Here is a 144,179-nt window from a genome sequence, read left to right as displayed (position 1 = left end):
CCAGGATTTCAGACAGTCTTTCCCAGCCCTAACCTGGAGATACAGGGGGTTGAACCCAGTACCTTTTGCATGTGCTTCACCACTGAGTGATGGCCTTTCCCCAAGACAAGCCAAGTTCCTACTTACAGATAAAAGACAGCAGTTGTACGTAAAAATGATCATCAGCCAAAGATGTCAAATGATGGCTTATTAAGCATTCTACCACAAGTCTAAAAACAAAGGAGGAAATTTCAGTTTCTCCTGATCATAGCTCAGATTTCTGTTTGCTATTTCAAAAGTCTGAAATCATGGTTCTTATTGAGTGTGTGTGTGTGTGTGTGTGTGTGTGTGTGTGTGTGTAAAACCACTTTGAGTGTTCTTAAATATATACTCAAGCGGTGTATACATTTTATGAAATGAATATACATTATATATACAAATATTGCTTTAGGTCTGCATGAAATGCTACCCAACAGGCTTTACTTTATGATGAACAGCCTGTAAATAAAAAAGTTTCTAGTTCTCAGTGACAGCAGTCTAGAAATATTGGCTGATAAGTGAACGCAGATTAGGCAGCAGCAGCAAACTATTTTAACAACAGACAGTTTCACAAAAAGGTTTTGTGTGGGAACAAAAAGAGGAAGAAAGAATTAAAAGTTGTTTGACAGCAGAAAGTTATTTATAAAGCTCTCCCTATGCCCTGCACAGAGACTTCCGTTTAAAAACCTATTGTGACTTGAGACCCGGGGGGGCGGGGCGGTGTGTGTGTGGAAACCACTTGCCACCTACAAAGCTGTAAATGAAACTCTTACCCATGAGCTATAGTAACGGAAAAGAAGTGTTACATAAGAAGCTTTTAAGGCAGCCAAATGCCTGTGCAACATTTCTGCACACCATTGCAAGCTTTCCACAGTCCTTGCCTTAAGGAGCGAGCAGCTTAGTTCTTCAAGGTAAGTGAGAACTAGATTATACCATATACAGTACAGATTATTTTTTCTTGTGTGTGGATTGGGTTATCTGCTGTGTGTCTCCAATGTACACGCTTTATGATGCTGCCTGTAAGGATTTCGATCTACAGTCTAAACTGCAAATGAAACCAGTTTAACTGAAGAACTTGGGTGGAAATTAAATGCGTCTTATCTTATTGAGTGAAACTTACCCAGTGGGTTAAGGCTTTCAATGGTTCTCAGAATGCTAATTACTTTACTGAAGTATGGCATCCATTTATAACCTCCTCAAATGAAAACACTGTCATCTTGGACCCACCGCATACACTTGGTTGGTTATGGAGCAATGTGCTTCATGGTTGAAGCCGTCTTGTACTAATTGAGTGGGGAGGGGGTAATTTGTTATTGTTGAGTGGATTTAATTTTGTAGCATGCATTTACAAAAATGACAGATGCTTTTATAAGTGTCAAAAATATAACTGAAATTGAACTTAAACCATATACAGTGGTACCTCGGTTTATGAACACAATTGGTTCCGGAAGTCTGTTCATAAACTGAAGCGTTCATAAACTGAAGCGAACTTTCCCATTGAAAGTAATGGAAAGTGGATTAATCCGTTCCAGACGGTCCGCGGAGTAACCGTTCATAAATTGAAGCGAACTTTTCCATTGAAAGTAATGGAAAGTGGATTAATCCGTTCCAGATGGGTCCGCAAAGTACTTAAACTGAAGTGTTCATAAACTGAAACATGGGTGTAATTGGTTCCGGAAGTCTGTTCATAAACTGAAGCGTTCATAAACTGAAGCGAACTTTCCCATTAAAAGTAATGGAAAGTGAATTAATCCGTTCCAGATAGGTCCACGGCGTTCGTAAACCGAAAGTTCGTAAACCGAGGTGTTCATAAACCGAGGTTCCACTGTACTAAGAGAAGGATAGACCGAGGAACTATAATACGCTGCCTTCATAGAGACTGTAATTGACCAAACCCACCCTTTATTTCATATAGATGTAATAGGTCACATACACAGCTATAGTTGACTAACTCTGACTATGCAGTAAGACATGCACCAAGATTTATGCTCTCCAATATTTTCCTATAGTGCATAACAGCAGAGTAATAGTAGGTGGACAATACTACAGTATTGCATTTCTAGTCAGCTCTACACAAGCTATGCAGATGATGTTTTTGAATGTCCTTTCCTCTATGCACTCTTCCTATGCAGAGATCCATTATCTCTAGGAAGAGTAGCTGTAGGCAATGGGTGTGAATATCTGGGCAACATCCCTCCAACTGTAAAAAAAGGGGGGGTGTTATAAAGAAATAGTTTAAGAACCCGAAACCCCAAAATAAAAAGAGCAGAACTTCTCTGCTGTTATTCACAAAGTTGCCAGGAACATTTTGTAATTCTCCTCCCCCTCGCCCCCGCCACCAAAAAAACCTCATTGCTGTTTGGTTCTGTGCCTTTCTTAAATAGCATAAATAACCTGTTTCCCTGAAACCACTGTCATTTTCTCTCTTAACTAACAGCCTTCCAACTTACACTTGAAGCATGATGTTCAACTGTTTCCTAAGCCCTGTAAACATCTGTAGGATGAAAGAGAACAAACAATCCATTATGTATTCTCTGATGTCAAACTTTGTGGCATTTCTTGTTTCTTGCCATTTGTATGTTAACATAAGCTCTGATCAGAATGTGAAAGAAAAGTATGTGGCTAGGTCATAATATGCAGCCTACTCACCTCCGACATAATTTTCCTCAGCTTTTTATACTTCCCTTTTTTCTAGATCCCTAGAACCTTTCAGGGTGAGGGCTGTAGTTCAGTGATAGAGCCATGCTAAACTTCCATGATTTTCCATTTTAAGGAGGCTGCAAATGCTCCCCCCCCCCAAGAAACAAATGAGCACTAAACTTATGCTCCATTCCATTCCATTAGTTGTCAAAAAGTGGCTTTTACATATTATGAAAGCTCAAATATAATGTGCAAAATAACAGGGACATGTCAGGAAATCAGAATCAGCTGCAGTGTGAATGCAAATGAAAAGGTTCCAAGAGCTCTGGCCAGGTAGTAGATTAATTTTTAGAAAGTTTTAAGTTGAGAATAATAAGACAAATTCCAGTAGCAATCCAGTTTTTAGAAATTCCAGGACAAGGCCCTGTTTCAGTTTATTCTTCATCAAATCTAATAATAATAATAATTTATTATTTATACCCCGCCCATCTGGCTGGGTTTCCCCAGCCACTCTGGGCGGCTTCCAACCGAATATTAAAAACAGTACAGCATCAAACATTAAAAACTTCCCTAAACAGGGCTGCCTTCAGCTGTCTTCTGAAAGTAGAATAGTTACTTATTGCTTTGACATCTGCTGGGAGGGCGTTCCACAGGGCGGGTGCCACTACTGAGAAGGCCCTCTGTCTGGTTCCCTGTAACCTCACTTCTCGCAATGAGGGAACCGCCAGAAGGCCCTCGGTGCTGGATCTCAGGGTGAATGGTGGGGTGGAGACACTCCTTCAGGTATACAGGACCGAGGCCGTTTAGGGCTTTAAAGGTCAGTACCAACACTTTGAATTGTGCTCGGAAACGTACTGGGAGCCAGTGTAGATCTCTCAGGACCGGTGTTATGTGGTCCCGGCGGCCACTCCCAGTCACTAGTCTAGCTGCCGCATTCTGGATTAATTGCAGTTTCTGGGTCACCTTCAAAGGTAGCCCCACATAGAGCGCATTGCAGTAGTCCAAGCGGGAGATAACCAGAGCATGCACCACCCTGGCGAGACAGTCTGCAGGCAGGTAAGGTCTCAGCCTGTGTACCAGATGGAGCTGGTAGACAGCCGCCCTGGACACAGAATTAACCTGTGCCTCCATGGACAGCTGTGAGTCCAAAATGACTCCCAGGCTGTGCACCTGGTCCTTCAGGGGCACAGTTACCCCATTCAAGACCAGAGAATCCTCCACACCTGCCCGCCTCCTGTCCCCCCAAAACAGTACTTCTGTCTTGTCAGGATTCAACTTCAATAGTTTCATAGTTTCAAGGTCAAAGTGTACCATTCATGTTTTTCATGTGTGAATGCAGGCAAAGCTTCACAAACCCCACCCCACTCTGGAATTAGTGTGCATTAATGACCTAGAATTTATCCCAATCTGTTTGATGTTTCTTATCTCCCTAGTAGTCGGTAATGGTTTCAGTTGTACTTTACACACTTATGTCACTTGCTGTTTGCTCCTGTTATACCATTCCCTTACCTGCCACATTGTGCTTCATGCTAGCTCTTTTTGTTTTCCAGTTCTAGAGGATGTTGTCAGAAGGGTACCTCTGTATAATTCCTTATCATGATCTTATGAATTACAAGCTCACTTGCAACCAAGGAGAAGAGGCAGTACATGAGATGAGGTCTTTGAATGGTATCACCTATGACTCAACAGAGGAAACACAGGACAGAAATCTCTTTTGGAGGTGTAAGTCTGTTGGCAAGTTCATCTTCTCTGTTTGTTCCAATGAAAACAGAAACAGTAGAAGGCAGGTGGATACGCAGACTCCAAATCCAGTATTGGAAAGGCAAATATCTCCAGCTGTGGAAATCTGTACAGGACCTGCTATAAACAGAGACACTTACCTAGTTCCACCTTCTTGTAAAAGCATTTGCAAGAATTACAATGACCTGCATATTGCTGGTGACCAGGTACTGCCTATGAGTTCAGTTAAAACAGATTTTACCTATGACAGTGGGATAGGTCCATTCCTGGAGTCATCAGAGATCCCACCACCCATGGAATCCATATCAATTCCACCTGCTGAGGTCCCTCGCAAGCCAACCAACAGGTATTCTTCATGCTGGAGAGTGGCCAGCATCATGCAACACCAGCAACCCCTCTCAAATTCACTACTGAATAACTACTTGGAGGAGAAGGTGGTAGAGCTGTACAAGCAGTATATCATGGATGGCATGGGTAGCAGTGCATCCCCTACTCAGATCTTGGCATCGGAATTCATAATGACCAATGTAGATCAAATCAGCACGAAGCTATCACAAGAAAGGAACATGAAGACCACCCAAGCCAAGGATATGGTCATTAACTGCCTATTGCGACTAGCCAGTGGGAAAATCTCCACTGAAATGAGCACTCCTAGTCTTCACATTTCCCAGTTTAGCACTGTGACTAAATAAATAAAGTCTGCAAGTCCTAGACAGAAATCTGAGATTCCCCCCCCAATGTAAATGCTTTATGCTTCCTTCCAATAATCCTACTTCCACATTTCCACATTTTATTAACTCAAATGTGGATGTTGTCCCATTGCATTGTACTGTTTTTTTTATCCTAATGAGAAGGAACATTGGCCCTGTTGCCTTGGGAATGGGGACCATTTTGTATCTACCTCCCTTCACCAAGCAGCAGCAGGTTGGAGGAATGGTGGCTTCAAGCAGGCATGAAGAAGAGCGTTGTTTCCCCATTGGAAGATTTTCCAATTAAAAATTAAACCTCATGGGAATTCAGCACAGTACTAATTCTAAATATCCCTTTTAGTGTGCAATTATTTTCCTCTCTTCCCAATACCTTGAGCCACCAAGTGCATTTCAACCCCCTTATTGGGTTTTAATGTACCTACTGTATGTGCTGTTTTTGTCTGTCTGCTTGGGTGGCTTTAAGTCACTTTTGTTTGCCCTGGCAATATAAAATGACTAACAAATTTAATAAGCCAACAAACAAACAAACAAACCATTGTGTAGATGACTGTGTGTCTGCCAGGTGGTGTAGGAGTACACAACACCCCCTATCCCAGTGCCTATACTGTCCTTGCTTTTCCCATCACACCTTGAGAACTCCAGAAATTGCCAGAGGGGCCTATAGAGCATCTGTGGATCCTGATTGCTTGAACTCCTGATTCTGCCTGAGACAGCTTTTAAAAAAATGATGGTATTTCCTTGCCCACTCTCTCTTGTTTACATTCCTATTACTTGTATTCTCTCCCCCTGTGCCCTGTGGAACTCCTGGTCCCTCGTGTTCCTTAGCCACTCTTGCTTATTGCAACTAAAGCTAACGTATGTCTAATTGAAACAACCACATATTGTCCCCTTGCCTCCCTACCCCTACCTCCATTTCTCTTCCATTTTAGACCATAGGCTCTTCCCACCTCACTGTGTCATATCTGATGATGAGGATTGATGGTAACTGGTTTGACTTGACTTGAAATTTGCATTGCACTGGGTATCAATTGCCATAGGTCTTTGCCACTTGAACAAAAAGAGAAACTGGATTAGTTTTCTTTTTTTTTATGTCATCAACAAATAAACTTTTACCACTAGTGGTCCAGTGAATGAAATGAAAATGTGATTGTGTTGAAGCTCAGATAAGTATCTATATATATAAAAATGTAGGCATTGCGCGCGCGGAGGTCACAGCCTTTCTCTGTAACTGCTGAACCGTAATGTAACTAATTTGGCCACAATGTTCCATGCCCAACAGGGAGGGATCTAGCATAAAAAAATTCCAAAAAACCACACCTTTCACACCTAAAATAATGATTAAACACAAAAAAGTGGCGCCCAAATTAGACGTCACCACTAGAAGCTCTGAAGACTCCAGCAGCATCCAATAGAAAGGCAGATCGCACGCTGCTGCCTCCAAAGCTGCGCCGCCACATGACATCACAAAATTCCACAGCAACCAACTGAAAACAGTCCTTTTGCAGCAACAAGGCCCAGCTTTTTCAATAGGCCGCAGCATTGCCAAGCAGTGAAAACTGAGTAGGCCGCACCATTCAGTAGGCCATAGGCAAAAACAAACAGAATAGGGCCTGGATGAACACATAGCCATGGGGGGGGGGAGGAAGAACCTTGAGTCAGCCAAAGCAATGGGGTGGGTGGGGGTTGGGACAGGGAAAACTGAGTAGGCCGCAACATTGCCCAGTAGGCCACAGGCAAAAACAAACAGAATATGGGGCTTTCACAAGGGGGGGGGGGTCACAGGGATGAGGCACAACAAAGGGAGGGGGAAACCCCATAGCCATGGGGGGGGGAGTTAGGACCCTGAGTCAGCCAAAGCAGTGGGGGTGGGGTGGGGATATTTTCAGGAATACGCGTGGGTGGGGGAAATCTTATTTTTGAAACTTACAGTAGGCGAGTCAGGGTTGGGACAGGGCAGGTGAGGGGCTCTGAAGGGAGACTCTGAAGGTCCATTTAACAGGAAAAGGTCCACTTAACACAAAACCCCACAGCAACGTGTGGCCGGGCCAGCTAGTGACCAATAAAAATAAAAATGTTTCGTCTCAATATTTTTCTCAGTGAGTTCAGTCCGTTGTGGGTGAGCTCTGCAACAATGGAAAGCCATACAACGAGGAAATGATACTATGGCCTTTTTTCCATTTGGCAGTGATACTTTTAATTTCCTGAAATTTACTTTTTCTTCCCTACAGTTAGAAGTCTGTGCCATAACATTCAACCCACACTTATTCCTACTCTCGCAATCATCATGTGCAATAGCTAATGTTGCTCTGTGCTCTGGGTTGTAGGCAACTATTTTTTACTATTTTTAGACCCATTTAAATCAATGATCCTAAGTTAGTCATGTTCTCTAATTTATATAGGTCTAAAAATTAGTTGACTACTGAGGTTGTAGAAATTTAAGTGGCAGGCATGTGTGCATCGTTTGCACAAATATGTAGCAAAAATTTGCACCCTTAGTGTTTTTTATATGTGGGGAGTCATATTTCAAATATGTGCATAGCTGTCAAGTTTTCCCTTTTCTCGCGAGGAAGCCTATTCAGCATAAGGGAATTTCCCTTTAAAAATGGGAGAACTTGACAGCTATGAATAAGTGTAAGGGGTGTACTTCAAAGCTTGTTCCTGGGTGTGGTATACTTTAAAGCTTAAAAAAAGAAAAGAATTCTGAGCACAGGAATCTGGGAAGTTAAGTGTGGTTTCATCTCATAGAAATTGAAACTTGTCAAACACTTTAGTTTTCCAAGTATCTACATTCTTGGCTTAGGTATGTGAAGAGCAGATGGTGTGTAGCTCATAGAAATAGCTTCATGTACACTCTTTTGAAATAGCAAACAATGCTATAGTGCCCCTATTCTGAAGTGAACACAGCTACCAGGGAAAAAATATTTCTACATTACAGACCTTCAGTGGTCTTAATTCAAAGAAATTCCAGATGGAACCCTGGACACACAGATTACTTATGAAGTGTTACTGAATCTTTGATAATCAATATATATTCTAGAAAACATGGTGAGATAAAAATGTGAAGTGATCATAGAATCATAGAGTTGGAAGAGACCACAAGGGCCATCCAGTCCAACCCCCTGCCAAGCAGGAAACACCATCAAAGCATTCTTGACATATGCCTGTCAAGCCTCTGCTTAAAGACCTCCAAAGTGATATGATGTAATATGATGTAATCATATTCATGAAAACAAGTTGAAACCATTAATATTTTGCATGCCTCTATTTTTCAGTACATTATTTTTAAGGCAGGGCCAAATTATTTCCTAATGCTTTTATCTCTTGTCTCAAGTATTTGTCTAACAGGCAATGAATCTGACGACAGCCTCTATTAAATACATTACAAGACTCATTACACCACTGATACGTGTAAAGGAACCTACAAGTGTTTAAAGACTAACAGAAATTGTTAGAAGATAAGACAGTTTTAGCTTCTGTTCCATTTACATTTCAATTGGCATGAGCTGTGGGGGTTTTTCATTGACCACGTGGCTGCATTCAAATCATAAAGATCAACTGCATACAAGAAAAGCTGTTGATCTTTGTTCCATTTTGATGTATTCAGATAACCTCTGATCCTTGCCTTCTAGCTGTCTTTAAGATTAGGGACTACTGCAAAGCAGTCCTGCCAACTTCGGGTTTTAAAAAACAGAGTTGGCTCCAAGATTGAAGAAACTCTCAGTAAAGTCTCCTAAGTGCTCTTTCCTACACCAGTGAACCCACCTGGCCAAGGACTTATCTGGCTGTAGTGGCAGCTACCTGTTCCTATTTAAAATATTCCACAATATAACAGTGCTATGCCAGCTGCCCGTATGGAAAATTTAAAATGGCATGCCCAATGCCCATATCCTGTTGAGGGGGTCCGCCCCAGGGCAGGCATCAGCACTGATGGGTCCTGCCTGGGTGCAGGAGCCAAAGCAGCTTCTCACAGGCGCCAGATGCTGATGCTGAGCCGGTTAAGAAACACACATTCGCAGTTCTATGCATGCTAAGTCCCACTGAATTCAGTGGTGATTTTTTTTTTTTGCAAGGGACAGAACAATCCAAACCAGGTCGGGTTTTTTGCATTGAGTGGAGGCATCCCTTTCTCCAGCTTTGCCAACTACACAAGGCTTCTGCTGGCTGCTGAATGTGCAAGGTCACTGATGGGATCAACATCCATGATAGCCAGTGAAAAGTCCCAAAACCGGGCAATGCAAGATGGGGAGAGGATGAGTTGCCTCCAGGATCCATTGGGTCCTAGACTGGTTTCACTGCCATTGTGCAACAGCATCGGGCCCAATCTGGGCTGAATTATTGCTCCAGATCTGATACCCCCTCCCCCTGCTCTTGTTTCACCCCGACCGCTGTGTGCAGCGGGGCTGCAGATACAGCCATGGCCCTGCTGCTCTGTAAAACCCTGCTGACAAGGAAAAGAGGAGATTTTGATTGTGCCCTTAGTGTGCATAGTATTTCAGCCTAAAAATAAATCTCTCATTCATATAGGTCCCAGTTCTGTTATCCCAGCACATCCCTTGCTCATGTTAAGTAGCGCTTTACTCTGCATGTTATATCTGGTTGTAACATTACATTACTCGTATCTCTATTCTCTGGCTCTGCAAATACCCTAAAAGGTACTTAGGAGAAAATTATTCCTAGCTTGTTTGCCTCTATGGATAGGATAGGCAGTGAGAGTGAGAAAGTGTCACTTTTAAAGAGTAATTTAGCATAAGAACAGGAACAATCCTGGGCTAATAGAATTCCTGTGGTAAATAATTAACCTGTTGTTTACTCTCAGGGTGGATAAATGATACTTTTTAAAAGGGAAATTCTAACCTATTCAAATTATTTTCTGTTCAGCAGTTTAATTTAGTGTTAGTGCCTTTTTTTCTTCTAAAATGAAATGTGAAGTGATGAGGGGAATACTAACAAGGTCCAGTCTGTGGGTTTGGTATGTGCCAGCAGCCACCTGTGTATCTTGTCATAAACGATGAGGAGGCACTTCCTCAAGTGACCAGAAATGGAAGTGATAATTTTGACTGATAGGGAAGTAGAGCTTTAGCGCAGAAACTATTCTCACTCAATCTGAAATTTCTCTCTTTACGTGTCACTGTTAGGACCTATTTACTAATGTCAGTTGCAGCTGGAATAAGGCACAGGTGCAACTACTTTGATTATTCTGTCTCACTGCCCACAGACTTGAAGAAAGGAAGATAGAAGAGGTTTCTGACAAGCTAGTGAGCATTTCTGTTAGAGCAACTTGACTGCATTACAGAGAGCTGTGGCACTGTGGAATTTTGTGCCCTCCAGATGTTGTTTTGCTCTACCCCCCCAACAGCCCCAGTAGGCATGGCTTACGATGTACATTTCTGGAGAAGGACAGGTCTTTTTACAGAACTTCCTTTCATTTAAAGCAGTATCACGCCACTTTAAATAGTCAAGGCTTCCACCAAAGGATCCTGGGAACTGAAGTTTGTTAAGGGTGCTGAGAGTTGTTAGAGGACTCCTATTCCCTTTACAGATCTAGAATTACATGCCCTCCAACATTTCTCTACTAAAAATAGGGACATCCTATCCCATAATAATAATTTTACTATTTACACTGTGCAGTCAGAGTTGCTCCAGCCTCTCTGGGCAGCTTCCAACATATATAAAACATTGATTAAGCATTAAAAAACTTCCCTATACAGGGCTGCCTTCAGATGGCTTGGGGGTAGGATAACTCTATACCCTCCAACATTTCTCCAGTGAAAATAGGGACGTCCTAAACAAGGAAAGCAAGACATTCTGGGATCAAACCTTGATGGCTCTATTAATCTGGGACTGTCCCCAGAAAATAGGGACACTTGGAGGGTCTGGAATTACAGCTCAGAGTTCCCTGGGAAGGCAGATTAAACCACTCTGGGAACTTTCACAGATTAAACCACGCTGAATGAAACTTTCATTTTGGCAGAAGCTACCAGAACGTTTAACAGAAACAAAACAGCTGTTTTAGATGTTAATCATTTCCTTAGCTATTGTTTCCTCTGTCTCAGGAGTTAGATAAAATTTGTGCTGGTTGCATGAGCAGATCAATGAATATTCTAGTGAATGGAAAAGTACTGAAATTTCAGTCTCATGTGAGACTCCAAACTGAACAATCACGGAAGGAAAGTGATTATTTTTTGTCAAATCATTTAACTTTTTGATGCCACAGTATGCTCGTCATGCACACACAGATAAGAAAGCTAAAAAAAGAAAAAGGATTCTAAACACTGAGCTAATTCAAGCTGTTGGAGTAAGAGCTGAATCTGAAGGTGCTACCGAGATGAGTGTCTATTGTAGTATTCTTGCTCCTCATGCATGCAGAGTTTTATATATAGGAGGGTCCACATGATGATCCCAAAGCCAGCCTGTATTCCCCGCCACAGCACTTACTATTTAATTCAGATTTACCCTTTCTGGAGAAAACCTTGCAAGTTTTGAAAAACCAAACAAACCCCTGTTGGCAATGACCTGTTTGTGAGATCTGAATGACCCATTTACAGTATGAATCTCCTTGCCTGGAAGAAACCTGAAAGTCATATCACTGTACTGATTTATGGACTACTAGCTGACCCGGCCACGCATTGCTGTGGTTCTTTCCTGTGATCCCCCCCACCCTGTCCCGATCCATGACTTATCCTGCCCCTCCTCCCTCCACCCCTGCTCATCCCTGTGTTTCGGTAGGATACCCTTCCCTCTGTTGTCCCTGGGGAGTGTTGGCCCCTCCCCTGTATCTCCATACCTTGGCCCCCACCCTTCGAAAAGGAACTGTTAGGTTCTGGGTTCTATTTCCCAGCATGCACTTTTGTCTGAGCCCTCTGTTGTCCATGGGGAGTGTTGGCCCCTACCCCTTGTATCTTCCTACATTGGCCCCCACCCTTGGAGAAGGAAATGTCAGTTTCTGGGTTCCATTTCCCAGTATTTACTTTTGTCTGAGCCCTCTGTTGTCCCCTCCCCCCTGTATCTCCATACATTGGCCCCTGCGCACGCATCGTGAACATTTCTATATATTTAGATTAAGGATTGGGGGTGATGATGTGCCCTGGGACGCAGAGAACTACTTAAAAATTCCCGACCGGCGGGGGGGGGGTGTCAAATAGCGAAGCCCCACAGCCCCGTAGCAACAGGCAGGCCCAGACAGAAGGAGGGGGGTCATATGGGCCACTTGGCTTGGGCCTCCGAATCTAATGGGGGCCTCGGTCAGCATATTCACTATCAGTAAAATGAAAAAAGTAACAAAAGGGTTAAAAACAGGGCCTCTGTCTGGCCCTGCAAGGGTCTGGCAACAGAAGGTGCGTTCTGAAGCACCCGAGTTGTTCAGTTCCATAAAAAACCCAGGAAGTGGCAAGGGGAAGGTAGGGGATTGTAAATGGGGTGGGGGTGGCCACTGCAAATATCTGAGGACTTAAACTGGGGAGAGAAAGTGCATGGATGTTGTTTTTTAAAAAAAAGACACAGAGGCTTACAATCAGTTGTAGTATATAGCCTGTTTCTCCTAAAATAAGACATACCCATAAAATAAGCCATAGCAGGGTTTCTAAGCATTTGCGCAATATAAGCCATACCCCGAAAATAAGACATATTGATAGGCGCAGTTCTGGAGGGCCCCAAGGAAGAGGCAAGGCTGGATGCGTAATAAAAAAATAAGACATCCCCTGAAAATAAGCCACTGTGGGGTTTTTTAAAAGGGAAAATAAATATAAGACGGTGTCTTATTTTCGGAGAAACACAGTAAAGCCTAGGTTAAAAGGGGCATGATTGCGCTTACTTAAAATGGCCGCCGGAGCCTCGCATGTGACACAACACCCACTAAATTATAAAGCGAAGACCCTTCGCTGTGCCCCCAAGTGCGTGTTAGGAGAAATGATGAACGACTGCCTAATGCTGCTACCGGTAGGCGTTTATTAATGCAGCCGCCGGGAGAGGCTTTGGGCTTGGGCTTTGGGGGTGGAATGGCTGTTTTGGTGGTTGTTGGACAGTTGCTCCCCCCACCCTACGTCAGCCCATGACCTATTTGGGCTCCTCCTCCCCCCACCTCCCACCCAGGGCTCCATTCGGGATAGTATTTAAAGGGCTGTAGAGCTGAGGCCTAGCCAGTAAAATGGAGCCAAGGCCTAGTCTTTAGGCTGTAAAGTAGAGGCGAGGCCTTGGCTTGGGCTAGTATTTAAATGTGACCCGAGGCCTCCGCCCTGCATCTCCATTCCTGGGCCCTGGCCTGACTCTGTGGGTTGTCTGGTAATAGGCCCCCTTCAGATCCCCCTGAGCCTCAGAGTCCCCCTGTTTTACAGGATCTCATGGCGGAGGCGGGGTTTGTGGGTGTGGTGCGTTGTTGTGGCTAATCCCTGTGACTGCCCCCACATGTCCCGATCTATGATCTATTCTGTTTGTTCCCCCCCCTCTCTGTGACTGGCGTATCTCATGACGTTTTGAAGGATGGTATTTATTTTTGTCTTGTGGTTATTTGGGGGGATTTGGGGGGGTAGTGGTGCTAAATTGTAAAGTAAAAACCCCTTGCCGTGCCCCCAAGTGTGTTGCTGTGGGTTATCTCCCCCCCGGGCCTAGTGGGGGCCTGGCAGGGGCCTACATAAAACAAAGGCCTAGGGGTCTGATAATGGCCGCCTTGGTGGTTTCAGTTGCTTGGTTGATGATGTCATTTGGTTTGTGGGTGTGGCTTAGATTTCACAGGAAGGGAGGGGGTGGAGGAGGGTATAATGCCACTTGAGGGCGCTGTTTGACTTGGTGGAAAACCAGGTTTCTACCTGTCCCCAACAACCCTCGGGAAGTGGCCTGGATCGTTGTGTCAAAATTTCAGGATGATCAGTCAAGCGGTTACGAAGAAAAGTGCGGCCGACACATTCAAGATTTTTACATTTATATATATATATAGATTATTCATTCATTCATTCATTCTGACTTTATTGGCATAATCTGCGGACTAATATAACTTTGTAGAACTCGACCAATCTTCCCAGTTCCTTTTGGAGAAGGATGCGTGTATGAGTGCATAACCTTGCTTTCCTAAAACCAGGGCTGTCTTAAGCATATGTGGTGCTGGGGTGCAAAAATCTGCCCGGCACCCCCCCCCCCCAGGTTGCCCGGTCCCAGGAACACAGGAAGGCGGAGTTGGCTGGCCGCCTCAGTGTCTCGTTGGCTTGGTCGCCCCTGAACTCGCGGGGCAGAGCCGCCTGCAGCAGAAGAGCCCACTGCTGTGCTCCGACTGATGGGTGGGCTCTTCCCTGGACTCAACTCTCGGGCCCTGGACTCTCGGCCTGGCGCCCCTGAGAGCCCTGCGCCCGGGTGCCCTGCACCCCAATGCCTATGGGAAAGACGGCCCTGCCTAAAACTGCATTTTCCCCAATTGTTGGTGGATGCCTCACTGTACTTCTCTCTCTCTCCCCCCTCTCCCCCCATTCACATTCATTCAAAAAAGTGGGTGTTATTGTGGGAGGAGAGAAAATGCAGTAAGTGGCCCCAGACTCTGAGTAGCAACCAAGAGGGAGCGGAGTCTGACTCTCTTAGCTGCTCTTAGCTGCTATTAGAAACAGCCAAGGACACAGTTCAGAACATACTGTGCAGGCACATACCTGCCCACAAGGATATGAGCCTCTCCTTCATCTTGGTTGCTGCTTAGCTGTTCACTGTTTCGTGTCCTACCTCACAGGCAGACACTGTACTGTGTGATGTGACTGTTCCTCCTCCCTTGCCAGACACATTGGAAGGACAAGATTCACATGCAGAGGCTGATACTTTGTGGTTCCTTATCATGCAAGTGTTGCATGGGTGCCTTGTGGTACTAGTGTGGGAAGTGATTGCTCTGCTGCCCTCTCATCCCGTGACCAGATTGTGTCAATTGTTACTGGCAAACAGAATGTGAGCAGCCATGCTGCAGCTGCTGCTGTGCCAAGGAGGATAAGATTTGGGCCTCAAAAGTTCTTCAGGGCTGGCATGATAAAATGCTGCACTTCCAGATGACCATATGCTGTGAAAATGCACTTGCAGTGGGGTGACAGACAGAACCGTCTATGCCTATTTCCAGTACAGTACGCTGTTTTGTACAGTACGTGGAAAATGCAGCAAAATGTTGTAGTATGTGGAGAGCTACTCTTCAGCATTCTACACACTCCATTCTGTTCATCCATGTACTCGGTTTCATTTCTCCCCAGTGGTCAATCAGCATTTCATGCCCACTGCTCAAGCTCAGCCATGACTGGCCTCCTTTTGGGGTGGGTGTGTTCTCCTCAATATTTTTGTCTGAAGATTTTTTGTACTTCCGCAAACCTTTGAATTTGACCGAGTCAGCTGACACCTTCCTTTTGTGAGTGGGCAGTACCACTTTTTCTTCACCGGGACCAGCTCTTGGAGAATTGAGATCATTCATAGTACCATATATCTCATTTCCCTAATTTCAACTCAAGTACTGCAGATATTCTGTAAAAGAGCAGTATGCACTGAGGTGAAAAGGGATTTTGGGAGTTTTGAAATGATTTTGTAAATTCCCATTAAATAGCCCATTTCCCTTTTTCATCCAACCAGCTTCTTGAACATTCTTCCTACTCCACCAGCCCCTGCCTCTTCTTTTGTGGATGGAGTACAGCCAAAATCTCACTGAAAAGAGCTGGACAATCAAATATTTCATTATCTCGGAAGTACAAGGGAAAATGTGGCCACAGTTCTTCAGAGGTTGGGGGGAGGAGCTAAATAGCTAAATGACTGGGTAGCATAGCTGCCAAGTTTTCCCTTTTCTCGCGAGGAAGCCTATTCAGCATAAGGGAAAATCCCTTTAAAAAAGGGATAACTTGGCAGCTATGCTGGGTAGATAAATGATAAGGAAAGATAATACATATTTCAAATAATAATTTTGTTTCCTTCCATCCTGCTTTGGATGGCTTGAAAGGAAATGAGAAATTAGGGGCTACGTTAGTCAGGAGAGGCAACCGTTGGCTGCCTAAAGTATAGTGTCAGCTGGAGTGCTTTACCAGAGATCCGGGCTTCCGCTCTCACATATCTTTCTTTCTCCGAGGACATCTGAGCCATAATGGCTGAAATATTCTAGTTCAAATATTAGTACAAGACAGCCTATTGAGATGAAAGAACTCATCCTTTTCTTCCTTAGGACTCCACTTCTGGCAGCAGCTGTAGCAAATCAATTGTAAAGTGTGAGCAAAGGGAGTCTGACATGCTGTTCATATATTTCATATGCTAAAATGCATTTAAAACCCACCATTACTTCTCAAAGGGATTTTTTTTCTTTACAAGGCTGGTGGATTTGGGAGGCTTCCTGTATAGACACACAGCCAAACTGACGTGTGAAATGTTTAGAGCTTCCAGGGTGGGGAAGGGGGAGTGGGGGATTTAAATGACACCAACTCACAAAAATGCCCTAATTTAGGAGTACTTTATATTTTTGTTAATCTGATATACACCTGAATACAACAACTCAGACATTCAAGAGAAATTTAAACAGAACATCATTCAGGCGAATATTTCATCTCATTGCCATTTCAGAGATCATATTGTGCTTTACTGATTGAACCAACTGAATCAGGAAGACCAACAGCACACCCAGACCCAGATCTCAGTGCTGTCTCAGAACCTGTCTCACAGGAGCATCTTGAGCCCTGCAACTGAGAATCCCAGAGACAGCACTCCCTGATTCCTCTGGGGAAGCGACCCCCTTTGCACCAGGGGCCTAATACTCCACTGGACTTGCTCAGCCAACACTTAAAGCAAGAGCTGACTGAGAGATGAGAACATGCTAGCCCCATACCAAGGCAGGGGTGTCAAATTGAATAAAAAATGGGTGGGCAGGAAAGCCCTTTCTGCATAAATGATCACATGATGTGGCACACACACACACACACACACACACACACACACACACACACACACACCAACCTGAACCTGCTCTGGAGATTAAGATGAAGATCACAAGACTGGGATGGGGGGAAAGACTGCGTCCCCAGCTTTTGTGTTGGAATGAGGAAGGAAAGAGAGGAAAGGAGGTGAAATAATGAGGAGTGAAATGAAATGGAATGAAACAATGGGAAAAACCTATGAGGACATGATCTACCCAGTTCTTGCTGCTGTGCCCCGAAGCAATTTCATTCATACTCTCATCCACACAGTCTGTTTGGGAATACTATCCCAAAGCCCTGAAGACATGTCCATTCTTTTCAGCATTCATGTTATTGCATGCTCTGCAGAAGAGTACAATCCTGCCCCGTACCTATGTGCAGTCATAAACTAGGGTCAGATCTATACACACAGTATACATTGCTCTTGTGAATGGGTTTTGCTATCTGCGAGTTTTGTATGAGCCACTCAGCAGGTAAAAAGGTGTAATCTCCTGTGCCTAAATTTGATGCACATACTCTCTCATATCCTGGTGGCTGTTAAACAAGCTTCATGAATTTCTTGATGTGTGCTGCTTGCAGCAACCAATTTATGCATCATTAGATTTTGCAATAATTGGTTTGTAGGGCTTTCTTTCCAACAAGAAAAGCAATTTTCCTAGCATCACATTTTATGTAAGTGTGCTATTAGTCATATGCCCCAGCCAGCATATTTGACTTGTTTGTTGTCTAATGTTTCAGGTGAAGACTATTTAAGATTTATTTTGTAATTTTCAGCATGCCAATGTAAAACATAAAGTTTCTGCCTATCTTTTGCCATCAGGTTAGAATAAATTGCTTCTTGATGCAAAATGGATGTCAAGTGTTGAAAATTTCCCATGACTGATGAGCCAAGGGCCATATATACCACCTTCCTCCTCTTCTTTTTTGATGTCACTTTTCTGCCTAGGGTGTGCATTTCATATATTATTGTGGATTTTGCTTCCCAATTTGTCCTGCTTTCATGCCAGTATTGTGACATGGAGGAATGCACAAATAGTTATCAATTATATGAGAACATTATTTACTCTGTTTTCCCCTCAAAACAAATAAAGAAACTATAAATTCTTGTATTGCAGGGGGTTGGACTAGATGACTCTCATGGTGCCCTCCATACATTATTGGACTACAGCTCTCATCATCCTTGACAGTTGAATATGCTTGTTGGAGCTGATGGGAAATGTAGTCCAGCACCACCACGAGGGCATCCCATTGGCTACCCCCAGGGCATTGGTTCTGGATATACGTAGCTGCTATGACCAACTGGCTGTTTCATAACTGGAAATTGACATGAGACACATGTCTTCCATAGTATTGACCAAAGGAAGAACAATATAGTGCTTGTATACCACATAAATATGTAATGCATTCATTTTGCTGGTCAATTTTGAAACATTCAGGGTTGTTTTTTTTTATCAGGAACCTAAAAACTGCCAACTCCACTGAGTGCAAAATACAGAATTAAAGGATCTTGAGCCAAGGATTATGTTTTGAGTGACAGAACAGAATGGTGCCCACAGTTCTCCCACATAAAAAAAATATACTTCAGATTAACGTGTGTTTTCCCTTCACCAGTGTAATTATTTTTTTGGCAAGGGAGTCATTTTGTTGTTTGAAAAACTGGAAATCAGAAATCCTAGTTCAGCTACTTTCAATCACCCAGAGATCTACCAATAGTCTAAGTCTACCTTCTATAACCCTTGGTCTAGGTCAGGCCGCAAGATGAAGCAAGGAGAATGTCATATTGCCCTCAACTACCCTGTGGGTTAAACCACTGATCCTAGGGCTTGCCAATCAGAAGGTTGGCGGTTCGAATCCCCGCGATGGGGTGAGCTCCTGTTGCTCTGTCCTAGCTCCTGCCAACCTAGCAGTTCGAAAGCACGTCAAAGTGCAAGTAGATAAATAGGTACCGCTCCAAGCGGGAAGGTAAACAGCGTTTCCGTGTGCTGCTCTGGTTCACCAGAAGCGGCTTTGTCATGCTGGCCACATGACCTGGAAGCTGTACGCTGGCTTCCTCGGCCAATAAAGCGAGATGAGTGCCGCAACCCCAGAGACAGTCACAACCGGACCTAATGGTCAGGGGTCCCTTTACCTTTTTACCTTAACCTTATAGGGCTGTTGGGAGGATATAAACGGGGCGAGGAAGAACCATACATGTTGCCCTGTGGTCTTTGAAGGAAGGGATTGGATAAAAATGAAATAAATAAATTGACAGCGCAATCCTATGTATGACAGCTCAGAGGTTCAATTGGACTTAATCCCAGGCAGATGTGTAAAGGATTGCAGACCAAGGTTCTATTGTTAGGTACTGGGAAGATTGATTGATATTATCTGTAGCAGAAAGGGCTAAGGTTTCAGCAACAGTGTAATAAAATAGTTTATGCTTGCTTTTAAAAAGAACCTCATTGTTTCATTTTCTCCTGTTTACCACGAGATGTCACTCTTCTACCAATATAGCACCATGCTGCAGGCCATTTTCCAATCATTACCTTTTCTGGTATTTTTAATAGCTTTTTCAGAGCATATGTATATGGATTATATAGGTTTAGCTGCAATAGAAATGGAGATGATGGCAAAACTGCCAAGGACCAAATCAAAAGGATGTCTTTGTGATATCCATAACGAACCAGAGGAGACCGACAAGCTGTCTATTTTGATCTTTCTTTGTGTCAAGGTATACAGTACAATCATACCTAAGACATTTGGTTCTCTCACATTTCCATCCCTTTGGCTCTTTCTTCCTGGATTAAATATAGCATGAATAAAGCCCTCTCTTTTCAGAAGAAATGTCATTTGTGGGCACCATATTTATTGGCTTCTTCTGTTTCAGATGACAATGGATGTCTTGTCCTTTCTCCAACATCATGAATGGCATTATGTTGTTATTATGATGTACTTTCAAATGTGACAGTGCTGTGACCTTGAAGCTCCCATGTTGTTCACCTTGGCATTACCGAAATAGAGATATTGCAAAGAACGGATGGTGCACTTTTTATTAATCAGAGTTAAGGACAAGACAAAATGAACCACCGTGGAAAGGTTTTGCATGACATCAACACCTACTAGTTGGATGCCATTCCTGTTTAATTCAATGTCACTGAGCTTTTGTCCACAAACAGCCACAAATGATTGTTTTCTATGGTGTGGGGTAAGTTTGAGCTGCTGTGCTCGCTTAACTGTGATTAGGGGGTCTTGAATGTAAAGACCTGTGAGAGCATGTGCCACTTACATGTTCAGTCTGCTGCTGAAAAAGTAAACCTATGTGCTGGGGCCATTTGTGAACTGGAATTTTCTTCAAATAAATAGTTTTATTATATTTACAGGGCTGGCCCTACCAAGAGGCAGAGTGAGGCAGTCACTTCAGACGGCAAATGCTGAGAGGTAGGGAATAGGCAGAGCTGTGTGTCACATGTCTGTTTAGTGCCTTTTAAAGTAGTCTGTTGTGCTCAGGTACAGTGGAGGAAGTGTCAAAGAAAGATTCAGTTGTCCCTCTGATAAATCTTTGTATGTGATATGGGGTGTGTGGCAGTTACCATCTTATCCTTCATCTCAGGCAGGTAGAAAATGTCCTTGGTAAATAGGACCAGGTGTATAGGGACTTGGATCTCTTCATAAATACTGTTTTTTCTGTATGTGCATCTCTAGGAGATCTTAGATTACTTTATCACCTAGGGAAAAAATAAGGAGGAAATGATCAGGAAGGAAATAACTCTGAGGGGATGGGAGGACAGGGTAACTTCAGGAGATGTTTGTTTACTTATTTATTCCATTTAAACCTGGCTTTCCATAAATATTGCCCGAGGCATCTGCATAAAATGAGGTCGGTGACAATATCCAGATCCTGGGCCACAGGTTGCTCTCATGTTCCCATTTTTATCTCTCAGAATTCTGGGGTTAAATCATAGTCAATGTTGGTTTTAAGCCCTGGCTTAATCACCTGAATGCATTGGAAACAGGCTGCCTAAAGGTCTGTTTTGAATCCCTCCAACAAGTATTCAGACATACAAACAAAGAACATAATTCATAACCAACCTCAGAGACCCAGGGAGGCATAAGCCAAAAATAAAAACCAATCTCAGGTAACCAATCTGAACAGGTTCTACTAGAAAAGACAGAACTGTTTTTAACATGTGAAAATGAATATTGATACCCTTGGAGGGGGGGGAGGAGAAATGAAGGAAAGAAAAATTATTAATCAAGCCTGGAATTAGAACAAGTTATGGGGTACAGGATCATGAGGACTAAGTGTGCATGCACTGATCTCCTATTTAAAGAAACCCATGATATCACTACAAAGAACTGACAGTTGCTATGTGGAGTTGCTGTATCACACAGCTATAGCAACCACCTTTGGAGAGGTAGAAAGTGCTTTTGAAGACAGAGATGCAGACAGACCATATTGCTCCTCTGTTCAAGAGAATTTTGAAGAAGAACCACAAGGAAGCCAGATACTGATTGGAAGCATGCAGTGTCCTTCCACCATTAAGGCATTCCAGCAATGCAATGTACCGAGGATCACCCCAGGAGTTACGTTGAGCAAAGCAGTTTTCATTGCGGCAGATTTTCAAAAGGGCAAATAAAAACTTCTCTGTTATCCGAAGTCTTTAAATACCATGTTTGTCCTTGAAAAGCTATTACTTAGCCCTCTAGCCATAACAGTGGCTTTTAGTGGTGAAGGATGGTGTGAAGCAAGGAAGAGTGTTGGGCAGATAAATTACATCAAAACTTCTGCAGTGCTGAAACATTGTAGTAATGGGCGGTGTTCATGAGAGATGGAGGATAGTGTGGCTTGATGTCCATTATCACTTCAATACTGTACCACATTTGTCAGAGAAATATAGTATTCTTGTTTGGCATTATGTGAAAGACAAATTCCTCATAAAGGGCAGAGAGTAAGCAGCAGAAACAAGATAGTTCCATGGGGCCTGCTGTCCTGCCTAAGTCAGTAAATAATTCTTCACACACAATATTTTTGGGGTGGGACAGGGCAGGGAAAATGTTACGAATGCTGACTGAGCAAGCCCAACCATCTTTTTTTGTTAGAGAAATTACAGGTAGGTGGTCCAGGATGAACAGCAGGTGCCCTGTGGCCTTGAAAACCCTTCCTTATTAGGTTGAGCCACTCTGGGCCAACCTGGATACCACCCTCTCCAAATCTGTTGGGGGTGGGATGGGACTACAGTTTAATAGGCTGTGGGGTTTTTTTTAGGAACCCTAATCAAACCTATCCATTCTTAAGGAAATCAGCCCTGAGCGCTCCCTGGAAGGACAGATTGTGAAGCTGAGGCTCCAATACTTTGGCCACCTCATGAGAAGAGAAGAATCCTCGGAAAAGACCCTGATGTTGGGAAAGATTGAGGGCACTAGGAGAAGGGGACGACAGAGGACAAGATGGTTGGACAGTGTTCTCAAAGCTACGAACATGAGTTTGACCAAACTGCGGGAGGCAGTGCAAGACAGGAGTGCCTGGCGTGCTATGGTCCATGGGGTCACGAAGAGTCGGACACGACTAAACGACTAAACAACAACAACAAAATTAACCCTGCAGGCGGTAGGCATGTGTGTGTGATGTTACATCTCTTTGCTTTCACTCCCCACCAAGAGCAGAGGCAGGTCAAGTCTGTACCACACAGGATCAATGACTCCGCTGAGTGAGCCATCAATCCTGTATGCTGATGCTTCAGGCATGGGCACCAGGTAGGAATGAGAGCCAGGCAGCTCCTTCCTTATGGGAAGACACAGCTGGTGGTCAGGTGTTTTCCTACCTGATGTTTCTCTTTCCTCCCCTTGCCTCTTCCCTGACAGCCACAGACAGCTCTTGGCAGTGGTATTTTTCTAGAAAAAGAGATGCTGGAACTCACCATGAATGTCTCCCTTGTTCCCTTGGAATGGCAATAGCGCCCACCTGAGAGGTGCTGGAATTGAGTTCTAGTGAGTTCTGGCTGGAAAAAAAGCAAGGGCTCTTGGTCATTTAACCCAACCTTTAAGGAATGTGTGTCTGTCTGTGACTAACATGTCCAATGCCTGAATACCTTTGAATATGCCCAATTTGACTTGGGACTTCAAACTGGTTCATTAAATGATATATCCTTTCGGAAGCCCAGAGTACTGTTTTAGGCACACAACAACTTCATTGAATTGGCAAGGCCATTGTCATGGAAGCCTTAATGGGCACTCTGTCCAGTAAGCAATGTACAGACATTTAGAGTTTTCCTCCCCCAAAACAGAACAGCCACAGGCAACTCCTGTGCAGTTCCACTTACTGATTAACCAATATAGTGACATTCCACACCACCAACCTGCACACTTCATAGCTGCATGTGGGAAACTGGGCACTATGGGGTAGACAGAGAGTGATGGTGGGGATGTGAAGCTGGCTACCCCAAACTCAGACCCAATAACTTTGTCAGGGGACCACACTGACTTTACTATTTATAACTACTATATTAGTTAAAATTTTGATATCCTATGGAAGCTAGTCTATAGGGTAAGTCTACGTAGAAGACAAGGATGGGAACAATTGATGTACATGGTTTTCCCAAGAGAAAAAAAGTCAAAGGGCTTCCCCATACAGCAATCTAACTCATCTTTTTATTTGTATTGCTTCTAAAATGAAATTCTTCTGAAAGGACCAGTGCAATTGACATATTGACACTGTTAATATATGTGCTTCGAAGTAATGGGAGGCAATGTAATTAACTATATTGAAGAGAAAATGTGAAATAACCGGAAAAGAAGGAGCAAGCTTATTCTGTTTCTGAAAAGAAGGTGACATCCATACTCTTCTACCAGGCTTTATAAAAACGGAGCAAACTTCAACCTCTGTGCCATACGTCTGATATCGGCTTCCTTCAGAGGCTGTTGCTTGTTTGCTTAGTAAGTTACAAGTGGGGGCCCAGTAAAGACCAACTTAACTTTTGCCTTGGTCAGGGTCACAGCTACATTTGAGTACATCTGATACTGGCTCTCTAAAGATGTGCATGAGTCACTTCAGCCCAAGTAGACATTCGCACAAAATTGTGTGGGTGGGTGTGTATACAAAGTACACCCCCACACACCCACACACCCTATATGACAGTTCATTCTTGTTGAAAGCAGAACTTCCAAGGAATATACTTTAGAATAATGAGGAAATTCTAAGTAACAAAATTCTTTGTACCATTAGTTCTTGAGAGAAATATTAGTTCTTAAGAGATATATTTGAAACTCTGTTTCTTAAAATCTGTATTTCATTCACTATATTATTCTGTATTATTCACTGCCAACTGTGTTATTTCAGATTTATTAATATGTTTATTTTCTGCCTTCCATAACAAATAAACAACACCAAAGCACAACACAATAAAATAAAATAATAAAATAATACTTTACAACAGGGGTGGGGAAACTTGTGGCCTGATCTTTCTCTCACCCAACCCAGTGGGCCAACTTTGGCAGTTGGATTTTTCTTAATGTTTTTGTGTTTTTAATTGATTTTTGTTTGTATTTTATTCTGTAATACATTTTGGGGTCTAGTTCAGATCAAAATGCAGGATAGAAGTAAAATAAAATAAAATAATTATTTAAACAATGTGCAAAATATTAGTGGACTATCACTTAAGGAAACTCCCCTTGGGCCACTTCTATCTCACATCATCTACAAAGGGGGCTTCCAAGATTTCGCTGAGCCATGACTGAGATGGTGTACAAACACAGTCACACACGCACACACACAAATGAATAATTGAGACCGAGTGAGAAAGCACCATGGTCACATAGTTCTCATTTGTATTTTTGGCACAGAAGTGGCCAACACCTCAAAACAACTTCTAAGAAGTAACTAGGTGCTTCACATCAGGAGTGAGTGGCAGGGTAGGTTGTTTTGCATTGGAAAAATAATACATTTTCCGCATCTTTCTGGCGTGCTCAAACTGACAAAGCAGGGAAGCAAGAAGCATTTCAAGAGGCGTGCACAGTAGATGCTAGTAGGCACCTCCAGAGTGCTTTGAACAGAAAATGATATGGATGAAAAAAGAGAAAAGGAATTTGACAGTTTTTGAATGCCAAATGAAAATTAGGCTTCTTCTGGACAAATACCCCCCTCCCTACCCCATCTCTTCCACAATCATACAAGGACCAAATGCCTCCCCAAATATCTTGTCTCCAATAATCATTGTATTACACAAGGAGTATCTCTCTGGGCTAACACAGAGAATGATGAATAGCAACTTTTTAAAGGTTCTGTATCTTGTCAATTTAGGATTCTAGGGTGTACCTAGGATATAAGTGGGGCGCAGTCCAGAGAGAATGATCTTAAGGCACATAATGCAGTTCTACCAGTAAAAGCTAAGGCACTCAGGCCACATAAACTGTCTATCTCAGAAGGCCTTCTGCAATTTAGGCAAGTTTTGTTTATTTTAAGGGAGCTTTCACACATTTCCTCATGACTTTGGGTATCAGTATAGTGTTGCCATATTTCAAGAAGCGAAAATCCAAACACAAACAAATTGTTGACCTTTCCTAAGAAAATTCCCAAGATTGTTGAGCTATTTGGGGGAAGTAACCCAACATAACATGATTTTTCGGTTATGTTGCCGAAAATCCAGGATAAACAGTCACTTTGCAAAAATTACCTCCCCGCCCCAACTCCATTCCACCATTGAATTCCCAGTAATGGCAACCCTATATCAATATTCACACTCAGGTGAAAAAGAATTGGGCTGAAACAAACATCATATTGGCATACTTTTACTTTTGTTTATTTTTCTTCTCTTTCTTCATTTTTTTTTCATCTTCAGGTGATGATACAAAATGAATCTGTTTATATGAATGTATGTTTATTATTATGGCTAAACAGCCAGAATAATCTGCTATATGATATTTATCTCTTCTACCCTGATGCAATTCCTTCCCAGATCTTCTTGCTGTGAGTACCACTATTATCTCTGTGTTCTGCTGTGAATCAGACTCCCGCTCTCTCCCACTACATGTCTGCTTCCTTTCCCACAAATATGCTTCCGTGTCCCTTATTCTCAAAAGCTAAACCTTGGACCAAGCGTTTCCTTTCTATCCTTTGTCCCTGAACTTCTTGTGTTCTGCTTCTTGCAGCTGCCTCAACTTTCCATCCATTAACTCCAGTCTCGACCCTCTCTAAGTTGGCTTTTGCCCTCAGCACTTAACCCAATATGCCTCTGCCAAAAGCACTGTCTGTCTTCAACTGTTAAGCTGAAAATTCTCAGCTCATCCTCATCCTCCTTGACCTCTCTGCTGCCTTTGATCCACCAGATCACCCTCTCTTGCTTGACTCCTTTTATTCCCTAGGAGGTTTCATGTTGCTGTCCCCAGCCAGTTCTTTCCTTACCTAATAGCTTTTTCGGTGTAGCAAGCTACTGGAACTCTGGGCTGTGGCGGGGACTGGGTTGCACTGGCTGCAAATACTGGCATTCACTGATGGTGTTATGCACAAGACTCTCACAAGACTTGGAGGTTTTTAAGCAGAGGTTAGATGGTCATCTGTCATGTGTAATTTACAATTATGATTCTTTAATAGGCACTGTGTACTCTCCAGCCATCTAGAGTAACAGCTGAAGCCAGCTGAGATGGCCAGGCATAACCTGAAAGTAACGCCCAAATGGTCCGAAGAGAAAGCCACAGGTGAGAGAGTGGATAAAGCAGCCACCGAATGAAGATGAAAGAGAGAGGTGGATCCTGGAGAGGCAGGTGTGCAGCTTAAGACAAGCCTGGGGACTTCTCCCTGCCAGGGAGTACAGGAGTGTTGACCAGATGACTCCAAGACACTTGGGGCAGTGAAATAATAGCAGAACCCCCCCCCCCCATTGCAGCTTTCAGTCTAGCAGGCACTAGGTGGACCTGAGGAGCCAATAAGGCCGACCTGGCCATATGCTGATTCACCCAACTCTTCAGTCTGAGCAATTTATGATCTCTCAAAAATTGGATTGGTCAGATAACATCAATATTATTATTAAAAATGTACACCAGAGATTGTATTTCTTGTGACAACTAAGTAAATTTAATCTGCCCCAAGAATCGCTGGTCCAATTTTATAGAGGTACTATTGAAACTGTTCTCTGTAATTCCATTACTGTCTGGTATGGTACAGCCTCTAAGCTGGATAAGAAGAGGCTCCAACGAGCAGTAAGAACTGCAGAGAGGGTAATTGGTGTTAGTTTGCCTCCAATAGAGACACTTTATGCCACTCGAGTCAGGAAGAGAGCAGAGAGAATTGCTGTAGACCCTTCGCATCCTGGTCATCACCTGTTTGATATACTCCCATCCGGATGCTGGCACAGGACTCTATATACAAAAACGTCTGGGCACAGGAATAGCTTTTCCCCTTGTGCCATCAAATTGTTGAATCTGTAGTTGTGGGTGAAAGGGAGGTCAGTTGGTGGTATGGGGTTTTGTTTTTTTTGCTGTGCTGTTGTATTGTGAGGTGAATAGTGTTTGTATGAGGTACTTTTTTTTTACATTGCAATGTAGTTGAAGCAAAATTCCAAGTATGGTTGATACTTGGCCAATAAATTATTCTATTCTATTCTATTCTATTCTATTCTATTCTATTCTTACTCTGTACCAGCCTGCTGAATGAGGCCCATTTATCCCAGCACTCTGTTCTCACAGTGGCCAACCAGATGCCCATGGGAATCCCTTGAATCCCAATGGCTGGCTGACATAGATTCCTCTACCAGTCGCTAGGTGGCTCTAGATTCTTCTTGGTTTTTACACCATTTCAGTGTGGTAAACAACTGATTATTCGCCATCGCCCTACCTAATTTAGTTTCGTTTCATCACTTTATAACCATTTATTTATTTTTTGCTTCTGGGGGGGGCAGCTGCCCCCCCACCCCTCACTGGGTACGCCCGTGGAAGGAGGGTTAAAACAGCCTCCCGCAGGTGGCATAGCCAGAAGGAGTTGGAGGAAGAGGTGCCAACCATTGAAAGTGCATGGCCATGTTCAGCTCCACCCCTGGCTCCTCCCGATGTCCTGATATCATGTTTGTGGTGTTGGGACGTTGCCATCACATGTGATGTCATGCATGCATGCAACATTGCCCCCCTCCCAATCGCCCTTGCAAGCTGGCACCTGAGCTTTTCACTATGGATTTTGTACACACAGTTAGACCAGAAAGCATTCTTAGCAGACCTCTGTGATGATGACAGAGTGCAGGAAGAAAGCAATCTTTGGCACAAAACATTTGGCAATTAGCAAATTGGTATTGCAATGGTATCCTGCATTTATATTAGTTCAGAATCAATTCTGCATCTTCCTAGTGCCTGTAGACAATCTCATTTGAGCTAAAAGAACTGTGCATTCATTTATCTTCACCTGACCTCACTTCTGTTTCTCATTCTCTGTGTGGGCCTTATATGGCAACATTTAATTCCAAACCAAAAAAATCCATTGTTTGGTGGTGGTGGTGGTTAAACCTTTCTTTCAGATAAAAATTGATCCTGGTACTCAGTAACATGATCTCTAATCAACAGTCAGTATTGCCCTCTCCTCATTCTCTCCCTTCCAATTCCACTGTGTTAACCTGTGAATTAGATCTAACTTTCACATTTTCTGGTCTGGTTGTAAGTGAGCAATGTGTTTCTCACCAATCTGTGCTTTTTAAATGGTGGCACCCCTACAGAATCATAAAACCATGGATTTGTATTTCTGTTTTCCTTAGCTTTAAACCACTAGTGTAATATTGTTAAATATTTAATTGCAAATCAGTGTTCACAAGACCAATGTTTTTGGTTGCACTTGTTAAAATCTACTACTGGCAGGCAGGCAATGCATGACTCATGCCTTTGAGACTTGGAGGTAATGTAATCTCCCTTTGAACTGTGCAAAAGCTTCCAGTAAAGATACTGAAGGTCACTATCACCTTTGCTAATGATTTCCCCAACTGTCTCTCTGTTAATTAGTTCTTTTTAGTTCATTTAAAAGCCTACTGCTTTCCAGTTCTAGAATTGCGTTAACTCATTTGAAGACAGTGAATGTGTGGCACATGAGGTCTAGCAAGCTGTGGAGACTTCCCATGCATTATCAAGAGCAGATAATGGATTCACAGACAACATTGTTTTTACTACTACTCTGAGTATGTGTGCGCGCGCATTCACACACATGCACATGAATGAGTGTGTATGATAGATAATTGTCTTATTTAGTAATAACCTGTGTGTCTAGAGTCTAGACCATAGGCAAGCCATCAAAGATCAAGGACCTGCTATTCTTGGAATCCAGGTGGAATGTATATTTTTAAAAATGCTAACATCCTGTCAGTGTTGCATTAATGAGAAGCAATGGCTTATGTCATTCTGTACAATCATAGCTGCCAAGTTATCCCCTTTTTAAAGGGATTTTCCCTTATGCTGAATAGGCTTCCTCGTGAGAAAAGGGAAAACTTGGCAGCTACCGGTATGACTGTACAATGCCACGCATACTGTTGGCATGACATAAATACTAATTGATTGGCCCTTATTGTAACCAGATGAGAAGATGGGGAGTATTCAGTTTTGGAATAAAGAAAGGGCAGTGCCTACTGTGAAAACCAACTTCACAACTCATCATGGCAGTAGCCACTTCATTGAGCTACCTGTTATCTATCTTCTGGTTGTTCTCCAGGGTCTATTAAACCTTGCCCATCATCTCAGTTGCCTACCAACTGAGTTGTTAAAGTGCCTCAAAGGTTTTAACAACAAAAACAGAAACCCTTGCCCATCTTTAGCTAATTAAAGTCACCGTTAGCTCTGAAATTCGGCTTGAGGGCAACCCTCTAAGATACATCTGTTGGCTGTACCCCTCCTTTCTGTTCATCAGAAGAGCTGAAATAAGCTTCCATACACATACAACTACCTGTTTGTATGCACTTCCATGTGACTAGGAAATTTGATCATTTTATGCTCACATGGAAGAGCCCAAGTGTACATGCACAGAAGTCCCTCTCAGATTAGACCTTTTGGCAGGTTTCTTACCCAGGGGCAGCAACTTCATGCCTGCAGTTTTCAGACCAACTCATCACAAAATGTTAGGGGAGATAATTAGGTGTTTATTTTTAATTCCCTCGAAACTGTAATTGCAGGAAAACCACTGCAGCTATTCTTCTGAAATGCAGCGGGATTCATGCTCTCAAAAGGGACATGATCTTACCTGCAAACGTCATCCAATTCTGCCCTAACATAAAAAAGGCGTTTCATTTTTTTAAAGAAAAAATAAATTTAGAATACTCAGCAGTCAGTCAGCACAAAAGCCGCTGGACCTATTTTTCTGTAATAAAGTTTCCATTGTTGCTGTTATACTTCAGTGTAACTTCCTTATATGTTCTACTTTGATTCATAAAAAATGAAACCTAGATGTCACATTGTGATTTTTGAACAAGGGAAAAACTACAGTTTTAACTAAACCAGGGGTCAGAAAACTTTTTCAGCAGGGGGGCGGTCCACTGTCCCTCAGACCTTGTGGGGGGCCGGACTATATTTTGAAAAAAAATATGAACGAATTCCTATGCCCCACAAATAACCCAGAGATGCATTTTAAATAAAAGGACACATTCTACTCATGTAAAAACACCAGGCAGCCCCCACAAATAACCCAGAGATGCATTTTAAATAAAAGGACACATTCTACTAATGTAAAAACATGCTGATTCCTGGACCGTCCGTGGGCCGGATTTAGAAGAGGATTGGGCCGCATCCAGCCCCTGGGCCTTAGTTTGGGAACCCCTGAACTAAACTAATGAGTAATGAGTTGTAATCAGCTTAGGACCTACAGTGGTACCTCGGGTTACGAACGCTTCAGGTTACAAATGCTTCAAGTTACAGACTCCACTAACCCAGAAGAAGTACCTCAGGTTAAGAACTTTACCTCAGGATGAGAACAGAAAGCGCGCGATGGCAGCAGCAGGAGGCCCCATTAGCTAAAGTGGTACCTCAGGTTAAGAACAGTTTCAGGTTAAGAACGGGCCTCCAGAACAAATTAAGATCTTAACCCGGGGTACCACTGGGATTTAAGTAATGAATAACTTGTCCAGTTTATTTCATTAGGGCCTATGTTCAACTAAGTCTGGATCCAGGCTAAAGTTGTACTGGAAATGATAAGTATGCATAGCTTTATATTTAAATCTTCCTTGATCTCTCCTCTCCCCAGTCTGTTATAAATAGAAACCAAATTCATTTTTTTACACAGTTTTTGTGGTGAACTTCTCAAGGGAGTTTGTAAAGTTCCCACTTTTGCTTACTTCTAGATTCTCCTCCTGATGTGTGTCATAGGCATTTATGGTTCTTCCTCCATGACAGGTTTGTAAACGAGTTCTCTTTGGCCTTGGGGTATTGTGGATGGGATGTGAAGTGGCAGAGACTCTGGTCCCCATGACAATGATATTTTACAAGCCTTCATATGATAGCCGATATGTGATACTGTACTCAGAGTTGTCCCTATTTCTTTCTAACTCTGAAATCCCTCTAATAAAATACTTATTTTGCCATAATTTTTTTTTAAAAAATGTGTCCAGTCTTCTCAGTGCCCTGTGGCAAGCACACTGCCTTGTCCTCTATCACACATCACAGATTAGAGATCAAGACCTTTGTTTATTTCCCTAGTCATAAATGGTGGCTTAGGAAGTAATGAATGACAGCCCTGCAGAAAAGTAAAAATGCATTACAGTGGTGCCTCGCTTAACGAATGCCCTGCTTAACGAAATTTCCGCTTAATGAAAGGTTTTTTCTAGCGGAGGTTGCCTCGCTAGACGAATGCGTTTTACGAAAAATTCATCTAGCGAATGGCGGTTTCCCATAGGAATGCATTGAAATTCAATTAATGCGGGCCCATGGGCAAAAAAAAATTCCAAAAAATTTCAATGCATTCCTATGGGATTCGCTAGACGAATTTTTCGTTATAAGAAAAGACCTGTGGAACGAATTAAATTCGTCTAGCGAGGCACCACTGTACTTTTTAAATCTACCCCTAGTATGGCTTTGTGAAGTGTGAATTAGGTAAGTTTACCTAAAAATGAAAACAGAACAAAATGTCTCATCCTTCTTTTATTTTGGATGTGATGAAAATTATAGACAGAATCCCAATAGTGATTTTTTTCCAGTATCAATAGATCCTTAGTCCTATGGAAAACTTCCAAACAAAACTAGCTGCACCAGTGTATTCGGGTTAGATCGTAACTAAGCTTCTTTGCTGATTTCTCCTTCCCCTTGCATCACCCCTGTTTCTCAAAAAAATCTAGCTAATGACAGGCAGTACATATTGGTGAAAAATATTACCCCACTTTCATGGTCCAGCTGGAGACCCTGCTGGACCTTAGTTCTCTCCACAAACGGAAGGAGCCTTCTGTTCAAGGAGCTAGTCAAGATCCAAGTGATTGTGGCAGGCCAGCACTTATACATCTTTCCTAATCTATTCCTGACAATTTAATATTTGCTTACTTGAAGACAGTGGCTTTCAAACATCTCCTAAATGGAATGTTTCTCTTATCAGCTAGTCTGCTGAGAAGCCCATGATTCTATCTGCCACAGAGTTTGTGAATGTTGTAGCGTATTCCAGAATCCAATTCTGAAACAAAATAGCATGAGGGCCGGAACAGGCAATACAGTGCATTCTGACATAGGGTAGGTCAAGTTGACCTTCAGAGAAGTTTAACCACCATTATTTTTCTTTGCATTGAAGAAAACCCTGGTAAGCTTCAAATAAGCGTCTAGAAAGCTCCAGAACACAGTTTGAGATCCATTGAGAGAAGAGTATAAATGGCTTCCCTGGTAAGATGTATTTCAGAACCTTGTTCTCTCTCTCTCTCTCTCTCTCTCTCTCTCTCTCTCTCTCTCTCTTTGCAAACAGCAGAATCATATTCTTTCTGTGAAAATAACACTTTTCACCGGTTTTGTTTGTAATACTCATTTTTCCTGGGAGCATTTTATCTTGACACATTCTCTCAAGGAAATCTCACTTTGGGAGCTGGGTTTTCATATTAATTTTTAAGGGGGTATTCTTTTCTTTTCTTTTCTTTTCAAAAAGCAACCATGCTATTATTCTGTTGCCACATACATTTTGAATCATACTCCATTTTCCATACAGAAGCTCCAACATTTCCCATGCAGAAGTCCCCCAAAAGACACATTTGCCCACAGGAAACACAAAGTGCTGAAGTGATCAGCTTTAGTTTCTGCTGAACCGTTTCTTTCCTCTCTCCACATTCTTTAGTCTTAAGCTGACAAATACTGATTATCACCATTTCAGATGAGTACTCCCTTTCCAGAGCTTGGCAAAACTCATTTCCCATTAAGGAAGGGAGCAGCCTTGACTGAACATTCTTTTTTCTGCTGATACTGAACAGCCAGACTATTTCTGACATATGATGTAGATGACACTCCCTCACTCGCCTATCTGGAGCCTTCCAACACCCTTCTGAAATCAGTGGGGAAATTCCAGTTGGCTTTGGGATCACTGGGTCATGTCCCTCCCTGCTACCATTTATTTATGCCTTGCTATCACCATTTGTATACGGGTGGATAGACTAATGTTCTCCCTATTAATCAGCAGGCCGGTGTGTTGTAGCATAGCAGCTACAGGAGTCTTATGTGTGCTTACTACTAGAGAATAAACTCCACTGTATTGCATTTATATCCCACTTTTTTATCAAAGGAGCTCAAGGGTTCTCACCCTCCTCATTTAATCCCCAGAACAACCCTGTGAAATAGGTTAGGCTGAGAGGCACTGACTCACCCAAGGTTCACCAGTAAGCTTCATAACTGAGGGGTTTTTTGAACTTCGCCTCCCAGGTCTTTGTCTGACTCTAACCACTACACCACACGGGCTCCCCAAACTACTTGTTGCATCCAATGAATGTTTGCCTTGACGCTGAAATAAACACACAATAAGCATTTTTCAAAAACTGCGCAGTGAATGTGGCTGTATTAGAAAAAAATTAACTCATGAATCAAAGATGACAAGAAATGTGACTAGATACAACCACTTCTGTACAATGTGGCATCCTTTCACCTAATTTATGAATGGTGACTCCTGCATTTCTAGACAGAATAGGCAATACTGGGCTGGATGGGCAAATAATCTGCTAGAAGGAAGCTTTCTATGTTCTGTGCTTCTCAGTTATCTCACCGGCTTTCTGGCTATTGGCCAAATCATTGGATGGCAGGAAAAATAAGCACCTGGAGAGACTATTGATTTTCTGCTGTCCTTTATATATTGTGGGGGTGGGAATTAGAAAAGGAATACAGGGTTTTTCTAACTTTAAATATGATGTATGTTATAATGGTCATATAATCAAATTGGGTTATCTGTTGGAATATGTTTTGAAATGATTTAGTATTTGATCAAATACTAAATCATTTCAAAACATATTGTGACAGCCAAATTATCAATTATTATAATGATGTATTGATTTGCATTTTTGTTGCTCTGTTATGAACTACTTTGAGTATATTTAAGGAGAAAGTGGCATACAAATTTAAACAAACAAACAAACAACATTCTTGAACGGACTTGGCTTTCCTTTAATTGCATGGTTTCCCTCTCATTTCTCAGTGTATGGTTTTGTTTTGTTTTAAAAATTATATCCCATTGTTTCTCCTAAAGGAGACCAGGGTGCCAAAGAATGCAAATGCAAATAAAATAAGAGCATACAGTATTTCAAACATTTAATTTTTTTAAAATCTAAAAACATGTAAAACAATCACATACTTGCACAGCCAATGACCTCAAGGTTGCCAGCAACAGTATCTTTCAGCAATGAAATGCACTTGTAAACAGAAGTTCCTCCTGAAAGTTTTTAATGAGGGAGACAGATGCACTTCACCAAGGAAGGCATTCTACAAATGGGGAGCCACCTCCAAAAAGTCCTGTCATGGATCAATGCAAATTGGGCAGACCCAATGGTGGAAGCACCAGCCTGCTTTGTCTGCTGAACATTGGGTTTGAAATGGTTGATACTGATGAAGACACTCTTTTAGGTACTTGGATCTCAAGTCATTTAAGGCCTTGTACGCTAGTACAAACACCTGGAGTTGGGTCTGATGGCTCAACTTTACAAGTGATGAACAGAAATAGTAATCAGTATTACCTAAAATCAGTATCATTCAGAATTCAGGTAAAGATCTTTTGGAATTAATATAATTCCTGTCTAAAAAAAGCATACCAAACATGTAGCTACTCTGTGATTATGATTCCTCAACCAAACTGTGATCTCACACACTGTTTCTTTAGTGTGTTTATTTAATATATACACTGATTAATTTATACCAAAACTCAGTTTCCTTACAAAATTCTTTCCCATCTTTCCCACATCCTGACATAATTCCCTGTTCATTTTTTGGAAAACAAAATCAAACCCATAAAGTCATCTTAAAAAAGAATAAATCTCTTTCCTCCAGAATTCACTGCCATGTTTCTTCTTATCCTTTGGATAAGTGAGGAATTGTTTTTCTGCCCTACTGTCAGGAGTGTAATGTTAAGTGCTTCATTAATGAGGATTTGTGCTTTTAAAAAGTCGAGAACAATGAGATTTTGGCAAAGAGCAGACCTTATTTATTTTCATTGTTTGCATTAAACTCCATAAAGGACATTTTAAGAGCAGTTTTGCTTCTATTTTGGGGTAATGCATGCAATAATTCACATGCCAGTGTCCCAGAGACACATTAATCTATGGAACAATAATAAGGGAAGCACTTTTTGACAATATATATTTGCATCTACAGAGAGCCAAGTGGACACATTTCACTGCCAAGAAATGATGATGTGGTAGTGGTAGAGGAAAAGTTCTGGGTTCTTAAAAAAACCAACCAAAAAATTGCAAAGTAGAAAAGCTGTAATATTGTGAAATAAGCCAAGTAAGCAAGAAGGAGCCCTATACAGCTGAAGACCTTAGGGAGCACAGATGAACAGAGCAATTCTATATGCACATTACTCTGGGATCAGAGGTAAATTGACTGGCTCCTGTATTTATGCATGTTCAGCTTGGGAAGGGAGAGGAAAACACCGAAGTTGAAAATACAAAAATGGGATCTAAATGATAGGCATGCCCACAGCATCCCAGGAAGCATTGCAACAGCCCACCAATGAGGGACAGTCCTGGCAGTGGCATCTATATGATGCCCACACGTGTAGGTAGATAATGAACTCGCAATGATGGAGACAGGCTCCAACACGTTAACACTTACACAAGATAGAAGGCAACAGCAGAGAACACCCACTCCATCAGCGGCAGTGATGCAGCCAGCAATTATCATGTGACTGCCAGTTTCCAGGCATCCCTGTTGGCAGGGCACCTGATCCACTTGTGCTCCTCACAAGCACTGTTTAGGAGCACAGCACACAAAGTGGAGGGCGAAGACAACAAATAGCACAGCACTTCCATTCTTGGGCAAGGTGATTGGACGGGCGGTTGCTGAATAACTCCAAGCATGCCTGGAGGATGCAGACCATTTGGATCCCTTCCAGTTGGGATTCAGGCCTCATCATGGGACTGAAACTGCCTTGGTTGCGCTGGTTGATGATCTCCGGTGAGCTAGGGACAAAGGTGAAAGCTGTCTCCTAGTTCTGCTGGATCTCTCAGCGGCCTTTGATACCATTGGCCATGACATCCTTCTGGATTGTCTAGAGGAGCTGGGAGCTGGGGGCACTGTTATACAATGATTCTGCTCCTCCCTCCTGGGCTTTGTCCAGAAAGTGGTGGTGGGGGATGAGTGTTCAGACCCCTGGGCTCTCACTTGTGGGGTGCCTCAGGGTTCTGTCCTCTCCCCCATGCTTTTTAACATCTATATGAAGCCGCTGGGAGAGATCATCAGTGGGTTGGGGCTGGGAGTTCATCGGTATGCAGATGATACCCAGCTCTACCTCTCTTTCAAATCAGAACCATTGAAGGCGATGAAGGTCCTGTGTGAGTGTCTGGAGGCAGTTGGAGGATGGATGGTGGCTAACAGATTGAGGTTGAATCCCGACAAGATAGAAGTACCGTACTGTTTTTGCCTTAGACGCTGCAAAGCTGCTGCCATTTGAACAGTCTGCAATGATGTAAGGCAGCTTCCAGTGCTTAAAATAAGCCCTAGCCAAAGCAGCAGATTTAAACAGAAATGTTGTGAAGATGCTGGGAAACAAATGTTTATCTTCATTCGCTGAACAAAGAGGTGTGCCAACTAAGAATAGGTGTGCCAGCTAACAATTAGATTCAGTCAAGGAAGCAAGCTCACCACCTACTCTCTGAAAAACATTATTTTGAGGAGCTAATTACCTGATTTGCATCACACTGATTTGTGTGCTTGTTTTTTTTTAAAAAAAAACATCAGGGTGGGTGAGTGCATGGGATCTTGCTATTTGTATTACAGCCTTTTAGAAGAGAGCAGGAGACTGAGTCTATAAGTCTTGGTTGACCATATATGGAGGTATTTCATTGGACAGATGTGTGTGGATGGAATTTTCCTTTAACTAACCTCAAATTGCTGTGGGGAAAAAGTGAATGTATGTTCCTAGCTCTGTTGGTAAAAGATTATTATGGTGACAGAAGCCTACAGATTCTTCTGCTATGAATAGGTGCATAGACACTAACCCCCCCCAAAAAAAACACCTGAACTAGTATGCATTTTAACATGTTGCTGTTTCTTGAATGGCCTAAGTTGTTGATTGGTCCAAATCATCTGAATCCAGAAAACAAATTGGCAATGGCTTGGGGATCCCATTGTGGGTTTGAGGCACACCATGCTAAACTTTCAGAACAATGCCATTTTTGAATACATATTTTGAGTCTTGCAAAACATAAATCATTCTGGTTGTTTTGTTTGTTTTTGATTTTGACCAGGAAATAGCAAAAAATTATTTGAGGTTGATAAATATGTGGGATGTGGGAGTGGGTTAAGCATTCACACATCTTCCACATATTTTATTCTATATACAGCTGCTGTATCTCAGATGCACATGTAGTCAGAAGCAGAGAAACATGTAATACTGTATGTACTTTTGCACGTACACAGGTACTCATGCCATTGGTCTGTTTAAAGGCTTGTGCTCGGAGGTTTCAGGTATAGGAGGAAAAAGTATCTCTGGGCTCCCCTATATCCTTTCTATAAATGTTAAATAATTAGTGCTGTAGCTATAAAGCTTATATATTCCTTGTCAATGACACCTTCAAGGTCTCTGTGCTGCCTACTGCTTGACCTTGGTTTAAAAGCACACAGAATGGAAACCTTGAAACCAAGATGAACAAGATTCATTTTGACAGAAACCAGATGTAGCACAACACACACACACACACACACACACACTTTATTTCTCTCGCTCTTTTTCAATGTCCCCCCCCCCCACTTTCTTTACCAGTCTTTAGATTCCTGAGGTACAGGCTGACCTTTGCTGTACAATGCCAATTTCAATGCTCCAATTATAGTTTGCAAAGGAAGTAACTGTAGAAGCATTGTTCTTTTCTAATGACTATACCTTGCATATGGGAGGAAAACAAGATGTTCCCATTTCAAACAGAAGCTGCTTAATGGAAGGACCCTTACTTTCTAAAACCCCAATAGTGCCATGTGAAATTTGAACAAGCGATTGTTTACTGCAGTATGATCAGTTCCCACATGCACAAAAAGGCACTAGGATTGACATGTGCAATGGGATTTCCCCTGCTTTCCTCTTCCCCATGCACACAAGCCCACCCCAGAACTGCTCCAGAGGGTTAGGGGAGCCTCCAGAATAAATTTAGGAGAGGGTGTGGAGGATGTCCTGTTGCATATATCCTTGCACTGACAGGACAGTTACTTAGCACTGCATTTGATGATGTCTTTCCATTAGCCATCACTTCATCCCAGTTCATTCATTTTTTATGCATTTCCCCTTCACTGTCCAACCTCAAAAAACCTAGTTTTGTTTAAGGTGGATTTGTTGAAGTAGGGCAGGAGTGAGGCACCTCGAGCCCATGCACCAAATTAGGCCCAGCGCAGGTCCCATTTTGGCCTGTGAGGTTGTTCCTCCATACCCTAACCATGTGCCCCATGCCTGCCACTGTATGTGATGTCAGGTGTGTGGCAAGTAGAGATGTGGTTGGATCGTGAGGAACATGATCATGACATGGATCCCTGCAGAAAGCAGGGTTAAAGACATCACCTACCAGCTGATGGGCAGTGACTTCAAGTCTGCTGGATCAACTGCATGACTGAATTCCCAGTGGGGTCCTTGACTATGCAGTCGAACCTTGCAGAAAGCAGCTTCTCAGCCCTGCATCGGGAAGCACTGAGCACAGGGCTTGTCAAGCTCCTAACACTGCAGTTCCCAAGGACCTAACAACCAGCTGGCTGACAGACCCTTAGGAAGAACTGTGCAAGGGACTTTGACAGGTGGGCAGGATAACCCACCTGCCAATCAACTGTCATAATGATTCAGGTGATTTCAGGTGATTGTCCCATCCACTTGTCAACACTGGCCTGTGAGAGTGGGGACAGATAAGGATTTGGCCTACCAGGCTAAAGGATTCTCTACACCTGCACTAAGGCAATGGAACCCTTTCATCCACTTTAATCTTTCAAACTCCTGGGCCTGGCAGACAATTAGCAGGACAATGCTAGTGGTGTAAGAATATTTTAAAAACCTGCATTAAACAGAATTTCAACAGAATATTGAACAACTTGAATATCTATATATATATAAATGTAAAAATCGTGAAAGTGCGTGTTCCACTTTTCTCCGTAACCGCTTGACCTATCATCCTGAAATTTTGGCACAACGATCCAGGCCACTCCCCGAGCATTGTTAGAAAAAAAATCCCTCAAATCTCACACCTGGGCAGGTAGAAACCTGCTTTTCCACAAAGTAAAACAGCGCCCTCAAGTGGATTTCCTCCCACAGTACACCCCCTCCCTTCCTGTGAAATCTACACCACACCCACAAACCAAATAATGACATCATCAACCAAGCAACTGAAACCACCCAGGCGGCCATTATCAGACCCCTAGGCCCCTGCCAGGCCGCCAGACCCGGGGGGGAAAGAGGGGGAGTGCCCAGATTGCAGGCTGCAGCACGGCCTTTGTTTTATGTAGCCCCCCTGCCAGGCTTCCAGACCCCCACTAAGCCTAGGGGGGGCGGAAGGGTGATCGCCTGGGTCGCAGGCCGCAGCACAGCCTTTGTTTTATGTAAGCCCCTTCCAGGCCCCCACTAGGCTTGGGGGCGGGGATAACCCACAGCAACGCGCTTGGGGGCACGGCAAGGGGTTTTTACTTTAAAAATTAGCACCACTGCCCCCCAACCCCCCACCAAATAACCACAAGACAAAAATAAATACCATCCTTCAAACGTCATGAGACACGCTGGTCACGGAAGGGGGGGGGCACAAACAGAATAGATCATGGATCAGGACACGTGGGGGCAGTCAGAGGGATTATCCACAACAACGTGCCACACCCACAAACCCCGTCTCCGCCACGAGATCCTGTAAAACAGGGGGACTCTGAGGCTCAGGGGGATCTGAAGCGGGCCTATTACCCTCCATTTGACAGACTAACGCACAGCAACGTTAGTCTTTTATGTAGCTGACAGACAGAAAATTTGAAGTCCTTTTCTCTTTTCTTTTCTTTCCCCCTTCTGTTCTTTCCTTCTTTTTACATTCTTTCTTCACATTCCCCTTTCTTTCTTTAGTTTTCTGTGGTGTCCTTGGCTCTAGGCTGTTATTGGGGTCCAAGGATTACCTTAACATGAAAGTGATGGATGGTCGATGAAGGACCCTGAGAGAGAGACAGTGAAGGGAAGATCTTGAGAGACAGGGAGAAGAAAGAAAAGCTCCCAGGTCTGATCTGGGAGGGTCCATCTCTGTATGAGACAAGGGTTAAGTTACATTTGAGAGAGGACTCCGCATTCTCTTTTTTCTGTTTCTTTCTGCTTTTTCTTTTTGTTTACATTAGTTTCTTTTATTTTATTGCATTATGACAAAGTTTTAATAACATTTTGAGGGGGTAAAAAGGTAGCACAGTTGGTCCACTCGTTTGGCATGGTAACAGCACACCCTAAGCCACCTGTAGTTGCAGTGATGAAAACTGGTTATGGATTCATGTTGTGCTTATTGTTGTCAAAGGGGTTCTATAATTTATTTAGCATCCACAAGCAGCTGAGGGTACAAGATATTGCAACAAGGTCAGTCGATTAGCTGCAGGACAGTGGCAAACCTAGAGCAATGGGTTGCTTTTGCTGAGTGCCCGCTATGAAGTAAAAGCAGACAATTGCATCTAAGCTCTCAATTAGAGTAGCAATCAGTTGATTCTATATTTATACAATATCCACTCACTCCAGGCAGTGCCTTTTCAAATGACTGCATTGTTCTCTCTTCCTTCAACTTTGTGACTCATAATGCACCTTAGTCATGCTTAACCTTCAGAATTGCACTCCAGCTCTTCTGATTGTTTAACACACAAAACTCAGGGAGACAACAGATCATCTTCTTCAGTAAAATGTTAAGGTAAAACCTTTGGGGTTTTTTTCTCATTTTTTTCCAAGCAAGGAAAGTTTTTGTTCAAAGATGGCCCAAGACATTTTGTTGCCTGAGGGAGAAAACTCCCATGATACTCTCTGTCAGTGGTAAAATATCAAAAATTGACAATATTTGATCACAACAATTGTTTCTATTTATTGGAGCCCCAAATCTGCTGTCTTAGGTGACCATTACTCTCTGCTTAATAGTAGGACTAGCTTTCTACCGCAAACTAGTTTGCTATACAATTTTTCACAAACATTGATCTTGATGCCATAATTTTCAGTTTGTACGGTAGCTTATTCCATGCTAATAGTGAACTTGTGGAGCTGCCCTCCCTTGCCAAAAACATGGTGGGTACATCCATTGTGGTTGAGTGCCAGAGAAGGGGGAATTGTTGAATCAGAGAGTGCCATATCAGTTATGCAGGTACAAAGCAAGAGCACCACATGCAAGCTTTGAGGTCCTGATTACAGAAGATTTTTACACCCCCAGTAATCCATTGAGATGATCTACATGCAGAAATCAATCTCTATGGACAGGCCCTTTCAATAGATTGGGACAAACATTTATAGTAACAAAGGGCAATGATATTAGCCACTTGTTGTATGGATGAGATTGGATTAGGTTGATCTGGCTTCTAATATTGGCTTAGCATATTGTATACCATAGGTTGGCAACGTCCGGCCCATGGGCTGGATACAGTCCACAGAGGCCGTTTATCCGGCCCATGGGCTGCTCATGAACCGAGCCGCCCGCTTGGCAAGTCCCCCGAGCGCTGCGATAAACTGGTGCAGCGCAGCACGGGCACTCGCCAAGCGGCACTGTAAATGGCGCCAGTGCCTGCGCAGACACCAGAAGCATTTTCTAGCATCTGCGCAGCCGCAGAAGCGATTTCTAGTGCTGCAGACATGCGCAGAAGTGATTTCTGGCGCCCCGGACATAGGCAGCGCAGCGCCGGAAATCGCTTCTGCGCATGTCATTCCGGCCCAGGGCCGGAAACATTGCCGATGCCTATACTAACAGTTCAATGTTATGAAAGTCTACTCAGAAGTAAGCTCCACTTAATTCAGTGGACTTACCACTGCCAGGTTGTGGTCCACTAAGACTCCTAGATCCTTTTCACATGTACTGTGGGCAAGTTATGTGTTCCCCATGTTATATTTGTGCAGCTGTTTCTTCCTGCCTAAGGGTAGAACCATACATTTGCTCCTATTGGAATTTTTTTGTTAGTTTGGACCTATTTTTTATGATTTGTTAAGGTCACATTGAATCCAGATTCTGTCTTCTGCAGCATTAGCTAACCCTTCCATTTTGGTGTCTTCTGCAAATTTGATGAGCATCCCCTCAATTTCTTTGTCCAAGTCGTTTATAAAGACATTGAACAACAATGGGCCCAGGACAGAACCCTGTGGCACCCCATTTGTCACCTTTCTCCAGGATGATGAGGAACCATTCATGAGTACTCTTTGGTTTGGTCAGTGAACCAGCTACAAATCCACCTAACCATTGCCTCACCTAGCCCACATTTTATCGGCTTCTCCACAAGAATATCATGGGGGAGTTTGATCTTATTTGGAATAAAAACTGAAAGAAAATTGAATTAACATGAGTTGGTTTTGCTAGCAATATCACTAGAATTTCACTGTAAGATGAATTAGGAACACGGGAAGCTGCCTTATACCAAGTCAGATGAATCTAGCTCAGTACTGTCTGAGCTGACTGGCAGCAGTTCTCCAGGGTTTCAGGCAGAAGCCCTACTTTGAGAAACAAGGGATGGAACCTGGGACATTGTGGTTGAAAAGCAGATGCTCTACAACTGAGCAGCAGCCCTTGCCAACCAAGCACTGGGCAGTGAAATGGACACTTTTTAAACTGATTATTGCACATCCTTCTGTTCCATTCTATTCCTTAAAAAAGAAAAAGCACTACCAAATGCCTTTTAGAGTGTTGTGAATGCCTGCAAAAAGGCTGTTTTCAATAAAATAAATAAATAAATAAATAAATAAATAAATAGATAAAATGCAACAAACAGAAAGTCAACAGTGCAGTCCTATTCATGTTTACTTGGAAGGAAGTTTCACTATGTTCAGTGTAGAGTGGGAAATGACAGCTTTAAGCAAAGCACTCGTCTCAATTCTATTATATATATATATATGAAGAGAGTTAATTGCAGCTTTGTGCTGTGGCATCTTTCAGATGTAGTCTTTTTCTAATGCTAGCAGGGATTCTATGAATGTCTGTAGGTGGAACCACATCGTGGTGGCAGGTGCTTCCCACCCACATGCGATTAGAACATGCGATTGAAGCAGCTGTGAGTTCGGCTATACGCATGAAGGGCCTGTCTGCATGATGAGTGGGACCCCCAGTCTAAATATGGGTTTGAGTCACCAAATGACATTCCGGCAGACACGATCTTTTCACTTCCAAGCAACTGCAGCACTCCCCAGCACATTTAAAGCTAATGTAGCACACATAATCATTTTGGAAAATAATTGAGGAAATCATGATGGGAAAAAATGCACAACCCCAAAAAACCAAAACCATAAAACCAAAGTTCCAAAACAATGCAACCAATCAGGGCCATCTTACCCATAGGCACTAGGTGTGCGGGGCACCTGGGCACCGGGCTCTCAGGGGCACCAGGCTGAGAGTCCGGGGCCCGAGAGTTGAGTCTGGGGAAGAGCCCACCCATCGGTTGGAGCACCGTGGTGGGCTCTTCTGCTGCTCTGTGCTGTGAGTTCGGGGGTGACTGAGCCAGCAAGATGCTGAGGCAGCCAGTGGGGATGCTGGCCGAATTTTTGCACCCTGGCGCTGCATATGCTTAAGACAGCCCCACAACCAATTCTTCATAAGGGAGCTGCTTCATCCTTTTTATCATTAGGTGGCCCTTTCTTGAACCTTTTCCAACTCTACAACATCCTTTTTGAGGTGAGGAGACCAGTACACCAAATATGGTTGCACCATAGATTTGTATAATGGCATTATGATACTGGCAGTTTTATTTTCAATTCGTTTCCTAACGATCTCTAGCATGGATTTGCCTTTTTCACAGCTGCCACACTCTGAGTCGACATCTCCACAGAGCTATCTATTATGATCCCAAGGTCTTACTTCTGGCCTGTCACCTTCAGTTCAGACCCTACGAGCGTGTACGTGAAATTAATATATATATATTTTGCTTCAACATGCATCACATTTCACTTGTTTGCATTGAATTGCATTTGCCATTTTATTGCCCATTCACTCAGTGTGAAGAAGTCCTTTTGGAGCTCTTTGTAATCTCATTTTATTTTAACAACCCTGAACAATTTAGTGTCGGACATTAAACTAACTGGCCTGTAATTTCCAGGATCCCTTCTGGATTCCCTTTTAAAAATGGACATTGCATTGGCTCCTTGCCAGTCCTCAGGTATGTAAATACTGTACAATTACTAGGCATCATGCACAACCCTACACAACCATAACCTGTCCCTCTATCAAAACTAGGCAGCAAGGAAGGCATTTGTCATTACACTTCCCTTCAGGAATTAGTAGCACTTTCCTTTCCTATCCCAAGGTCTGATGTAGATTCACACACAGCCACTATGACATTGTAACTGACACACTGAAGCAACTCTGGGCTCAAGGCTAAAAATAAAATTGTTGTTTCATCTGACATTCATTAAGATGTTAATTAACTAATTTAGCCCATTAAACAAAGAGCAGATCACATTTTACTCAAGGCTTCACCTTGAGCACGGAACTCTCTCACATCAAAAAGGACTTGGTTGTATTGAAAACTGTATAATTATTAACGAGCAATTTTTAAGCGCATTCACTCTTCTCTAGCTGGAAAGTGGGTTATTCGAAATAGGAAAGCAGGATCCTGTAGAAATTACTTTTGAAACCTAGGCAATTTAAGAGAGAAGAGTATTTCCACAGTTTCAAAGCAAAGCTATTAATGCAAAACAATGTGTAGCAAAAAAGAACAAGGTTATACATACAAATTGGCAGGAAATTGTATAGCCTATGGGCACTCTTTATAATTTTGTTCATGTAAGAAATGTTCAATACGGTACTTTGAAATATCTCTGTAAAGCAAAGTTAAGTATCTAATTGCATAGCACGCCACACCAGATTTAGAGGGGTACCATGAACCCCCAAACCATGGCATATTGGAATTTATGCTTGGTGGGAGGCAACTTGTTTTACAAAATTCATGTACCACTTGATTGTAAGAAAACCTGCATGTGTGTGTGTGTGTGTGTGTGTGTGTGTGTGTGTGTGTGTATGAAAACATTACTATTGATAAACCATATTTATCAATTCAAAAACATTCAGAAGATTAACAATAGCTAAAAAGAGATAAAACACATGTAACATTCTACATGACCTGATAGGCTTCCCTAAACAAAAATGTTTTAAGCAGGCACCAAAAAGACTACAGCAAAGGTGCCTCCCGATGTCAATAAGCAGGGAGTTCCAAAGTGTAGGTGTTGCCATACCAAAAGATGGATTTCTTACAACTGCAGAAAAAGTTTCATGTGGCACCTGTAACAGTGCCAGTTTTGCAGGCTGAAGAGATTGAGTGGGCATATGTGAGGGAAGTAAACTGGTCTCAAGCTGTTCATTTAGAAGCTATTAGTGAGTATTGAAGGGGTGAGTTATATTTTCAGGAAATGACCACTTGCCTTAGGATTGAGGTTTGAAATAGCCATGATAGGGAGATAGGAAACGGCACTTCTTAAGCTGCCCAAGTGATGGAAAGGGTATTGCAGTTACTGAAATGAGCATTTTCAATAGGCATGTTTGATGCTGCCTTTTCAAACCAGTTTTTGACTGATGCTATTCATGTACTGACTAATTTTTTAACTACGGTAATTCAGTGGAATTTAATCCAATAATGTTTGGTCTACCATGTTAAACTTCTGCCAACTGTCTGCAAGCTTGGATACTTTTACAGAAAGGTGGGGTAATGTTGGAAAATAAACAAGTAAATGTAAAACCAACTTTTAAAATGTTAATTTCTAATATACCTAGGACATAGCTACAGGAGACAGGCCAGGCTCCCTCTGTGAACGTTTGAAGAACCTTCATTGAATTTTCATCGTTCATAAAATAAGGCACGCTTTTAGCACTTTCACTCACAAAAACATAAGAAAAAATATGCCTGAAATATTCTACCAAATATTTCACTATGGTGTATTCTCAGCTCTCAATTTTCTGGTCAGTGAATACAAAAGCACTGGAATGATTTACAAACACTTATTTATTTATGTTATTTTAATCCTTTTCTTATTAACATTTTATTAAATTATTTTAAACATATCAAGCTCTGTATTTGGGTTTGTGCTGTATTGTACCTCCCTGGTGTGCCACCTTAAATATCTGGCTACAAACCTGCACATGCCCCAAATAATAAGACATCTAGTGCTGAAAGATTGAAAGGGCACTCTCTGGGATTTTAAAAAAATAAAGTTCTTAACTATCCCTTACGACAGGCATCCCCAAACTTCGGTCCTCCAGATGTTTTGGACTACAATTCCCATCATCCCTGACCACTGGTCCTCTTAGCTAGGGATCATGGGAGTTGTAGGCCAAAACATCTGGAGGGCTGCAGTTTGGGGATGCCTGCCTTACGCTGAAATACCAGAAAATGCAGGCTGTTGGATTCTACTCCCTTCCCCCTCAAAAAAACCAAAACCAAACAAACCAGTACACATATTTTAAAACATTGTTTCAGGTAACCAAAAGCTCTCAATGTGAATTCACCCTAGGATGGAAATTATTATGGGAATTACTCTATAAACATGGAATAATATCAAAATTGCTACTTTTAAGACAAGAACTGCAAACAATTCACAACGCCTCATGCTGTGTTTAATAGCCCACCTGCAGCAACTCCATAGCTCATGCTTTGTTGTTGTTGTTTAGTCGTTAGTCGTGTCCGACTCTTCGGGACCCCATGGTAGCTGATGCTACCAAAACATTTGAAGCTCTACCAAACAGTAAACATGTGAATACGTTGGGAGTTAACATTAAAATGAATGGATTCCACACTTGATTCAAGAGCTATATATAATCTTGTGTTCTAACTCCATATGTGCTAAAGTGTGTTTTCAGGTGCCCCAATGGATCATTTCAGATGGTCATTTCTGACAAATTAACAACCCTAGCTCTTAAGATTATGTAGTTCGTTTGTTTCACAAAGGACCAGATTGGACATACTTGTTCAGTCCAGAAATACTCCCAGACTATGAGTCTGTTCCTTCAGAGGGAGTGCACCCCCTTCCAAAAGGAGGTTGCCAACTAATTCCTGAATATGGGAACTGTTCACCCACAACACCTCAATCTTATCAGGATTCCGCCTCAGTCTATGAGGTCACACTGCCCTGTATCACTCCCCATAAAGGTAACCAGTCAGGGCGATAAAAGCTGCTTGGCGCTAAAACTGGGCTTGAAGCCAAACTGAAATGAGTCTAGATAATCTGCTTACTACTGGCATATCTGCAGCTGGATCACCTTGCCCAGGAACGGAATAATAGAGAATGTTTGTATTATAAAGCACTGAATCCCAGTCCTTCAATTATTGATTTGGGAGAGGGCTATCCTCTTATCCTATGACTGCTAAGCCTATTCAGGAATCTTGGGTGAGGGGCTTTATTGAATGCTTTTTGAAAGTCTAAGTCAGGGGCCCCCAAACTAAGCCCCAGGGGCCGGATGTGGCCCAATTGCCTTCTAAATCCGGCCTGTGGGCGGTCCGGGAATCAGCATGTTTTTACATGAGTAGAATGTGTCCTTTTATTTAAAATGCATCTTTGGGTTATTTGTGGGGCATAGGAATTTGTCCATATTTTTTCCCAAAATATAGTTCAGCCCCTCACAAGGTCTGAGGGACAGTGGACCGGCCCCCTGCTGAAAAAGTTTGCTGACCCCTGGTCTAAGTGAACAATGTCAACTGGATCACCTTCATCTGTATTTTTGTTAACACTCCCATTTTGTTTTTTTTTAAAAAGGTTAGTGAGACAGGACTTAGCTTTCTAGAAATCATAGAGGTTCTGCTTCAGCAAGGCCTGTTTTTCTACAGTATAAGCTTGGTAAATTGATCTTTAATGATGATTTCCATCCATTTTCCCAGATCAAACATTATTAAGCTAACTGTTTTGGTTGGCATGGGCTGTGACACAAACTTCCACTATCCTAGAAAGTTATGTCAGACGTCCCTGTAAAAGACATTGCTACAACCATTTGTCAGCTATAGCAACAGAAATCACCAAGAGGTGTGTGGAGTGTGTGTTCTCCTCCTGCCCCATGCCTTTTGATCAGGGCTTCTAACAAAGCTGTTATTTAAACATAAGCAGCTAACTTTCCACCTGGATCATTTTCAAACTAATTCTGGAAAAGTACCTCACGTCATCTGAAATGGTGTCCACTAAAGGAGTGCACATACCTGCTCGTTAATGTTACTTATCATTGTAAAAAGAAATTGGCTCATGTTACTGACCTTGTGCACATTGTTTTGCTTAAATGTCCTTGAGTCTAGCCTTGGAGCTTAACTAAAAAGCCCAAGAAATTAACCTGTTTCAAAGAACAAAGCTGAAAGTCCACTGACAAATATTGTAACTCTTTTATTCCCCCTCACTAAACTCTTCTGCTTCTTAGAATCTCTGATCTTACAGGGCCAGCAAGGTTATCAGACTTATATGCCTATTGTCTTGTTTTGACTTGCCAAATCAATGTTTTGCTCAGTGAGCAGAACGCAAAGGAGTAAAAGGGAAGGAAGAGAGAATGATGGGGAAGGGGGGGAGGGGGAAATGAGAGTCATGAAACTGTCAAGGCCTCCACGGTGGTGACGGTGTGGCTGCAAACATTACCTGTGGTCAATATTAATCAGTGCCTTGAAACACGGGCTCTTGGTGGGTGACAAACATTGAATCACAGCATAGGAGTTTAAGGCTCTTCAGAAGGAATATAAGAGGAAGACAATGAAAGGAATGAATGACAAAGTGTCAGGTCAAGAAGGTAAAGTGGAAAGGGATGCAGCTGCATGATTTGTATTTGTGGATAACTGTGTCTTGATTTCAGACTAAAATACATTCACATCGGGTTTATCCACAGTTACCTTTTGCTTTCTAAGAACAGGTCTGACCTTTAAAGCTCTGTGTCCGAGCTGAATTGGAACAAACGGCAACTTGGCTTTTTGCGGGGAAGGCGCCGGGACAGAAAACAGCGCACCTGGACACAGTTTTAAAGCGCATACCTGTGCCTAGAAACACAGTACAAAAAGAAGACTGATGAGCTTATATATAGATAAGCTTATGGGATTACTCAGGAGCAATTACATGTGGAATATAATTGTAAAACTTGTCTGTGAGCAGAACAACGAAAGAACACCAAAAGTCAATTCAAGGGACAGACAGTGGCACCCATGGATAAATCCTTTTGAACTGAGAGGTTCGGCTCAGTTTATACAAGCTTGAAGTCTGGAAGCTTATCAGAATTAACTTTCTGGAACTTCTGTACTTGGAAAACGAGTCTCTGTTTGTTTGTGGCTCTCCACAAAGACAATTCTAAAGCTATGGCTAGTGTATGGGAGAAATAAACATACCAGGAATTTACATAAACAAAGAAAAGGAATAAACTGGAGACTGTGAGGCAAAGGGCACAGATCAAGCGACCTCCCAAGTCAAAAATGCACAAAAATGTTTTAATTATTATTCTTATTTCCATAGCTTAAGCAGCCTCCTCTCCATCTAAGTACCGTAGTGCTAAACAGGAAGGGGAAATACATAACCAGGGGGGGGGGAAGCATCAGCCAGTGTAAAGATTTCATACAGCAGCCAGGACAACTCTTGGAGACTGTATGTGATGATTGTGCTAGAGTCCAATTTGCTGCAGTTCTCCTGTGGCATAATAACATTTTACCTCGCCAACAACCTTGTGAGGTAGATAGGCAAAGAGGGTGCAGGATGCTAGCTGTTCAAGCCCAACCAAAGAACTTCATGGCCGACCCTTTGAGCATCTCAGTGCATCTCCTTACACCAAATGGCTCACATGCAGCTCTACAAATATGTTTTCTCCATGATTTCAGCTACAAAAGCCTGAAATATCATCTATGATGGCAAGACATTTGTTTAGGCTGCATATACCTGGGTTCTCAATTTGATAGGAATGTTCAGCTCCTGAGCTTTTGTGTATCACTGGATTTCCGTGTCAGGAAAAGCTTCACCTGTTCTATTTCTGTCTTCCATGTAAAAGGTATAAAGCCACTGCAAGGAGGGTGGAGGCAACCTTCGATGGCAAAATCAGATACTGTTGGACCTCAACTCTCATAATCCTTGACCATTTGCTCTGTTGGCTGTGGCCGATAGGAGCAGGAGTCCCCCCCCAAAAAAAAATATTGGGGGAACACAAGTCCTTTAAAAATGTTCTAGTACACAATATTACCTCTTGAAGCTATTCTTTGAATGAAAAGGAGGAATTCAAGGTATAAAATAGACTCAGATAAATGTGTTTCACATAAATCCATAGTGTTTAGAATGTCAAAGACAAATGAAGGTTAGAAGAATGAATAAATCAACTATATTTCCTTTCAGCTTTTAGAACAGTTTCACTTCTTTTTGCCCTGTTTTCCGCCCTTCTTCTGTTTTCATTTTTGTTTAAAAAACAGCACCTTGACTTACTGGCTTTCTCCTCTCAATTTCCCTCCTGTATAAAAGCTTTGTAGTCTTTGAAGCACTCAGTTATGGTTTTTTGGGTCACAGTCAGTTCAGTATCTGGTAGAAAAGTAAGTGTGACCTTCATATTCTTTAAAGATAGAATATTTCTAGCATAACCAATATTGTTGCTTTCACATAAGATTCTGGGTTGACTGGAAACATGTACATCTAATGGCAAGTTGAACATTATTATTTGAAGAAAAGAATATGACACAAGTTATAACTACCTGTATTGCTATGAATATGTACAGCCCAACAGATAGAAGTCTTCTCTAGCCTGATGTTAAAGGCCCTTATGTTGCAGCAGTGACAAACAGGCAAGCACCTTTTCTCCAGTAATAAGGTGGCATGCTTTCATAATTTATTTGAGATATATTGCTCATAGATCACATTTGGCAAATCTTGCTGGCATGTCACCGTTTAAACCATTAACCTTCAGGTTTCTGCAGCAACAATTTGTGTCTTTTATTTGTAGCAAGCTTTTAATTTGAATTACAAATTCCTTTGTGCTTGACTTATTAGTAGTTTATTGTAGAGTGAGAGCTTGCAGGAGTGAATTACTTTCCAATTTGAACTCTTCAGTATCGCCACATTATTGAAATTATGTATATCATCTCCTATAGGCATATCAAGTACACTTTTAAACATTTCAGGAGACAAATTCACAGTCTCAGAGATTATTAAATTGTTGAGTTGTTTATTTGAAGTGTAGGTGTATGCCAATGCTGCATGAAGGTGTTTGTATTGTAATATTTTCATTTACTGTTTTTGTGTGTGTGAGATTTCATCAATTTGACTTTGTTCAGACCATGAGTACTAGAAGTCTGTTGATCAAGGACGCACAGTTGCTTTGAATTTTTGTTTCCAAATTTAAATATTTAAAAACCACATTTAATTCAGTTTAGATTCCCTTTGGATCACCTGTTGCTTGAAATTAAATCAAATTGTTTCAAAATACGAATGTACTTGTTCAGGTAGGAGAAAGAATTCATGTGAGAAATCCAGCCATTACTCTCTTTTTCCTCCCTTAGGACAGTGGCATAGCATGGGTTGCTAGCACCTGAGGGGAGGCAAGTATCACACCCCCAATCTTCTTGTGGGCATCATGCGGGGCGCCCCCTGGAGACAACAGGTGGACTCTGTGGCTGCTCCTCATGTAGGTTACCTGCCACCTGCTGGTTGCCTGATTTGCTGTCTTAGCTCTGTGAGCTCCTGGCAGGAGCAACAGCTTCTGCTCCTTGGCGGGCTTGGCAGTGTCCCTGAACACCGGAACCCCAGGTGCATCAGGCATAGGAGGAGGCTGGTGGGTAGCAGGCAAAGGCTGAGAAGCGAAGGGCACCTCAGAGCTGCTGCCTCCCGACTACAAGGTGAGGGGCAGGAACCTTGCAAAAAGTCTTGGCACCCACACTGTTGCTCTGTGAGCCCCTTCGGGAGAGCATAAACAGCTTAGGCAACCCATTGGTCCTCCTCTCGCTTGCCGGAGAGAGCATGGCTGGGCATGGGGCTTTATTTGAACAGTGGCGCAACAGGTAGAAGGTTGAGGGAAGGCAAGGCAAGGAAGGCAGGATGGTGGTAAACTTTACCTTTCCTTCAGCACTTTCCCTTGACACTGCATGATCAGAACTAGCTTTCCTGTGTGGCCAAGTTTTGAGTCAGGGTCTGTCGCTGGTCCCTCCAATTTTCTGGGTAGTTGCAGTTTGCAGTAGATCAGAGTTTTGTTTTTGTTTTTAAAAAGCGGCAATAAGAATTTTTTGTCCTGGGCAACCGCCCCGTGGCCACCCATGCTACGCCACTGTCTTAGCATTCCTATCTGTGATTTTCTCTAGTTCTGCGGTACAGCTGCTTTAAGCACCCTATTCTGTACTTTCTATAGCATTGCCTCTGACAATTAGTTGGTGCTTGCTCAGACCCCAATAGGATGGCTACTTACACATCAACCAAAAGAGGGAATTCATCACCAAAAAAGTGAATGAAAAGGATATACATAGTTTGCATGTTATAACAGATATGTCTAGATGCAAATTTTGAGGGAAATACTATAATGTAAACAGAAATTCAAGGCATCTCGCCACAGTAGGAAGACTGTGATCGGGTAACCTGTATGTTTGCTCAGTCTGTTGACCAGATGCTAACTGTTGATGGACAACTTTGATGGACAACCTCAAAGTCCTTGCTGTCCCTTCTTATGGTTCATCTTTAAACTAGACTTGGATTGGATAATCCTTTAAATGGAGGGCATATTCAAACAGTTGAATTATCCTCTGACAGTCTTCTAAAATGAGAACTGCTTTAAGTAGAGTAGGATGCATGCTGACCCTAGGCCTCAAAGCCGTTCTCAGGTCAGGCACAGAATACAGTTTGGAGAACTTGGATTTGCTATACTTTGTATAAGAAGAAAATCCTTAAGTGAATGGCTGAGCTAAAGGTAAACTGGCTATTAGAACTGCTGTAAAGTGACAGAACAGGAAGCTGATGGATTTCCAATAGAGACGTGATGGTCAGATAGCGCGGCTACTGCTTGATTCTTCCTCTGCTTCCTGCTTTCCCTTTGCAAGCTGTTGTTCCCCATTGCTTTGCTTCTAGTCAAGACCAGAAATAAGCCATATCCAAAGAGGAAGGATTTCAGGCAGAAGGCACCTCCTCCTGCCTGCACTTCTATAATGGAAAACATATCCTCTCCCTAGTTACAGCAATCTGAAGAAGTGTGCATGCACGCGAAAGCGCATACCAATAACAAGCTTAGTTGGTCTCTAAGGTGCTACTGGAAGGATAAAAATTTTTTTCATACCCTCTCCCTGACACTGAGTTTACATCTCTAATGTTCATTCATCCCCGAAAATTGGAAGGACATATATTTCATTTCCTCCCCCCCCCTTGCCATTTAAGGGGGTTTCCTGCAGCTGTACATCATTTTCCTTTTTGTATGGCACTGGCCCACCCACCACCCACTTCTTTGAAAAATAGGGTGTGATGTCAAAGCTTAACAATTTCTTTATCTGTACAAAATGAACCTGAGGCACTTCAGCAAGTACTTTAGTTTGTAATCAGAAGGTCTGTTCTGCAACATGTTAACAAGTCTGATGGATGTTCTAAATTGAGTTTTTGAACCAAACAAAAGGAAGCCTGGGAGTGGGAAAGATATAGACTTGCCTTTTAAATATATTTTATTTTCTGTTTTCTGAAATCTTCTTCGTTGAAGCACACTAAGTCAAAGGCCAGCAGATCTGTGTACATTCTGAAAGGTGTTGAAAACGCCCGTGATGTCACTACACGAGGGAGATGCATTTTTCAGAGATAACATGCTGTGGGTTATACCACACTGTTATGGTCCCACAGACGTGTGTTCTTTTCTTTGTGACAGTGAGTATATTTTTCTATCTCTTGTTCACTCTGATTACCATGCAAGCAAGTAAAGGTAGGTGGGAGGCTGTGTACAGTTAGATAATAACAAAATGTATTTTCTGTTTTGCCTAATCCTCTATTGGTCATTAAGACTGTGCCTCATGTTTTAAAAACAAATTTCTAATGCTTCTAAATACATGTCAGCAACAGATAGAAACTGCCAAAATCTCAAAATGTTCAAAATTAAAAGCTTGATCAGCAGCAGCACCTGAATTTCACCATTTTCCCTCTCTCTCCTTTTTGTTTACAGATAGCTTACTTAACAGTAAGTACTATAAAATAATTATAAAACCATCTGCCTAAACAATAAAATAACATAAAGCATAAACAAGAAAATAACAATAATTTATATTGACCCACCTTTGTAACAGTATTGTATTCTTAATAGACTTACAAAGTAATATATAGATCGAATTATACTACAGTTAAATTACCGGTAACTGTAATTTTTTTTAAAAAAAATGTTGGATTTGGCTGGAGATGTAAGAAAGCTAAGATGGGATTGTTGTTTAATTAAGGATTACTGGGAAGAAAATCCACATAGTGTTAAAGATATCACTAGCTGCAAATCACAAGTGATATTTTATTGAGTTTTTAATTTTTCATCTTTCATTGTCCTGCATCACACCCACATAGAATACGATGCAAGAAAAATGCAAACTTGAAAATTTCAATATCCCCTATTCCCCCCCCCCCAAGTTTGTATTAGACTGGATTTCACCCCAAAGATGGTGAAGAGAAAAAAAGTATCACTATAGCTTTTAAATAGTTTTAAAAACTATTTGTCAAGTTAATGCCAAACTTAAGCTGTATAAAATCCTACAGCACAAGTTTAGTAATGCTTATTTTGTTTATGTGGCTGGGGGCACCTTTGATATATACATGTCTATTGAGAATCTCTCTGTGTGGCCCAACTCTTCAGGTGCCCTCAGCTTGTATTCACCTATGTAAACTTCCTGCATAAGATCTGCAATTAAAGTTAGAGCTAAGTCAGAATGGGTAAGAAAAATCTTATCCACATTATTTCTCAAAAACATCTCATAGCAGCGGCCAGAATTTGGAGCAGGTTGTAACATGCATGTTCCCTCTCGGAAGCTTTGTGATATAGCACTGTGCAGATAGAACCAGTAGAAAAGGAAGATTTATTTTCAGCCATCATTGTCACAGGGGAGGCCTTCTGTGGTGCTCTCCATAGCTGCCAAGTTATCCCTTTTTTAAAGGGAAATTCCATTATGCTGAATAGGCTTCCTCGCGAGAAAAGGGAAAACTTGGCAGCTATGCTCTCCCTTGTGTTTTGTCAGATTAGTCCTGACATTTTCATCACTCTGTCTCAAGCTGCCACATTTTATTATAAAGTGGAATGCCCACGGTTCACCAATGTGTTTTTCTAAGGCAATAATGTATATCTTTGGGACCTCTGTAAAATTAAGGAACAACAAATCCAACTTAAGCGGTCCCAAGTATGTGCTTTTGCTTAAGAGTATAAACAGTGTCTGGCAGGTCAGACAAAGGTCCATCTTGTCCCTCTTTCTCAGCAATAAATCCAGTGGTCCACATGTAGCTGTAGCTCCAGTCAGCCTCTTCTGGCATAGCCAGAAGGAAGGGTTGAGAGCAGCTGTAGTCCAGCAATGGGCACTCAATGCTTTCCCAGGGGGAAAGGTCCGTATAGTTAAAGCTATGGTTTTCCCAGTAGTGATGTATGAAAGTGAGAGCTGGACCATAAAGAAGGCTGATCACTGAAGAATTGATGCTTTTGAATTATGGTGCTGGATGGACTTCTGCCCGGGCGCCGTAGAAGATGGTTGACAATAACATCTCTCCGGTCCCCACGGGGTAATTAACGAGGCTGTAATGGGAGTACGCAGCCTCCCGAAATCTTCCCGGGGGGTACGGGAAGACGCAATCTCATCCACAGATGCCCACCACCAGCTTCGACTTCAGAAAGAAGGAGGGCTGGGGGCACTGGATGGAAAGCCCTCATAGGAGTCTGGATCTCCTGGATGCTGATTCTATGAGTGAACCGGGCTCCATGACTTAAGAGAGAAATTGGATCTGAGTTGTGGACATGCTTCAGACAAGGAAGGAGATTTATTTTGCAAAGCACAGCCACTAAGAAAACAAAAGATAACTGAGGAATGTTTTTCACCAGGGCAAGAAATGGTATGTGACGGAGCAGAAGGGGTGAGGCTAGAACTCTATAACTGTGTTTTATTATTTACTTAACAAACCTCCCTCCGGAAGAGCCGTATGCAGCATTTATAAAGCAAGCGAGATCGGAATGTTGGAAATTTATTGAGATAATATGGTTTTTTAAAAAATATATAGACTGTGTGAATTGAAAATATAAATAATTAAAGTTTGTAATTTGGGACTTGCCTGGAATGTGGCTAAAGACTCCCTAAATTTATGGACATCAGAGAGAAGCAAGCTCATTAGCAGTTGGAAACTTGTCAAGAAATTTCTGAGATATGACGCAGTTACAAAAACAGCTTCCGCCATCTTGGAGACAGAGCCGGCTACAACAACAGTCAAAGGGGGAGGGAGCCATAAATAATGTCATTAGATGTGTGTATACGGTTGTGACCTGGCAAAACCTCCCCTGAAAAGGCTGCTTCTAGTAGTGGCTTGGAGAAAATCATCACAGAGGCTTTAAGATCTGATTTATTGGGATTATTTGAAGATCGTGGCTGCCAGCTGTGGAAAGGATTTCTGGATTTCTGGACGGACTTGGCAAGATACCAGTGTGTGAGGAGACAGTGCTAAATTTATAAAAGGGAATTATGGCAAAAATTCACACAGAATCATATATGGTTTGATTAAACTTCCTTGCCGGAAGAACTCAGTGACTTGAAGAAAGAAGAAAGATAATAATAGATTATGGAATAAGATCTGGACTATATTGAAAAGAACTGCAGTGACTATAAGAGGACAAAGCCTTCTGAGTCTGAAGCATGGGAAGCCAATAAATTTGTATAATTTGGCAGAGAATTTGAATTAATTGTTTAATTGATATTTGCATAATTTGTATGATTTGAAAATGGATTAGATATTTAAATTGGAAAATTTAATAAAAATGTTTATTTAAAAAAAATGAATTATGGTGCTGGAGGAGACTCTTGAGAGTCCCATGGACTGCAAGAAGATCAAACCTATCCATTCTGAAGGAAATCAGCCCTGAGTGCTCACTGGAAGGACGGATCCTGAAGCTTAGGCTCCAATACTTTGGCAACCTTACGAATAGAAAAGACTCCCTGGGAAAGACCCTGATGTTGGGAAAGACTCAGGGCACAACAAGAAGAGTTTGAGATGGTTGGACAGTGTTCTCGAAGCTACGAACATGAGTTTGACCAAACTGCGGGAGGCAGTGGAAGACAGGAGTGCCTGGTGTGCTCTGTTCCATGGGGTCATGAAGAGTCGGACACGACTAAACGACTAAACAACAACAATGGTTGTGGCCCTTCACTTTCTGCCTCTGTTCTCGATGGCCTGACTGTGCATGCTTGTCGGCTGTTGGAGGGGAATTCTCCTTGACCTGCAGGATCCTGGGGCAGTCTTCCCATCAATGGCAGCTCAAATCAGTGGTCCCCCCTGGAGGGCTCCAATAAAGTTCTGGCCATTTTTAATCCAGATCATTGTCTGCCTGTGTATTCTCTCACCTCACTATACCGGTAGTATCAGGCCAAGGGGGTGCGGGAGGCATTGTGACTGGGACCACAATACAGTGGTACCTCTACTTACAAATTTAATGCCTTCCGAACGCACATTTGTAAGTAGAAAAAAATTGTAAGTCGAATCCCATAGGAATGCATTGGGAGAAAAAAAATGTAAGTCGAAGCAACCCTATCTAAAAATTCGTAAGTAGAAAAAATCCTATCTAAACTGCATCCAATATGGCGGACGGAGCTCCATTCGTAAGTAGAAACATTCGTAAGTAGAGTTATTCGTACGTAGAGGTACCACTGTATCTGGAAGTCGTAAGTTAGCCACTTTTGTGCTAAGTGAGCCCCTGGAGCTCATCCAGTGCTCTGTCACTGCAGTGCACCTTCTGTCTAGCTCTGTTTTAAAATGTAAGCAAAAATTGAAAGGCTGTGGCATTACTAATCCAATCCAATTCATATTGTGCGCTTCTATTCTAATTAACCACAAATAACCACAGAACTATTAATATATGAGAGGAGAATAAATTAAACATGAACCAAGAAAATCATTTCTAGGGAATTTCACAAACAGCTGGGTTAATTTTTTTGTTTTGTTGCTATTCTGTTTAGCATTTCATTATGGTGTGAGGTCAAATATGGAGGAAACATAGTTTCCAATCACATTCAAGACCATTTTGAAAAAAATCTAAGGCTTTACATTTGTATACATTTCCACCCTTGAAAAGATCACAAAAAACCATAATATGCATACAAACAATATTATACAGAGCTGAAATCTGAAATGTAGAAGTAATCCAATAAATAACAACACCCTGGATAAATGTAATATTTCTTGAAAGAAGACTTAGTTCTGAGGCTGTTAGTGTTTTCAATTGATTAAACACGGCCTTGACATATTTGGCAACGTGTAAAACTAATGGGGTTGTTTTCTGTAGTATCTAGGTGAGTAAGGTCAGACTTAAAGCCCGAAACAAGACAATTCCAAGTCTAGAGTAAATATAAATTGCATGTTGCAGAGGGCAAGCAGAATCATGTAGCAATTTCTCTATATTTTCGAATGTGTGACACAGTTCATTCAACCTAGCTTGCTTACATATTCAGCGACAAAGGAGAAGTTAGAAAGACTGAAGAGGCCTGGAAATTCAAAGCAACTTTTGCAGCCTGAAGTAATTTTAAATCTCTTCATTCAAAGGTGAATACCTCTTGATGGAGAATTTACACATCATTCAAGGACTGTAACAACAAGGGATAATCTGCATTTATCCAACAGCCGCCTGAAATCAACCACTGCACATCATTATTTGTGAGCTTTTGCATCACATTAAACACATCCCTAATGTAGGCAGTTTGTGATCCCCCCGAAATTAAATAAAAATAGAAATCATACCACATGATTATTCTGCATCTATATATTTATGTTAACCTTGCAACCACCGCCTGAGACCCTCCTTTGTGTGCCTCCTTCACGAGACGTCCAGAGGGTAGCAACACAAGCACAGGCCTTTTCTGTGGTGGCTCCCCATTTATGGAATACTCTTCCCAGGGAGGCTCATCTGGCACCTTCATTACATATCTTTAGGCACCAGTCTGTTTCTCTTTAACCAGGCTTTTGACTGATTAACACTCTATGTCAGGCATGTCAAACCTGCGGCCCTCCAGATGTTTTGGCCTACAACTCCCATGATCCCTAGCTAGCAGGACCAGTGGTTAGGGAAGATGGGAATTGTAGTCCAAAACATCTGGAGGGCTGCAGGTTTGACATGCCTGGTCTATGTCATTTAAAAAGTGTATTGGGGGGGATTATTTGGGTTGCTTATGTATTTTGTGTTATCATTTTGCATTTTAATGTTGTGAACTACCCTGTGATCTTCAGATAAAGTGGGGTATAAAACTGTAATACATAAATCATCATCATCATCATCATCATCAGGGATTGCAGGATTAAACCATGTGCAGTGCATTCCCTCCCACTGAATTGCTAATGATAATAATAATAATAATAATAATAATAATAATAATAATAATTTATTAGTTATACCCCGCTCTTCTGGCTGGATTTCCCCAGCCACTCTGGTTGGCTTCCAACAGAATATTACAATACAAGAGTCTATTAAACATTAAGAGCTTCCCTAAACAGGGCTACCTTCAGATGTCTTCCATAAGTCTGGTAGTTGTTTTTCTCTTTGACATCTGGTGGGAGGGCGTTCCACCGGGCGGGTGCCACTACCAAGAAGGCCCTCTGCCTGGTTCCCTGTAACTTGGCTTCTCGCAGTGAGGGAACTGCCAGAAGCCCCCCCCCCCGGCGCTGGACCTCAGTGTCCGGGCAGAATGATGGAGGTGGAGACACTCCTTCAGGTATACTGGACCGAGGCCGTTTAGGGCTTTAAAAGTCATCACCAACACTTTGAATTGTGCTCGGAAATGTACTGGGAGCCAATGTAGGCCTTTCAAGACCGGTTTTATGTGGTCTCTTCCATGGTCTGGAAGCTTTAAAACTTTAGGAACCCCTCCTACCTTATGCCCTTTCCCACTCTTTCAGACTGCTGGGAGAGGTAGTATGCCATGTTCCATCCTTAATAAATATCAGAGCTGTAAGGGCTTGGAGCTACATCTTCTCCATGGTATTATCTGGTCTGTGGAATGCTCCAATGGCTGAAACATTTTGGCCCCAGCACTACTCACTTTCTAGTGCTTTGTTAAGATACAGCCTAAAAAAGAGGGGAAACTTACAGCTTTGGGGGGGGGGAGGCTTCCTGCTGATGCCTCCACATGGTTCTGCCATCTCATTGAATTTTGTCCTAACATTTAGAAATATTTCCAAAGCATTTGTCACAAGTATTATCTTTTTTGTAGTCTAAATTTGTTACTTTGCTTTTTCATCAGGAGTTCTCTTGTCCTTGATAGTGTGAGAGCTCGAGTAGCCTTGGCTCCAGCTTTCATTATTTTATAACTTTTGTTATTCAGCTGGGTTTCTCAGACAACAATCCAGTACCCATTTACATGAGACTAAGTCGTATTTAACTCAATGGAGCTTACCTCTGTGTAGATGTGCATTAGAAAGTGCTGTTAACATTGGATGCAATCCAAATCTATTAAAATCAAATGCAAATCTTCCCCTTAATTTCAGTGTCACTGTATTATATTCCTGGATTATGTGAAATTCACAGGTCACTTAATTAGTATAGTCCACAGCTATCACAGAAAAAACTATTTTATAACACAAAACTATGGTCTTACAGATCTTTTGATTCACTTTAATGATGTTCCTCTTCATTCCAATGAGGAGAATTTGTGATGGGATGGCCGAATAACAAGACAGACACCGGGACTGGGTTGAATTAGAACCATTTTATTGTCAGGAGCATGTGTCAGGAATAAATCACATGGAGTACGTGGCATTAATGCTTTATTAGAAGAAACATGGTCAGCTCAGGAGCACCAGGCCTGACGAGCACAGCAACTCCTATTGGTAGGTCTTGTCCCTATGAGGAAGTTGTGGAGGTTGCACAGGGGCGTACCCAGGATCAAAATTAGGGGGGAAGGCGCAAGGGGCAGGGGCAAGGGGCGGGAGGGGAGGGGCCACAGTGGGAATGTGGGCGGGGCTACATTGCCTGCGCCGCCCAGCTCTTCCGAGGAGGCGGCCCCGGGCTCCCGCTCCCGGCGCGAAGCTCCAGAGGCGCGCGGGGAATGTGAGCCTGTGGCTGCCTCCTCCGCGCCTCCCCGGTTTTCCGAGGAGGCGGCCCCAGGCTCCTGCTTCCAGCGCGAAGCTCCAGAGGCGCACGGGGAACACGAGCCTGTGGCTGCCTCCTCCGCTTACGCTCCCCGCTCCTGCTTAGCGCTCCTCCGCTTATGCTCCCTGCGCGCCTCTGGAGCTTCGCACCGGAAGCGGGAATCTGGGGCTGCCATGCCTGCGCCCCTCAGCTTTTGCTTCTAGGGGGGGCAATTGCCCCCTCCTTCCCCCCTGCCTACGGCCATGAGGTTGCAGTTCCCTGTCCTCCCAAAGTTTCCTAAATCTCCTCCTCCTTAGGCTCCTTCCCAAGCAATCTGAGACTACACCAATATGTCTGTCTCTGCTTCACCCTCTTCATACCTCTTCAGGTCCTGAGAGATCAGGGGGGAGGGGAGCTTGTCACAGCAGAGGGGGAGACACCCTGGTTTCTTCATCAGCCTGACTCATCTCTGCTTCTTGGCCTCCCCCTGTCCTGCATTCTGATTGTGGACTTCTCTCTGCTGCAGACTCCCCCTGCTCCCTCTCCCCTTCAGCTTCCAATACCTCCTCCTTCCAATCTTCTCCCTCGGACCACTCACTGTCATCCCATCACCATTCCCCGAGCACTGAGCCTTCTTCCCTTGGGGGTTTCCAGCTGGAGCTTCCCACCATGGCTCTGTGTCTAGCCAGTCCATGGCATTTATTTAAGATTAAACTCATTAAACCCCTGTAGAGGGGAAAGCCTATTGGTGTGGGAGCAAACCTCAGCCTGCATGAAACTTCAGCCACTAGGGCAACTAAATTGCCACTACAAGCACTGGAAGAACAGCCATCCAGCCTGCCTGCTACTCCCAAGGCACACAATGGAGAGCTCTTGGCAATCAGTGTAGACCAGAAGTAGCCACCTTGGTGCCTTCCAGATACTGGTGGAATATAACCTCCATCATTGAACCCTGACCTTTTACCATATTGTCTTGGATGGTGGGAGTGGTTGTCCAAAAATGTCTGGAGGGCAACACACTGACCACCACTGTAGATAATACTTGTGCTTTACTGTTGCTACTCTCCCTGGGATCTTAGGGTGAGGGGCAAATAATAAATTGAAGATGTTGATGGTGATAATGATGATTCTAATTATAATTGACAGACTTTGTATAAACTAGCTTTCTGTGTTCTTCTTTGCACCCCAACAAGGCACCATCACAATGCTGTATATGAGATGTTGGTTATTCAAGCTAATGTTTAGTGAAGCTTTTAATGTTTAATAGATTGTTGTATTTTAATGTTCTGTTGGAAGCCGCCCAGAGTGGCTGGAGAAACCCAGCCAGATGGGCAGGGTATAAATAATAAATTATTATTATTATTATTATTATTATTATTATTATTATTATTATAAATTATTATATGCCAATGCCGAAAAATTTTTCACATAACAACAGCATGTTTTAAACATAACCAAGGATAGCAACAGCTGACTTTCACTTGGAGCACCTAAACTGTTTTCAGCATCTCACTAGTACACACAAGGCCAGTTTCTATTAGTTACTAGGGTAACATGTATCGAAGTATTCAAATACCTTTCAAGGTTGAGAGGCTGCCTATTATCTCACTGTCATTGTCCTACCAATCAAAAACTTATCCCTGTACAAAAGGGAATAATTGCTTGGATAGCATTTGAAATATTTTTTTCATCCCCTTTTTAATTTTATGTTTCTTTTTTATTAGCTCAATCATTACTTCTACATAAAGATTCCCTTTGGTTCCAACAGGATCCATCACCCATCACTCAGATTCTGCATATCATGTCTAATGTAAGTTCTGTAATGTGAATGGAAACAAAAATGTCAGATTTAGACCTCAGAGTCCATTTGCACAAATGCTAGATTCACAACAGACCATCTGTTCTTCAGCTCCTCATGAGCACAGTTGGCTAATGTGCCCATGATGAGAAAAAGCTACCAGTTTTCCAGCCATGTTGCTTGTTTCAGTGGCATGTTGCCAGTTTCTGTCATGACTACACATTCATCGTAAGCAGGGAATTGCCATGAGCTGAATCAAAAAGTGTCAACCACAAACTGAGCAACTGTAGGAAGGAGCCCTTACTATATTTTAACAAATGCCTTGCCTTACCTTGAGGAATGTCTATGCCCACATCATAAGAAAATAAAAAGAGCCCTACTGGATCTGGCCAGGACCCATCTAGTCCAGCATCCTGTTCTCACAATGGCCAATCAGATGTCTGTAAGAAGCCCACAAGCAAGATATGTGATTTTCCAAGCAACTAGTCTGCAGAGGCATACTGCGTCCAACAATTAAGAGAGAACACAGCCATTGTGGCTAGTAGCCATTGAAAGCCTTCTCCTCCTTGAATTTTCTAATCCTCTTATAAAAGTTCTTCACTGGGTATCTCTGTCATCAGAAATAAGTCGAGTGGTGACCAATGGTGATCAGCTATGGCAGCTCAGTTATGGAATGTCTTCTCCAAAGAATTATGCCTGCCTGGTGCCTACTCCATTGTCCATTTGGTGCAAGTCGAAAATCTACTCTCCCAGACTTTAACTGCTTTTTTCCTTCATACTTTAAAGACGGGTAGATTTGCTGTGTATTTTAACATATTGATTTAAAGCATTTTAGTGCCTTTTGTATTTGCATTTGTTTTTGTCTTACTGAATTTTGCTTTAATTTGAATTGTAAAACATTCTGGGATAGTATTATGAAGAAATGTGTACATGAAATACTACTAAGGAATAGATGCCCCAGCCTGCCAAATCTAGCAATACAATTCCTGGCTTGTGGGGCTGGGTAGACTTTTGCAGATCCATAGCAGAGAAGTGCCCACTCACTTTGTTTATTGAAGCAAGAAGTGGCCTGCTATTTCCTGTGGAAACTTGCTGGGAATAACGTCCCTTACACAAATTCTGCCCATAGCTTCTAAGGAATGTTTTTGGGGAATTGAGTATCTCTTTAATGTGGTATTCATTTCCCAGCAACAAAAACAAAGATGGAGCCCGAATCAGCTACTCCTAGGAGAAATAGATGGTACAGCATGAACACCACTCTTAATATGAATATAAACTGGCATTTACTATGATGCTAGGTCTCGTTTTTCTAACAGTTAATTAAAATGAAATGAAAAATAATTTTATAGACTAGTATCTTATGAGTCCGCTGCCATGCGGGAATCAGGATATCTTCAGGGGAAGAAAAGTCTAAGGAGTAAACCCTACACAAATATGGAGTGGAGTCCCTAAAACGGTTGGATGGTGTCTTGTACGCCTCCTTCCAGCAACTCCTGCAGCCAAGCTTGTCTCAAATGTATTGCTCTGCTTTCCTTTGGACCAGATTGGCAAGGCCAAGAGGGATGGGTCTTGTAATATGGGCAGCCCAGGACCTCCATATACACTGCCCAGGCTTGCGTCCCAGGAAGGTCACTTCAGTGCTGCTAACACAGTGTTTTGACTTCACCCCTGGAGGCACACTCTATTGCCCACAACTGCATTTGGAAATTAACATAGGCACATATGAATATGTACAACAGTTGGTGAATAACTGTGTCTAGTCCCCCCCCCCCGGATGAAGGCAGTGTTTAAGTGGCCACTTACACTGAGGTGACACCAATGCAGTTAGTGACAAAACTGTTCCCTCTGGAGCTATGCATCATGTAGCAGAGAATGGTATTTAAATAGATATAAGATACTACTGAAAATCAGTGTAAATGTGAATAGTGAGATGGCAGGAGGGAGAGGGCTTTTTGTTACCTTACTACTTTAACAAAAAGACACAATCAATAAGCAATTATTCCATAGTTCATAGATATCACTTATTGGCCACTCCTGATCATGAGAGGGAAAAGTACCCTTCAGTCTACACAAATTGCAATGACAATGACTGCTTTTGGGACATAGAGTGAAATTAACTTCTAGGTTATCCCCGTCAAGGGCCATTAAGTCCTGAACTATGAGGGACACTGTGAACAAGTCATATTTTAGCCTCCCCTGAGCACAAAGGAGGCAGGTTCTGTTCTGTCCCTCCAAACCCTGACCTTCACTGAAATTTATGTGGAAATGAAAAGGGGGAAAGAAGGCTGCAACCCTGCCAAACTCTGATGATGTGACTCATTTTAATTATTGGTATTTGGAAATTAAATGGCCTAAGGCTTGTTTGGCAGTTTGTTTCAGGCAAAAGAATGATTTAAGCTGGCTCCAGCATTCTAGTACCTTTTTACAGCAGGTGTTGTATGAGGCACTCATTTTTCTTTTTACAGAATGTCCTTGTAAGCATAATAACAATTAGGAAGGTAGGCCTTCGAATCAAGATCACCTCCTCTCTCTGACATTCCTCCTTGGGGCTACTTCATTACTTATAATTTTATCAACAAACTTCCCACCAGCCCCTCTTTAAAAGTGGTTTCGAATAATAACACCATATGGCTCCTTTAAGAGCAGAGTGTCTAAGGGATTGCACCAATAATGCTGAACAATGAGCTAACTGAATTTCTTTTCCCATCAGCGCATTCTTCTCACCACTCAGTATGCTCAGAATGTTCATTAGCCATGACAAAAAAGAGTGTTCACGTGATTTCTCATAGAAGAGTTGGTATTAAATGAGGTTACATTAAATTATCTCATTGTATATACATGTTGTTCTCCAGGCTAAAGGTCTGATCTAGATATGGTTAATTTCAGATTTTAATACTACCCCTTTTCAAAGGCCCTGCTCCTCTCATTACTTTCTATCTTCATCAAACCATAGTTTACTGTTACATCCAAATTGTGGTTTAAGCAGTCCCTCCAAACCAGGACTGGAAAACGGTTTGATTTCTGGTTTGCAGTCTTCATTTTGAGGGAATCACCTTGCTGGTTCAGACGTAAGAATATATCATGGTTTTAGTAAGGCAGAGGACTGTATTCAACCAAACCGTTTGTCTTAGCGGAAGCCAATACAACGATTCCCACAAGTGCAATAGAAATCCCCTCTCCTTCCCCTTGCCATCTCCAAATTTGCTCCAGAAGGTTGGCAGAAACCTGGGAATAGATATAGGGGGGAGTGGGGTGCAGATGGGGAGAAGTTTCCATTGTGCAAGGTACCTTAGCCTTAATGCTATATTGAACACAACCTCGAATTAAGCCCTGGCCATTAGGGGATGACAGAAGTTGGAATGAATATGCATGGTGCTTATTCATGATCCTCCAAATCAAGGTTTGGACTGGAGGATCATCTGAATGCAGGCAATGATTTCTGTGTATGCACAAAAAAGCTTCAAACATACATAGTGAAGCTTTCATCCTAGTGTTGAAGGTTCCTACTTAGATGAGAGATGTTGGGTTGTGCTGCACAAGTTTGGTAGGAACCAATGCAATGCAATGCATGTGATATTAGGTGATGATAATAATTGTCACAGTCCGGTCGGCGGGCGGTTGAAGCCCTGGCTGAGGACGTCAGGACCAGAGGCAAGATGGTGGTGTAGAAGCAGGAGCAGGTGCAGGGCTGAGGGTCCAGCAGCAGGCAGTCGCAGGGTCAAGGAGCAAGGCAGAGGCGAAGGTCTGGGAGTCAAGGATCAAGGCGTCGGCAAGGCAGAGGTCCAAGGGTCGAGGATCAAGGCGTCAGCAAGGCAGAGGTCCAAGGGTCGAGGATCAAGGCGTCGGCAAGGCAAGGGTCCAAGGAGCAAGAGGCCAGAGGCAACCAGGCAGAGATAGCGTTGCTGTGGCAAAGAGCTGAAGAGAAATGCTGAGCTTTTATCCCTCCCAGCTCCTGCCACCAGGTGCAGTGAGGTATCAAGTGGCCTCGCTTGAGTGACCACTCCTTGCCTCTCCAGCACAAGCTGAGGTCTTCACCTGAGTGACCACTCCTTGCCTCTCCAGCACAAGCTGAGGTCTTCACCTGAGTGGCCACTCCTTGCTTCCCCAGCACAAGCTGAGGCAGGCCCCAGTCCTGCAAAGCACTACAGGCCCCAGAGCCTGACTCCTGCCCATACTCCTGACAATAATAGCCTGTTTGCCAGAATCAATTAGAGTTGCTGGTAGGAGAGTAGCTCTGAGATTTCTGCTTTGTATATATTTTTTTAAAAAAACTTGTGACATTCATCAGTGGAAAGGCAGGTCAGCAGGACCTAAACTGAAATAATTAGGGTCTTGAGCATCCATTTATTCTTGCAGGGGACATTCAGCAGCATTGCTCCCTTCTTCTTCTCCAACAGCAGCCTAATGCCCACTTTATTCCTCCTCTTTCCTTTGATGGGGGGGAACAAAGGTCATTTGCACAAGAGGGCACTTCATCAGGTTGATTAAATAAGCTTTATATCAAATGGGTGGTTTACATTCACCACATTGTTTAAAAATGCTTCACTCATATATCAGACCCTACTATTCAGGGTCTTGAACCCCTGACTGCAAGCTTTACAAATAATCTGGGGATTTTGCTGAGCTCCCCCCCCCCAATATGGATTCACTAAAGCATAATCTGTATCGCATTTCATTTCTTGCACTAAGAGCTCTTATGTTGATTGGCTGAGCTTGTGTGATGACATGGAATGTTCATAAACATTCCAGTTGTTTAGAACCATGCTGTCAGAATGTTTCCAGTCCAATGTGTATGAGGGAGGGAAAACTTATCCATTTGACTGGGACTTAAGCTCTACGCATGTCATAGATGAAAAGGGTGTTTATGGGGAAGCCTGAGGACAAGGAAGCTATAGGGAGCAAGACCACTAGGAAGCCCATAGACACTTAAGAAAGGTACAGAATAGGCAATTGATTGAGAAATGGGAACTTGAGGGAAGGGTAGAATGAGGGACTATTATTTTTTAAACACAGAAAATGTTAATTTATACTTTTATTTCTATTTTTTTATCAGGAACTCTTCCAGAGAGGAATAGAGAGCAGTAGCGATGGGTGGAAAAGAGATGGATGAAGGGTATACCAGCCATCACTGAACAGAAACATCTTTGTGACATATTGCAAAACCCATCGGGCATGCGTAGAAGCGACTTCCACCAGTGTCACTCTGCCCTATTTCCGGTACCCACACATGGGCAGAGCAGCACCCAAAATGGAGGCTTCCTGGCAGGTAGGAAATCCGGGGGATTTCTGGAATTTTTCTCCATTCGGGAGAACAGCGGGAAACGGATTAAAATCTGGGGGTTTCCCACGAAAAACGGGGAACTTGGCAGCTAAGGGTCTGTTCTTAAGCTGAAACTGTTCTTATCCTGAGGCGCGCTTTCACTAAGGGGGCCTCCGGTGCACAATTTCCATTCGCATCCTGGGGCAAAGTTTGCAACCAGGAGCAGCTACTTCCGGGTTAGCGGAGTTCGTAACCCAAAGCATTGGTAACCCAAAGCGTTTGTAACCAGAGGTACCACAGTACAGATATAATCAGAAATTATGTCCCATTGAATTCAAGAGAAGTAAGTATACATGCAGCCTTGGATTAAACAAGGACTGTACATGTGTTACTATGCTAGGAGGGAGGAGGGATAAGAATCAGTCTCAGAGTTTTTGAGCAGGAAGAAAATTGACCCGGCCTTGAAATGCTGAATTATAAAGACTAAACATATATCTGAAGAGTTAGGTAATGTGGCCAAGTATTGTTGTGATCATTCTGAATTGCCACACTTTGGGTGAAAACAGATTTAACAAAGAAGGATAAATTCTGCAAAGTGGGAATTGTAAAAGGTAAGCTGCTATTGTTTGTCACAATTGAAAAGCAGTATAATAAGCCTTACATACCATGAGGAATTATTTGCATTCTTTAAGAGTTTTGACTCTCCTACAGAATACTAGAGTTCCCAAGAATTTTCTAGTGGCCTTTATGTTTTTAAAAATGCTACTTATACCTGTCAGAAATGTTTGAGCATGGCAGAAGGCTAAATGTTCACTGCATTCATCAAATGGATCATGAATGCTATCAGCTCCAATGGTACTGATTGTTAGGTGAAGGAGAGATGTTGACTTATATGAATCCAAGTACCAAGCACACATTGTTAGGGTATCCACTCATCTGTTCATCCTATAGCAGGTCAATTGGTCTCATACTGTTGAGGGTGGAGCAGGGTTCTCAGGCCACAGAGAAGAGCCTAGGCACAAAGGTTCTGTCATGATTCTATTGATGAGGATAAGGTACAGGAAATGAAATTGGTTTAATTAACTGAGCTGAGTTTAATTTAAATTGAAAAATTAAAAGCGCTGTCCAATGGTGAAAGCTCCACATACAAGGGGCAATGTGACAGAATGGAAATTAGTCCTCCTTGCAATCATTTAGATACCAGTGTTCCTAGTCATTGCAGTTATAAAGCAATGAAGTGCTAGCTGGGACCTTTTAACTGCGAATACTGGATTCCTCATACTGGTGACACAGTCTGAATGAACCCCCCCCCCCCCACTGAGAGCCAGTGTGGTGTAGTGGTTAAGAGTAGTAGACTCGTAATCTGGGGAACCGGGTTCGCGTCTCTGTTCCTCCACATGCAGCTGTCGGGTGACGTTGGGCTAGTCACACTTCTCTGAAGTCTCTCAGCCCCACTCACCTCACAGAGTGTTTGTTGTGGGGGAGGAAGGGAAAGGAGATTGTTAGCCGCTTTGAGACTCCTTCGGGTAGTGATAAAGCGGGATATCAAATCCAAACTCCTCCCCCCCCCATGTCCATCCATGCTCAGGTCAAGGGGAGTAATAATACTGCTTTGTTTTGCCTTGGTTCAACCACATCTGGAATACTGTGTCCAGTTTTTGGCACCACAATTTAAGAAGGATATTGATAAACTAGAACGGGTGCAGAGGAGGCTGATCAAGATGATTGAGGGTCTGGAAGTCTTATGAGGAATAGTTGAGGGAGTTGGGTATGTTTAGGCTGGGAAAAGGAGACTGAGAGGAGATATGATAGCCATCTTCAAATATCTAAAAAGCTGCCACGTGAAATATGAAGCAAGCTTGTTTTTTCCTGCTCCAGAGGGTAGGGCATGTACTAATGGATTCAAGTTAAAAGAAATGAGATTCTGACTAAACATCAGGAAGACCTTTCTGACAGTAAGAGCTGTTCAGCAGTGAAACAGACTCCCTTAGAAGGTGGTGGACTCTCTTTCCCTGGAGGATTTTAAGCAGAAGTTGGATGGCGATCTGCCCTGAATGCTTTACTTGAGATTCCTGCATTGCAGGAGTTTGGACTTGATGACCCTTGGAGTCCCTTCCAATTCTACAATTCTACAATTCTAAATTTCTATGATTCTATCACACTGCTCCAAATAAAGACAGCTACACACTCCACAGTGGAGAAGTGGGTGGGTTGGTGGAATCAGAAATGTTTAACCTTTTCTTAGCTGACTGCTTATACATTCAAAATGGCCCCTCCCTCCAAGCTACCTGCTTCTCACACGTTTGGAACAATAGTGTGAAGCGTGGCTGATGGGGAGGGTTATTCATAATGGAGAAGCATGAAAAGATTAAGCACCCCTCCCCATTCACTCCCTCTTCTCTGCTCCAAATCTTCCTCCTGAACCTGTTTTTTCCTAGGGTAAGCTGCAGTTGGGTTTTTGTTACAAGCATATTTCCATTCAAAGTGCAGGTGGCAGTGTGGATCATGCTGCTGGTAGTACTGTATATACCCAGGGTGCTTGCACAAAGTGCAGTCCTTGATAGCTGAATCCAAGGGGCACCTCTACAGTCTCATATCCCCCACCTGTGACGCAAGAGAAGGGTGGAGAAGTGGTTGCAGTGGATTCTGGATTCCAGTAAGATCTCACAAGATCCCTTCAAAACCATCTGACAGCCTCCAGAGGCACTGCACAATCTTGCCACAGCCTTCAGTGGGGATGGCAAGGTGGGGATGTGTGGGGGGGGGTGGCGGCAAGTGTGCAAGGTGGCACCTACTAGTTTTACCTCAGGGGAGACACTGCTAGCTTTGACTCATTGTGCAGTGATTTGCAATAGGGTGGCATCTCAGCTATGGAATTCCCTTCTACCAGACCAGTTTTGGAGCTCTTCCCGATCCACTTTGGACATTTTGACAGTATGGTCAGTTGACACAAACTCAGAGGGGAAAAAATGGGAGTGCATTCTAAGTGTGCTCCCAAATATTTCCTTTCCTCCTTTGTAGCCCAGATTGAAGTCCAGCTGGGCTGCAAAGGAATACTTCTGCCAAAAGCAGCAACCCCCACTCTGGGCAGGGATTGGCTGCATTACAGAGATCTCAATGGGGAATTTAGACTGTTGATGCACAGGAACATTGTTCCTTTTCAGTTGCGGCTCTCGCTGTGCCTGCAAAGGGAGATCCTTTGTATCAAAGGAATTCTTTGATTCGAAGGAATAATCCAGAGTGCACTGTAAATGCATTCCTGGTTCTTCATTTGCACCAAAATACTAGCACCTTTTGAATTTGACATATTTTTTTATTGCTGTGCAGGGAAAGGTGGGCGTGATTTGCCCAAAGCAGCCTGACAGGCCACTCTCCAAGGTCTACAGGGCAGAAGTTCCCTCTGCCAGCCTGAGTGGTACACCACGTGCCATTGTTTTCATCCAGAGTTTTGTTGGGTGTCTGATATGTTTTGGCCCGTTGCCGCTGTATGTTCTGGTTTGATATTAATCTGGTTTTAATTGCTGTATTTTGTTTTTATCCATTTTAATGTATAATCAGCTGTATTTGTTGGCCTCTGCCTAGCGGGACATCTTCAGGAGAATAAAAGGCTAAGGAACACACTCTACACAAATCCAGAGTGGAGTCCCTAAGACAGTTGGATGGTGTCTTGTGTGTCTCATTCTGGCAACTCCCGCAGCTATGCTGGTGCCAAATGTCTTCCTTTCTTTTCCTTTGGACCACATTGGCAAGGCTGGGAGGGCGTGTGTTGTCATCTGGGCAGCCCAGGACCTCCATGCACACTGCCCAGGCTTGTGCCCTGGAGAGGTCACTTAATGCAGCAAAAGCAATGCAGGAAGCAGCAGTTATGAGTTTCTAGTCTCTACAACCATAACAGGCACAGTGATTCTCAGGTGGGTTGACTTCGCCCCCAGAGGTGCACCCCATTGTCTTTTGAGACAGATGGATGCCAACAACAACAAAAAGCTGTATTCGTAGTCTACCATGATATCACACAAGGCATGATAGGAATCACGTGTGTGTGTGTGTGTGTGTGTGTGTGTGTGTGTGTGTAGTGAGAATTCCCTCTGTAGCTCTCAGCATTGCCCCCAAAATACTACCACCAGCTTTAGGGTGCAAGACATTCTGAAACAATTGTCAAGATCTCCCATTCATTTCATCACCCCACTTCTGGAACATATGACATACAAAGGAGGTTGCAAAGTGGTTGCTTGCCTCCCTTGAGTCCTTCTGACACAACTGCTTCATCATTGTTGCTTATGTCCTTGCTCTGCGAGCAATTGGCGTTAATTTTGTTCTAAGTACAGTTCATCTTCTATCTCTACCTTCGAGCCTTATAGGCAATCTATTGTAATTGTAGCTTTTATATCATCTTGAGGATGCCCTTCACCTTGGTTTTACCCATATTTCTTTGTTCATCTTGTTTTCCCATGTGATACCAACTTAATATCTTTCCAGCATTGCTCTGCAGTTCAAAGCTTGTGCTCTTTCTTATCTTTCAAAAAGGAGAAGAAAAAAGGGAAAGGAAAAAGGACGCTTAATCTATCTCCAGTTTTTGTACAAGATTGACACATTCAGGTCCAGAATGCCTTCTTAAAACAAAGGACAGGAAATACATAACCATAGAAATATCGCCCCACTATGCACTACAGTATGAGTAGGCAACAGTTTACAGACCACAAGCTGACTGCTTATTTAGAGTTTTCGTCGAAACTTCAGGTAACTTCCCAGGAAACTGTGGCCTTTGTTGCAGTTTATGGTACTTTCTAGCTGGCTATTTCAGTGTCTTACACTGGAAAGTAAAGGGAGTACAGCAAAACAGGGAGGAAACTGTGTGTGTGGCTGCTAGGAAACTGCAAGCATCTCCTGGTCTTCCTACCATAGGTTGCAATTCATCAATGTGTGTTTCTTCAATGGTTCCATTTCAACTGCATACACTTCCGAAGGCAGAGAAAGTTGCCTTATGCCAGGCCATACTATCTAGCACAGTGCTGTCTACTTGGGCTGGTTGCAGTTGAGGGCAGAGGAAGGAACTCGGGCAAATGTATTTCAAAGAATCTGCTACCTCATTCTTTTAACAAGAGGTACAGTAATACCTTTCGTACACAAAACACACCTGTATCACTGACTTACGGTCCTTCCTTTCCTCATGTGGTGCACATCAGTGCAACTGGCTCTAGGAAAAAAGTTAAGGAACCCTCCCAATTTTTGCCTGCATTTCCTTTTTGCATGCACACAACTTTTCACTAGAATATAGCCTGCAAGAGACACACTTGTGTGATTGTGCTGGAGCAACACACACAGTTCCCAGCATTTGCTCCAGTCCAGTAGAAAGTTACTTATAGAAAGTGCTTTTTTCTCAAAAAAATGTTTAGGGTACTCTCATTTTCCTACTCATATTGAAATCCTGGCCCTCAATGAAGCCAAACTTAGATTCACAAAATGTTTAGGGGTATGCATCCCCCCAGAAAAAAAGCACTGCTTATAGAAGCTGTGGCATCCAGGCCCTGCAATTCAAATTTGAACCCAGGGCATCCTCATCCAAGTCCACTGTTCAACTCACAGGACCAATTTAACTCCTTATCATTGCATTTAGTTCAAAGAATTACTCTTCCCATTGTCCACTTTGCCCCCCCCCCCCATATTATTTGTTAAGTCACAGTGTCAAGGAGGTCAGGGACAAAATCAAGGCCAGCTTATTTGCATTCACCAAATGTCACCACACAACCTTCCATTAAAAAGCAAGTGTTTTATATATAATTGTAAAACTTTGGTATAATACGAATACAGTCAATATCTTAACATGAGAAACAACAATTTATGTTTAAGATAAAAGGAGCCTAAGATCAAAGGAACGCATAACAGTTACAAATGTAAGAAAAGTGTTATAGTTTTCACCTTTGGGAGTACCTATGGCTGGCTAAGCAAGTGCATTGTGTAGTTGAAATGCAGCTGAACACAGTTCACATTTTTATCATATTATAGATAAGACATTATAGGCTACAGCCTTGACCAGATCATTTACAAGGAATGTGACAGAGAAGATTGAAGGGCCTGTCATCCTTGCACTGTATACTGCACATTGTCCTTCCATCAAGCTGAGATCTCATGAATGAATAGGTATTATGCAGTCTAAAGAGAAAAATATATTTTATTAGAATCAGCAGGCTAAAATTAGCCACTGAATTAAACAAGTCTATATGACACATTTGCCTTAACATGAATCGAAAAGCCAAGCCACAGACTTATGGAGTACACTATGTTGGTATCACATACATACAACAAGACTTCTTTAATATATTATTATATATTATATTTAATATATAACACACTATATGCATATATAATGTACATATATACCAACCCAGGATATGGCATTAACAGGTTCCATTAGTCCCCAGGGTTGGACTACCTGAATTGGTCCCCTGATCCATTGTATTCTGTTTCTTATATCAGAGGTGGGAGAGACCTGGCAGCCTTTCGATGTTTCTAAAGTTCAGGATTGTATGTTAAACTTACGTAGGTGTACCTGTCCATTCCACCAATGGGTGGTAGAAAATGTGATAGACAGGCCTGGCCAAGACACACATTTATTTCACAATTGCTAACACATGCAATAATCAGCCTGTATGCAGAGAGGAGTAAGAATGTGAACTTTCATCTGAATACCTGCCCTGATTTTGTTATAGAAAGGCAGGGTATAAGTGCTAAAATTAATAATAAGCACTGGGTGATCAGTCAATGCAGCAATGGATGATGGCACAGAATGATGTGCATCTGGATGTGCTGCACACATTTGTGTCTTGACATCTAGTGCAAATTTATGTGCATGCAGGAATGTAGCTGCCCTTTTTTTCTTTGGTAGCAACAGCAACATTCAAAGGTTTAAAATATGTTCTTATTTTATATTTCATTGCATTGTTTTAACACTTTGGTGTTTTCTGCTGCAATGGGAGGAAGGGCAGGCTAGAAATGTCACACACAGAGAGAAAGAGACACAGAGACACAGAGACAAACACTGTTTCATGTAGGAAGGATATGAGGAGCTGATTACATGGTGAAACTGAACCAACTTACTTAACTGCTTTGTTTCATGCTCGGCTCAGCGATCTGCATGCTATGACAAAAGTTTAAAAGATACTCACCTCATTGCCTCACTAGATAGTTGGGCACAATGAATCAGTTGCTTAATTACATGGCCAGCCTGGACAAGGATAGTCGCAACACTATATTACCACACTACAGAAGTACAGTACCGTAATGTAATTCAGGCTTCATTAACATTTATTTAAAAGGATAAGCCATTCTATATATTAGGTCCATAGTCAGTTGGCCCTTTTTTGAACCTTTTCCCTGCTTTTCAACAACAGAAAGGTTGCCCCCAAATAAGAAAATTTGTACATTTAAACAATGACAGGAGATTTGCTTGAAGAGATATAGTCAGATTAATTGTTGTGACTATCAGAGTTGATTAGGTTGCAGAAGCAATTAGAAGTGTATTAAGTGAAGGAGCTGTTTTTCTGGACTGAAGCCAAGCAACGCTAGGGGTTTAGTTGCTTGATGATTATTTTATGAATATAAAGGTCAGAGCTCTGGGTGTATTAATAATCCATGTTATTGTTGGTTTAGGGGGAAGAAAATTTTCATAACAAATGTGCTCTGAATGCATTGCAACATTGCTATTGTAGAAAAGTAGACAGAAGTGGTGAAGCTCAGCTGTTTCCTATCTTGATTTTAGGCACCGTGCATACATTTGAAATCTACTTCCAACGTTATTGTATAAAACAGTGTCAGCGTCAGTAAATAAATGCTTAAGATAAGATGCTAGAGAGTAGCGTCAGTCTCTTTCTGCATTGCTGTGCTCACTCCCAGCAGTGAAATGTTCCAGGGGCAAAATGCTTACCCAGGTTTGGTTGCCTTTGGGAGGATATCACTAGTGACTGATGGCATTTTGAAATATTTATTTACAAATATATAGGTTGAACATACGTAGAAATGAACCTTAAACACACAAAGACACAATCCTATGTCAGATCTCCAAAGTAGTCAGCTCTCCTAGAAGACTCTTTTTGGGGGGTCTTACTCAAAAATCTCCTAATTGCAGTCTGTCCCCCTTTGTTCCTTTTTAAAGACACACACTCAGAAGGGTTGTGTGTCTGTTCCTTTGGTTCCTTCCCACAGATGCGCACATAGGAACTTAGACTGCATCATCCTTAACTGTGGACACCCTACAAAATTCTCTGTTCAGTTCTTACAATTCACTGCATTCTAGTATGGTCCTGTATAGGGAAAAAAACAACCCAACAATTAGCTGTCATGAAGATGCATCATCTCAGTGAATATTCTAGTCTGTTACCATTATTTGTGCAATGCAAGGCTCTGGCCATGTGTTGCCTTAACGCTGGGATCTGCAATGTGGTGCCTAGGTGTCAAATCATCACCAGAGACGCCTGCCATGGTGGCCACTAAGCTATCCCCCTGCCTCAGATGGTACCTTCAGATGATAACACAAACCCTCTCTGTGCTGTTCTTCTGGCTGCTTGCTGTTACCTTGCTGGAGAGCAGATGGGAAGAGGAAACAAAAGAGGAGACCCAGAGTCATGCAGGGAGGACAGGACATGAGGTGGATAGTGCCTTAGAGAGGGACGGATGGGGCCATGGCCAGAGGGCTGAACTGGGGCAGGGAAAGCAAAAAAAGTGTCATGAGGACTGAAATAAAAGAGGTTGAGGTCATGGGGGAGGAGAAGAGGTGGTGCTAAATGAGGTGTGTGAGAGAGAGGGGTGGGGTGGGGTGGGGTGGGGGGCAGGGAGGTTGTTCAGGGAATCATCTTGAAATAAAGATGAGGGAGTTAATTTAGACGTGATTCATTGGAATTAACTGGCTTGCTTTCTCAGTATTCCATTGGAAAAAAATGATGGTTTTGCACTGTTGGGTTCATACCCCAGCTGTGCCTTGTACTCGGTTTCTTTGGTACGACACTTGTCCTTTGTGACTAGCCATGCCCCCTTGGCAGCCATTTGGTGCCCACAATTTAAAATGTCTCCACCAACCCCAAAAGTTGGCGAGAGCCCCTGCTATGGGAGTTGTCATGGCATTAACAATAACATTCTGCATTGGGGGGAGGGGGCAAGAACTTGTATATACTGTATTCCTAAAGCCACAGATTAGGTGCTCAAGAAACTCTAATGTAGACTTGCTGAAAAATATCCAGCAGCTATCTTCCTCATATTTATAATGTTCTGGTCTTTTTGTGGAACAGCCCATATGGCAAGGTGGCAAGGCAGGTTGGTTGCTGCAAACAAAAAGTTCCTGCAAGGTCTTTGAAATGGAATTGTTTTAGCAGTTTGGAAAGAAACAACTAAGCTCTTGACAAATAAGCACTTGGCCCGAAATAGTTTGGGCAAATTTAATAATAATAATCAATCCTTTCTAGCAACTTTGGAATACATTTCTTTTTGTTGTTCACATCATTGGATACTTCCTGTTTTTGGTGTATTTCCTTCAGGGTTGGTTGCTGAAGCACCAAGGAGAGCTCCTAACAAGGGTTGGTGAACCTTGTGCCTTTGCTTCCTGTCATAGAACAGGCATAGGCAAACTCGGCCCTCCAGATATTCTGGGACTACAACTCTCATCATCCCTGACCACTGGTCCTGTTAGCTAGGGATGATGGGAGTTGTAGTCCCAAAACACATGGAGGGCAAAGTTTGCCTATGCCTGTCATAGAATTACAGAGAATTGGAAGGGACCCATAGGATTCCTGCAATGCAGGAATATGCAGCTGGCCCATAAGGGGATCAAACCCACATCATTGGCATTATTAGCACCACACTCTAACCACCTTTCCTATTCTTTACCCGCTTTGTTGGAGAATTGAAGAAGTCTTCTCCAGCCTGGTGCCCACCTCCAGACGTTTTGGACTGTAACTGTTACCATTCCTGATCATTGGCTATGCTTGCTGAGGGAAAACATGATTAAATTCACTTTATGCTCATTAAAGTTGCAAGAGTTACATAAATATGGAAACAATTAAATGCATAACCTTATAATACACAATACAGTGGTACTTCGGGCTACGAACATAATTCGTTCCAGAGATCTGTTCTTAACCTGAAGCCGTTCTTAATCTGAGTACCACTTTAGGTAATGGGGCCTCCCACCACCGCGTGATTTCTGTTCTCGTCCTGAGGTAAAGTTCTTAACCTGAGGTACTACTTCCTGGTTAGCAGAGTTTGTAGCCTGAAGTGTTTGTAACCTGAGGTACCACTGTAGTTTGCAGGAATATCATTTCTGAGGACAGAATTTTAGCTGCTGAATTAAATAGCCCAGTTGCCTACAGTCTGATGATCTAGAGTCTGGATGTACTATTATTTCTCTGTTAGAGAAATTAAAATACCGGTATATGAAATGAGAACATTAGAATACATAATGAAAGCCACATTCTCTGACCATTTGCACATTTTCCACAGAGGTACTTCCAGTATCAAAATAAAAGATTGGTGAACTTTTATCATACAAACAACTGACCACCTAAGACAAATGAATAGCAAAGTTACTGCAAAGCTCTGAGAATCACAACATTTTCTTGATTGTATTGTGTATAAAAATAATATAGCTCAGGTGAAGGATGGAATATCTGAATGTCTTCTTTCAAAACCTATTTAACAGGAGAATTGCTAGCAGGTTTCCCACGCAATGAGAACAGGATGCTGGACTAGATGGGCTACTGGCCATAATAATAATAATAATAATAATAATAATTAATAATAATAATAATTCATTTATTTACACCCCGCCCATCTGGCTGGGTTTTCCCAGCCACTCTGGGTGGCTTCCAGCAAAATATAAAAATACAATAATTCATCAAATATTAAAAGCTTTCCTAAACAGGGCTGCCTTCAGATGTCATCTAAAAGTCAGGTAGTTGTTTATTTCCTTGACATCTGGTGGGAGGGCATTCCACAGGGTGGGCGTCACTACTGAGAAGGCCCTCTGCCTGGTTCCCTGTAACTTCGCTTCTCGCAGTGAGAGAACCACCAGAAGGCCCTTGGCGCTGGACCTCAGTGTCTGGGCTGAATGTTGGGGGTGGAGATGCTCCTTCAGCAGGGTCTTCTTATCTTCTTATGTAGGGTAAGGTCATCATGTGCATAGATGGCAGAATGATTACAGTATTTAATCTAAAATACTGGATTTTTCTGCAAGATCAATTGGTGCCCTGGAGGTGCTTAACAGTTTAAGTAGGTTTATGCTATGACAGAAATATACCAAGGCAAGAAGCGATAAGAAAATTGTGGTAAGCTTTTTTATTATTATTCCTTGAAAAAAACACCACTATACAGGGGTGTAGGAGTAGTTGAGAGATTACAGAGTCAGCCACACAGACTGGATGACTCTGAACCCTCTGATAAAATTAGAAAAGATACTTTCATTTCCCAAGTCAGCATCACATAGAAGTCAGAGAAAACCCAAAACCGATGATGTAAACATATTTGCTCAGTTTTCCCTCCTAGCCAGATACTTTGCCCAAAAGCCTTGAAAGGAAACTATAGGAAGCAATAAGTGCTTTGCATTCATTTTTCTTCACAATCTTATTAGTAAACACAAAAATCTCATTTTTATCTTTTCCTTAATCCCACCGCAATGATAAGCAGGGCACTGCAATTAATTAAGAGCTGTGGCAAAGCTTCAGTCAGGGAAAATGAGGCATGTATAATTCCTGTTGAAATCAAGGGAAGAAATTAATTGAAACAATTGTTGTGCAGCCTGTTGTAATCAGTGCTTTTTTTCCTGGGTATACTCAAGGGTACGCAGTGCCAACATCTTTTCTTTTCTTTTTCTAGAAGAAAAGCACTGGTTAAAAGTGTGGCACTTATTGTAACAACTTCATGGTGAGTACTGACACCTTTTTTCCAGAAGAAAAACACTGGTTGTAATGAAAAGAAGATGCCGCAGGATTCTTAGAGTCTCCCTCCCCTCACAATAGATCCACTTTGATCCCTCAAATTATATAATTATGGGGGATGTACTGCTCCAGTGCAGGCTGATCCTATGCACTTTTACACTGGGCTTAAAGGTAAAAGTAAAGGACCCCTGACTGTTAAGTCCAGTCGCGGACAACTCTGGGGTTGCGGCGCTCATCTTGCCTTACTGGCCGAGGGAGCCGACGTTTGTCTGCAGACAGTTTTTCTGGGTCATGTGGCCAGCATGACTAAGCCACTTCTGGCGAAACCAGAGCAGCACACGGAAATGCCGTTTACCTTTCCGCCGGAGTGGTACCTGTTTATCTACTTGCACTTTGATGTGCTTTTGAACTGCTAGGTTGGCAGGAGCTGGGACCAAGCAACGGGTTCACCCCGTCGCAGAGATTCGAATCACTGACCTTCCGATCGGTAAGCCCTAGGTTCAGTAGTTTAGACCACAGCACCACCGGCTTAATAGGGCTTATTTCCTAGTAAGCGGGGCTGCAATATAAAAAGAGGAGATGCTTTGCTTTGGGGGCATTCATGTCAGAAGGAGCGGTTCCTCTCCAGTGGTGATCACAAGGGAAACTGGTTCTACAGATTTATTAGAAAAAACTGCTTGCATGCAGCACTGATTGGCTTGTGACTGCCAGTTTGATCACATAGTCCTCTTTCCTTCATGGAACAGTTTTAATAAACTTCTTTTTAAAAAACTTTTTTAAACAAAGAAAATGGACCAAAGTATTTTTGATTGTGTAATTCTAAAAATAATGCTTAAAAATATGAAAAGACATAGATGAGCTGGCGAGCCAGAGAAGAGAGCAGCTGCTGCTTAACTCATTTCAGAGGTATGATTGAAGGAAGACAGGCTCTGCCCATGGTGCAAAGTACTATTGCAACTCCTGTTTTGATCTACTTTGTTCACTTGCACCCTTTGGGCCAAATTAGATGTGATCCTCGTTGCACATTTATTTATTTATTTATAATGTAAATTGCTGCAGGTGTGCTAAAGCAACAGTGGAACTGCAGGGGATGAGAGACTCTCATTCTCCCTGCTTCAGCCAAGGTGATGACAAAAGCCATCTTCTGAAGCTGCTATTCATAGCAGGAAGGAATCCCCCAGTTGATGCTTCAGGGAAGTGATTTTCAGCAGAGCCACAGAGGAGGCGAAAGGGTGAAACTACCCCTTTCCCATCTCCTACAGTCCTACTGCTACTTGGGTTGCTCTGGAGCTTTTTGTTTTTGTTTTTTTGTTTTTGTTTTTTGGAGCTTTATGTTTTTGTTTTTGTTTTAAAAAAAACAGCATGTTCATAGCATTCATGTCAACATGTGTTAAAATGCATTAATGCAATCAATGCCCCACCTAGTTTGGCCCTTAGTCTTTAGGTCTTTGAAGAGATGTTATTCACCATTTTTGCATGTCACGATACACCCTGGGCCTCAGGGTGGAATTTGACGTTGCAACATTACAAACTTGCCAGCTTGCCAGATAGAATGGTCTCCCGTTCCATCCCCCTGCATGGTGTTCTGGGGGTTCTCCCAACCTTCTGAGCCAATTTAGGGGGGCACAGGAGGGAGGAGAGAGGGGAAAAAAACACCACTGAAAAAGCAAACACCCTTGTGCAGTGCTTCCACAAACAGGGTATGTTATGTGAATCCCAGCCTCAATCTTGCATGCTTTGTCTCCTTTAACACACGCCTCTGAGCACTTCAACAGGTTTTCAGTTTCTCTTAAAGTTGGCTTGGGTTGTCCATCCCAGGAATCATAGCTCCTTTCTACTGTGCATGTCTTGTGAAGCCATGGATTAGCATGATGTTCAAACAGAACTGCAGTGTTTCTCTTTCAATAGGCTTCTGAGAAGGCTGAATGGGGATTTCAACTGTTCTGTTTAAACCACGACTACACTGCTAGTGTTGAATACTGTACTTGAAGGACTGAGCTACTGAGTGTATGAATCACGGCATCCTTAACCAACTTGCCATATGAAGCCAAGTAAGCTAAAGGAGTGCTGACTTTTCTCTACATCTTCACTGGTAAAACAAGTTTAACCCTTTCTCTCGCCTGGGTTCATATAGTAATTTGGATAAATAAACTATGGCACGTACCCTGACAATAGATATAATAATAATATAATAATAATTTATTATTTATACCCTGCCTATCTGATTGGGTTTCCTCAGCCACTCTGGGCGGCTTCCAACAGAAAAATGAAATAAATAATCTATTAAACATTAAAAGCCTCCGTAAACAGGGCTGCCTTCAGATGTCTTCTAAAGATCTGGTAGCTGTTTTTCTCTTTGACATCTGATGGGAGGGTGTTCCACAGGGCGGGCGCCACCACCAAGAAGGCCCTCCGCCTGGTTCCCTGCAACTTGGCTTCTCGCAATGAGGGAACCGCCAGAAGGCCCTCGATACTGGACCTCAGTGTCCAGGCAGAACGATGGGGTGGAGACGCTCCTTCAGGCATACTGGACCGAGGCCATTTAGGGCTTTAAAGGTCAGCACCAACACTTTGAACTGTGCTCGGAAACATACTGGGAGCCAATGTAGATGTAGATCTTTCAAGACCAGTGTTGTGGTCTCGGCGGCTGCTCCCAGTCACCAGTCTAGCTGCCGCAACCTGGATTAGCCTTTCACTAGAAAAAGATAATGAATGCATGTAATGCTTATTTAGATGTGTAATGATTAGACCAGCATTCCCCAAACTGGTGTCTTCCAGATGTTTTGGACTACAACTCCCATCAGGCCAAGGGTGTCAGATAGGAACAGGGTTCCAATCCCTACAGAATCACAAAGCTTAACCTATGATATTGACACAGATTTGTTTTTAGGATAAAAAGAAGAAACATGTACGCCTACCTAAGCTTTGTGAAGGAAGGGTATATAAAATGTACTAAAATAACTAGAGTATATGAATCAAGCTAATTTATGATATGTTGTCATCAAAGATTTGTACTTAGCATGCTAGGAAAACATTTATATTATACATGTTCAAAGAAAAATATTACACTGTTGCTGCCAGATAGTTTGCTTTAAAAAAAGAAAAGATTTTTTGTCATTTCCTTCTACACATGGGAAATAAAAAAAGAAATACTGAATTTAAGGTCACCAACAGCAGAGAACACCTGATGTTACAGCCATACTAATTTACTATCAGACTGGAAGCATCAGCTTTGTATGACCTTCATCAAAAATACACCCTAGAGGGTTTATTGACATTATATATGTGAGTAACAGAATGGGGGACAGGTGACTCTTGAAGGAAATTTCTGCTGGCAGAGGTATTTTATCTAATAGTTTATGTGCAACTCATTGAACAATAAGAATATGCAGTTCACTGTGTGGCAGAATAAAACAGCTATTTTTGATTAGGAAGCAGACAAACTAAAATTAGTTCATTATTTACTCATTGAAAGAAAATCAATTGCTAGAGCATAATCCTGTTAACAAAACCAGTCTGGCCTCAAGGCATATCAGCAGCATGAACTATTACAACACTAAATAAACAAGGGCACAGACCTTGAAATGATATAGGCACCAACCATTTCCTTGTTCCTGTGAAGGTTATAATCCGGCTGTGTAGAAAATGTATCTCAAGTTTAAACACCTTTGAGGATGCCTAGCATAAATGAGGACGTCTTGAAAAATGAGAATACAGAAGACAAAATGGCTGTTGGGACAGAACATGGAATTTATCTGAAGTTTTTGAAAACAGTATAGTTGGGTACCTCCCATTCACTTGTATGCATGTATATATGCGTGTGCATGCACAAACACACACTTGAAACCCCTGGGTATATTCATCTACATGTGAACAGATGTATCATTAGCAAGTGTGCCATTAGAAACCTCAAGCCTTCACTTTCTGCTCTTCTTGAGCACCAGAAGCACCCATAAATAATAATAATAATAATAATAATAATAATAATAATAATAATAATAATAATAATAATAATAGCCACTCTGGGCGGCTTCCAACAAAATACTAAAATACAGAAATCCATCAAACATTAAAAGCTTCCCTAAGCAGGGCTGCCTTGAGATGCCTTCTAAAGGTCTGGTAATTGTTGTTCTTTTTGACCTCTGGTGGGAGGGCATTCCACAGGGTGGGTGCCACTACTGAGAAGGCCCTCTGCTTGGTTCCCTGTAACTTGGCTTCTCGTAGCGAGGGAACCGCCAGAAGGCCCTCTGCGCTGGATCTCAGTGTCCGGGCAGAACGGTGGGGGTGGAGACGCTCCTTCAGGTATACAGGACCGAGGTCGTTTAGGGCTTTAAAGGTCAGTACCAACACTTTGAATTGTGCTCAGAAACGTACTGGGAACCAGTGTAGATCTCTCAGGACTGGTGTTATGTGGTCTCGGCGGCCGCTCCCAGTCACCAGTCTAGCTGCCGCATTCTGGTTAGTTGCAGTTTCCGGGTCACCTTCAAAGGTAGCCCCACGTAGAGCGCATTGCAGTAATCCAAGCGGGAGATAACCACAGAGCATGCACTACTCTGGCGAGACAGTCTGCAGGCAGGTAGGGTCTCAGCCTGTGTACCAGATGGAGCTGATAGACAGCTGCCCTGGACACAGAATTAACCTGCACCTCCATGGACAGCTGTGAGTCCAAAATGACTCCCAGGCTGCGCACCTGGTCCTTCAGTGGCACAGTTACCCCATTCAGGACTAGGGAATCCTCCACACCTGCCCGTCTCCTGTCCCCCACAAACAGTACTTGTCTTGTCAGGATTCAACCTCAATCCGTTAACCGCCATGCATCCTCCAACTGCCTCCAGGACCTTTACCGCCTTCACTGGTTCTGATTTGAAAGAGAGGTAGAGTTGGGTGTCATCCGCATACTGATGAACACCCAGCACAAATCCCCTGATGATCTCTCCCAGCAGCTGCATGTAGATGTTAAAAAGCATGGGGGAGAGGACAGAACCCTGAGTCACCCCACAAGTGAGAGCCCAGGGGTCTGAACACTCATCCCCCACCACCACTTTCTGAACACGGCCCAGGAGGAGGGAGTGGAACCACTGTATGACAGTGCCCGCTCCTTATAATAATGGAGAGAGAAAATCCATTTTAATGAGGAGGAGCAGATTAACAATCCCTACAAAGCACTGAAGAAAACAAAGGTCTCAAACATTTATTTAATTATTTAAAGTGTTTTTATCCTACTCTTCACTCAAAGAAATGCTCTCATAGCAGCTAACAAATGTCAGTGATAACACAGTCCCTGTCCTCAGGTTTACAATCTAAAAGACACAACAAAAATGGAAAAGGATTGGGAAGGATGAAGGGAGTGGAATGGCTGCCATTCTAACCCTACTTACCTGAGAGTAAGCCTCACTGAATTCAGCAGGACTTAGGTTTGAACTGAAATGGCACTGTTCCTTGTTTATGGGACTCTTGTAATAACCAGCTGGAACTGAAAAAAGAGGATGCAGCCCATCTTTCAGCAGACGAGATGAAGATCCTCTGCAAGCTGATCCTCCTATTGTTTTTGTTACCTATTTTGTAGTAGTAATACAGACATTGGATGTTAGAAAGTCCCAGTGAGTGCAGTCTGATCCTGAGTTTTCCCATAACAAGAGTGATCTGTGTCTTTATAGACATACTGTTAAAACCCAATTACCTAAAATTGCATTTATCCCAAATGAGGTCATGTCCCTCTTCAAATATATCAAGGATTTTAAACTTCCTCAATAATCTCAATTCTCATTTCGCCTGCATTCCCATTACATTAGGATAATTGAAGTTTGTCTGTAATGCATTAAACTAATCAAAACCAATCTTTTAAAAACTACCGAAGACTTGAAGACATAGACAAATGTTTACTTGGTTTGTGCAGTCTCCAACTGCCCTGAAAATGCCAGCACCGTCACAAAAACCTTTAAGCCAACATGGCTTCTCGCTTTCTCCTGCGGAGTCCCAAATTCTCATCTTTCTTGAGATACGCTAACCAGAAATGACTTCATGTTGGAAGAAGTGGGAGGAAGAGAGAACTGCCAGCTGAGACTGACTTCTCATCCTCCTCTGCTTCTTGTGCTGCTGTTCCTAGGAATCAGAAAAGGCAGGGTGGGGGAAAGAGAGAACAGTCTTGTGCTGGGTCCGAAGGAGGGAGCCAGGCCAGCTGGCCGGCTGGCCGGCTGAATAGCAGCAGCAGTAGCAAAAAGAGAAGAAGGAAGGGGGAGCCACCACAACCACCACCGTCCCCACTTCCAGCCACCCACCCAGCCATGCCAAATAAAAACAAGTAGTGCTGTGTCAAAAGAATTCTGCATTTTTTCATCTTCTGCCGATTAATTAATGAAAAAAGAAATTGCATTCATAATGGCTCAAAGGTGAGAGGAAAAATTTAGAATAAATTGTGATGGGCCCTGTGCAGGATTTTTTTTTTTTGATGTGCATACCTTATTTCTGAGGCGCCCGAGGAGTGTTTGCGAGAATCCTTTCTTTTATTCTACTAGTCATCTCAATCAGCTCAAAGCCACACACAAATTGAAATTCTGAAGTAATTCTCAAGTGCCCTGAGAATGAGCAGTAAAACGGAATCTTGTCTAAAAGAGGAATACAGGTTCAAGAACCTAGAGGGCAGATTTCCGCACAGCAATTATTAGCACGGTAACAACAACAGCATCAGTAAAGTGCAGCTCCAGAAGAATAGGCTATCAGAGAGACAGGGTCCAAAGCTCTCAAAGGCCTTATTTCCACATGCATGTACAGCACTTGAATATCATATACTTGATGGCTTGCAGCTGAATGGGTATGAATCAGTTTTTGTGGACTGATGTCCAAAGGGGTGTAAGTCAAAATAGAAAACCTGCAGAATTATCTATCTCAATGAAGTATATTCAGATTGGTAGAGGCTCTCCAGGGTCTCAGAAAGTGGTCTTTCTCATCACATGCTACTTGATCTGAACTATGGTCCTTCCTTGTGGTTGGCTTGATCGAGCCACACAAACACGTCATTGCTTGATTTTGTAGGTAATGAACATATATGTATGAAGTGTCACAGAAACCCCCAAACCAGTTTTACAACAGCTTTGAAGTAAAGGCATCATGATAACAAGCTGGCCTTCATGGAGTTAAACAAGCAGAATATCTGAGTCATTTTAAAACCTAGCATTATTCTTCATCTTCTAAACAAGGACTCCAAATTCAGCACAATGATTTTTTAAAAAAATAATTCAAGAACAAAATACTGTAGGTCAATGTCAAGAATTTTTTCTCATATAACAGCAGAACAAATCATGTTTAATTCACTAGGTAAGGTAATCTTTGATTACTTAAATATTTCAGTAAAGTGAGCAGGTGCTGGGGACAACAGAGTAGGGTTTTGTTTTTGCTTTTTAAATGTGTTCAGTTTTAACACTTTCTTAACATTTTAACATTTAACATTTTCTCACAGGGTTCTGAACTAAACAAACCTCTCCTATGGATCCAGAACAAACAAGCTTCAAGAGCTGGTGTGCACATATAATTACAAATAATATTACATTAGTTTCTATATTATAGTATCCAAATCTCCTTTTGCAATGCTGTCAGGGTTTGTGTGTTTATTTGTGTGTTTACAAGATGTGAGATATAAAGTCCCAACATGTTGCAAAAAATGTTCCAGGGATTCCTTTACTGCGTATTTACAAGGTTTGCGGGGGGTGGGTAAGTTCAGCAATTACCAACGTCCACATGTTTTTTTAAACCACAGAGACAGTTGTAAGATTTTAAAAATGTTGTCCATTGTTGTGTTTTGGATATTTTGGGAAGTTTTTAATGTGTGACATTTTAATGTATTTTAATCTTTGTCGGAAACCACCCAGAGTGGCTGGGGAAACCCAGCTGGATGGGCGGGGTACAAATAAATAAATTGTTGTTGTTGTTGTTGTTGTTGTTGTTGTTATTATTATTATTATTATTATTATTATTATTATTATTATTATTATTATTATATTTTGGATGCTGCCAGCAACTTGGTCAGTTCTTCAGAGTGGAATTGAATCAAAGCATCATCTCATATGTTTGACATCAGTATAGTTTTATTGTTTGTCTCCTGAAGATTTTAGGCAGAGGCTGCTTTATTATTTACCTTTTTAACCAGATAAAGAGCACCAAAGTAATTAGTTATTCCAGTCTGCCAGGTGTAGTTCTGGGAACACTAGTTTTCCATGTCTAATAAAAAAAGACTGCCCCAAGAGAATTCACTGTAACATTATGTGGTCACTAATTTTTGACCTATTCTAGGTGAGATCCAATATAGTGCAAGTGGGTGATCCACTTAGGATATGGCACTTCTTGCTCTCTTCCCCCTCACAGCCTTTCAAGTGCCCTTCAAAATTTGCTCTGGGGGTTTGGGGGACCACCTGGAACAGACTTTGGGGCTGCATGGGGCCCTAGAGAGCAGAGCAGAGAAACTGTAAGTCCTGTAGTGTAGGCAGATTTCCTATGTGCAAGCAGGCAGATATGGTTGGATAACACCCTCTATTAATTATCAATCACACACACAATTATATCAGTCCTGTTGAGAGAACCCCACAGGATTGCCCTTCTCCAAACTGCTTCTGGGACCCTTTCTGCACTTTAATCTTCCTGCTCAATTCAAGTGAAGCCTGAGAGATGTCAGATAGCGATTATTAGGGTGTGCTTTGGAGCCTCGTGGCTGCACTGGATTGCTAAATTGATGTGAGAATGCATCCATTCTTAGAAATATACTTTCATGCTTTTTGCTTTTTTAATATCTCTGTGCCAGTTATGTATTAAAAACTATACTCCAGATAAATTGTTGGTTAATGTGCTGAAACAGTATCTTGTTCTCGTAATTTAGAGCTATAAATGCACCTCTATTCACCTTTCCTGCCCCGATCGCTCACATGTGTGGCTCTCAGCATAAATACTTTATTGTCCAAGGACAATTATAAAAGCTGGCATGAGAGGGTGAACTCTTGGGAAAGGAGAGATTAAAAAGCTCCCTTACGGATCCTTATTAGAGCAACAATTGGAGCAGTGATGCAGAAGTTTACAAGCCTCAGCAAGGAGCAACACAAACTAATTAGAACAGAAATAAATGACATTATGCATGGCCCACTAAGTGTGTGTGTGTGGACATAAAACTAAACAGTGACCTAGATGTAATAAGAGTTTATTTGCTACATTACATTCCTATTATTGCAGAGCTGATTCTTCCATGAGTGATCATTGTTTGGATGCTCCTGCTGCACATAAAGGTTAAAGAAGCAACTATTATTTTCTAAAACTACAGGTAGTGCAATAACTTGGGCAGCTAAAGCATGTTCTTATGTAATCATATATAAATTTGATTTTTTTTAAAAGAACTCTCTCTCTCTAAAAAAAAAATACACACACAAATGGAAGTTCAACCTTTCATAATGCTGGTGTAACATTAAAGAGCAAATGTGTCTGAGCTATGTGTCTAAGCTGTAATCTTCTGTGTCTTTAGTTCGGTGATGAGTTCCAATCTGCTAGCCTCAGCTCCTGTTCAGTATTCTGTGTATCTATACATGGTTAGGGCTCTTTTGTGTGACACTACTTACTGGTATAGGGTACTGTATTGGTATAGAGTACTGGCACTGTTTGTTTTTGCTGCCCACGGCAGCCATTGTATGCTGGCACACATGGCACTTTATGCTAGCACACAGGAGAACAGGCACCTCATTTTTTTCACCTAGAAAGCACTGTTGCTCTGAGTGGTGTGAGATTCCAAGGGTTCCAGGCTCTTCCAGGGTTTGTGTTTCATGTTAAATCAGGCACAGCAGAGACTGTGGTGTCTTTATGATACACGGTTTATTTATCACATATATACAACCTGAGCCTATGATGGAGAGGTTCACACCATTAACACCCCAAGAAGGTCCTGCTTCTCCCATAGACACAGCCTTGGATTCCAGCAGAAATCAGGCCTGGCTCTCTGTCTTTCCAGCCTAGTATATTATAGTATAGTATCAAAAAATAAATATATTTGCAAAATATGGGTAGATATCTTTTCAAAATGTTGTGTTCTATGTTATAAATCAAGCACTGCTAGAAGTTGTTTATTTTTGTTTTACAATGTATTTCTTAATAATAAAAAATTGGTGTGGCATAAGCCAATTCTTTTGAGTGGAAGGACAGATCCTGAAGCTGAGGCTCCAATACTTTGGCCACCTCTTGAGAAGAGACGTCTCCCTGGAAAAGACCATGATGTTGGGAAAGATTGAGGGCCCAAGAAGGGGACAACAGAGACGAGATGGTTGGACAGTGTTTTTGAAGCTACCAACATGAGTTTGACCAAGCTGCGGGAGGCAGTGGAATACAGGAGTGTCTGGCATGCTATGGTCCATGGTCCATGGGGTCACGAAGAGTCGGACATGACTAAACGACTAAACAACAACAAAGCCTATTTTTATTTTGAAAGTGTGGGTCAGAGAAGTTTGAGAACCACTGCTTTAGCTGCTTATCCATTGTTGGTCCAAATCAAATAAAAAAGTAAGGACATGTTTTTAAAAATTATCTGTTTTTAAATATATTAAAACTAGTATGGAAGAACCAGTGACATAATCTCTAGTTACAGTATATCTAGTGTAAATTAGCAGTGCAATTCTATATGTATTTACTCAGAATTAAACCTCATTCAGTTCAACTGGACTTACTCCCAGGTGTATATAGAATTGCAGCCTAAATTTCCACGCTAAAATATTTCCTGGAATTATGATTTCAGTTCTGTGGGAGGCTTTGAACAGCATATAGCAAGACTTTGAATGTTATGGGAAATAACCATTTACACTTGGCAATGACAAAACATTTAAGGAAAAACCAATAATCTCTCTCTTTCTCTTAATAGAGTTTTATGCAATTCTAAGCAGACAAATGACAGGTCAAATCTCTTGCTCTAGTAAAATACATGCAAAGTTGGGTTCCCTCAAATGTCAAAAATTAGACATCTGAGCACTACTTTATCACCATGGAACTACCTGGCCATGTTTGATCCAGTTTAGTATTTGAACTTCCCTATGTTGAAATTTACCTTTTGCTTGTTTCTTGAGACTACAAAAGCATGTTTTATAAGCAAAGGCAAGAAATCTGAAGTATTTTTAACCTAAATTAGATAAGAAAGTCTAATCTACTGTAGACTGTTTGTAAATGGCCTTGGTGATTTTAATGAAGGTTCTCTTGGGAGAAGGAAAAGGAAACCCCTAATAAATTGTGCTGTGCATAGTGAAGATAGCAGATAGTAATGAGACGCTAGTCAGCTGTTACATGTCAAAATGTACTGCCCTTCTGTTTATTATAAAACTGCTGTCACTGACCACTTTAGTACTTTCTCACACATTTAATGGAAGCAGGGGCTGTTTAAGAAAGTTGCTAGATTGTTGGTCAGTTGCATTTGAGTGATGACAAAATTTCTCCCTATGAGGTGAAGGACAAAAGAAAGATTTGCTTATATCAAGAATGCTGCAGACTGATGAATATGCTGAAATGGCATGCAACGTGCTTGAAATCCAAAAGCCAAGTTCAGGAACAAACATCTTCAAAGAATAATGGTTCATGGGAATAAAATGGAACAAGAGTTCTCATGATGTGATATCTTCCTAAGGAGGTGGGATAATTGCCAGGGGAGCAGCTAACTCCCTCTGGTCCTCCTTTCTATTGGTAATAGCCCTGACCTGTAGCCCACTAATACCACAATCAGAGAAAGGAGGCTCTGTGTGTTTCCACAACTGATGCATAGATTAGCTGTGTCTGAACCAAATTTTCTAATGTTGTGTAGAATTTTATTGTCCTAAGATTTAGGGAACTTAGTTTGTGTAACATTTAGTGGGGGGGGGAATGCTACCTATGTTTGCTTTGTCTTAACTGGAAAGATAAAGCAAAACTATTTTGAGGTGGGGAGTTGACTAGGCTTGGCTTTCACTTGGTGGACACCTACCTAGTTGGGGAGCAGATAAGGGTAGCCAGGATGCTTATGAACTTATGGATCAATGGCCTCTGTTACGAAATCCATTTCTGGTCTCACTACTGTGGAGCAGGACTAGCAAACAGCAATGGCAAGATACCTTTCCACCATCATACTGATATTGCTTCTGGTGGCCTCCCTCAAAGAAAGGGAGGCCTACAGCATCCTATGGCCTCTCAGCTACAGCCCTTCCCATTAAGCATCAGATTGCCTCCTAAATATATACAGTAAAATTAATAAGTTAAAAGCCCTTCCATAATTGCTATTTCTTATTTAGTTTATTCAATATAATGAGAATGTAGATAATAATTCCTTCCTACATGCTTACTCCATAGTTACCTATGGCTCAGCAGGGTAGCTTCAAATCATTCACTCAATTTCCTGAAGTTACACAAAGAACTGGAGGGTTGGATAATATTAAGATTTCCCTGTTGTCACCAGCTAGCTTTCAGCTGAAAACAACCTTTGCTTCAATGGTGATGCTGAAATATAACATCACAATGGACACTTGCTGTCTTCCCAGCCTTCTTGCTTCCATTTGTTTAACCAATGCTTTTTGAGAAAGTAGGCTTGTACTTGGTATTAAGGTAGATGTTTGGGATGTGTGCAACTAAATTATGGTAGGTGATAAAATTTAAGATTTGTAAGTCAAAAGTAAAGCATTTGCTTTTTGGAAAAGGAATAAAATCTACCGGATGAAGTAACATATTTATTCCAAACTAAAAATCGATATTGCTAAGTGAAAAGAATACAATTAAAACAAGTGAGAAAATAGAAGGTTATGTGATTCCATTATGTTACTGGTAAATCAACTTTTCATTAAAAAAACAAAACAATACCACATTTAGAGATAAGAGATAAAGTCGAACACAGTATAGTTAACATTTATCATGGTCCTTAGATAATAGTGCCAAAAGATGGATCAGCAGGGCCAGCCCAATAGGTTTTGGCACCTGAGATGAACCACAAAATGGCACCCCCCTCCCTGCCAGGAAAAAGGGGTTAGTGAAGATCTGCATCAGGAACGAGGGGGAAGTAATAAAGATCTGCATCAGGATCTGCTGCCCCTGTGGATCCTGCCACCCGAGGTGGTTGCCTCACCTTGCCTCATGGGTGGTCCGGCCCTGTAGATTAATATCTGTTAATTTATTCATCAGTCATTGCAATTAAAATGTTTCTTTACAGGACACATTAAAAATCTTGTCTAGTATGACTCTAAAACTGCAATCCAATATACACTAGACTGGCTTACTTCTGTGGAGGCCTATGTAATCGGCACTGTAACTGTCTAAAGCCAAGCATTAGATCCTGCTCTAGGCTTGCTCAGGCATTATGCTCTTAGCTGCCACGTATCCCGCAGGTCCTCATTGCAGTTTGGTAAAATCCACATTTTACTGATATTTTAGCCTTCAATACTGATTCATACATTGTAGGACGCGGGTGGCACTGTGGTCTAAACCACAGAGCCTAGGGCTTGCTGATCAGAAGGTCGGTGGTTCGAATCCCCACGACGGGGTGAACTCCTGTTGTTTTGTCCCATCTCCTGCCCAACTAGCAGTTCAAAAACACATCAAAGTGCAAGTACGGTAGATAAATAGGTACTGCTCTGGCGGGAAGGTAAACGGCGTTTCCTTGCGCTGCTCTGGTTTCGCCAGAAGCGGCTTAGTCATGCTGGCCACATGACCCGGAAGCTGTCTGCGGACAAACACTGGCTCCATTGGCCTATAGAGCGAAATGAGTGCGCAACCCCCGAGTTGTCTGCGATTGGACCTAATGGTCAGGGGTACCTTTACCTTTTACTGATCCATTGACTGGTCAATTGTGATTGGACCAGTAAAATACTGGCAGTTTGGCAATCTTATGAGCATCTAGAAAATGTAACACTGACTTTCTGCAGAATGTAGGAGCACATCATTTCATGAAGAATGTGATTATGAATAAACTTTCAGGAATAACATAGAAATAGCACAAAAATGTGCACTTCTATGGGCATTAACATCCTGGAATTGTATTCCAGTACTCTGCAGTATACTTCTATGATGAACCCATGTTTTTTCAGAAAAAAATACTAGAAAATACTTTTAGTAGCAGTGCCAGGAGAGCAGCTACAGAAACCCAGGCTTGATAGTGTTTTTGAATATCATTTTAATTTGTTTTTATTATGAAGAATTAGGGCATATCCTGGTAGGTTGAGATGGAGTCAAGATAGACTCTTACACAGCGGAGGTGGCATCAGGGTCTAGTTCTGGTGTAGGGAACCTCTGGCCCACATGCCAAATTTGGAATGCAAGGGGTCTCAATTTGGACTGTGAAGCTGTTTTTCCTAAATCATACCCATCGGCCCCAGACCTGACTTCACTTTAAGATCCTGATTGCTCCTTCGCTGGAGCAAGCTATGCTCTCAACCCTACCCCACATCACAGACCCTGCAAGTGTCCCTATTTTCCAGGGACAGTTCCAGATTTAGAGGAGCCATCCTGGTTTCTGATTTGATCGCAGAATGTCCCACTTTTCCTTAGGATGTTCCCAGTGGCGTCGCTAGCCTTCTGGCAAACCCGAAGGCACCCCGCCAGAGGGCGGGGCGTCCATCACGCACACATGTCATGACGCATGACTTACGTGTTGCACAACGGAGCGGGTTGCCGGGGGGCAGTGCTCCAGGCCCCGGATCTGAGGATTCCAATGCTAGAGCGGCACCGCCGGCAACCCGCTCTGTAGCTCGCTGACGCCCCTTGCCGCTCCGCCTGAGCAGGAAGAAGCACAATGCGAGCTATGGAGCGGGTTGCTGGCGCCGCCGCTCTAGCATCGGGATCCTTGGATCCGGGCGCTGGAGCACCGCCGCTGGCAACCCGCTCTGTAGTGCGCTTTGTGCTTATTCCTACTCAGGTGGAAGCGGAGTGGCAAGGGGCGTCGTCAGCGGCCGCTGCTGACACTGCTCTCTGGCCTGCCCCTTGCCTCCGCCCCACCAGGAAGAAGCGAGGGGCGAGGCCAGCAACATCGGGGCCTCTGCGATGGCGGTCGCACCACCACCACAGTAACAACAGCCATCGGTGGAGGTGGTGAGGGGGCACCGCGCTGCCCCCTGCAGAGTGAAGCCCGGGGCGCCCTGCCCCCCTATTGTGATGCCCCTGGATGTTCCTATTTTCATCAGAAAAATGTTGGAGGGTTTAGAGTTATGTGACCCCCGAGCCAAAGAGATAAGTGATAACTATACAGCCTTCAGAAGACATCTGAAGGCAGCCCTCTATAGGGATTTTTTTTTAGTGTTTAATGTTTTATTATGTTTTTATATATGTTGGCAGTTGCCCAGAGTGGCTGAGAAAACCTAGTCAGAGGGGCAGGGTATAAATAAAAAAAGTATTGTCATTATTACTATTATGGAATAGGAAATCCCTATTTTCATCGGATAAATGTTGGAAGGTAAGCCATCAGCTGGTGGGCAGTGAGGACATGCCTTGCTCTGGGAAGGGGAAGTGATTGCCATTGAAACCTCTGCTAAAATGGAGATACCCCCCTCCATTTTAACAATGGTTTCAATGGAAACTACTTCCATCTCCCAGAGGGCTTTCAAACAGCCCCACACTGCTCTTTGAACCTCTGAAACATGAACAGATTTACCACACATCCTTACAAAGACAGAAATAAACATGTTAACCCAGGTCTCCCAGGCCCAAAGAGCCACTGAATGAAGTAAACACCAGGACAGCTGTGACTGAATAAAATAACAACAACTGGAAAGTCCAGTTGTGTACAAACTTCTTATCACTTTTGTTGATGTTTCAGGTACTAATTTTCCTTGTCACAGGGAATTGCACAGAAAAAAACAAATGTAAAGTGATTTGGTAAACTATCCTTAAGTAACATTTCAAGGATGTAAAGTTTGCTTATTTTAGGCACACACTTTGCTTGCATTTTCAAGTATCTGCATGTACTTCATATTTTCATTTCTTATAATGATGTGTTGCTGAACTTATTCCAGGCATATCTATAATTGTACTCAAGAGAACATCCACACTGATTTTAATGTTGCTTTGGAGTGTGTGCCTATGCTTCTGATGTGTACACAGCAGTTGAGTATTCCTATTTTACCTATACAAAACATCACATCAACTACAATTGAAAGGTTAAATGTGCACAATGGGGGCCATGTGAAAATGAGAGGGAAACAGATTATTGCATACATAGTGAAGCACCCATCATATGTTGTGGATTTACTGTGCAGTTGTTAAGACAGAAACCAGCCCTCAGTTAAAAGTAATAATAATGAAACAAGGGAAGATATTTATTATATTCTAAAAAAATGTTGAGTTAACCTTTCTCAATTGCCTATTTAAATCAAAGAAATGACTTTCTCTCCTCGTAACAGACAGTGTTAAAGCCTCCTAGTTCCCTGAGTTAAACCATTTAAAGCTGGAACAACATCAGAAGTCTCCATTGCACTTGGTAATAACTCTTAATTCTCATCACCAGGAGAAAGAGAACAAGATGCTAAGGTCATCCAGCAACACAGGTAATAAATCTCATAAAATTGGAACTTGCCTCTACCAGTTTACTGAATAAGCCAACAAAACAGTTTATTATAGAAACTCCCATTTGGGGCTGAATTATGAGCACACAATTGATGACTATAAATGAAATATATTGCATGCAATTTATAAAAGGAAATTGAGAGTCCGTAGTAACTTTTTCCATGTTTAGTCTAAAAAAGACTCCTGTAGAGTATACAGGAGCAAAAACTCAAATAAAAAAGGAGCAACATTCACTTCAGGCATATTTGTTAAAGAAATGAGACACACTTGCATCTTCATCTATAAATGTTTCAGTTCAAGTATTCAATTCTATCAAGAGTTGCCAGAGAAGGTTGGACAGCTTGGTGCTGGGAATCTAAGCTGCACATTACAATATTGGTGAAGTTAAGCAGAGTATGGGAGATTGTGGAACAAAATGTAAGTTCTGCCTTGAGTTCCCTCTCAAGAAAGGCAGGATATAAATGAAATAAGCAAAAGCTTGTGCATATGTGTGTATAGATACTAAATTACTATGCACTGTATTATTCTGTTTATGTTCTTTGCCCATTTTTTTGCTTGACACTACCCTTCTGCCTCTGAGCAAATTCTGCTGGAAATGTGCCATGGCTCCTTTTATCCTGCACCAGGGTAAAGGAGATTTTTATTATTATCATGGGTCCAATGAAGCCTAAGTAGCAAGTTGGGGGGGGGTCTTTGTTCTATTATTATCAGACATCACAGGAGAGGGAAAACTTTTTGACACAGTGCCTACCCTGCCTTTGGACAGTGAGATTTCCATGGTAGCCAAAGAGGTGGGCAGTGGGGCCAGCTGCACTACAGTAAGAAGGGGACTTGGGAGGACTGACCCACCCAGGTCTTTTTTGCCAATGATGCATTGCAGCCTGTCCTGGCACAAACGGATCCAGCCCACCCACCAGAGTGTATGCTGGCTCCAAGAGGAGCCAGGGAGCTGGGACATTTTTCAGCTTATGGGTAAGCTTCCAGATGCCACTAGAGCCAGAAAAGGTAGGCAGCGCCAGTGGCAAAAATGTGTAGAGCCACAAATGTAACTCTTAGGATGGTATTCAACTAAAATTTACTCAGAAGAGACCCACTGAAATTAATACACCTAATGTAGTCATGTTCTATGCACACACTCCAAGCAAGTGAATAGAGGGTATCATAGTTCAAGGGTAGATGCCAGTCTGGCATAAGCACTTGAGACATAGCTGCCAAGTCTCCCATTTTTCGTGGGAAACCCCCATTTTTAAAGCCGTTTCCCACTGTTATCCCGAATGGCGAAATATCCCGTAATTCCCCCAGATTATCAAAGCAGCTCCTGCCGGCCAGGGAGGCTCCTTCTGCGCATGTCTGGACATGCGTAGAACTGATTTCAGGTGCCGCTCTGCCCATGTTTGGGCACCGGAAATTGGGCAGAGCAGCACTGGAAGTTGCTTCTATGTCTGGACGTTTGGTGCCGCGCCGCTGCTGATCCTGGATTTTTCAATCTGGAGGTTGACGGGTATGACTTGAGAAGGATGTAGAAGGCAGGTGAGAAGAATGGTCTGGTTAGAAAGGCCTGGACTGCTATATTTGTCTTCTGGGCCTGCAGTTCCTAACTTTTGTTCTGCACTAAGAATGGTTAGGCTTATTTTTTTTTACCATAAACTTAGGTGTAGCTTTCAGACATCTAGGTATCTGTGCATATAACAAAAGCACAAAGTACAACCACCTTTACTAAGCTGGTGCCCTGTAGATGTCTGCTGGCTAGGGCCGATGGAAGTTGTAGTCCAAAACATATGGATAGCACTAGGGTGGCAAAGGCTGATGTACACCAATACTGTAATACTTGTTGGACTACTTTGTGGGTTGAGTGCAGTATTGCTTGCATCTCTGTATCTCTTGCCCTTGTTACTGTCTTCTGTATTTGTTCAGTAACTAATTACAGTAACTAAAATACAACTAATTCCCTCGGGTTACAAACTTAATTCATTCTGGAGGTCTGTTCTTAACCTGAAAACATTCTTAACCTGAGGTACCACTTTAGCTAATGGGGCCTCCCGCTGCCACTGCGCAATTTCTGTTCTCACCCTGGGGCAAAGTTCTTAACCCGAGGAGCTACTTCTGGGTTAGCAGAGTCTGTAACCCGAAGTGTTTGTAACCCAAGGTACCACTGTTTTTAACATGGAGCTAAGGGAGCTGACAGGGTGAGCTACAGTGCCTCAAACCGCTTACTCCCTCAAGAAATTAGCCACAGCCAAAGAGCTCTTCAGTCCTATCCTCTCCAATATGATGATGATGAAGATGTGCACAGCAACAGAGGAATTATCAAAGTCCTCCCCTTATGGACTTCAACTTTGAGCTTTTTCCATTCTAAGTACATCTGGTGTACACTCATTTTCCTACACATGCTTTCATAGCTTAGCCTTAACAAGGTTTACAGGGAAGTCTCGTGGCTTAATTGTCATGTTGGAAGTATTACTGTATGGTCTGCCCCCAGTTCACTCAGGAGCTTAATTGAATTCTGACTTGCTCCCAAGTAAGTATGCTTGGGATTGTAACCATAGGCTAGTTTCATAGAGAGCAAAAAGTGATAATGGTAGTGCATAAAACACCTTTTTTTAAAGTGGGGGGGGGGCATATGAGTTTAGAAGGACATGAGGAAGGTGTTATGATAGTAGGTGGTTTATTCCAGGCTTAAAAACTGTATGTCAAAACGACAAAAGATAGAATTAAGAGAAAGTATAAAAAGAACTTAAAAGAAGATGAGGATGCATAGACATAGAGAAGAGTAATCAAGAAAGTGAAATAATAGATGCCTATGGAAAGAGATGTTATAACTGAAATGATCTAGAGTAGCCAAGACTTCTGCTCTGCAGGATTTTGAGCTGGATTTGGTGTGTAGGTGTGTGTGTATGCTTTTTTGGGGGGTAGTGCTGCATCTATAAGTATATCTTGGTGGTGTCAGACAGGAAGAGGCCCCAGGAATTTCAGTCACATTGTTCCTGTTTTTGATGAAGAACCGGCTTCAGTGTAAATACTTTGTGGCTTAGCTGATTTGTAGATTGCACTGCTGTTTTACAGATACACACATCCAGGAATGACCTCTAGCACCACCTTAGTGGGCAATTTCTTGCCCACCTTTAAACTTATGGATTTTTAAGTTAGAATAGGTAGCATAAAATAAAAATACCAGCAATGCCAATTCAGAGCTAATAGATAGAAATATAAAACCCAGATTTGCAATCTTGTGATTAAGAAAAAGGCAGTACCACAGGCACACTCTTTTCCTTAATATAGGCTAATATATATTTGCTTGCATTGCAGTATACAATATTCATATGTCCAGCAAGGAACTTTTTTTAAAAAACAAAATACATACAGTAAGAAAGAAAACCAAATTACTAGCGTGTGCCTGCTTTTTAACCACCAACAATCACGTGGAAGCAAAAGTGGTTTGAAATTAAGATAGTTTAATTAAGATAGTGGTTTGAAATTAAAACAGTTTAAAGAATGTTCTCTCCCTAACACCTGGATTTCTAAAAGGGAAATATTCCTTTGATGAGTCTCCATAAAACCCAGGGCGCTTTATTAGGTCATTGCAGAGACTCTCTTCTCGAAGGCAATTTAACTCCTTGATCTTTGCTCTGCAATTATTTGGCTGCTTGCAAAGAACCTCCTCGCTTTCCCCAAGCCCTCCATCGAAAGAGGGAATGCGGTGGGGAAGGCATGGCAATATATAAACATGGGCATTACTTTTGCCCTGCCCTTGAAGCTGAGTCTAAAGAAAAGAGGAGGAAGGAACGAAAGCAAGGCAACGCAATGCCGCCTGTAAATACTGCGCCTCAGGAGACGGCGGGGCCACATTGACAAAACGGAGCACAAAGGCGAGCGCCTCAGAGCCTCGCGCTTCCGCTGTGTAGCCGGGAGGAGGGGAGCGGGAGAAGGTGGAGTTGCCGCCGGGACTTGGCTTCGCTCCCTCCCAACCCTCGCCCTCGCCGCTTCCCTCCCTCAGCGACTCAGGAGCGTCTGCGCCGTTGAACTCTAGCTGCCCGCGCGCTATAAAGTTAAGGGCCGAGCCGAGGGCCAGCACTCCGCTCGGCTGAGGGGCAGAAGCGGCAAGGTTTTCCCGCTCTTTCCAGCCCTCTTTCCCGTTGCCTCCCTTTGGAGCCATGGCGTGCGTGGAGAGATGCCGCTGCTGCACGGGCAGCCGGCGGCAGAGCAGCATCCTCTACAATATCCTGAAAAGCGAGGAGCAGCGGCAGCAGCAGCAGCAGCGGCAGGCGGGAAGCGAGCAGCCGCCGCCTCCACCGCCGCAGCCGCCGTCGCCTCCTCCGCCACCGCCTAGTCCGGGCGGGCACGCGGCGGGTCCCGGCTGCTCGTGCGGTTCGCAGAAGCGCGTGGCTCTGCAGAGCCCGCAGGTGGCGTGCAAGGCGGCTTCGGCGGTGCTGGTGAAGACGCTACGCTTCGTCAAGAACGTGCCCTGCTTCCAGGAGCTGCCCCTGGACGAGCAGCTGGTGCTGGTGCGCAGCTGCTGGGCTCCGCTGCTCGTGCTGGGGCTTGCCCAGGACCGCGTGCACTTCGAGACGGTGGAGACCACGGAGCCCAGCATGCTCCACAGGATCTTGACCGACAAGCGGGCCGAAGAGGAGAGGCAGCAGCAGCAGCACCGGCCGCGGCGGCAGCAGCAGCAACAGCACCAAGTCCTGCTGCTGCACAGGACCCAGGAGAAGCTGGAGGCGGCGACCTGCGGCGGCAGCAGCAGCAGCCCGAAGCTCCCGTCAGCAGGGGAGATCCAAGCCATCAAAGGTTTCCTGGGCAAGTGCTGGAGCCTGGACATCAGCACCAAGGAGTACGCCTACCTCAAGGGGACGGTGCTCTTCAATCCGGGTAAGCGCGGGGAATTTGGTGGGAAAGAAGCGCGGGGATCCGCAGTGCGGGGAGTTGGGGGGCGAGAAACGGGCCACGGCTAGATTCTCTTCCCACCCTCCGCACTGCCATGTTAGCGCACAGGCACCACCTGTTGGATTTCTTCGGCTGGTTTCCTCCTGCCAAGTAGCTATGAATAGCAGCATAGAAGGTCTGTTGTAAAAACCTGATTTTTTTGGGGGGGGGGGAATAGGTGTCGTGGTAGTTGGTCTTGCCTTCTTGCCTTTACTTCCAAAGCTAAGAAAGTAATTGCCTTACCTGAACAAAACCTCAGAAGGTGAATTCGTGTGGTGGCAACTCAAGTTTTCATTTGCTTTATAGAGACTCTGGAAAGTTTTAGAGCAGTGGTTCCCAACCCGGTTTTTTTTTGGGGGGGGGGCATGCTCCACCTGAGCATCTTTAAAATCCTGATGCCCACCCCCTGTGACATATAATTCTTATTACTGTATTCAAAAAGTGAACTCCTATTCAAGTGGAGGAAGACTAAAAGGCCATTAACTGTTAATAACTCGTTCTTGAATTGCCTCCCTTAAAAATAAATTTGCCCCCCTGCTCCACGTTGGGTACCGCGGTCTTCGAGGGTTTTCATTGCGCTAGCTACAGGCAGACTTGACAAGAAAGGGGAAAGGGTCAGAACTCTCTCTACCTGTTCTGCTCAGGGAAATTTCCCCTAAAACATGGGCTATGTAATATTCTCGAAGAGTATAACAAAAGTGCAATACAGCATACTAGTAGGCTCGGTTTTTTTTGGGGGGGGGGAGAGAATAAAAACAGTTTCCATGTGCTCGTTTTATTTTCCTCTTGCTTAGCCTGGCTGAACAGCATCCAGTTTTATGTTCAGAAAAACATACAGCACATGGAACTAAGAATATCTTCATATTGCCATCTCTCTTTCTCTCCTTCATAATTTCTTATAAAACAGTGATTCTGAAAGACCCTCGTGAGCAAAGTTTTTCTTGTGCTCTAGAAACTCCCTGTGCTGTGATCAAGTACTGTGGTGTTTAAGGGTAGAGGGTGTTTTATTGTGTATTAAATATATAGATTCACTTAGGGACTGAATGATTGTACTGAATTGTAAGGAAACATGTTCAAGTACCTCATTTTGAAACGTTCTAAAAAGTTATTTTCAGAGGATTGCTACTTTGACCATTAAACTAACACATTTAGTGGATACTAATAATTAACTTGTAATAATTTGTACTAAATATATAGTAATGGAGAAGAAAGGAGAAAGAAAGGAAATTATTGGTGATTATAAAATAATCAAATGAATTAAGCAGATTTTTAAAATGGTTTAAGAAGTCAGAACCAGAAATGCTGCCTTAAGGCATTAGAAAATATTTAAATGCACTATATGTTAACTTAAAATAGAAGATACTGTTGTAGATAATCTAAACTAGATACATTTCATTTGTATAGGAAACACAGCTTTTAGAATGGCACTTGAATTTTTAATTTGATACTATCACATTTTGGCACAAAAATAAAAGTAGTAATTGTTCTTTGACACAAGTCTGTTGCAGTATTGCTGTTGCTGGAAAGGTAATTCAGAGCTTTTTTATTTGCATTGTAGAACCTTGGAAGTATGCCTGTTTGCAGTGCACATTTAAAATGAATGATTCTGGCTGTCAACAGGTTGTGGGCAAGCCTTCCTTTCTCTCTTGCTCTCTTCCTCCCTATGCTATCTTTGTCAATTTGTGAACATTTTTATTTCTAAAAGTAGATTGGTGAGTTTTATAACTGATAGGTTTAAACATATTTGTTAGAGAAGTTAATAAATTTTGTTGAAAGTGTCATTTGTTCTTAGTAGTGGGTGGGCGTGTCCTCTGTTCCCTGAAATGAGCATGAAAAATTCATTTTGTAAAAAAGAAATAGAGTTGTACACTTCAAAATAAAACACATGCTTCATGTATTGTGTTTATATTCTTATAGTGGTATGATGACTATCAGACTTGCCTTGCTACTAAAAGTTCAGTGAAGTACTTTTTTGTTCTCCGTTAATTCTGATTACTTTCCAGCCATTTTGCAAAATGGAGTAAGTCACTTCCAACTGTGTATATTGCAGATAAAAAGGTATTATGAAGAGAGAGCTATATGTTCATGTGTTTTCTTTTTACCCTTCTAGATCTGCCTGGGCTGCACTGTGTACAGTACATCCAGGGACTGCAGCAAGAAGCACAGCAAGCCCTAAATGAACATATCAGAATGATTCACAGAGGGGACCAGACTAGATTTGCCAAACTGAATGCGGCTCTGTCTATGCTTAGATCTATTAATGCTAATGTTATTGCCGAACTTTTCTTTAGGCCTATCATTGGAACAGTGAATATGGATGACATGCTGTTGGAGATGCTTTGTGCAAAATTATGAAGCCATGTGTGAATTATAACTACATAACAGAGCAATCCAACATGAAATGTCCCACAACAGAGTAGTGTAAAGTTTTGTAAAATAAACTAACTTATTGTTTTTACATAGATAGTATTTTTGTATTCAATAATAAAATATTATTTGAGTGCTCTTAGCTTTTATTAAATACTCATACCTTGAAAAGTTCCAGCAACATATTGTCAGCCCGTAAAGAAGAAAGAAAGTACTGTATAATCCAGTGCATGTTACTTCTAAGTAAGTCCCATTGTGTTCAGTGGAGCCTACTCTGGGCAAGTGTGCATAGGATTTAAGTCACAAAGTGCAACCCTATACATGTTTACTTGAACTAAGTCCCACTATAGTCAGTGGAACTTATTCCCAGGTAAGTGTGCATAGGATTCAGTTTAGTTTCCAAAGCAGAGTGAATATTCTTTGGTATATCTTTCACTGAAACTTAGACAGATCTGTGTATTGTGTTCAAAATAGGAAGTCTCTCTTTTCCGTTATGTCATTTGTTGTTATTATCCTATATTCTTGGAACGCATGTAAGACCAAATATGGTGTAATGTTCTACCTTTTCATATTTATCCTGGCCAGTTATTTCATAATTTTTTATTTAAGGGACTTTGGATAGACTTTATTATATCAGGAGAAGTTGGAATCCCAAGAGCAGTGTTTGGATCAGGTCATTGGGTGAAGATTGTTTTCACTACAATCTTTTTAAAGACAGTTTGCATTTATGTATCAGGCTTTTTTCCAGTCTGCATAAGTGTTGGCTGCAAGAGATTCAATACTATGTATATTTGAAGCTGGAATCAACTCTATCCTGTAAACACAGTAAATTGTAACAAAGTTGTAAGAATTGTAAATTAATGCAAACAATTTATTTATTTTTCTTGCATGTTGTCTACATAGGCTGAGTCCTTTATCATAAACTTGTGGACAAAAGCATTCTTGAAATCAGTGGCATTAATCTAAAAGTTGAATCACTGTTGCAAGGATTAGAATATAGTCTGTTTTGCACTTTTCTTATTTTGTCTTTAAAACAGCACATGCTGTTTCTGTTTGAAACAAATTTCCTTAATTCTGTGTCAGTTTACATGGTGCAGTCACCAGGGCCGCCTCGAGCAGGTCGGGCGCCCTGGCGCTGAGGCACGGAGATTGCTCTGGCGCCCCCACCCTCGCAGCACAGCTTTCACATGGCTTTGCCATGCAGCGCCCCCCCCCCCTGCCGGCCCCGCGCCACCAGGACTGCACCTAGAGCCGGGCCTGGCAGTCACCTTCCAACACAAAACTTGATCATATACTGGTGAACCTTTTTCCAGGTGAACCTTTTTCCAGGTTTCCAAACTACATTTGTACTTCCTATAAATACACCAGAGTAGAGTCACTATAACTCAGATGCAGTAATTAATGGATAGGGAACAAATAATACATTAAAAATACTGCTATAGTAATGCCACATGATTCACTGTTGTAAATAATGGGGCAGTAAGAGAGCTGAGAAGTTATGCATCTTCACCCAGGGTCTTTTTAAAGAATATTCACAACATTAAATTTAAAACCTTACATTAATGGACAGTGTCATTTTCAATATTGTTAACACCACATACCTAGATACACGCTGCATATTGCTGTTCTATGCTGCATCCAAATCTACTAAGTTTCTGTTTGGAACAGAAAGAAAGAAAGAAAGAAAGAAAGAAAGAAAGAAAGAAAGAAAGAAAGAAAGAAAGAAAGAAAGAAAGCGAATGCAAAATGACTAAATTTTTTAACTAGGTACATTTGTGTAGGTGTGAAAATAATAGAAAACCGCAAGAATATGTACTGCAGACCTGCAGAATATGTGACTCCTGAAACCAAATGCTGTCCATCAGCCATGGGTGTGTAACATGCAACTAGGGAAATAAAATGTTTGCTGACAGCTTGAGATCGGGGTGATTGAGCACGTGGATTGCATACAAATGCACAAAGGTTAGGTAAACGTCCCTGTAATGAGCATACATTTTCTTATTTATTAAATTTATGTTATTTCCAATGTTTTAGGCAGCTACGAGATAAGATTCAAAAAATTAAAATTGCTGCATAAGGATTGGCTAAAATGCTAATGGTTACAAAAATACACACAAGAATTTGGCGTTCATATAACTGCACTGAACTTCCAATGTTTTCAACCAATAGACACTAGTGATGTATATTAAGTGGAGCTAATTCTAAGTAACCTGTCTGCTTAGTTACATCCAATCACCACTGTGGTCCTAGTTCCAGAATAAGCAAATTAAAGGAGGTATAAGTATTAACTGCATATTGAAGCTATTGAATCAAGTTCTCCAGCTATTTTGTACACTGAGGTTGCTCTAGGGAAACTGACAAATTATGTGTGACCTGTTTTCATGGGGCACAAGAAGTGGCCTGATTAGTATTTCCAGCTGAAATTGCTTGGATAAAATACATGGAAGCAATCTATAAAGCATTGCTAATGCATAACCATGGGTTTTAGTGGGCTTTTACTGAAGCACCATAGAAATATATAAAAATTCCACAACAGCATTTTAGGTAGATTCGCCTGTTAAATTGTTGGAATTCCCCATCAAGTGCCTGGAGACAGACAGATGGGTCATGCATCCATAGCAGTGACCGGAGGAGGAATGACTGGTAGGAGGAGTGCAGAGAAGAAACACCATGATGCATCTGCAGCAGCACAACGGATGCCTTCATCTGCCCCAGCTGCAACAAATTATGTCTCTTCCTGTATCGGTGTCTACCACCCCAACTGGTGCTGCAGCCTTCCAACAGTTTGACTTCACCTCCAAAGGCACACTGCTCTATTGTCTCCTGAGGCAGACTGATGCCAACCGACTTCTGTCAGAAGCTGCAAGAAACTTATAGCTGTATATTGTTGGCACCCATCTATCTTCTGACACAATGGAGTGCGCCTCCGGGGGTGAAGTCAGACCACTGACCAGTGAAATGTCATCCCTGGGGTGCAAGCTTGGGCAGTGTGTATGGAGGTCCTGGGCTGCCTAGACAAGCCCCCTATCCCTTGGCCTAGCTGATGTAGTTCAAAGGAAAGCAGAGCAATGCATTTGGCACCAGCTTGGCTGCAGGTGTTGCAGGAGGGAGCGGTACAGGGCGCTATCCAACTGTCTTAGCAACTCCACTCTGGATTTGTATAGGTTTTACTCCTTAGCCTTTTCTTCTCCCAAAGACATCTCTAAAGGCAGCAGAGGTTTAGGAGCAGTTTTCCTTCTAGATGGGCTACTTTCCCAGGTTGATAAGACCCACCTGGCCCATATTATGTTGCTGTTAATTAGACATGCTGAAATCTGAACAAAGTTCCTCCCAAAACAGCTAACACAGAACACTAATTGATATGCATATGTTGATAACTTGCTCTTATAATTTACCATTCCAGCAAGAAAGTGGCATGCAACATTTTATAATACAATAAATAGGAATTATAACCCTGCCATTGCTGGATGAGTTACAAAGGGGAGGGGGAGACACATTCACCTCTGTCCTATAACAGAAACTAATGAGTATAAGCTGACTTACACATAGACTGTGACCCTATACACACTTATCTGGAAGTCTGAAATATAATGAGCTTACTCTGGAATAGACATATATGGGTTTGTACTGTCGGCTACTCTGTGAAACTGGAATCTGCACACAGTAGGGTAGTGCTCAATGCCTCTAGCAAACAGAGTTGTATTCCTGATTCCTGATGCCGGGCTATGAACCATACATGCAGCATATGGTCCCTGCAAATTGACATGATATTCAATATACACTTTTCTCATTAGTGCTATAAACACCTTGCAGTGCAGATGTCACTGTACGGTTGTCCGCAATCCAAACAGGTATGCTCAAGGGCTTGGATATTACCTTTCCCCCTTTGAATGGCAGAGCCCATATATCACAAATGGGATTGCAGTTGGTGTGTGCGCGTGTAGGCTGCTGTTACAGAAACTCAAGCCCAAACTTGCCATGGATACAGGGCATTAGTCATGTTGTTCTTTTCATCTTGGCCGTAGATGAATTCAATTATCTCTGGGCTGAGCCCGTTGTCTCATGAAGTTCTGGTATAAAAGATACAATGCACTACAGTAATACCATTATTAAATATAAAATACACTTTATACGCTCAAATCTAACAAATAGTAGAAATCCATGCAGCTTGTAACAGAAGTTCACTTTAAAATCTAATTTTGACTAAAGCAAGATTACAATACAGCACATGGTTTGTCTTTTAAAATAGTAACACTTCCCTCCCTTGTTGCAGTCCTCATGAAAATTCCCCTGACCCATGCTGCAATTAGCTATGGGTTGTGGGTGAGGGGAAAGCACCCATTGGCTTATTTATTTATTTTTGGCTTGGAAGGAATATAATTCCTTTCCCTGCATGCTGGGATCCTTATGAAAATTGGCTCCATCTTCATTAAATAAACAAAAAATGCCAACGTGATTGCCAACTATGCATTTAGCGTTACATGTGGTTAGGCTGTTACTTATGAAAATTATGTCACAACTAGCTTGGGGGAACTCCAACAGTACCCCCAAAACCACTAAGCTACCTTGTCCATGGAGACTGTTGAAAAATGGGACAGATGCTATGCTAACAGAATCCCTATCATGTTCTAAGCACCTACTGTAATTTCAGAAAACCACACTCACAACATAGAATCCTGGTAGACCACCATGCCCTCCCTACATCCCTCAGACTGATCCTGCTTCTGCGCATAAAAACCAAGTAGACATACGGTAACTTAGACCAATTTACCACACAGAGACAGACTTCATTCACTCTCTGTGACATGCACCAGGTAAGCATGTTCATAAATTGCTAGCAGTTTCAAATAAACTCCAGTTGATTTTTAAAACACTATACAATCAGACCAGATGCTACTTAGAGAAAGGCCCTGAAACTTCCTCAAATGATGTGTTATTAAAAATGCCAGCTTGTACAAACAGCTAACTCACCCAGAAATACTACCAGTGCAACCCAGTGCATGACATAGAGAGGTTTGGAAAAATAACCCAGCACAAGGACAGATTTGCTTTTCTCTAACATCAGTTCTGAAATGTCAAAACAGAAATGCCTGGGAATCCTGATAAGTAAATCCTGCTTCCTTCTGATTCATTCTGGCTCCTTTTCAATTCTTTCTAGTGTCTCCCACAGTCTCTTCTGACTCCTGAACTCATATTCTGAAAGCTGTGGCCTCTAATTTCCCATCAAATAATGTGGGAAAGGTCCTATACATCAGAGATGGCTAACCCTTGAGCCAACCCTCTGGGGTTCACATGCCAGCAGCCTGTGAGAACAGAATGCTGTCCAGCATTTGGCCTGATCCAGCAGCGCTCTTATGATGGCAGTGGCAGTAATCGACCCACTTGGTACCTTTTTCCACAACACTGAGAGTGGCTAGTGCAGGCATCCCCGAACTGTGGCCCTCCAGATGTTTTGGCCTACAACTCCTATGATCCCTGGGTAACAGGACCAGTGGTCAGGGATGATGGGAACTGTAGTCCAAAACATCTGGAGGGCCGAAGTTTGGGGATGCCTGGGCTAGTGCTAGGTATGTTGCTTTCAGCACCACCACCCATCTCTGCCATTGCTGCCAGCCTCTGCACAACATCTGGTAGCAGGGGGTGGGGTCTACCAGGGTGGTACTGGATGATGGCATGAGGAGATACTTTGGCCACTTCCTCAAATGTGGTACTGTGTCTTCATACTCTTAGCATATATACTTTGGCAGACACCTTTTATTAGGTGAATACTGAAAAACGTTGATTTCTGAAGTGTTTCCAGAGTACATTTTAGGCCATTCAAGCTAAAGGTAACATCTTCACATGTTATTTAACAATCCTAGCCTCTACAGCCTTTGTTAGAAAACAGCTGTTGTACATTCTTCCAAACAGTGGCTCTCAAGGTTGAAACTGCCAAAATACCAGTGTCCTCCTTGACTAATCACAAAGTTATTCACAGTAGAAGCTTGACATTTTTTTTTCTGTAAATGAATTTGAGATAGTTAAAAAGGGAGGTAATTTTTATAGAAAAGGCTTTTTGTGTCTTGCCCTCTGCTTAAAAATTAATAAATAAAGTAGCTTATATGTTCAGGAAGTTTTTTCATTAACTTTCAGATTTCTGTTAAACCTATGAAATGTAGATCTGTTAACATATCTTAAATGCAGAAGAATATAGTTTCAAATATGATCCCAAAGGCGTTGCTGTGATTTTAAAATAGCTACGGTATATAACAAAGAAGCTCCACATAGTAACTTAAAACATGAATAAAACTGCACCAATTATTCTGTGCATCTGAGGATGGGAGTACTTCATCTAGTGGATATTCTTGGTATTGCAGTTAACGTTTCACATTTTTCAAGAAACCTCATGTGAAAAATGCTTACTTTTAACATGCCACCCAAAGTGTTAGGTGATAATTGGAGAAATATATTTGCTGCAGAAAAACTACACTGTAGATTACACATTACCCTATTATAAAAATTCATATGGAAGTAAAATATAAAATGGATTAGTTATGAGAATAGCTACAGGTACTGTCCTTATAGAACATGAAAATTCTTAAAAATAAGCAGCAAGGTAAACAAACTCTTTCTTAGATGGTTTTTAACATTAATTCATCCAAGTGAGATTTTGAGTTTTGCCAAAGTCTTGGAGAATAAATCTTCATGCCACAAAGTATATGTAGAGGCACATCCTGGTACGCACATAATTTGGCTGTTGTTTGTAAGCCTGAGACAAAAGCACCATGAAGCTGAATGGAAGCTCACGAACAACTTCCCCCCCAAGCTACCTTACAATGCTGTGTCTTTATTAATTTAATAATAAATAAGAACATAGAGGGCCAGCTGAACCCAAGCACTTTGGTAGCAGCTGTCAGAGCTGAGCGGTAGCAGGTTTGAGATGAGCTGGGAACTGGGAGCCCTGGGACAAGCCAGTAGTAAGGAATGAAGAGGAAATAAGAACCAAACGACAAACCAGGAAGCAGGAGCAAGGAGCAAGTCAGAAATTAGGCCTGAAAAGCAACCAAGGAACACATCAGAGGACAACCTTGTTGCTCAAGGAAGGATTAACTGCAATCTTTTTGTACTCTTTCAGTCTAGGAGGAACCAGTTAGTCCAGCTCCCGCCTGAAGTTGTTGTTGTTGCTATTATTATTACATTTATTATCTGTCCTTCACCAGGTCACAAAACTTAGTGGTTTATCACATGGGACAGCTGTCCACAGACCCCAGCAGCTCCTGACAAAAGCAACGCAGTTGACAGTGACAAGCCACATCTGCACTCACATGCAACACACAAGCAAGTTTATTATATATTTAATAATAATAATGATTCTCCAGCATACTGCAGGGTTCATTCTTTCTGCTGCCCCATCCCATCCTGGTTCCTTCTTCCATTCTGGTGCCCAGCACACTTTACTAAATAGGAGGCATGATGATTAGGGCAAGGTAGAATTTTTGTGTAAATGACAGTGATATGGAAAGTATTTATGAGTAACTAGTACATCTAGTCACTAGTACGTATTAGCAACTGATCTTACTTTGCATTGTTGCTCGTTTATACAGCATTTTACTGTATTATGTGCTTTCTCCAATAAGTATGCACTCCTGGGGAATTTAAACAGTTAAAAAAAAGATATATGAATGCACCTCTTATTTAATTCATGCCGTTTTCTGACACAACATTTAATCCTCTGCTGCACTATGTGTGCCAAGTGGACTTCAGGCTTCTGGATCACAAATGCTTTTCAAAAACCAAGGAACAAATAAAAAAGAAAAGATTTATTTAGAAGAAAAAATTGTAACTCCTGCAGTACAGCAAATAAATCACAAGCAGACTGCAAAGAGCTCCACAGGTATTTCTTCAAACTGCTGGTCTAACTAGGTGTTAAAGGGGAGCCACAGCCGCCACTATCTCAACATGTCCCTTTGTGTGCTTCAGTAATGTCTAGGAAAGTGTCGCATGTAGCACATCCACACCATATATTTAAAGTACACCAAAAGAACTGTTAAAGCACATGACTTTTCTCAAAGAATCAAGGGAACTGTAGTTTGTTGGGAAGGCAGCTTGGTGATGGGGGAATATTGGGATAACAGAAACTGCAGCAGGCTGCAACAGTCAAACACTTAATTGTGGCTGTATTGTGTAGTTCAGACGCCACTAGCCCTTCATGTTGTTCTATTTCCATAATGAGCTACTTGGAGAGAATCACAAGATGTGTAAGCAACTCCTATAAGCAGGCTGCTACAAACAAGTTCAACACTCAGTAGCAAGAAGCCCACCCCTTTTTTTTCATTGCTGGTATTCCTTTCAAAAACAGTTTGCTATTACTGAAGTGTCCAGAGTCAGCAAAATCTTTTATTTCTACCAGATAAACAAGCTTTCTCCTGCCCTTCTCCTCTCCTGATACAACCCCTTCCATTGTGAGCGGAGTCACTTCCGGGTTGAGGATGTGTTCCCTCAATCTGTGTCTTTCCTGTTTGTGTGTTGCGCACTTTCTCCTCCCGTCTGATTTCTCGACTCTCTCCCTTTAGTTCCACACGCTGATTCAGTGTCGGAGGTTGTGCTAAACTGAGCAGAGCAGGTTCGCTTACGGGAAAAGTACTTGGCAAAGCCTGAACAACGTGTTTGCTTTTGCCTCCCCGTCCTGCATTTTTGGTACAGACGTCTCTGAGGGAGCTGGGATTGTGAGTATTCACTTTTAACTATAATTGAATGGGGGGCATATTGCAGCTGAGTTTACCGTACTAAGAGCTTTTTGCAGCTGAGAGGAGTGTATATCTACCTGCACCATCAAGTAAAGGCGTAAGATTATTATTATTATTATGTATTCAATTTGTATGCCACCCATACCTGTAGGTCTCAGGGTGGTTCACAACACAAAAGTTGTAATATACGAAGCACAAAATACATGATAAAAATAAAACAATTAACAATACTTATGTGTATGCACACTAATAAACTATATGTTCCTCAATGAAAGCCCCTAAACCATACTCCAGCCCACAAATCCAAAAATCCTAATGAGTATATGTTTTACAACAATTTAAAACAACCCCTCCCTCCAGATAAAAGAGCACCCACCCAAGTTAAAACCTCAGCTTGTTCAAAAAGTAATTTTAACACAAGGGAAGAAGAGGCCCACTGTATCAGACCAAAGGACCATCTAGTCCAACATTTTGTTTCCCACAATAGCCAAGCAAAAGCCTATGGGAAGCCCTATAGCAAGATGTGTTTCCATGGGCATAGCCAAGGGGGGTGGCTGCCCCCGAGATCAAGTAAATCAATAGAAATACTTAGCTAACTGACCAATCACATTGGTTCTCCCCCACCAACAAAAATCCTGGCTACGCCCATTCCCACTATGGTTCCTCAGTCCTTGATATTTACAGGCATAGATTACCCTGGAATAAGTGCTTTTTTCTGGGGGTACGCAGGGGTACTCATACCCCTAAACATTTTGTGAATCTAAGTTCTGCCTCATTAAGGGGCAGTATTTCAATATGAGTAGGAAAATGAGAGTATCCCTAAACATTTTTATTTTTATTTAGAAAAAAGCATTGCCTGAAACTACAGTTTATGCATAATTGTAGAAGCTTCTGTGGCAATCTTTTAATTACAATTGAGAAAGTGAGAACTGACACTGTGTGTATGTGTGCATTGCAAATTGCGTGGGACTGTCAAATCTTTGCCAATCTACTGCAAATTACTCAGAGACCTACTGGTAGATCCTGATCTCATTTCCCTCCACTTACGTTATATAGTATCATGGAGTGCCTGGCACTGAGTTTCATTATCATGGTATAGCATTTGTATTCATAGTATCATAGAATTGTGGAGTTGGAAGGGACCATGAGGGTCATCTAGTCCAACCCCTTGCAATGCAGGAAGCTTTCGCTCAAACCCATGACCCCGAGATTGAGAGTCCCACGCTCTACCAACTGTGCTGTTTGGCACACTATGTTTGGGCTGTTCTGAGACAAAGTATTTTAGTTGATTTAAACACAGAAAAATTATAAGAAAACAACTTTAGAATCAAATTATTATTTAGTCTTATCTGAAACATTTGGGATATGTATAGAGCATAGCACTGAAGGTTTTTTTTTAATAGCCTTCTAATTGCTAGATTCTCAGCAAATGTTCACTATTAGGAAAACTTTAACTTGCTTTAAATCAGCTAGGTGAATCCCATGACTTTCCTTTACTTATACAGTATTTGGTAGATTAAAAAGGTTTAAAAACTGCTGTCTGAAAACACTAAAGAGTAGGCTGGGGGGGGAATCTAGTTATGGGCATAATCATTTATTCACAAAGCATTGAAATCCCAGTGCATTGAGACAATGCTCTTCATCAGGAAAAACTACAAAAAATCATGTAAAAAAAGAAGATGCAATGATTCCTGAACTGTCAGACAGAAAGGTGAAGTGATATACCGGTAATTGGTAGTTAATTCTCTAATTGCTTTATCTTAATGACGGATCTGTTTTATCAGTCACTTACAATATATATGATTGTCTGATTGATAATCCTTAGGCATTCCTTCTTGATATATTTTCTTTTAATACAAAATGTTGATTTGAATGAGGCTTTTCAAGTTAATTATTGTTAAATAATTTTTTTTTTAAAAAACAGTCCAGCACCTTTATAGCATCAGTTCAAGTGGAAATTAGCATTCAGAGAAGAATCCTGAATGAGAACAGCTAATCTCTTTTGTTTGCTGCATTCTCAAAGTAGACACTTTATATCTGAAGTTAAATATTATAATTATTACAGACCTTTTCCTTCTCAAAGAGCTCAAGCTTTTATTTCAAGCACATTTGCAATGGAGAGGGAGAAAAGAGATAAAATTGCAGTCATTTGCCTACTGACAACTCATAGAACCATAGAGTTGGAAGCAACCCTGCAATGCAGGAATCTCAACCAAAGCATCCATGACAGATGGCCATCCAACCTCTGCTTAAAAGCCTCCAGTGAAGGAGAGTCCGTAATCTCCCAAGGGAGTCTGCTGCACTCTTGAACTGCTGTTACTGTCAGAAAGTTCTTCCTGATGTTTACTTGGAGTTTCCTTTCTTGTAACTTGAAGACATTGGTTCGAGACCTACCCTCCAGGGCAGGAGAAAACAAGTTTGTTCCATGTGACAGCCCTTATGATATGATAGCCATCTTCAAATATCTAATCTGTCTCCTCTTTCCCAGGCTAGATGTACTCAGCTCCCTCAACCATTCCTTATAAGGCTTGGCTTCCAGACCCTTGATCATCTGGGTTGCCCTCCTCTGCACACATTCCAATCCAGCATGTCCATATCCTTCTTAAATTGTGGCACCCAGAACTGGACAAAGTATTCCCGGTGTTGTCTCAACCACTCTATTCTGGGCTGGCATGGTGGGAGAGGAATCCAAGATAGCTGGGCCAGAATGCTGAAGCAACCAGCTTAGGCATCAGATTCTCAGAAGCAGCAGTAGCAGCAGCAGCCTCAGGTCTTTATCCTGAACCTCGCAGCCATTCCCTTCTGTTGCTGAGTGTTCTCTCCTGGGCTGCTAATCTGGCCTGCTGTTTCAGGTGTGATGGAGGAAGCTATTGCTTCACCAGTGTTTAAGGAGGATACAATTAGCATTCCAACTGGCTTCTAGCAGTGAAATTGAGAGGGGCTGCCATCTTGTCCTTCACCTCAGTCAGCATGTCTGGGGCTGGTCCTGTAAGGCAAAGATAGTGCCTAAAGTGCTGCTAAGGCATTAAGAGATTAAAAGGTAAGCCTCACGAACTAGAATTGCCTAATAGGCAGCCATTGCAGTTGCTGCAGAGCCGGCTACATATGTTCGTTCTTCCTAGTATTCAGCTGAGAGGTAAGTCATGTTTCACACAGCATGGCAGGGACTTGGTTTTCCAGCCCAGATGCAGATGTCAAGTGCTTTCTCATCAATCTCTTTCCCAAGAACTAGCAAAGCACCTGGCTGAGTCCAAGGTACAGTAGCAGCTGGCAGCACCACCAACTTCCCATCTTGATGCTGCCAACATGGGTGCAAAACATGGGGCTCCATTGCAGTGTGTGGGGGGTAGTCAAATGGAGGTGCACAGCACCCAGATTGCAATGCAAGCTTCTGTAATAGGCTAAGCATATTTAATTGGAGAATACATGTTTGCTGTTATCAAAAGGCATGAAAGAAATTAGTTACGCCTTATTAAGCATATCGGCTCAAGCAGAAGCATTACCCTCTGGAGGGAGTCTCAATGGCACTTTGATGTCGGGTATCAAACCAGTAAGAATGTGGCACCTGCTCTAGGAGCAGAATCAGACGCAAGGGAGCTTAACTTTTTGTTTTGTTTCTTGGTATGGTATTTCATTAACACCTCATCAAAGAGAAATACAGTGTGTTTCTCTTCCATCCGAGATTTGCAATTATTAAGCACTTTCACCTGAGGTTTAAGGGAAGAGGGATTAAAAAATAATAATTACACTACTGTATTTTTAAAAATGGCATGTAAGAAATACTTGTAATATTTTGAAGGCCAGGATTCTAGCTGGACAATTGAGGGGGAAATATGAGTACACTAGTGTCATTCAGCCCGTTCAGTAAACGGGCGCTAGCCGGGCGGGAACGGAGGGGAAGCCCTGGGGCCGCGCAGGCGTCGCCTCCGTCAAGCGCCTGAGGCCCACCGGCCCCTCCTCCGCCTCCTCCCGCTGTCCCGAGTGGTGACGGCCTCCTCCACCTCCCTGCTGCGGCGGAGTGACGCGGGGCGGCGAGGCGGGAGAGCGAGGGGTGGCGCGTTTAACTGAGGCGCTTACGGGAGGCGGCAGCGGAGGCCTCTTCCTTCTCCTCAGGAGAAGGGAGGTGGAGGAGGCCGTCGCCACTCGGGACAGCAGGAGGAGGCGGAGGAGGGGCTGGTCTCTGCGCTCCAAGTCTCTGTGTCCAATCCCTGTGTCCGTGGGGCACATGCGCAGTAGCGCAGACACAGGGACTGGACGCAGAGACACAGGGACTTTATTATATAGGATTACTCTTGCTCTACCACATGACCAATGAGAACATTTTTGTTCTATATAAATCTAAACAGATTAGATTTAATAGATTGGTGTGTTTCCTTAGAAAAATGATTTTCTCCCCCCTCCCCCAATTTTTATTTTTTCCTTTTTTCCAGTTCTTTAACCTCATACAATACATCAGGGGTGGCCAACTCTGAAGAGTTAAAAACTGGCAATGATCTACCCCTTTTTTTTGGAGGTTCAGGTCAAAGTTGTTGAGCTTTTTTTTAGGGAGGAGGAAACCCCTTTTTTGCGGGGGGTGTAGGGCTTTTTTTAGGGGAGCCAAAGTTGTTTCGCTTCTTCGGGGGGAGCCAGTGATCTACCACAGATGTCCGGTGATCTACAAGTAGATCTCGATCTACCTGTTGGATGTGCCTGCAATACACAATCAACAACTATACAACAAATGGCTTTGCCAAGCTCTGACTTCCCTCCCCCCCCCAAGCAGGTAAATTATTTCATTCCACTTGCGCATTTTCTTAATTTTCCTTAATATCGAGGATGTAGGGTTTATCTCAATCCCGCTAGTGTCTTCATATCTTTATACAGTAATTGTCTTTTATGTATTCTACAAATTTACTCTACTCTTTCTGAAATCTCGTATTGTCCTGGTCCCGGATTCTGTAGGTCAGTTTGGCCATTTCCTTATAATCTTACATTTTCGTCCGCCACTCCGCTCTCAAAGGTACCTCTTGAGATTTCCACTTTTGGGCTATTAATGTTCTTGCCGCTGCAGTGGCATACATAAACAGCCTTTGGTCTGGTTTTAGAATTTCCTTACCCACCATCCCCAGCAGACAGCTTCTGTTTTTTTGAGGTTCAGGTCATTTTAATTCATTGTAAATCAGTTCCCAAAATGTTTTTATCTTATCACACGTCCACCACAAGTGGTAAAATTCACCATCTGATGCCTTATATTTCCAACATGCCTTATTTTCATTCTGTACATTTTTGCTAGCTTTACAGGCGTCAAATACAAGCGATATATCATCTTCCTTACATTCTCTTTTAAAACTATACATGCCGTAAATTTTAAACTTTCATTCCATAAGATGAGGTAGTGGAAGAAGCAATGATCAAATGGGCAATTGATTTTGGGCACAATATTGAATTTGATGCATGGATTAAATTATACAAAATTGATTTTCATGCTAATCACATGAACTGCAGACAGACATATTTATTTTATATAGTGCAATATTTATATACCACCATCATACATCAAAACTAAACTAAAAATGCAATAAAATTCAGAATAAAATAGCACCTACTTTTTCACTGGCAGGTAACTAGTAGAATCTAACTAGTATTAATGACTAGCAAAGGCCTTCTCTCAGCAAGTGCTGAAATTACGTTACTGTATGTGCTTGCCTCAATTTAGAGGAGCGGTGTTTTCTCGGGAAGGACACCACTACTGAAAAGGCCCTCCCTCTGGTCATTACTAAGATACACCTGCAGGTTGCAGGTCATATGTCTGAGTCATATGATAAAGCTAACTGCTTTAAATTCATTCACCCTGGAACTACTCTACATGGTGAATACAGAACCTCCCATTTTCACCATTTTATAGGCTTGTCATTCATCTATTAGTTTCCTTTATCCAGAATGAATCTCACCCAAAGTCACTGATGTAACAACAGGCTCGAGAATTTTGGCTGAGTACCCACTATACCTTTCAAAGTACATTCGAAGCACAGTCTTTTCCTCCGAGAATTCTGGGTACTGTGGTGTTCCCTCCATAGAGATACAATTCCCTATCAACCATTAACAAACTATTCTTTGAAGGTAAAACTGCTTTGAATGTGTTTTAAGCTCATGGTAGAGACAGTGGTTCATTTAGAACAGGCATCCCCAAACTTCGGTCCTCCAGATGTTTTGGACTACAATTCCCATCATCCCTGACCACTGGTCCTGTTAGCTAGGGATCATGGGAGTTGTATGCCAAAACATCTGGAGGGCCGCAGTTTAGGGATGCCTGATTTAGAACCCCCCAACAGTGGTTAATCCTAGATGTTTTGAAAGAACAGCCCAGGGTGCTTTGGGGTGTGTTAACACCAGCAATATTCAATGTGATCTGTTGCCAGTATGAAGGGGATGAATTTCCTTTGGGTTTCTTTAAGTCTTCCAATTGTGGCTCAAGCCTCTCAGTTTTTCAGTTATGAGAAAGATTCAACACCCCCCCCCCCAATTCATGCTTTTATAGCACATTCCCCACTAAGCGATAGATCTATGCTTATTTCTCAGTGTTTGAGAACTAGTAACACTCTGAAGCGATCATCCTCCCTGCACTGACTCTTCAGAGAAAGTGCCTCAGGCAGTTCAAGGCCTTCATTTTAGTCGAGACTTTGTAAACGGCATCTGCTCCACGTGAACTCATTAATGAAGGGCTCTTACCAAAGTGTCCCTTAGTGCTATCTTGAGACTCACTGCCTCTTCAATATGCTCCTGAAGCTACTACTTTGGAGCCACCTACAGGAAAGGGCATATGTAGTCAATAGCAAAGGGCACTTTCAATGGGTTTCTTACTGTGCTATTCAGTGAAGCCCCCGCTGTTGCTTGGTAGCCTTCTGCTGAATTAGCTGGGCAGTTTACATTGTGAAAAACCAGCTACATAAAGATTCTTGCCTGGCTAAAGCTGGACAATTAAGCAGACAGGTCAGCGGTTTGATTCTTTAACCATTGAGTGTTTGGCATGCTAGAAGTCCAATTGGAGGGCACACTGACAAGGAGATAGTAGATTCTCAAATTCTACCATCTCAATAGGAACAATACTTACTTTATTCGCTTCTTTTGCTTTTGCTTTTGTTTATGCCTGATGGGGGAAATGAAGCTAGATTTGTGAAACTCAAGAGTACAATAAAAGACTTTGTAAATAAAAGGCTTTGTGCTTTACAGATACAGTTTCCCGTGGGCGGCTCCAACTATTTGTGGTTTGCAGCATGCTTCTGCAAAGGTAAGTCCTGTCTAACCTTTTAGAGTTCTTTGAGAGTATGGTTTGAGATGATCCAGGACACACTATGTATTGGGCTTTCAAATAGTTTTTGATAAAAGTTCCTCACTGAAGGCTACTGAGTAAATTTAGCAGTCATGGGATAAGGGGACAGGTCTTCATTATAGATTAGTAATTGGTTAACAAGCTGGCAGCAGACAGTAGGAACAAGTACGCAATTCTCACAGGGTTCTAAGAAGTAGGGTCTGTATTGGGATCTGTGCCTTTTAACTAATTAATAAATGATCTATAGTTGGGGGTGAACAGTGAGGTGGCCAAATTTGCTGATGACATCAAATTGTTCAGGGTGGTAGAAGCTCCAGAAGTATTACTCCGCATGTCATCCAATAAAGTTGAATGTTGGAAGAGTCAGGAGAGACAAAAGGAAATAGTCACACAATAGTCATACAACAAGATAAAGCAATGGCCATCAATTTGTATGGCTTTAAAAGGGATTTAAACAAATTTATGGAGGATAAGGCTATCCATGGTTATTAGCCATGCTATGTATCAGAGGTGGCATGCCTCTGAACACCAGTTACTGGGAATGTGGGAGGAAAGTGCCATTATACTCAAGTCCTTCCTTTGGTTCCTGTGGAATGTCCTCCCACCAGATGTCAAAGAGAACAACAACTACCAGACTTTTAGAAGACATCTGAAGGCAGCCCTGTTTAGGGAAGCTTTTAATGTTTGATAGGCTACTGTATTTTAATATTTTGTTGGAAGCTGCCCAAAGTGGCTGGGGCAACCCAGCCAGATGGGCGGGGTATAAATAATAAATTATTATTATTATTTGGTTTAATCTAATAGGGCTGCTCTTATGTACAGTGTTACCTCGGTTTTTGAACAGCTTAGTTCATGAACGACTTAGAATCTGAATGCTGCAAAACCGGAAGTAGGTGTTCCGGTTTTTGAACTTTTTTCCGGAAGCTGAATGTGCTCCGTTTTGCGTCCCCCTGTATTTCCTGTTGCACTGCTAATTTGCGTCCCCTCCATTGTAATTCAAGCCTTCTGTTTCCAGTTGCAGTGTTCTAAAATGATATTTGGAGCTCATATTTGGTGCTTTTGTTTTTGCTATTTATTTGTGTTTTTTGTTTTGAGGCTTTTTCAGTTAATTTGTTTTTATGACACTGTGGATCCCAGTTCAGCTACTGATTGATTGATTGTTTGATTGTTTGTTTGATTGATTGTGTGACTGAGGAAATGGATAATGACTATCATCAGTGCAGGTAAGATTTTTTTTTAATTTTAATAATCTACAATACTGTTTTATTTATTTTATAGTACAGTACATTGATTACTGCTTTCATTTTATGGATCAATGGTCTCGTTAGATAGTAAAATTCATGTTAAATTGCTGCTTTAGGGGCTGTCTGGAACGGATTAATCCATTTTGCATTACTTTCTATGGGAAAGCGCGCCTTGGTTTTGGAATGCTTTGGTTTTGGAAAGGACTTCCGGAACGGATTAAGTTTGAGAACCAAGGTACCACTGTACTTACAATTTCCAAACTGGGGGAAATGGTATTAAAATTGCAAATGTAATTGCAAATATAAGTAAGAGTAGCTTTGCATCTACACGAGTGGTATCTGAACTGGAACTGGAGGTTACTGACAAGGAAAGAAATATTTGGGTCACAGTGGATAGCTTGAACAAAATGTTTACTCGGTGTGTGGAAGCTGTAGTGTGTGGAGTCCATGTTGGGAATCATTAAAAAAAACTGCCAATATTCTAATGCCTTTATACAAATTTATGGTGTGTCCACCTTTGGAATACTATGTACAGTTTTGGTTGCTGCACCTGAAAAAGGATATTGTAGAGCTGAAAAAAGGTACAGAAAAAGCACAGCCAAAATGATCAAGGGGCCAGAGCAACTCCCCTATGTGGAAAGCTACAATGTTTTCAGTTTTCTTAGTTTAGAAAAAAAACACAGGAGGGCAGTGTCATGATAGAGATGTATAAAATAATGTATGGTGTGTTGAAAATGGATAGGGATAAAGAATTGTCTCACCATACTAGAACTTAGGGTCATCAAAATAAGCTGAATGTTGGAAGGTTTTGGAATAGCAAATACTTTTCAACACAGTAAAAAGCATCTGCAAAGTATTGTTCAGCTGAGCTGCTGTACCCCCTAAGTCTTCACCTTTTGTTCACCGGTATATTGCCTTGTTGATCACGATGTTATTTCAATACCGGCATTCAGCGATATGGCGATTTATTGCACAGCCCTAGTGTACTATTGTGTCATGTCCTGCTTGTGGACTTTCTGTAATCCAGCTGACCATTGTGAGAACAGATTGGTGGGCCAGAGAGGCCTTGGTCAGAACTAGCAGGGTTCTTAAGTTCTTATGTCTCTTTAGTGGGTCATGTCATCCAGACCTTGAAATGTGTTATGTACTGCTATCTCTTTACTCCACTGTGAGGAGTACCGTTTCATCCATTTTCCTACTTCATCTCCCTAATATCACTCCAGCTATTTAAATTCTATATCTCTGTCCAAATGAGTCATTTCCACACTTTCTGTTTTTTGGGGGGCTTGTATTGATGCATTTGAATTATGGTGCTGGAAGAGACCCTTGAGAGTCCCATGGACTGCAAGAAGATCAAACCTATCCATTCTGAAGGAAATGAGCACTGAGTGCTTACTGGAAGGACAGGTCCTGAAGCTGAGGCTCCAATACTATGAGAAGAGAAGACACCCTAGAAAAGACCTTGATGCTGGGAAAGATTGAGGGCACAAAGAGAAGGGGACGACTAAACAACAACAATGTATTTCACCCAGTCGTTCACTTATTATTCATGTTGTGCCACATCTAGTTTCTTTTGACTCACGTGTTCCCCATGCCATCCTTGGATTGCCTATTCCCAGACAGAAATATGGATTATTTGTGATTCTACTATCTTATTTTTATCCCAGGGTTATTTTCTACCTCTATCTCTGCTGTGTCCATTCTTGACTCTTTATAACATCCCTTTCCTCTTTCATGTTCCCAGTATTTGCAGAAGTTCATTTTTGTAACTGTAGGAGGAAGGAAATTGCCTTCAGCCAGCCATGCTGGAGCATAGTTGAAAAGGGACTTCCACTACTATTATGGCCAGCATTAACCATGCTGGAAACTTGCCCTCAAGTAGCATTTCACTTCATCTGCCATGACCTAATATGTTTGATTTTGTTTTCTTTTAGAAATGAATACAAAAAAGTTATATTTAAGGTTAGATACAATATGTTTCATTTAACTTCTAGTTAAAATGACTAGGTTTTAAAATCTGTTATAATTTAATTAAGCTACAATTGACACTGGAAAGAGAAGAAGGCAAATTTCAATCGAAAGTGAAATGCAGAGGATTACAACCACCATATATATCAAGGTTGTGCTTTAAATTGCTCTCATGTGTCTGAGAATAATTCATCAGCAGTATGGATGAATAGACACTATGTGAACAGAATGTATATTATCTGCAAAAAGCAACCCTTGAAAAGCACTGTTGGTAAACATATTTGGATTAAAAATAATAACTAATGGACCCCCCTACATACCGTGTTTCTCATATTATAAGACATGTCTTATATTTATTTTTTCCTCAAAAAAACACACTATGGCTTATTTTCAAGGGATGTCTTATTTTTTCCTTCTCCTCCTGCCGCGGCTGGCATTGCTGCTGCGCCTATCACTATGTCTTATTTTCGGGGTATGTCTTTTTTTTTTTTATTAGACATTTTATCAACACACTTAGAAAAACAATACATTATACAAAAACAATACATAATGCAAAAATACAAATACAACAAAAAACAAAAAACAACATCCACAACACACAAAAAAAGAAAAATATATCATCCCGAATCCATTTTAATATCCATTGTCTTCTGGCTTCCCCAGTTCCCCACTAATTGATTTTCATTTTTATAAACTTCTGTAGCAGTTTCTAAATCATCTTTCTTACCCATCATATAATCTCATTAACACTTCAACATTTCATCTTGTATCATCCACCATAATTTCTCCCTTTCAATCTTCTATTATCTCCCTATTGCCTTATCTTCTTTATTTTCCTGGATGTTCAAAATCTAATTAACAAATACATTGCCTATATATAATTTGAATTTCTTCCAATCTTTTAAAACTTTGTCATTTGTTTGGTCCCGGAGTCTTCCTGTCAATTCTGCCAATTCCATATAGTCCATCATTTTCATTTGCCATTCCTGCTTCGAAGGCAATTCCTCTTTTTTCCAGTATTTTGCTATTAAAATCCTAGCAGCTGTGGTGGCATACATAAACAAGTTAACATCATCTTTGGGAATTTCTTCCCCAATTATTCCAAGCAAAAAGGCTTCCGGTTTTTTCAAAAATGTGTTTTTAAACATCTTTTTCAACTCGTTATAAATCATTTCCCAGAAGCCTTTTATCTTAGGGCATGTCCACCACATGTGGTAGAATGAGCCAACATCCTGCTTACATTTCCAACATTTATTATCGCTTTTGTGGTACATTTTAGCTAGTTTAACCGGCGTCAAATACCATCTATACATCATTTTCATCAAATTCTCTTTCAACACAGTACAAGCCATGAATTTCATTCCCTTCTTCCACAATTTTTCCCACTCCGACATCATCACATTGTGGCCCAAATCTTTGGCCCATTCAATCATAACTGATTTTGTTTGCTCATCTTTCAACTGCCATTCTAGCAACAAATTATACATTCTGGACAAATTCTTGTGGTCTGTCTCTAACAATTCCGTTTCTAATTTCGACTTTTCTGTTTGGAATCCTAATTTTTTATCTAACTTGAATACTTCATTTATCTGTACATACTGAAACCAATCACTCAACTTATCTTTCAATTGGTCATATGGCCTTAACTTAAGGTGGTTTCCCACCTCCATCAAAATATCTTTGTATTTCAACCTATTCTCATCCATATTTGTCCTTTTAGGTTTCTTTGCCTCAAGTGGTGAAATCCACCTAGGAGTTTTTCTTTCCAATAAATCTTTGTATCTAATCCAAACATTAAACAATGATTTCCTAATTATATGGTTTTTAAAACCTTTATGCAATTTTACTTTATCATACCATAAATATGCATGCCAACCAAACGCGTTATCATGGCCCTCTAGATCCAACAAGTCACCATTGTCTAACAGAAACCATTCCTTTAACCAACAAAAAGCTGCGGCTTCAAAATAAATCTTTAAGTCTGGCATGGAGAATCCTCCTCTTTCTTTTACATCAGTCAAAAGTTTATATTTAATCCTAGGTTTCTTCCCCTGCCAGACAAATTTAGACAGTGTCTTCTGCCACTCTTGGAAACATTTCATCTTATCAACTATTGGTAAGGCCTGAAATAAAAACAACATTCTCGGCAATACATTCATTTTAACAGTTGCTATTCTTCCCATTAAGGACAATTTCAACCTTGTCCATGTTTCCAAATCTCTTTGGATTTCTTTCCATAATTTCTCATAATTGTCTTTATACAAATTCAAATTTTTTGACGTCATATTAACTCCTAGGTATTTCACCTTTTTTACACACTTCAGTCCTGTGCAGTCCTCTATATTTTGTCTCTCTTGCAATGTCAAGTTCTTATCTAATACCTTAGTTTTTCCTTTATTTAGCTTAAAGCCTGCCACACTGCCAAACTCTTGAATTATCTGCAGTGCTCTCACCGCACTCTGTTCAGGGTTCTGTAAAGTCAGTACCAAATCATCTGCAAAGGCTTTTAACTTATATTGTTTTGTACCCACTGTAACTCCTTTAACACCATCATCGTTCCTTATCATATTCAGCAAAACCTCCAGGACAGAAATAAATAGCAGGGGGGAGAGTGGGCACCCTTGTCTTGTTCCTTTCTCGATTCTTATCTCTTCTGAGACCACATTATTTACAATGATCTTAGCTCTTTGCTCAGAGTAAATACCATTAATCCCATTAACAAAATTTTGGCCAACCTCCATTTTTGCAAAATTTCTTTTCATAAAATTCCAAGAAATATTGTCAAAAGCTATTTCGGCATCTACGAAAATTAACATTGCTTTGGAATTTATTTTTACTTCCAACCTCTCAAGAATATCTATTATAATTCTCACGTTGTCTTTCATATGTCTACCAGGCAGGAATCCTGCCTGGTCTTTGTGAATTAAATCTTTCAACACCCTTTTCAATCTTGATGCCAAAATGCTAGCAAATATCTTATAATCCACATTTAGTAGGGAGATTGGTCTATAGTTTTTAACCTGAGTCTTATCCACATCCGGTTTTGGTATCAGAGAGATAAAAGCTTCTTTCCAAGTCTCTGGTGCTTTGCCTATTTTCGGGGTATGTCTTATATTCCTTGAATGCTTAGAAATCCTGCTATGGCTTATTTTATGGGTATGTCTTAAAATATGAGAAACAGGGTATGATTTAGTATGTTGCTTTAATATTTCCTAATTTGCTGATCTCTAGGGTAATTCAGACAACAATGTTGCAACCCAGCAAGATTTATTTATTGTTTTATTCCTCATTTCTTTCCAGAAGAGATCACAGGGCACCTAGCAACATAAAATGATACAACAATATGAAACAATTAACACAGCAGCCAAACAGTTTCATTAAAATGAAAGCAGATAAAATATCTGGTATGGGTCCAAGCATCCATGGGCTTAGCCAGGCTTCATGTTGGCGGGGGGGTGGGTGGGGCAGAACCTCAGTTAGTTAAGTATTTTTATTGATTTATTCTTACTTTATTAAGGGGAGGGCAGCAAACACCGGGCAGGGAAACAGTTATGAGTAAGGCCTTACTCAAACAACAAGTTGTTTAAGCTGCAGAGCTAAGCAAAAGTTTATTGTGCCAGAATAAACACTGTTGGCTCCTTGTGACAGCAGCTTAGTGAGAATTGGGTGCCAATTCTCCTTTTGGTTCCCCCAATTTTTTTTGGGGGGGGGGAAGGCTGGGGCTCTCTGATGTTTGAAACAATCAGGAGGTGGAGGAGGCCAAGGGCCCAGCCAGTGGTGGCAACAGCAGCATTGAAGCCACCCTGTTGCTGCATTTGGCTCTGCCCCAGCTCCTCCCGATCTGCGCATGACATCACAAACTCCTCTTGCATCGCAAGTTGGCGCCTCTAATGCTGATGGAGGCTTCTGGGGAGGAGATTGTGGCTGATTTGTTTCTCCCTGGTTGCTTTGCTGCTGTGCCGTGCAGAGCGAAGCCATGGCCCAACCTGCACTTGTGGTTTAGTTTTCCGAGACAAATTACGAGTTGTAAACCAAAAACAAGCCTTGTTTACAATTGATGGTTAGTGAACCATGCAAATAGTTTAACAGTCTACATTCCTAATGCTTCACTGTGCTGCTTGACTTTGTGAGTTTAAACTCTGCTACTGGGGGCTCTCTCCAGCTGGAGAGTTGAGTTCCGCCCTGCGTTTCTAATCTAGGCACCTAGCTAATTCTTTTGTAATTTACCCCCATACACGCAGGCCACAGGGATTCATATTTTCCCTCCCACATATATTTATACCAGGCTGTTGTGGCTGCTTGGAGCGCAGTAAGACCAGCACCAGAAGCTTCAATGCTTGATCCTCTGCAGCATTTACCTTTTGCTTCTCTCAGCCTCCACGGGGGGCGGGGGGGCGGGGCGGGGAGAGACAAGGGAGTCAACTGTGAATAATCTAGCCTGGTAAGAAGACCATACCCTCTCTGAACTGCATTTATTTGTTGTCTTTCAACTTTCATTTTGCTCTGTACTTGCACATTGCATTTAGATTACTTATTATTATTTATTTTCAATTTGTGTGCAGAAGGGCAGTTTTGTATGTGTATAGGCTCTGTGTGTGGAGAGGGGGGAGTGATCACCATAGCTGCCAAGTTATCCCTTTTTTTCAGGGAAATTCCCTTATGCTGAATAGGCTTCCTCGTGAGAAAAGGGAAACTTGGCAGCTATGGTGATCATGTGGGGAACTGGAATAGGATCATTGACCCCATTTCCGTTTCCAATTTCTGTGCATTTATTGCACATGGATTTTAGGAAGTATGAAGACGGCTACTTTGTGCCTATTGCTCACTGGGAGAATATTCAACAATGTTTTCAGTTCTTCAGGTGTTACTTTAGTATCTCACCTGTATATGCCCCCCCCACCATTTTACATAATCCATCTAGAAATGAAATAATATATGTTCTTTGAATTGAGCAAGAAATTCTTACTGGAGAACGGTAGTTACCTTTTAGGTAACAAGAAGGGCATATGCAGGATGACTAAAAGTAGGAAAGAGCCTGTTCAGCCCGTCAAAGGCATTACCTGCCTTGTCCCTGAGAGGTGAGGAGAGGTCATATTGGCAGTTCCTTTTGAGGAAGGAATGGCTAAGGTGGTACATAAGACAGTGACACATAGGAAACTGTGGTGTTTTTTTTGCCTGTTATTTATTGATTCAGAGACGTGGCCTGCAGATGGCACTGTTCACTAACTGTACTCTTTCTTTAAACCCAAACATGACATCTGCATGTTGTTTTGCTTATTATTATTATTACTGTTTCCCTTGGGCTATATTTACTTTGTGCATCCTGGATGACAACTGGAAAGTAGAGAGTGCCTTCGATATGAAGGAGGGAAAAGTGGAAAAAAATAAATCTTAATAATAATAACAGCAAGAAGCTAGATCAAGTGTTGATTTTAACAGCTATGTGTATTGCATTAGTCATGCTGTTGTGATAGTATACTTCTAAGAGGGCCAGTAGGAAAGTGAAACAGTGCTCCTACACCTTTGCTATTATGCTTGTCAAAACTGCTTAAAGGTGCAGAAGCCCCGTATGCTTCTTTGTTTAGTGGCAAGGACTTTGTGGTGCAGTCCTGTTGAGTCCACTTCTTCTGAAAGGCTTTGAGGGAAATAAATGAGAATCCTGTTTATGAACCTCCTAAAGCTAATTCTTGCAGAACCATATGAGGTCTTAAAATATATTCTTTTGTTTCTAAAGTGACTTCTGATATTTGGGAGAAACAAACCATGAACCAGAATTCAGACATAATGAATTCAAACCATGAGGCTATTTCCAGTAGTGTGGGGGCATTTGAGGGTGGGGGCAGGTGGGGAGTAAAGCAGCCCCAGCTTTCTTACTGCGTACCAGCACTCTTGCTTGTTCATGCTTAGCTGTGGTTTGGCTTAACATTATGTGTGAACGAGCCCAAAGTATTTCAAAATCCACCCAGGACAAAACTCTACAAAACAGACTATAAAAACCAGAACCATTAATGTGTTTTGTTCTACTGTAACTTTTAAATTTAGTTGTGTTTTCTAAGTCCCATGTCTTTTGCGCACAAAAGTATCTGGCATGGTTTCCACCACGCGGTTTAGTTTTGAACATTTCTTGGTTCCCCATCTTTTTTGGCTTCCTCTTTTTCAATCCAAAGTTCCTGTTGTTGGTGTCTGTTTGCCTTGAGAGACAATGGAGTGCGCCTCTGGGGGTGAAGTCGAACTGCAGTGTTAGAAACACTGAAGAGACCTCTCCGGGATGTTTTCTTAGTACACTCACATCAAAGAATAAATGGCTACTTTTAAAGAAAGAGTGACCTCTGCTGACTTCAGCCAAAATAAACCAAAATGGCAGGAGAAAAGGAGCTTGCATAATATTGACTATGCATAAGATTTCCCAAGAATAATTTTTTGAAATGAAAATACAAATGCAATAAATCAGATGGGGAATCCTGTGTAATAGCAGTACCAAATACAACACAGGAAGAGTAAAGTGTTGCTTTAAAAAAAAAAGAATACTGTGAGGTAATTGCAATGAAATGTCTCATCTTGTTTATTTCTCTATCACCACTTTCCCTTTCTCACGCCTTTTGATTTCACTGCCCCAATGTTTTCTTAACCCTTCAGTAGCTCTGTACACAGCTAGTGCTTGGGGAGATGAGATGAGCACTGTTCTTTTTAATACTGACAGCTTCGTCTGCAGCAAGCTCTGTAGCCTTTAAATAGCATTTTCCCAGGGGCACACCATCTTATACTTGGCAGCTTCTTTAAAAGCCAAATGTAAAGGTGTATGTTGCTCCCAGATCTGTAGCTGCTTCTCCTCCTCCTCCTTTTAAAAAATAAGCACAAATATGTTGGAACGACCAGATAGAAATGTTATTGAGTAGAACAGCTGATCAAATTGGATTTTTAACCATGTAAAGTTAGGGACAGGGAATGAATAATGAACCTTTGATAATTCATGGCTGATTTAACATGAACTATAGTTGTTAACCTGAAAAAGTTGATAGCCTTTACTTGGACTTTGTTATTTTAACTCATGTGCAACTACTCATTCTACCTGGCTATTTTATAGTTTTGTTTTTCAGCTTTTTTTGGTCTGTTGTCACAACTGTTCTCTCTGTTTTATATACATTATAAAATGAGATAATAATAATAAAAACTTTACCAGAAACACTGATGTAACATGTAAAAGCAAAGAAAAGGTAATTGATTATATCTGATCTCCATCTGGTATTACTTTCCAGAGCACTAGGGGAAACAATAAGAACTACTTGTCACATTATATTTTTAAAGGCAAAACCATTGGTTTGTTTTTTTAGTATAGGTGCCACATTTGGAGTTATGTGGAAATGTATTTTGAGAAGCAAAAGGCATATTTAATAACGATATGGCGTTTCCCTTCACAGTAAAATGCAATCACAATGCCACCTTGTACAGAGCAATCATGCAAAATGCTCTTTGGGCTTTAATAGTTACTGTACCTTTAATTAAATGCTTCCTGCTTAAAGTATGTGCACCATTTATTACTTACTACCTCCTCAGCTTGAAGGGGATTTATGATGAAGTGCCACAATAGGAGCTCGTCATGATTTTTATTTTGCTACCTATAGCACAATAGCAGTATAGAATAATGCCCCCTATTTCCTGACCTTATTGTTTCATTCTTCCATAAGAAGAAAAACCCTATTTATGTATTCATCTGGTTTAATCTTTATTTTAGAAAGATTCACCACAGGACTTTTTTCAGTCCCTTTGCTGAAAGCTACCTGGGTCAAACTTGATTTTTGAAGTTTGTAAAATTGATATTATCCTGAGCTGTCCTGTATATATTGGGCAGTGCTAACTACTGCCTCCTTCTGTTGTATGTGTTCCCCTGCAGTGAGGCAGCTTCAGAGACTCACCTGATAAAGGGCGGAAACAAGTGAAAAAATAATAATCCTCTTTCTGGATGATGCATTGTTTAATATCCAAGTTCAAAATACCTCAACACTCTCTACCTGCTAAATGATACAGTGCAGCAACATTGTCATCTGTAGATTTATTCCTGTTCATAAAGTAGCTTGCTTTCTCTCTCGTTTGCTGAAACAGGCGGTGTCTCTCAAATATATGCAGCATGATGTATTAGTAAGTGACAGAAACCACCTAGCTGACAACAGCCTCCATTGGCCCAAGTGACCTTTGCTGTCTCAGTGCTTGGCATCTGCTTGAGATAAGGGGATCTATAATTAACATAATTATTCATGTTCCCATGACTGTCCCTCTATTCTGGTCACAACGTCCTTCAGTATCTGGAGAAAGACTTAACACAGATTCAATGGATTTCTAGGCCTGAAGGTTGTACTTGCTGATGTTAGGAGGATGTGTATTTTCTCCCAGATGACTGAAGGTCTGAACTTTTGCACATGGTGACCATAGAGAATGATAACTGTGCCACCAAAAGCTAATACAGCAGTAGAGAAAACCCTGACTATTTGTCTCAAATGTGTTGAGTAAACAAGAACCCTTGGGGGATGGTTGGAAATGGCAAACAGCCCTGTTATGACCAAACCCAGGCTCACAGTTCAGCTGCCTCAGATAAACTATGAGCTGTTAACCATAGGGAAGATATTGGTTGCAGCTCATTGTTTGTCTGGAGAGAGCTGAACCATGAGCCTGAGTTCAAATAACACTGTAAGCCAAACCACGGTGTAGCTTGATGTAGAGCAGCAGCAAAATGATCAGGAAGGATAAAAGCAGCTGCAATCTCCTCTTCAGTAGCTTGCTTGTTCATGTTAAGCCATGGTTTGGTTTAGCATTATGTGTGAACCGCCTCACTGTTTGTCAATGAATTATTGGGTGACTTCCTGTATATTTGCCTGTCTCTACTGCAAGCTCACCTTTGGAAATGCAGCAATAAAGTGTTTAATAGGTATTGTTTCTGTATGAGAATCCACTGCCCTTGAGACGTTTACCTGTTTGATTTTTCAGATTTGTTTAACCTTCCTTGTACTAGGCAAGCAAATAATGTCAAGGTCAGCAGACTCGAAAGATGACAGCAAACTATAATTACAGTTCAGTAAACAGGGACCGTTAGCATGAAGCAAAATACCACAACTCTCTCCCACGCCTTTCCAAGGGACACACAAATATAAATGTTGAGTAGGAGGATTGCACATAAACAAAAATGCACGCTGCTGTTAAATTCCTTAACTACGGTACTTCCGCAAGTCTATAAATTAAACAACACAATTTTTATTTTTATTTTAAATAACCTGAGTCGCATTAATTCAGATTAATATCGGTGGCTGGCATTTCAGTTTGAGGGGTGGGGCATTTGAAAATGATCACAGAACAATAAAAATCAAAGTGCTTAATGTATAAAGACGTGACTTATTACCTCCCTTCACACACAGTCTGGAAATGCTAACTTGACCCTTGAGAATTTGCTCTTCTCTGAATAGCTTTCCTATCTTTTCTCCTGCTGGCAATGACATATTGATTTCTGTGGTATTTAGCAAAAGGTATAAGAGCTCAGGTTATGCTGGGGGCGTGGCATTTAAACTGATGTAGACTCATCAGTGATGTACAAACTTGCTTCACCTGAAATATCTACAGTGTGCAATATTTTTCTAGGGATTACTGAAATATTTACAGTATTCTGCAGGCATCAACTATTTCAATTCGAATATTTCCAAAAATCTATATTGTATTCTACTTTTGACAGGGCCAGTTTACTAGAGGGATAGAATGTTCCAGTTGTTGTTTGCTTGTTTTTATGTATTTGTTTTTACATCAATACCCCTCATTTCCTCCAAGGAGCCCAGGGAGGCATATGTGCTTCTTTCTCTCCCCATTTTATTCTCACAACAATCCTGTGAGGTAGGTTAGGGCAAGAGATGGTGACTGGCTGAAGATTACCCAGTGAGCTTCATGGCCAAGTAGTGATTTGATGTCCCAGGTCCTAGTCTAAGATTCATGGACTAGGTTGAGTGTGGACTCAGATAGCATGGATTTGATGAATTACAACATGGAATGGATCATGCTTTAAGATCTCAAGTGTGGAATCATAGAATCACTGAGAGATTACTTTGAATCTTCTGAGTAATTGATAAAATGGCCCCAGTTCTGCTTGTGCTCCAAAGTCAATGCAGGTATCTGACAGATTATCTGCTTAGTTTAAAACACATGTTTCTGCTTTTCCATTGATACTGCCTTCTTAACCCTTTTTTCTAACAATATCTAATTAGTCTTGCATATTAAAAATGGGTTAAGCATCAGATGAACCTTTTAATTTCCTCAAGTTCCAAGCTGTTACTTATATTATATCATAATGGCCCACCTTTAATAATTCCTCCTGATCTTTTACATTATTACCCTGGTACCTAAATGTGGTCCTCTATCTGCTCTTTGTGATCTGTTCTCTAAGCTGCACGTATGAAGTTCTTTAATTTTACTTTCCAGGTCATAGCCACTAAGCCTTTTATCATTTTTAATTCCTCTCTTTGCATTTTTAAACAAACTTATCAATGTCCTTTTCTACATTCTGAACACTCAGAAGTGTACAACTCTTAATCAAACTAAGACAGGAGAAAAGGGGAGAAAATGACCTAAGAACTTGAAACTGCTATTTTGTGATGATTAGTCTCCCGATTAATTACTCTTTGAGCCACAACCTTCTTAGGCTACAAGCAATACCTACTGAGATGTACAGTAAGTCCTATTGAATTCAGTGGGGCCTACTCCTAGGTAGGTGGAGGTAGGATTCCAGCCTTAAACAGCAGTACTTCAATTTAAGGCTGTTTCCATAAATAAGCTTTGCCCTCAAAATATTTCTCTTAATTGTGTTGTTCTTATGATGATCTGAGTATTCATTAAAGCAACCATGGCTATTAAATTAATTTAGAAGGCTCAGTCGGATCACGGGCAGATTGCCTGTGGTGTGTGTGCTACTAGTGGCACAGTCAAGAACATTTTGTGATGTATCTGGATGGAAGAAGGATGTTCTGAAGGCCTGGCTATAGCATAAAGAAAGATTGTGCTTTAACCTATCTCTCCCATGCTACATTCTGTCTGCTCTCCAGCTCGATAGTCTAGAGTGTGTCCCATGTGCAGACTTAATAAAGGTTTGGATTGCTGTGTGATGTGGTGAGCCACAGAACGATGGATTGAAGCAGCTGCAGTTTGGAGTAGTTAAGTACCCTCAGGCTCTGAATTAGCCCACCCGGCTAAGATGGCCTTTGGGGGACCTTCCTGGACAGAAAGGACTATACTAGGGTTTCCCATATGAGTTAAACCTTGCCTAAGTGCCAAGGGGGTGAATATATACAACCAACATCTCACATGATTAATGTGTGGAGCTTCCCCATGTCTTCTATGTGCACCAGTGCAGATGACCATGGGTGGGTTTGTCTTATTATGTGTCTTTCTGCAGATCTTCTCCCATTTACAGATTTGTTCTGCTGTTATGGGATGCATACCTATTCTTGCAATAATTCTGAACTGCTCATTGATGTTGGGTCTTCCCTTGTCCTTGGTTCTGACCAGATTTGCTCATTGACTTCCTGGCTCCACGTCTTATCTTGGGCAGCTGCTTATGGCTCAGCCCTGACAAGGAGAACACCACAGCAAGGCATAAAAGGCTGTGTGCATACTACGCATGTGCAGTATCTCAGGCCAACAATGTTAAATCTGCCTTAAAGCTTTGCCTGAAACTTTGCAGTCGCCAGCTCCTTTCTGATGTTCTGGTACAGCTGGACAATCTATTCCTTATGCCACCATGGCTGTTGCATAGCTCTTTGGTATCAGTGTGTTTGCTCATGGCATACCTTAGGCAAGGCTGAACTCACACAGGAAGTTGTGGTCCTTGCTGTCCAGAAATTTAATTTTGCCCTTTCAGAAACTGCTCCTTTGAGTGACATGAGTGTAGTATTCTCAGTACACATCTCTCTCCACCCCCTCAGTTTTCAGATAAACAAATGATGAAGGCATTAAGCTTTAACCTGGCAACTCTGCTCTGAATTTTATTAGGCAATATTAGACAGCTGAACAACAGATTCCATGCTCTCTGCACACAACCTATTAAGCTACCCTTAATTTTGCTGAGATTTCTGTAATAGTCTCCAAGATGCCTGCCAGTGAGAAAAGGACGCCATAAGGTCATTGAATGACATCTTTCCTTCATTGCAGTCATTTTCACACTGACTAGAATTAAGGGAGCTATTTTGGTCAGTGACTATTAATATGGATTTAATGGCAAAGAAGCTAACATTAAGTGTAGGGTTAAGACATTAGCAGTTTTAAATGCTCAAAGAAATGCAAAATCAGGCAATATCTGCCCTTGGTGACCAGCAAAGCAGTTTTCAATCTGGGCAGCATAGTTAGTAGTTTGGTCTACATAGGGTTGGGAATGTGGGTTTTTCAGAATGGAAAAAAAAGTTATGGCCACTGAAAGCAACCTAAACCTTATGTTGTAGTTAAGCAGCTGATCCTTTATCTGTGTAGGAATTACAGCAGTGGTTCTCAAAAGTATTACCAGGTGAGAGACAGGCTCATTTCCTCCCCAGGGAAGTGGGGACAGGCACAAACTCTTTCACAGATTCTTGGATGGGTCTCTTAATTGGGCAAGGAAACAAAATAACAACGAGTAACCATTGTTTTCTCAGGGTCTATTCACATGGCAAGTTGAGCCTGTGTCAGATATGAATTTTAACTTAAGACTATTCTACAATCATGTCAATTGCGATAAGGACAGCACTATATGTGGACTTTAGCCAGATGGGGATTTTTATATGGATGCAGGATGACTTAAAGTTGGAGCGGGTTTCCATGAGTTATTTTATTTTATTATTTAACATGATTGTGTCTTACCATTCTATGAAGAAACAAAACAAAATAAAAAATCCTTCCAGTAGCACCTTAGAGACCAACTAAGTTTGTCATTGGTATGAGCTTTTGTGTGCATGCACACTTCTTCAGATACACTGAAACAGAAGTCAGACCAACACGGCTACCTACCTGTAACATTCTATGAAAGTTTCATTTATGCAAGTTAATTCATTTGTCCTCACAACAAACCTATGAGGTAGGTTAGGGTAAAAGAGGTTGAATGGCTCAAAGTCAAATGGGGATTCATTCCCATATTTTGAAGGTCTAAATTCAATTCTTTGTCATCTACACCAAACTGGTTGTCCTTCAAAGAATTATGAGAAGAATTGTGAAAATTGTGTGTTTAATTACATGTAGAAAAGGCCAAAATTTCCTCTTGATTCACAGAAATTATAGCAGTACACACACATTGCAACAAATGTTTTCATTTTCACTCAGAAGTTCACATTTCTGTTGTCATATTAGCTTTCTTTTTCTTTTTGTTGTGACAGTTATGACTAGAAGATACAAAAGAATAGCTTTTGCCAATGTCCTTTTTCTTACTAGCTCCCTATAATTAAGTCATAATGTTTCCTTTGATGCACATTTATTTTCATGGCAACCAAAACATTTTAGATAAACATTACTTTTAACAATTTCTGTGTGGAATCTGGGGACTTATTCAAGATAAGTATGTTAACCTCAGGCAGTTAGGGTTACTGCAGAACCAGCTCTTATACAGCCATGGATATGGCATCTAAAATAATAGCAAAATAAATAAAATTAATAATAAGGTATTTTTGTGAGTGTAGGAAAAATGTGCCCCTTGCCTGAATACAAAGATTTCCATTTCAAATTCACTGTATGCAATTCTACAAGGGAGGTGAGACTCCTGTAATACGAATTCGTTTTCCAAATCTATTACGTTTTATGCTAAATCATTTAAAATTCAGAACCTGAGTTATCCCATAAGCATAAGTTTCATCTTTCCCAGGAATAAATAATAATAGTAATTGGAAAGGGAACTGCAGAGAAATGTTGGCAGACTAGCTTGCTCCTGTTTTGCAAAACAAAGGCTGCTTTCATACTATGGTCTTTTAATGCTGCTGAGACGTTCATGTTCCACTATCAGCTGGAAACATGATTAAAGTGATGATTCCACCTGACGCCAAGTAGAGCACTATTTTGCCCGTTGAAATCTGCAGTGCTTCTTCATGTTGCAGGGAGCAGAAAGGCTTCCTTTTGAAAAGCAGTTGGCTGGAGGAAATATTCTGAGATATATTCAGTGCGGTTTTTTAAAGAAAAGATGTTGCCAGTACGTGAAAAGTTGTTACAGTGAGTGCCACACTTTTAATATTCTTTTAAAAAGGTGCTGGTACTGCATACCCTTTATGTCAGAGCTAGCAGGCTTCCTCTCTTCACGCAATTACCACATGAGACTGCTGGCGTTTTATGGCTTTTTATTTACACTATTTACAAGTCATGATCATTCATCAGAGTCACTCATCTCAGATCTCTGCTGAGCCCTGCGTCTGCCCAGCCAGCATCCTAGAAAATGTCGAACGCGCTGACCCTGTTGTTCACTCCTCCTCTTTTCCGCCTGCCTTGCTGGGTAGAAGAGCTGGCCTAAACACTCCTTCCGATTCTGAGCCGGAACTTAACCCTTGCGGTTCCTGTGAACATCCTGGCTCTGTATCCCTCTCAGCCTGTTCCTCTGGGCTGCCTTCCATCGCTCCTTCCTCCCCCTCGCCCTCGGGCACACATCCAACTTCTTCTCCCCTTCCCTCTGCGAAACCTGACTCTTCTGGCTCATCCCTGACACTTTAGTACCCAGAAAAAGCACTGTACAATCATTCACTCACTCTTCCACTTAACTTCCCAATAACAGACCAAGAAATGTGGCTGGAGAGTAGAGACCTCTCAGCACTTAGTGCTTCTTCTCACTGGCCATGGAACTGCTTTTGCCTTTGGCTAGTGTGAGCTTCCTCTTCTCATAGTTGCCCTCTATGCTGGCTGATTTTTCTGCATCTCTCCTGTTCCACCTTGCCTAGGGCTGCCTTTCTACTACCTTCTGCCCTCAGTCTCTCTGAATAGTTGTTAGGCAAAATCTCCGCACAGGATTGCCACCAGGATTTTCAACAGGAGTCACCAGGATTTTCCCATTTATAATAATTATTATTTGCTCTTGCCCAGCCTGAGGCTCTGAACATGAATAAGGAAATCCTGATGCCTTCTACTAGCAGTTTATTCGGTAGCCTTAGGGGAGATGGGTAGGGTATGAATGATGGTTTGTAAAACGAATGTGGATGTCGTTTAAACAATGAGTGGAAAAAAAGTTTATTTTTCTGGAGTAAATGCTTCATTGATGGTGTAACCCCATGAGTGGCTGGGGAAGCCCAGCCAGATGGGCGGGGTATAAATTATAAATAATAATAATAATAATAATAATAATTAATTAATTACTACAGTATTATTGTTGTTGTTGTAGAGTATCAGTTTCAGGTGATTCTCAAGACAATAGTGCAAATAATGAATAAAAATGCAAAACTTTCCCCCTCCAATAGATGGATAGTGTGTTTGTAAAGGGATGATTGAAGGGCTGGACTCTTATACCTGATGTGCATGTTCTATCTGTTCAGTTGAAAGTGTCTAGAAACATTTTCTCCCAGGCTATATATTTTTTGCACTATAAAAATGGGAGTACTTTGCAAGGAAGTGTTACCACAGGAATAAGTCATAAGCAAGAAAAACTGCTCAAAGTTGCTGTTCTCAAGGCTTTATGTGTGTTTTTCTCCCCATGGTTCACAAGATGTCCCTCGGCCACAATATTAGGCTCCCCTCCCTTGCTATTGCAAAGAAATCGGGTGTACGTAAGCAAGGAAACTGTGCATATAGTTGGCACTTTTCTCTCTGGTTGCAAAGCCAAACTCCTGTTGTGCAGTTCTGGAAGCTGTTGCTGTACAAATTGAAGTGCAAACCGTCAAGTACACACAGATAGATCCATCAGTTTTGGAGTGCAGCCTGTGCCTGACTCCGGAACAAGAACTTCATAGATCATTAATGTTTTGAAGATAAGAGTTTATATTCCCACATGGAAGAAGAGTGAGATGGGTAAATGCAATCAGGGTCTCAGGCACCATGCCCCTCAACTTGGAGTGAGCTGCTTAAAATTATAGTCAAGAACTTATTACATTCATTATTTTTTAAAAATTGAGCATTTACTTATTTTCTGAATTATAATGCCTTGGGGAAGTCTGTACAAATAAGTGGTCCCATTAAAAAAAAAGATAATGAATTTATTCATCAGCCTTTTGCTGTTGCCCAGAGAGTGAGATGTTTGCTTTGTGTTGTTGCTGGGTTTTGTTTTTAGCTTTTGCAATTTAATTAATAAAATGCTTCTTTTGTGCCAGGTTGCTGAAGGTGTGGTCTGTGACTGGTATTTACCAACTCTTATTCTTCTCTCTTTTTAAGGTTATTTTCATATGTAATATTAAACCTATTTGGGCCTCTCTCATGCTATTTATCTTCTACATTTAAATGTTCAATTGGGATAGAATATGAAACTGAGTCGGCAGTCCTGTATCCACTTAGCTGGGAATAAGGTACATCAAACTGTGAAGCTTTCACATGAATATCTGCAGAGAAGTGTTCAGTGAAGGAGCTATTATATACTTTCCACTTCCCTGAGAAGTTCAGAGGCAATATTACAGGGTTTTGTTTCCTTGTGGATGTGAGATCACTGTAAACTGATGGTGTTTTTGGTAATACATTTGATTACAAGTGTATACCTTGTCACGAAGGAGCAGATAGACACCCATATGACTAGCTCTAGCATTATTTTCTTTAAAACAATCCAGAGTTCTTTTGTATTTACAGTGGAACCTCGGTTTACGCCTACCTCCATTTATGAACGCCTCCATTTACGAATGCCGCGGACCCGGAAGTGTTTACATCCAGGTTCCGCGGCGCTCAGATGCGCAGAAGCGATTTGCACAGCGTGCACAGAAGTGCGCCTTCGGCGAGCGAACACCTCCGCAGAACAGATTGTGTTTGCAAACCGAGGTACCACTGTATGTTTCTATATACAGCCACAAAAATCAGATGGCTTGAATATTTGTTTTAAATATTGCTAGTGTCAAGTTTGTGATATATGAATGAGCCACTTGCAACATTTGCTTCCATCTGGAGTTAATGTGGATAAACATTGCAGCAACCCCCCCCCCTTCACTTATAACAGCGATGGAGATACTGTATTATTCCAGGATGATGGGCAAATGGGTTTGGGAGCTGAGCAAAGGGGACACTTCTAAATCACACCAGTGTATCCTGTGCTAATTACACTCCAAATCCATACTGCTTCTTTCCTAATCAGTACAGTAGTTACATCCTCACAGCACCTGCAAAAAGAGCCTGGACCATTCAGAAATAGCAACTGATCATTAGGAAGCATTATGTTATAAAAAAAATTGTCAGTTAGAAATGACTACAGATAATTCCTAGAAGCTGATGCAAAGGAAAGCCTTACAGGCTGATTTTTTAAAAAGTCAATTTAAGCTTAACTTGTGAAAGTACTTGTATTACTAGCCATTTTTAAACAATACCCTTTCTACAAATTCATGCATTCATACGCTATGTAAGTGTGGTGTTATGCTTGCAAACCCCTGACAACAGCTGTTCTGAAGAGGGGGTGGGAGAAAAAAAAAGAGAATAGGAGATAAGCTACATGAATAAAATTATCCCCAAAGGTTTGAGTGTTCCAAATAAGCTAGTATTTCCTGTTGCAATGCATTCCCCCTTCATAAACTACAAAACAACGAAGTGCCTCAAGATTTTCATTCTTTCTGCTTATTAAACACGGCTAGTGTATTACTTAAATTCACCCAGTTCTAACATCAGTAGACTTCCATGGCATACAAAGAATGACCACATGCAAGCCGCTGAAATGCTTTTAGGATTTAACTTGGATTTAGGCAGCTGCAGTGCTTGTGGTTGCTAGGGTTTATTTTGAGCCAAGGCTCAGCCCCAGAAGCAAGGAAAAGCCCTGGAACCTGCACGGTGAGACATTAATGCATTTGCAATGGTATATTTGTGCTAAAGAAAAACCTCCAAACCCCCTTTCTTGATACTTCTCTACCACTTTTGCAGAGATGTGTTGGAACATAGAACTGCCATTTCATGCAAGGGCTCCCCACCAACTGTTGCCCAGGGGAACAGGAAGGTAATGTGAGGAGTAACAAGTAACCAAAGAGTTAACTGTGTACTGTAGCACCTGACCACTGAGGAATATCATGTTACAGAATGTGCCAGAAGTGTTTCTGTATGTATCTGTTGGTTTCGTTTCTGCCTGGGAGACGGTCGCAAGATGTCTGCACTCTCACCAGGTTGTTTGTTATTTTCTCTCTAGAATAAACTTAAGTAGTTATTAGAACACTTTGGACTCTGTGTGTTCTTAAGAGGCTTTTTATCCAACGGCTATACAAGCTTCCGCTGTGTGAGAAGAAGAACTCTGCTGTGTGTGTTTTACTGCCAGCCCGGATCTACGGAAGCAGAGAAGCGCTAGAGAAAGCGCGCTGGGCAGATAATCAGTGGCTCCTAATTGAGTCATAAACAACTCAACGGAGCCCTATACCCGTCACAGGTTATGGATCATAGAACCTAATCAATCACCAAAGCAATAAAAGGTGATTGCAGCTGTAAAAGCCGTGGAGAAAGCCGGTGTAAAGAGCTAGCTGGGAGAAACCTGTTGTTTTGCAGTCGGCAATCAAAAGATGCACTCGCTAGCAGAACGACCCTGGACCAGAAGGCTGGGATCCGCAGTCTACCCGGAGGAGCAACGTCAGCTATTCTGAGTGAGTACACAGACACGGAGCCCGGGGGTGGACAAGATGGCGGAGCAGCTACAGGAGTCATTTGTCGTGCCGTTCCAGAGGTTGAATGGCGACAACTATGCAGAGTGGAGAGAAAGGGCCGGAATGTGGTTGCTGGGAAAGGATTTGTGGACTTGTGTGTTAAATCCTCCAACCCCTGTCGCTGATAATTCAGCAGCTGAAGCACAGAGGTTTGCAGCAGAAACCAGGAAAGACAATAAGGCTCTATGTGCCATTGCCATGAGCTGTGATGCTACGCAACTGCCCTATGTGCAAAATGCTGAAAATGCTAAGCAAGCCTGGGACAGTTTGGAAAGGGTCCATCAGAGAAAAACAGCTGGAGCTAAGCTGCATGCTATGAGGCATCTCTTTGAGTTGAGACTGAGACCAGGGCAACCCATTAAGGAGCACATTGCCAATGTGATTGATGCATTCCATAAGCTGCAGCGGCATGAGCTTGTGTTCAAAGAGAAGGAAAAAGTTTATATTTTGCTGTCTAGTTTGGGAAACGCCTATGAACATTTGTGTTTAACATTTGAGACGATGCCTGAAGCTGAACTCACGATTGCTTACGTTTCTGGGCGTTTGGCGGATGAGGAAGCGAGACGCCAGAAAGAATCGGCTGAGAAGGGGGGCCATGGGCGCAGAGAAGCCAGTGGGGGTGCAGTAAAAAGCACTGAGGAATCCACTGTGAGTGCGTGCGCAACAAGGCTTTGCTATCGGTGCCAGCAGCCTGGGCACGTAGCGAGATTTTGCCCAGCTCCGGAAGCAGCCAAGGTCACTCAGCCAGGTGCCAGACAACCCAGCGGACGTGGTCGTGGGACCAGCCAGCAGCGCCGAGGCAGAGGACGTGGGAAAACTCCAGATAAGCCTGTCAGCCGTCTTTCTGCTGCCTTAGCAACGGTCAGAAACAGAGGACAGGACAGTTTCACTTTTATTATCGACTCAGGCAGCACCCATCATCTTGTACCTCCTTCAGGACAGATCCTGAACTGCAGGCCACTTGAAGATGAAAAGAGCCTGCATCTTGCTGATGGTTCTTCTGGAACAATTAAAAGCAAGGGTGTTTTTTATATGCAATGCTTAGACACTAACCTTGATGTTTATGTTGTACCAGGCATGGAGAATGGTCTTTTAAGTGTGTCTTGCTTATTGCGTGAAGGCTTTGAAATAAGTTTTGCTAATGGTGTTTGCAAAATTGCCAGAGATGGGGCTGAGCTGGTAAGTGTTACTGTTGGGTCTGATGGTCTGTTTGTCCTAGATGGGAGGGGGCAAGCAGGTGGAAGTAACACTGGTGATGCTCAGGCTAAAAGTGCCAATACCCCAAAGGGCACAGAGGGCGCTATCCATAAGGATTGTATTCATGCTTGGCACAGAAAATATTGTCATATGTCTTTTCCTTATGTGAAAAAAGCCCCTGATTTTGTCAAAGGTTGCAGGTTCAAGCCATGTCAAAAACACCTG

The 144,179-nt window shown here is 41.9% G+C and overlaps 2 protein-coding genes and 2 long non-coding RNA genes across 4 annotated transcripts; all 4 read left to right on the top strand.

Moving 5' to 3' along the window:
• The first annotated feature begins 794 nt into the window (after window positions 1–794).
• TASL (TLR adaptor interacting with endolysosomal SLC15A4) lies at window positions 795–6,235 on the top strand. Its single transcript, XM_035116453.3, has 2 exons — window positions 795–929; window positions 4,209–6,235. The coding sequence occupies exon 2, from the start codon at window positions 4,218–4,220 to the stop codon at window positions 5,088–5,090; it is 873 nt and encodes a 290-aa protein (XP_034972344.2). The 5' UTR covers window positions 795–929; window positions 4,209–4,217; the 3' UTR covers window positions 5,091–6,235.
• A 26,465-nt stretch (window positions 6,236–32,700) lies between these two features.
• LOC148685919 (uncharacterized) lies at window positions 32,701–91,554 on the top strand. The gene is made up of 5 exons (XR_015949776.1): window positions 32,701–32,791; window positions 68,811–69,023; window positions 80,874–80,921; window positions 82,844–82,986; window positions 88,392–91,554. It is a non-coding gene; the product is annotated as an uncharacterized LOC148685919 (long non-coding RNA).
• A 9,458-nt stretch (window positions 91,555–101,012) lies between these two features.
• On the top strand, window positions 101,013–105,685 carry NR0B1 (nuclear receptor subfamily 0 group B member 1). The gene is made up of 2 exons (XM_035115877.3): window positions 101,013–102,325; window positions 104,490–105,685. Exons 1-2 carry the CDS (start codon window positions 101,608–101,610, stop codon window positions 104,732–104,734), a joined length of 963 nt encoding a protein of 320 aa, XP_034971768.3. The 5' UTR covers window positions 101,013–101,607; the 3' UTR covers window positions 104,735–105,685.
• Window positions 105,686–113,309: 7,624 nt separating this feature from the next.
• LOC148685918 (uncharacterized) lies at window positions 113,310–120,740 on the top strand. The gene is made up of 2 exons (XR_015949777.1): window positions 113,310–113,451; window positions 120,682–120,740. It is a non-coding gene; the product is annotated as an uncharacterized LOC148685918 (long non-coding RNA).
• Window positions 120,741–144,179: the final 23,439 nt, after the last annotated feature.

The sequence above is a fragment of the Zootoca vivipara genome, chromosome 4 (assembly GCF_965207765.1).
Source record: "Zootoca vivipara chromosome 4, rZooViv2.hap1.1, whole genome shotgun sequence".
Classification (NCBI taxonomy): domain Eukaryota; kingdom Metazoa; phylum Chordata; class Lepidosauria; order Squamata; family Lacertidae; genus Zootoca; species Zootoca vivipara.
The sequence above is the reverse complement of the archived record's forward strand: the minus strand, read 5'-3'. Positions and strand labels throughout refer to the sequence as shown.

What these genes read in the sequence shown, in the direction of transcription:
- TASL (XM_035116453.3), top strand. Translation starts at nt 4,218, where the DNA reads ATGTTGTCAGAAGGGTACCTCTGTATAATTCCTTATCATGATCTTATG.
- NR0B1 (XM_035115877.3), top strand. Translation starts at nt 101,608, where the DNA reads ATGGCGTGCGTGGAGAGATGCCGCTGCTGCACGGGCAGCCGGCGGCAG. An exon ending in GACGGTGCTCTTCAATCCGG is followed by an intron (nt 102,326 to 104,489) that starts GTAAGCGCGGGG and finishes TTACCCTTCTAG; the next exon opens with ATCTGCCTGGGCTGCACTGT.